The sequence below is a fragment of the Ambystoma mexicanum genome, chromosome 1q, assembly GCF_040938575.1.
Source record: "Ambystoma mexicanum isolate Mex_15411 chromosome 1q, UKY_AmexF1_1, whole genome shotgun sequence".
Lineage (NCBI taxonomy): Eukaryota > Metazoa > Chordata > Amphibia > Caudata > Ambystomatidae > Ambystoma > Ambystoma mexicanum.
The window spans coordinates 917,093,261-917,237,439 of record NC_090922.1 but is presented as its reverse complement, the minus strand read 5'-3'; positions in this window follow the sequence as shown (position 1 = coordinate 917,237,439).

Genomic DNA, 144,179 nt, shown 5'->3' with positions numbered 1-144,179 from the left:
GAGTCAATTGCAAAGTGCATAGAGAAAAGTGCAGCAGAATCAGAGTTGTAAAGACGGCCTGGGGAGTCCCTAAGATTACACAGATGATCTGGTTTTAGAACAAGCCAAACAAAATAACCGATGTAGATAAAGGGCAACCCAAAACCAAGCTTTATTGACAACAAAATAAAGCAGAGACAGCATACAAACATATAGGTCTTGAAGCTCTCAATGTGCCTTTCAAAAACAGCATCTGTTAAATTGATATTTTGTCATAATTAGCATCACACAATATCAAAACCAATGGGGTGAGGGGATTGGTTAAGACGATTGACTACATATACATTTGATAAGGGTTAATCCTCTGATTGGGTAACAACAATCTAATGGCTCCTCCTGAGTCCACCTCTACATTGATAACAGCAAAACAGTAAAAAGACATAATCTCAACAATACTCTATTTGTTGGCCTAATAGCGACTGGGTGACCTAGCATTGGGGGTTTTGATTGGTTGGCTTTGTAGCAACCACCCTTGGGCAATTGACAGGTTGTCAATAAATGAGCCAGACAGGAGTAGGGGGGAGAGGCCCATGGACTGCTTTCCTTTCAATTAAAGAAGATACCACCCCTTATTCCCATGAGCCAGAGTAATATCTTTGTTGTTAGCTTTCTGTGGCATCTCATGTCTTGGAATATGTGTGAGGAGTGAAGCAAGTGTCCTATCTGTTTCGTTACTAATAAATAGACATTGTTCTTCAATTATGGATCACGTGTTTAGACCATGTTTTGAATTATTGTACCCAGCATTTATTCAGATTTTAGCTAATATTTGTGAAAGTGTTATAGTTCTTTTTACCACTAGAGACACTCTTGAGTTATTCATTATGAGGTCTTCTTGGGTGTATGATTCGCTCACACCTGGCTCACAATGGTAGGTTGTGCTCTTCCAAAATTTTAATTAGACAAGGAGTATTCTTATGTCCTGGGAACTGTTGTCTCATGCTTCTTCTGCAGTGTTCAAATCCTCCCTAATTTCTCAGTATCCTTGGCTTGGGTTGCTAGCTACCATCTGAGCTCTGCACAGATGTGTATTTCTGTGGTTTAACCATCTTAAATTCTCGTGAAGTCTTGACCTCTTTTTATTAACTTGAAAGCGTGCTTTGGTTTCATTTAGGAAATTATGTGTACCCATTACTATTGCATTTCTATGGTACTGAGGTGTATTTGTGTGTTGTTCATGTTGCATTCAGTTTATATATTGCTTATACATTGCTTATGTTAATATTCTTCATGTCTTTCTGGGTGCCATGTTAATATTTTTCAAGTATAAACGCATATTTGGGGTTTCTTCATGGTGTCATCCAGGCCTGAATGATAACATCTGCCTGAATGATGCCATGACTGAGCTCCTTATCACAGGATCCCTGTACCGACTCAAACACTTGGACGGGGTCTTCGCTTCTTCATCTATCGATGGAAACATCACTTCTGTATGCAGCCATGTGAAAACCCTGGTAGAGTAACTAGACTCTCCATGCAAAAAAGTGCTGTCCCTTGCCTTTTAAGCAGCCCACTCCACCAAACTCATTAACCCCAGTAGAAAATGTCTCTTCAGACAACTGCCTTATGCTTACTGAAGGTGAGAGGCCCCCCAAAAATACAGTTAATTCTTCAAAATGAAGTCAATCAAGACACATCCCAGGAGGGAATGCGACCAGGGCCCTCATTACAACCCTGGCGTTGGACCATGTTGCTAATAGAACCATGGTCCATGCCGGTAACTTACCGACTCCGCCATGGCGGAATGGGGAATTACCGCCCCATTCCGAGGCTGGCGGGCGGTAATTCCCCATGCCGCCATGGCCCTTCCCCATTCCCATTTTTCCATAGGGCTCAATGGGAATGGGGAAGGCGCTAAGTACGGTGCAGCAAATTGCGGCACCGTACTTAGCACCAAGGTCCCTTTGCGGGTTGGTTTTTAACACCTGCAAAAAGCAGGCGTTAAAATCGCCAACCCGCAAAGGGACCTCATAATCAGGCGTTAAGGGGTTAACAGTGCTGCCACCTTGTACGGCGCCGTTAACCCCTTAACGCCAGGGTTGTAATGAGGGCCCAAGACCAAGTGCTGGGTGTAAGAAAAGGCTTTATCTAAAATAGGGCGAGCAGAATCTACTCTGATCGAGCCGAGAGCGCTCTGCAGAAAACATGTTACATATTATTTTTATACAGCTTTATCATCATTAAACAGGGGGAAGGCCTAAGGGGCACATGAACAATTTGGATTGGTCACTAGGGACAAACGCCTATACGTGCCATAGGGTTGAAGGGTTGTGGTTGGCTCAGGAGCATGTGGTGTAGCAATGATGCTTCTTGGGTCAATCGGTCATCTGGGCTTATCGAACTGGTAGGCGGGATCGGCTCCTGTGGTTCTGTTTCTTTGTTAAATAACCATTTCACATTTACCCTTGTGGCCACACATTCCCATTCATTCACTACCATAATCTGCTTGTCCAGCGAGCTCAAAGACCTGTAAGCTTAGACACTTAGGAAGAACATTTTTCAAGTGCAGGTTAATTTATCTTTGGGCATAGGTCAAAGTACAACCATTAAATGCAGCGCTTGATCTATTAAGACAATTCAAAATATACTGGCTAAAGAGGTGAGGCTTTTGAGGTCACTGTGTGATCTGGGATGTCAATCTGATAAACAAAAGAGGGCTCTAAATCTAAGGTTGGGATTACACTTTAAAAATAGGTCACAAAAAGGCACATACCATCATGGGCATACATCACATTGTGGGGGTTAATGGTCAGTTGTTTAAACATCATTAAATATTTGCTGATCCACTTTGACACCATGAAGGGTGGAGGAGACTCGAAACACCTTTGCGGTATAGTTCTGCATTGCACGAAGAGACAGGGCCTCGGGAAATAGGTTTTACATAAGAGATTTTACACATGGCCTATTTCATTTCATTCTGGTTACATTTGTTTAAAGTGTGCTATACTTTCTATCTAGTTAAATATTCTCGTGGTTACATGACACATTATGAAAGAAGTAGGTGTATGATGAGTTTATTGTCCATACTATTTTAAGCAGGTCATGGTTCAAGTTCTGCGCATGCGGCCTTAACGCATATTGTTGTAGTACAACCATTCGGGTCAGAGCGATTGGTTGCGGTATTCATTTTACACAATATCATTCATATTGTTACATTTGAACTAAAAAACTAGGTAGCTTTATGCTGGCGTGTACAGTGTTATGTTGGTTATGCATTTCGTTATGGCAGTCCATTTCTATTAGCACTATCATATCGTACGTTAATATACATCACACTTTTATAATTGAATTCTAACAGTAGGACTTTTAGTTACATGCACATTCTATGGTATGTTGACATGCGTATTGCTGTACTGCAATCCTTGCATTGTTTCACATAAGATAAAAACTGCCCATGAGCAGCCTTTGCTGATTGCATGTAGAAAGACACTTTGGCCCTCCTTTCCTTGAGGCGCGAACAATCAAACATACTATAAACATAGCCGCTTCTAGCTGGTTGACCCTGTCTTAGGGAATATGGGGATGGATTCTTTATGGCCAGGGTGTGTTGGGTGTGGGGCAGGTCTATAGAGATGAATGACTTCTGTGCTGGCCCCTGTGCTGGTGTTGGGCCGTGTCAGGGTCGATGAAGTAAGATGGAAGACAGAAGATACCGTGTAAAGTTAGTTGCATTCTCGCAGCTAGTCTCTCATGAGAACCAGACAACTGCGAAGATGACAGAGGGGAGGAAGTGGGTGGAGTAGCTTACTCGCTGTTCACGCCTGGCTGGGAGAGCTGCAGGCCTGCGATTTGATTTCAAAATGGTCCTGCCATTACAAAAGGGAGTCTGTCACTCACAAAATGGAGGCTCGTCCAGTTCTGGTATTATGTTGTCATAAGGGGGGTCACAATTCGGGGGTATTCCCGCATGGGTGCTACTGGGCCGGGGCCCTGGACCCACAGCAGCCACCACTGGGCCTACCCAGGAAGTGTGAAGAATGGAGGGGGGGCTTCCAAGACCCTCTCCTCCCGCACATTCCCCCCTTTCCTTACTTAAGTAACGAATATTGTAACTGCCCCAACCTCTTACGCTCTTCTTCCTCAGCTACTGCTTCATCTCATGCTGGTTTTCCCTTCATTGGCATCCATCCTCTGCCTGCTGCTCTAAGGCTTCCCCCCTCATAGCATACTTGTCCACGGTGCAAGTCATAAAAATACACCCTCCATTGCCCTCCAGATCCACCCATACTTCCTTGTACCATTGTAACTCTCTGGTCTCCTTAAAGGTTGTGTGATATAGATTATCCACTCTATGCCCCATATTGTATATAGCAGTCATCCGGTATTTGGGCTCCAAACTATCTCCTGTTTGCACTTCTGCCTCCTGTTTAATCTGCACCACTCCATTTGCACGGCCCATTGTTACCATCATCATCACAAGCAAAAAGACGATGAGTGGTATGAGGAGCTTCACTGTTATCCCAAGCCATGATGGTACCCAAGAAAAAAGATTGTCGAACCAGGTGCTAGACTGGGCTCCTCTTTCGTCCTTTATATATTCCCCGAGGTCATGTACCGCTGCTATCACGTGTGAGAGTGAACCGTTCTCTGCATCTGCAGAAGGTGTGAAAGTGCAACATGTGCTCCCGATTGTTTGGCAAACACCTCCATCCATTGCTGTTAACAGGTCTAGCACATACCTGTTCTGCATGGTCATGAGTCGCAATGCTCTTAGTTCCACTTTGATGACATTGAACCCTTCTTCAGTGTCGATGGCCAGCTGGAGGAGTTCCCACCTCGTTATTTGGAGACATTTTGCATTAGCTCTCGTCTGGATACTGGGAACGAGGGACGCGAAAAATGTCTCAACAGAGCTGAACAACCGGAATCGATCTGGGATCTGTGCCAGGAGCTCTGATGATTTGGCTGAGATATAGTTTGATGATCGTTTTTTCCTCCTTATTGTGCTCTGGGAGGCTTCATCATCCATTGTGTACACGGGAACCTCTTTAGGCGGCGTTGGGGAAAGTTTGTTTGGCACCGCCACTTGTGTGCTCCCACCTTGGATGTGGCTTTCTGGAATCACCATCAGCATGGAATGCAGCATTGCCAGAGAGCGTGTGCCCCTCCATGATTGCGGGAGGTGCAGGTATGCCATGTTGCCGCAAACCCAGTATGTGTCCATCATTGCTGCCGTACCTTTCTTCATGTCAGGTATTATGAGAGTTTTGCTGCAGTTTTTGTTTTCTCCCATGTTCTTTTTACCCTCCCCATGGAAGCAGAGTTCATAAGAAATATTCTTTTGTAGGGTGAAGGGTTTTTCGATGGCAGTAACCCAAGTGAGCTTCATTATATGTTCAGTCCATATGGGAGCGCATGTTCTCTGTACCCATGAGAGTTTTTCTTCAGACAACCCTCGCAGCGCTTCTGCTTTGCACAATATTTCTTCATTCTGCCACTTTTTGTCTGAGTGCAACGTCCCTTTTATCACCAAAAAAGGCTCCATTACACAGAAGTAACAAGTTTGCTCATTCTGCAATGGTTCAAATGAAACCATGTGTGCTTGAAAAGTATTTTTGATTCGACACAGCGCGAGATGTAGGAGACATTGAGCCTCTGCAAATCGGATTTCTTGTGGCAGCAATACCTTGAGGGTACCTGAGGCATGAGGTATAAGTGAGCAAACATAACAACTCTCATTTGTTGTCTGTTTTGCTGTGCTGCTCATGTCAGCATACCATTTGTTTGTCTGGTGTGGGTGCTGAGGATCATCAACTTTATCTAAGCTGAATTTATAATGCTCTTCCCAATTTTCCTGTTGTGTTCCCCCTTTTTCCTCCTAGGTCCATCTCCTCTATTCTCTGGGGCCTGTCTGCCAATCTCTTTTCCCTCCCACTCTGTATTCAGGTTATAGTAGCTAATAGCCATGTGTTTATTATCACTGTTCCCTTTGCTGATGGTTATTTTGTCTGATGACCTAGTTTCTGAGACTGGCATTGTGGTTGGGTATGGGTGATTTTGTACCCACATGATTTCTGAAGGTGTTCTGTCATTCATTGTGTACACACTAAAGTCAGATTCATTCTCATATGGGGGCTTTTGTGTGGCCTGTCTCATGGTAACATTTGTAATATTGTATTCATTCCCATTGCTCCCATGGGCCCATATTAGCTTAACACCATCCCAAATTAAATGCGCTCCTTTCTTTATTGTTTTTATGCCCACACCCCCCTGGCTCACATTGATTGAAATATATGTAATTGTCCAATACAAGAACAGGACAAATAATGTTGAAAAGAATACTACTGCACCCATAAACAGCACACACTCATATGAACTAGGATACACATGTCTTCTTTGTCTATCCGTATCTACACTATTATTTGTTGCTGCTCGGGCTTTTTCCATGCACATTGTAGCTCCTAATAAACGAAATACAAGCATTTGTTAATCATGCATATTAATCTTTCATTATTTACACTGTTTACTCGTATGTCATTTCAGTTTTTTACTTGCTGTTTGTTTCTCGGTATGAGTAAATATTTTTCCATCTCTTCCTTCCCCCCCTACACCTTGAGTCTGGGGGAGAGGAACCAAAGGAGGCAATTTCACTGTCAGTTCAAAATCAGCAACGAAAAAACATGAGTCATACATATATATATATGTTATATATATAATAATAATAAATAATAATTAGGCTTTTAGATTGTGCCATTTGTTTTCATGTTATCCTGTCGCACTTGTTACAATTATTCATAAATATCATTCATCCTTTTAGATACTCTTGTTTAACTGTTTGTTTTACCCCTGTTCTGTGCCTGCAATTCATCCCTATATTCCTGCTCTTTCACTTTCTATGTTTGTGCACTTTGCTAATTTCAGTTGTCTTCATAATCTGCGCAATCTGTACTCCCATGAGCCTTGCGAACATCTGTCAAGTGCACCCAATACCTTAGGCCCTGCACCTTTACTGTTTTCGGCGTGCAGTATATTACCTTGTATGGACCATAGAACCTTGGTCCGTTCCACCTTCGCACAAAACTCCACACATATACCATGTCATCTGTCACCAACTGGCAGTCTGGGCTATCTGTGGCCGGGGTGGTTGTATCAGTGGCATACTCCTGTGTAAATTGTGGCGCTATTTGTTTAGCTATGGCTCGTGCTGCTCTTGTCAGGTTTCTAAGATACTCATGGAATTCTTCTCCTAGGACTGTGGCACTCTCATGGGGTGACAGGTGGTGGTCCTTGCTGGGCTGATTCCTCATCTCAAAAAGTGCCTTGGGTAAACAATATACCCAGTTCTTCTTGAGTGTATGGCACAATTTTGACAATCTACTCTTGAGCAATCCATTCATTTTTTCAACAACTCTGTTCGATAGCAGATGATAAATCGTACAGAGCTTATGAGTTATACCTAGCATTGCATTAATGTTCGTGAACATGTCATTTACAAAGTGTGTCCCGTTGTCGGAATGTATGACATCACAAATGCCCCAGCGGGGAAACACTTCCCTGACCAGGAACTTGGAGGCACACAATGCATCTGGATGAGCGCAGGGGCCTGTCTCCACCCACCAGGAAAATAATACATACTACAACAATCAGGTATCTGGCCCCATTACACCGCTCTCCCATGTCTGCATAATCTATATGCAGTTCTCTGAATGGGCCTTCAGGCTTTGGCAATGTTCCTCTAAGTGTTTGCAATGTCATCTCAGAGTTGTATGCTTGGCATGTAATACATTCTATTATTAGCTTTGTCACATGCTCTTGTAGTGCTGGGGTGAACCAATCTTCCTGTATGTCTGCGATAATATGCTGCTTTGCATTGTGGGCTGGGAAATGCAGTTGCTGGAATGCTACCTCTAGTAATTTTGCAGGCATCACTACCTTACCAGTGTTATTTTGTCTCCATAATAGATCAGTGGATGACTGGCTACACCCTTTTTTCACCCATCTCTCCTTCTCCTCACTGGGTGCATCTTGCTGAAGTTCAATATTTTGAGAGATTGGCAAAGAGTTGAACCCTTCAGGCTGTTCGTCCTCCACTATTTTCTGTAGTATGTACTCACCTGTCCTGTTTTTTGGTAAATAGGAGGCTTTCTTGGTGTCAGCATCCGCTGCCGCATTCCCCAATGAGATGACATCATCACCTCATGTGTGGGCCTGACATTTCACAACTGCTACAAGTGTAGACTCTTTTAGTGTGTCAGTTAATTCCCCTAATAGTGTCGCAAGCTGGACTGGGGACCCGTCTGCCCTTCGAAATAATCTCCTACCCCATCTTGCTAATTTTCCATGTACTGTTTTTGCCATATAGGCAGAGTCGGTGTAGATAGTGACTGCGCACCCTTTTGCTGTGTGCAATGATTCTATGAGCGCCACTAGTTCTGCTGCTTGGGCTGAAAAGTGCAGTGGCAGTCTTTTCTGTACAATCACTTCAAATTCTCCATCCTCTACCTGAACTACTGCTGCCCCCATGTCTTTCTTTCCTGTGTCACAATCTATGGAGGCTGGCCCATCAATGAAATACATTTCTATATCTGGCAGTGCATTTTCATGTGCCGTGGGTGTGTCACTATCATCACCTGTGTATGTGGCACAGTCATGTTTCTGCATGTCTTCTATTGTGCATGCTTCTGTGATGAATGTGGCAGGGTTTACACTTTTGCACCGAACGATATGAATGTTTGCGCGAGATATGATCAACTCATATGCTGTAGCCCTTTGGGTAGTTAGTGTGCTCTTCGATCTTTCCAGGATAGCAAAAAGAGAGTGTCCCACATATAACGTGACAGAACATCCGATCACGATTGTGGAACTATGTTTGATTGCAAACGTGGCGGCTGCAAGAGCCTGTTCGCAAGCAAAATGTCCTTGCATTACTGCATATAGTGTTCCATTGTAAAATGACAGAGGCTTGTGACCCAGGGAGGTTTTTTGTGTAAGCACAGCTGTCACGAGTGAGCCATTGTAATGTGAGAACAAATACAACTTGTGCTCATAATTGGGGGTTGCTAAAAATGGAGCAGTGGATATCAGTTCTTTGAGTGTGCCAAATGTTGTGTGCATTTCTTGTGTCCACTGTAATTTGGTGTTTTCTCGCTGCGCTTCTTTGAGTGCTTGTAATAGAGGTTTTGTGTATGCTGCATGGTCTAGCATCCAGGCTCGGCAGTAATTACACATGCCAAGGAATTTCTGCTTCTCTTTCACTGTGTTAGGTTCTTTTACTGCTCTTATGGCTGCTGCTCTATCTCGTATTATTCTATTGCCATCTTTGGATATCAACTGACCTAAATATAACACCTCTGTCAAACAGTATTGCAGCTTCTATCCATCTACCTTGTACCTCTTCTGTGCTAGGTGTGTTAGCAGGGTTATGGAATCCTCTCTGCACTCCGTTTCATCTTTACCGCAAACCAACAAATCATCCACGTACTGAATTATTGGACTCGTGTGTATGTTTCCAAGATCTTTGTGCAATATTCTGTTAAAAATACTGGGACTCTTGCAGTACCCCTGGGGCAATCTACAGTGCTCATATATTTTTCCCCCTAGCGTGAATGCTGTTAGGTACCAAGAACCTGGGTCGAGTGGAATTGAAAAGAAGGCATTTTTCAGATCCACTACTGTGAAATGGGCGGCTTCTGTTGGGATGCTGCATAATACTGAGGCAGGATTTGGAACATGAGGGAGCTTCTTCTGTACTACGTCATTGAGGGGGCGTAGGTCCTGGATCATTCTCCACACCCCTCCCTTTGCTTTCTTGATTGGGTACATGCACGTGTTGCAGGGCGAGTTGGATGGCACTATTATTACCTGTATCATCAATGCACATATTGTGTCTTTTATGCCCTCTTCAGCTTCCCTAGAAATGGGGTATTGTTTTACCGGGGGTAGAATAGCTCCGGGCTTGAGCTTTATCTTTACAGGTGTCACTTCATGCAGCAACCCTACATCATGTGGACCCGTGGTCCACAACTGCTGCGGTACTCGGGACAGATCTTCCTCAAAATATGCTGGTGGTGCTTTAACGACTGCAACGAGAGGCAGTGGCACCTCTCTCCTTTGAATCATTACATCACAGGGGATTGCAATCTCCATCACTATTTCCCCATCATCTTCTGTGTCACTAAAAAGTTCCTCATCTCTTAAATCCCGCAGGGCCATATTGGCATCAATGCACAGCACTGTTCTCCACTGGCATCCCTGCATGTCCATTGCATTAATGCTATCCTTTGTGACGACACCTGTACAGCATGTATATCTAAGGATACTATTGAGCCTGGCACTAATTCTGGGTCTGCGATGGGGGGGAGAAATGAATTCTGAAGGCACCCTTCATATTTTATTTTTCAGTTCTGGCACCACTCTCGCTGTTATTCTCAACCCTTGTATGAACATATCTGGATTTACAGGTATGCCACATGTTTGCGGGAAGTTGCTTGAGTGTGTATGGCTTACATGATGCCTGGTGTGGAGCACACTATTTCCCTGTCTGTGAAGGATATAGTCATTTTAAGCTTGCTGAGAAGGTCCCTTCCCAGGAAATTAATGGGCGATTCTTTGTAACACAGCAGGGGTGCCAATACAGTTTTTCCCCCCACTGTTATGTCTAGCTCTTCAGTGTATGGAACCTCGTCGACCGCTCCAGAGAATCCTTGCATTTCCAAAGTCCGATTAGAGAGCGAGAACCTGCCCTCCTTGAGGCATGATTTTTCTGCTCCCGAATCCACCATAAAAATGAATGGTTTTATTTCCTATTGCCGCCCCTACCAGTGGTTCCTTTGCTGCGTCAAGGGTCGTCGACAGAACGGGACACGCAAGCGTTCTCTGTGGGCTGACTTTTCTGAATGCCATGGGAGTTCAGTATCAAAAATATTTCCTGTTACCATTGCTGTCCCTCTACATGGTGTAGGTGCTCCATTTGCAGTGGTGGTGTAGGGGTTACTGTGAGCGGGGCATTACGTTCATGAAACTGGGGGTGCTGAGATGTGTTTTGTGGGGGCATCTGGTGCTCATTCATGTACCTACCGTTGGGCTCACTCTCTCTCCTATTACCGTCCATTGGTAACCCATAAGGGATCCCGGGATGGGGGCGTCCATTCTGTTGTTCGATTGGGTACAAATTTGTGGGCCTGCTCCAACATTCTCTCATGAAATGTCCCCACCTTCCGCAATTCCAACACTGTCCTTACACTCCTCCTTGTGGCTCTCCATACCCGGCACCCCCTTCTCTTGGCCCCCTGAATCCTCCTCTGTTGCCCGCCCGCCTCTCAATGGCCATTGCGGTCCCTCATATTGATTTTCCCCTGGCCATGAGTCCTGGCTATTACCTGTCCAGTTCGCTGCCATTTGCACTGGTATTCCTATTTGCCTGTCGTCCTCCTCCCTCTCCCTTCCTGCCGTGCTGGTTGCTGCTGCTGCACTAACCTTCAATAGTTTGCTTTGTACTAATTTAGCCTCGTCTGCCAACCGCCTCTGAGCTATCTCCTTTTCTTGATCCTTTTGCAGTGGTGCACTATTATGCTTTGAATTTCAGGCCATCCCTTGGCTTCTATCCCAGCAATTTTATCAAGGGCCTTCTGTACTTCTTTTAGGAGTCCTCCCTTTATAATAAAATAAAACAGGGAAATTGATTGGTCCCAGGCCGTACGCGTTTCCACTCTCCACATGTTGTGCACCCAGAGAATGAAGGACATCGTATCTTCCTCATCTCCCATTGTGCACTACATAACTGACTGTAAATCTGGAGTGTCTGGAAAAGTTTCTCTCAGGGCATCCCACACTCGTGCTCGTACTGTGTTGAAGGAGGCCCCATCGTGGCGGTCACAATCTAGTGTTATTCTGGGGAACCCCGCCTTCACCCAAACCCTATTTGCCTTGTCTCCCACTGCAGATACCAGCAGACTTTTGACATCCCCCACTGCCAAGGGCACTCCTGCTGTATGTTTCTCAAATGCGTATATCCACTTACTGGTACCTCCGGATAGTGGGGGTAACTGTTTAAGCAAGTTGGCATTGTCCATTTGTGCCCAAGGGATATAGTTGGCCCTTCCCACCCACCTGTGTATCAATGGTAGCTGCAGAGTCTTTCCCCCCTTGTTAGTACTTACCTTCTTCCCTTTCTTTCCTATTACCGCCATGTGTCCTGTTCTGTTCTTCACCCTCCCTCTCCATTCTCCCATGGGGGACAATCCCTCCCCTAGCAAAGCCCCTCCTGTGGCAACTCCTAATCTCCTTTCTTCTTCTTCCTGTTTGTCTATGTCACACCAATATTCTTCCTCCATATCTGATGCTACCCTTCCCTCTTCCAATTCATGTTCGCTGTCAACCGTGTTTATTTCTATGATTCGCATGGGGGTAACATTTATTTGAAATAGTAGCTCTCCCTTTTTCCATCCATTTTCCACCGCCACTTTACTCGGACGAGACGTTGCGTCTTGTTCTAGTCGGGGGGTGAGTGATCCTACCTGCTCCCCCATTGCCCTAAGGTGGGACAGCTCATTTCGAGACATTGTTAATCGTGAGTCCAAATCCTGTGTGAGTTTTTCAATATCAATCGTAGGGGTACTCACCTGTCCTGCTATTGCTTGACTCTCATACGGGGGTAGTTCTGTGGCAGAAGGCTTAAGTATGGGTGGCGCTGTGGGTTGTGATACATATACAGGGTCACTATATCCCTCTGCGGGCACTGGTTTTGTCAATAAAGGGTATACGCATGTAACCTCTACCTTATTCTCATTCTGTGTACTTGGCCCTTCACTGCCAGTTGTTATCAGGGGAGATGTATTACACTCGCCACTTTTCTCTAAGGGCACTTCCTCGAACAGACGCCAAAGGTCCAATATTTACCTTCTGTTTTGCAGCTGTTTCCCTTTATATTTAATAAATTGGCAGGTAGCAACCATATCTAGCACTGCTTTATCGAAAGACCCCCCTGTGGCCAAACTTGGGGCAGTCCTTCTTTCAACTCTGTGACCCACTGGTCATGGTACTTGTTGATTTTCTCTGCATATCCTGGCAGATTCTTACAAATATGGGCTAGGGACGTCTCCGCGCCCATTGTACCTGACTGCAAGCGTCACTAGATTAACAATCCTTGTGTACACTCTTACACGTCTTGTATGATAAACTCAATATATTATGCAGTCTTCGTCAGTGAAACAAACTCTCTATGCACTTTTCATTAATTCTAACCATCATCCATTTTAACACACCTTTCATTAACACAATGTCAAACCAATTTCATTACTGTTCATCAACAAAGAACAATGCTTACACAAAAGACCAACATTTAACGAATTTCACATACAACGAAAAACATAAACATAAATTCTACCTCACTTTCCCTAGTACCCCTTCTACCCCTGCTTGTTCTTTTTCTCTTATTATACACACCCTCTGAATAATTCTCTCCTCTTCCTCCACCTAAATTCACCTGAGAGAGAGAGATAGGTAAGACAAAGTTGGAAAAAAATGTCTCTAAATACTACTCCAAGTCTTCCTTCGATACCCCTACGTTATTTTCTTTTACCTCAGTTTTCCCATATCCATATATCCTGTACTAGTCGAGATAGCACTATGCGGTGCCACCTTCCACCCCCCAACGGAGATAGGATCCCTTTAGCCTCTTTTCACCTTATTCTCTGTTACCATCCTAATGGCCAAATGCGACAGATGAGAGTAGAATGGAATAGAGAAAAGACCCAGACCCCCTATACTCCCCCATGCTACAAGTATCTATACCTGTTCAACCTAAATTATGCCATTTGTCCCAAAACCTCCTAATCTGACTCCCACCCTCCTTTTAGTATCACCCGCACTTGGTACTCACGTGTCCGTCTTGATCCGAGACCCTCTGGACCCAACCGGCCAATGCGCTGCTCCTCGCTCAAAGACCACGCCCGGTTCCGTCGAGTCGTATGGTGGGTTTTCTAAAGGGGGATCCTGTATCCTTTCGCCCTATTACGTGCGCACATCTAGGTATACCAGTTGCCATTGGTGGGTAGCTCTTGAGGGAGCGCACTCCAGGACATAAACAGGGGGACGTCTCATGCCAGAAGGACGGAAAAGAACGCTATCGCGTCGGAGTCACCAATGAGGGTGAGAGGCCCCCCCAAAAATACAGTTAATTCTTCGAAATGAAGTCAATCAAGACACATCCCAGGAGGGAATGAGACCAAGACCAAGTGCTGGGTGTAAGAAAAGGCTTTATCTAAAATAGGGCAAGCAGAATCTACTCTTCTCACGCTGAGAGCGCTCTGCAGAAAACATGTTACATATTTTTATACAGCTTTCTCATCATCAAACAGGGGGAAGGCCTAAGGGGCTCATGAACAATTGGAATTGGTCACTAAGTGCGAACGCCTATAGGTGCCATAGGGTTGAAGGGTTGTGGTTGGCTCAGGAGCACATGGTGTAGTGATGATGCTTCTTGGGTCAATCGGTCAGCTGGGCTCATCGAACTGGTATGAGGGATCGGCAACTGTGGTTCTGTTTCTTTTTAAATAACCATTTGACATTTGCCCTTGTGGCCACACATTCCCATTCATTCACTACCATAATCGCTTGTCCAGCGTGCTCAAAGACCTGTAAGCTTAGACACTTAGGAAGAACGTTTTTCAAGTGCAGGTTAATTTATCTTTGGGCATAGGTCAAAGTACAACCATTAAATGCAGCGCTTGATCTATTAAGACAATTCAAAATATGATGGATAAAGAGGTGAGGCTTTTGAGGTCACTGTGTGATCTGGGATGTCAATCTGATAAACAACAAAAGAGGGCTTCAGATCTAAGGTTGGCATTACACTTTAAAAATAGGTCACAAAAAGACCATACCATCATGGGCATAAATCTCATTGTGGGGGGTCAATGGTCGGTTGTTTAAATATCATTACATTTTTGCTGATCCACTTTGACACCATGAAGGGTGGAGGAGACTCGAAACACCTTTGAGGTATAGTTTCGCATTGCACGAAGAGACAGGGCCTTCAGAAATAGATTTTACATACAGGCTTTTACACATGGCCTATTGCATTACATTCTGGTTGCATTTGTTTAAAGTGTGCTATACTTTCTATCCAGTTAAATATTCTCGTGGTTACATGACACATTATGAAAAAGTAGGTGTATGCTGAGGTTATTGTCCATACTATGTTAAGCAGGTCGTGGTTCAAGTTCTGAGCATGCAGCCTTAACACATATTGTTGTAGTACGACCATTCTGGTCAGAGTGATTGGCTGTGGTATTAATTTTACACAACATCATTCATATATTTACATTTAAACTAAAAAATGAGGTTGCTTTATGCTGGCATGTACAGTGTTATGTTGGTTATGCATTTCGTTATGGCAATCCATTTATATTAGCACTATCATATCGTACGTTAATGTACATCACACTTTTATAATTGAATTCTAATGTTAGGACCTTTAGTTACACGCACATTCCACGGTATGTTGACATGCGTATTGCTGCACTGCAATCCTTGCATTGTTTCACATGAGATAAAAACTGCCCATGAGCAGCATTTTCTGATTTCACGTAGAAAGACACTTTGGCCCTCCTTTCCTTGAGGCGCGAACAATCAAACATACTTGGGGGCCGCTTCTAGCTGGTTGACCCTGTCTTAAGGAATATGGGGATGGTATTCTTTATGGCCAGGGTCTGTTGGGTGTGGGCCAGGTTTATAGAGATGAATGACTTCTGTGATTGCCCCTGTGCTGGTGCTGAGCCGTGTCAGGGTCGATGAAGTAAGAAGGAAGACAGAAGATACAGAGTAAAGTTTGTTACATTCTCGCAGCTAGTCTCTCATGAGAACCGGACAACTGCGAAGAGGACAGAGGGGAGGAGGTGGGGGGAGTAGCTTACTCGCTGTTCATGCCTGGCTGGGAGAGCTGCAGGCCTGCGATTTGATTTCCAACTATCCTGCCATTACAAAATGGAGTCTGTCACTCACAAAATGGAGTCTTGTCCAGTTCTGGTATTATGTTGTCATAAGGGGGGGTCACAATTCCGGGGGCATTCCCGCTTGGATGCTCCGTGGCCGGGGCCCTGGACCCACAGCAGCCGCCGCTGGGCCTACCCAGGAAATGTGAAGAATAGAGGGGGGGTTCCAAGACCCTCTTCTCCCACACATTACCAAGGCTATCATGGGCAGCAAACTAGATTACTGCAACGTCATCCTCTCCAGAACCTCGACAAAAAAACCTGACCAAAATGCAACTGATCCAAAACAATGCCCTTCAGGCAGTCTGGGGGATGGAACAAACAGATCACATATCCCTTACTAGGCGTGAGCTCACTGGCTGTCCGTACTGAGTTTAACATCCTATCTATCTCACCCTGATGCATTCACAACAATGCACCTACCTACAACAGGGCACCAGTAAAAGCGTCAAACTGCACTTTCTACTCTCCTCCACCACACTAACAATTGAAACACTAAGATTCACCAGGAAAAGAGCAGATGGATCAAGCTTCACTGTCATAGCACCTACGCTTTGTAACGCCCTACCACCGGCTATTGAAGATGAGCCTTTATATGTAATCTTCAGAAAGAAAATTAAAACCGTACTGTTCAACAAATATGTATAAGGCTTGACCAACCAGATCATGACTGTTTTTTCTCATTGTAACAGGTACTAGCGCTGTGATACTTAGGGTCTGGGCACTATCAACCAAATAAATAAATAAATAAATGAATAAATAAATAAATAAAATTAGTCTGGTTTTGCTTTTTCCATCTTCAGCTTAAAATATATCCATCTCCCACTGTACCTGCCTTGAATATGGGTGGTACAGTTGTCTTAGTGAGTAACGCTTATCACCTGTGCGATATTGGGCTGAGGGAGGGGCATTAGCTATGGATGACATTCATCTAAAACAAAGAGGTGATGGCTGGAAGGTTTAGACTGAATCTTAACCACTAGCATTGCTCTGGGTAACCCTCCAGACCATCGTTCTTTGCCTGCCAAGACATTACAGAAGGGGAAAGACCATATGCAAATCAGGCTTGGTCCCACCCTAAAAGGGGCAGTCCAGCCCAAACTGCTAGGTCAAATCCCTTCTGCACGAGACCACAAACAAGCATCCCCAAACATGTTTCGGCCTTGTTTGGCCTCATCAGTGAGGAGTAGCTTGGGTCTCTAGGCCCAGCAGGCACGGGACCCACGTCTGGGCATACACGTCCCACTCGTGGTGACAAAGCAAAAACAAAGAGGTGATGGCTGGAAGGTTTAGACTGAATCTTAACCACCGGCATTGCTCTGGGCAACCCTCCAGACCATCGTTCTTCACATTCCAAGCCATTACAGAAGGGGAAAGACCATATGCACATCAGGCTTGGTCCCACCCTAAAAGGGGCAGTCCAGCCCGAACTGCTAGATCACATCCCTTCTGCACGAGACCACAAGCGTCCCCAAACATGTTTCTGCCTTGTTGGGCCTCATCAGTGAGGAGTAGCTTGGGACATATGCATCTGCCTCTCAACAGAATCTGTTTGAGATTTGCACCAACGTCATTGGGCCCGGCGTAAAGAAGAGGGAGGATTAGAAAAGGTAAATTCCTCTTTTTATCCCTTTTTAGAGAGGCAGTACTTCACTGATCCACTATGGTGCTATGCAGAGTCGTGTTATCATACAGGCAGAGCATAATCCTTCCTTATGGACGGATACGACTCCAGTTATAAGTTGACAATCATTGTAGATCCATCCAAACCTAAACCATGCATCTGCACACATTTCAATAACAAAGTATTGTTATTTTGTAGTTCTGCAATTAAATGGTGCAACCGTTTGCAGAGAGGGAACAAGCAATAAGTCAACAGTCTTGTAACAATTTTCTTTTATTGTTTGTGGTCTCTACCAGTATCAGATATATAACCTTCAGCAGAATTGCAGCTTTCGTTACTCCTTTAAAACCAGTCTCTTTCAGGGTAAGAGATAGAGTCCTCAGAGGGCAGACAACGTCGCCTCCTTCTCTGCGTCTGCTCCCTTCTTGTGGCTACCTCTGACCGAACTGCTCCTTCGGGTCAGTAATATGGTCTGCTGCACTGCCTGTCACTAGATGCTGGGTTTCCTAGGTCTCTTGATTTCATAGGTTATCTGAAAAAGTTCCCAATTGGTGTTTCTGCTTTGCATTCTTCGTCCAAGCTTACAATTGGCTTAGCTTCAACATTCTATTGTGTTTCTCTGTACTTTTAGCTTTCCAACTTTGCTTCCCCCTTTTGATTATACTGATATTCCCTCCTTATATGACATAACTTAAGGGTTAAAATGGCTTTCTGACATTTTCAGATCAGACAGAAGAGTGGTCATCGACCTCTCAGCAATGAGTGGTGTTACTGGTGCATCGCCTTTGTGCCTGCATGCCTGTCTGAGCACCTAAAGGGGTGCTATGCACAAGCGCAAGCACTGCCTCACTGGATCTGGAATTAAAGACTTAGTATTCCCTAATATGAGCAAAGCTGTTTTTCTCCTCTGCCGTGCTCAGTACGCTACTGTTAGATCTGATACAAATGAATGATACTGCAAATTTGTTTGCCTGCGAGCAGTGTTGTTTTTTAATGATAACAAATAATCAGTACAACACGTCTCTCTTAATCCAGAGTAGGCACTTGTATTAACAAAATGGTGGTCAAGCAATGGTAAATCAATTAGGGGATTGTTTGACAATGTTTAACATCAACACATTTAACCATGTCGAAAGCACTCAAATTTCAAGCAGTTACAAAGATTAGCATCAATCACTAATGCCTAAATGCTTCAGTTGCAAGTAAATATAATATATTGCACCAAACACTTATGCCAAAATAATGTTTTACATCAAACACTTATGCCAAAACGTGTTTCGACCCTTTGGGTCATCATCAGGGCTGGCTTGAATTTATACTTTTACTACATGCAACGTTGTTTGAGCCCACATATCTCTGAAAACATTTCATGTGGGTTAAGATGTCCCTGTGAGGAGAGAGGACAGGCAAACAAAACAGCTACTTAGAATCTTGTATCATCTCCAATGCCATTCGTTTTTTAAACATATCTATTTGACACTATGTCCCCTGACTCAGTTACTTGAAAGTGCATTTAACATCAGCAACATTGTGCATCTCTCCCTGTATATAACAGCCCTCGGTACAGTAATTATCCAGGGGACCCTCCCCTTAAATTTAGCCACCCAAAGAAGGTATAATTTGGTTATTATGGGTGAAACATATAGTACTGAATACTGCTTAGTCCACTAGACAGGTTGTAGTGTAAGTGCGTTGGAATTTACCTATACCATCTATTTGCTTGGACGTAGTCTCATTCAGTTTGCTCATGTGTATTTATCTATTGGCGTTACCGGAAAGATACTGTTGATTTTGGTTACTAAGTTGCAGAAAAGGTTCTTCACTCGTTGTTAAAAAAAATTTAAAAAAAAAGGGTCATTTGGAATGTTTATAAGATTGAGTCTACTAAATTGGTTCACACGCTGTCTTTTGAATTTATATTCCTAAATTGTTATTGTCTACATCTGTATGGTTTAACAATTTGATTTGAAATCGTGTATTGAGAAGTGGCCTGTTTAGAGGAATAGTGCTTGTGACAACCAATTTGAGAAAATTCTGGGACTGGTTCCTTACGCGGCTTTTTCTTGCACCACTGAAATAAGCATAACGATTGGAGAGCCAATAACAATCTGCCGTCAGCCATATTACGGATTGTGTTCTAATGACTGGCCTATTCGTAAGGTTCTGTGAGTTGCACTTAGTTACCAGATTCTTGAGCTAATGCTTTTAAAAATTGGCCTAGAGCAGCTTAAGAAAGCTCCGGTACTATGGTCGCTTAGCTATACTTGAAAATACTTTAAAGATTTGAACTGAACATTGTTAAAAAAAAAACGATGGCTGGGTTCTGCTTACCTGAGCTGCAGCAGGTGATAGATGAGATCGTATGTATGCGGATGTGTTAATCTCATTGGTATTGAGAAAAGCTGAAAGCAAATACACGCCTTATTAATTCCTATTTATGATACTATTTATGGCATGACTAAAGGGCCATTGAATTGCAAGTCTGTCAGACCGTGCAGGCTTGGACAGTAACATTAAGCTTTCCTTATAATCGAACGTGGTTAGGTGAAGACGAATACGTGCATTAATGCAGAGAGCCACTGGTACCTCACTTGCAAAGAGCCAGTCTATACTGATGTTCCTGCTTGTCTACATTCTGAGTGTGGTCATGTGAGCTGTCACATGACCGCTCTTTGCCATTGTTATGACAATCTACAAACAGCGTTGTTTTAACGGTTTTGTAATTTGCTTTCGCACATCATGTGCCAATATTTCATACGTGCTTTAATACTGGGCACTGATTATACAATAAGTATTTCCGCACGCACATTTCACTTCTCCTAAATACTCGTTGGACGGTTTTGGTGAAAGTCATGTGATTTGTCCCATCAGCGCACGCTAACATGATTATGACAACCGATGGTCATTGAGAAATGAATTACAACATTCTCTACTCGTGACAAAGCAATGGCAAGTAATTTATGCATGGCAGGAACCTAACAAAAAACGCAGGCACTTGCTCCTTTTGTGATAATAATTTAATTTGATACTGAAACTGGTTGGTTGGCAATTATGTATATTAAATTGACTTAAAATAGTACTATGACAATTTGTTGCATATATATTACATTGTTTTAAATAAATGTTGCTAGAGGCTCTAACCTGGAAATGGCCGAATAGCGTTTTATTTGCTAGTCTGAATACTAAATTGGTCTCCTATGTAATGTTTGGGATTAAGTGATAAATGGGCATGCAAAGTACACGAATTAAAATCAAAGTTCGGATTGGTCACTTGCCACTCTTCCTATGTCACATTATACTCTCTTAGGAAAAGAGATGTTACACAAAACATTTTTGAGGATATGTTATATACATGTTGCCATATTGTAAACCGGATAAGCGTACCCACTGTACATTTTAATCACCCAGAGATGGGCCTGTGTGGTCCAGAAACACATTTAACTCATGTTTGAAATTTAAACCATATTTCAAACATTGGAGGTGACAAATGGTTCGGGCTTCTAATTGTCGAAGATGTAGTTGTTGGTCTCCACCTCTGGCATGTGGCTTCTCCAGCTGGAGTCCGACAAAACAAATGTCTTTGCTATGATCCTGTTGGTGTTTAGTTTGCCAATGGAGTTTGGGATCTTGATTGTTGAGATTCGCCAGGTGTTCACAAATTCGTACTCACAGCTCCCTGATTGTGCTCTCTATGTATACTTTTTTACATACACATATGATTCCATACACAACATATTCCGTTTTGCAATTAATAAAATCCAGAATTTCAACTTGTAGTCCACCATGACACGTAAAAGTCTTGGTCGGAGATAGAGCGAACTTGCAGAAATTTGCTGGTGTCATGATTTAGGACAGAGGGACTTAGTTTATTGTGCGGCAGAAGAGAAAAACAACTTTGTTAAGGAAGTGGGTAGGGGTAAACCACTTTTCTACCCCCACCACAGCCGAACAGACACAGTTCATTTCCCAGCAATATTTACCAAAAAAAACAGTTTGTACCAGCGCTCCCCGTACTAGGTACCCCACCGACCCTGTAATAGTATTCCCTAATGTCTTCCCTAAATCAGGCTAACTAGTGCTACTGGAAGTTAACGTGAGCAGGGGGAAAGGCAGATGATGCCTTTGAAGGCATCCTAGTTCTAACCTACCCACATAGCCTCTCATAGCTGTATGAAATCACAGAGATGGCATTGATATACCACAAGTCAGAAGAGGCATTTATAGGTATTTGAACACTGTTCCACTATAGCAAATAGGTTTTCAGTTTACCCTGCCAACAGGTGGGAAGTTTTGTCATAGTTATATTGAATGTGCATCAGAGGTGTAGACTTAAATGCAAATTCTCCACTGTAGTGGCTTGTCTGTAACAACAGCTGTCAAAAAAGGCCCCTGTGACCTCTGATTATCCACTGCACCATCACAGAGAAGGGGCTTGCACGTAGTCTACTGAGGCAGCAGGGCACAGGTACTGTGCTTTTGGCATAGCATTTAATGAAAGGGTGGTCTGGTTAGCAGACCATACTTTCTGTGATGGATTACCCACAGTATTTTATAATTAATACAAAAAAAAAGATAGGTCTCCGACACCCTTGCCAGATGGCACTCCTTAATAAATGGCAATTATGGCAATGTCACACCCACGCCGCACAATATATTAAGAAATGCTGGTTGACCTAAAGAGATGGACAAGAACCCTGATTTCAGACCAAAGGAGGTAGATGGTGGTCATGGAAAGGTGGTATTGTGCAACATTAGCTTCCAAACATTTTGAGAGGAGGTGCTGCCTCTGTGTTGCCTCAGTGAAATGATGTTGTCTATTCACCCATGGGTTCATCTAAAGCATGCAACAACAGTCCTCTTGTCCACCTGTCAGGATCCTGTCAGATGGGTTGGGTTGAGGTCCTGGAGGTGGATAACTATTCAGATAGAGAGCAGTTGCACTGACTGCATCAGCTACCACAGCCATAGCTGCCACTGTTACCAACATTAGGAATGCCTACTTGTGCCATTGAATGTCCTGAGGGTGGTGGCACAGCCCAGACCATTTGAGAACTCCAGCTCCCACAGGATCTGTGCCAAAGATAGCATCCTCAGTGATGGTCAGTAAACAAAGAAACCACTAAGACCCACAACAGGAGGGGATAAGTGGAGCCATTGACAATTATGTTGCGTACATGCCTACCTAGCTACAAACCAGTGCAGAGATGTATGGTGTTATGTGAGGATTTTCCTCAACTATTAATAGTTAAAAAGATTAAAAAGATCAAGAACATGAGGAGATTAAACAGGATCAGGCCTGTACCATGGGTTCGGTGGCAGTGACCAGTGACATTGTCACCATAAACAAGACTACACAAAGACCTTGATTAGGGTCATGAAAAAGTTGCATCAAAAATAATGCTCAGCCACAAACTGTGTGAACCCACTCTTGACACTATCAGGAATCACCAAGTTGCTTTGATGGCGTTTAACATGAAATTGTAGACATTGTAATGTACACCTCCCGATGCTGCACTATAACATACAATCTAATATCCTTCGGAAGATCCAAAGGTAATTGGCAAAGGGTAGAGGAGGGTAGTATGTGGAGGCAGACACTGGGAAAGGAATAGTTAAAACATTGGAGACTGATCAAGGTGTAAACATTCTCGAGTAACTTAATGTTTGAGTCTTTGAAGCACTTTAGAGACTTAACAGGGCATCATCTGATTATACATATGTTGGGTAGAATATTTACCTGAGTAATCACCTAAATGTTGCTGGGTCTGTCAGCTCCTTCGTGTCTCTTGCTATGAACTAATGGGGGTACAGATGGGTATGCTAAGTCATAGGAGAATTGATGGGCATATACATATATCTTTTGCCAAAGTACACTTTTTGCTTCATTAAAAATATGACTTGCACATTTGCCCTGGTGAGCCTTTGTTCAGCGGCATCAAGAGAGGCAGATGGGCATTGCCCTGTGCCATCCATATCTTAATTCCTGTACTCGCCCATTTTCTCCACTGTTGACATAGGCAAAACGATGATGATCATTATTTCATGCAGTATACATCAAAATAGATAGCTAAAGGGCAACTCTGACAGGGGAGCAAAGTGTGTATGGCATTGCACTGTGATTTGGGCTTGTGTGCTATGCTGCACCTTCTGCTCTGTTGATGGTTACACCAGCCAAGGAATCAGGAGACATACTGACACACCAGGAACATTTGAGAAGGAAATTTATGATAGACACACATATTCTGTTTTTTACCTGAACATACTTGTTATCAAACCACAACTCTGGTGCCCCTTCTATGTGAAAGCATACCACTATTGGCAAATAACTTTATATGTAAGAGAGTGTTTGTGCATTTGTGAAAAGGAAGTTGAAAATGTATCATTACAATCTGTGGGGTGGGAACCAGTCCATTCGTGGTAATTGTTAAATACGGTTCCCTACCAGCGCCCAGCTACAAATCTGTGACTTGATGAAATGGGGTAAACTGCTGTTGTACAGAGGCATCAAACATAAGGAAGGGCACTGCAATGTGCTTGCAGTTGTGAAAATCATATTGCTTGCCCAAGGCGAGTTGACAAGTTGTTGGGGCAAGCCAGCACCCTTGTAGCAGTAGAGGTGTTTATTTATTTATTTTTGACATTTGTTCAGCGCACCAAACCCGGGGGCATCTGGGCGCTGGTTACATAGAGAGCTTAGTTACAGCAGGTTGTAGGCAAGGAGGAGCAATAGGTGCTTTGATTACACTGAGTGCATTAGTTAATTACATTTACATTGACAGCGTTAGTTACAGGAAATGGTAAAGTAATTGGTGCATACATTTTGTCTATAGCAACATATCTCGCTTAAATTAAGTTAAATTTGGATGTCTTATGAGAACAGCCAAGTTTTAAGGCCTTCGCAGAAAGACCAGGATGAATTGTCAGATCGTAAGGCGAGGGGCATACCATTCCATAGTTTGCGAGCAATCACCGGGAAGCTGCTTCCTCCTACTTTCTGATGCTTGTATCTGGGGATGACAAGTGAATGGGAATAGGCATCTCGGTAGGTCTGGTTGACTGGGTCTTAGTGATTTTCCTGGACAAGTAGGTAGGTGCAGTGTAAGAGATACATTTGTAGGTCAGTGCTAGTGTTTTGAACGTGATGCATTCTCAGCCCGGGAGCCAGTGTAAATTACATCTGGCTGTGTAGATGCGGTCTTTTTTGGAGATGTTTATAGCTGCTCTTATGGTGTTATTTTGAATAATCTGCAGTTTTTTATATTTCAGGTATTGGTGCCTTCAAAGATGGAGTTGCAGTAGTCGATCTTGGATAGAAAGAGGGCTCTAACGATGATAATGCAACAGTCGGTCGACAGGTAGGGTCTGCAGGCATTGATTAGTTTAGCAGTGTATGCTGCTGATGACGCAATAGAGCCGACCTGTCTGGTTAAAGAAAGAGTGGTGTCAAGCTATACTCCCAGTATCTGTGCCTCTTTTGCGACACTAATGGTGTCAATGTCGATGTTGAAGGTTTTTTAGGAGTAGATGAGTGTCTTTAGCCATGATTGCGTGCCAATGAGGAGTAACTCTGTTTTTTCATCGTTGAGGCATATGCCATGTTGTGCCATCCAGGCCTGGATGCTATGGTAAAGTTTGCTGAGTGTGATGGAGTTGGTGTTCTAGTTTCCCGAGATGGGTAGGAAGATTTGGGTGTCATCAGTGTAGGTTGTGTATGTGATGGTCAGGGCATCAAGGTGGTTGAAGAGGGGTTTGGTGAAAATGTTATACAATGTCGGTGAGAAACATGTGACTGGTGAGTGTGGGGCTGCTGCTGAGGCAGAGAACTCTCTCATAGTGTGGTTGGAAAGGAAGGACTCGATCTAGGCGATGGCTTCGTATGAGAAGTGGAGAAGTGGGCATCTGAGGAAAGGTGTTGGCTGAGAATCTTGTGATCGACCAGATCAAAGGCTGCTAAGATGTCAAGGCGGAGGAGGAGAATGGCCAAGTTGCCATTGTCTTTTATATCGTGCGTTTGGGTTTTTCAATCCAGGAGGGCAGAGATTGTTCCATGGCTGAGGAGGAAGCCTGAGTGCAAAGGAGTTTGTGGGTTTCGAGGTGTTTTGGATTTGCAGGTAAGCTGCTCTGTCAAGTAATTTGAGGAGGAAGTGTACGGTCATGATGGGACGAAAGTTGGTGGGTATGTTGGCATTGAGTGTGGGCTTCTTAAGGAGGGGGAGTAACCAGGCTTCTTTTGGATTCTTTCGGACTTTGCCAGTGGGGAAGGAGTTGCTAATTAGTGTCATAATGTAGGGTAGTAAGCTCTTTAATGCAGTCCTTTATGAGGGTGGCCGGGCAGATGTCGTCTTTGCATTTTGAAGTTTTCAATCCTTTGATGATCTTGGTGGTTTTGGTAGTTGTGATCGGGTTGAATTTGAGCCAAGGGGTGGAGGGAGGGGTGGGGGATCTTGGTCAGGGGATTGGATAGGTGTTGGGAGTTTGTTTTATTTGGTGGTGATTTGAGTTTGGAGAAGGGCGATTTTGTCTAGGAGTGAATTTTGGATGTTTGTGCAGCAGCTGAAATTTTTGGTGGCCTTGTCCAAAAGGGGCACTGGTGTTTCTAGCTTGCGTAGGATGGTGAAGAGCTCACTTGTGCCAAATGGAGCTTTTGCTTTGCAAATTGGATCTTTTAATGTACAGTTTGCTCTCGACAGAGGGTGTTTTTGTCCATATATCCTCTGTTGCTCTTTTAGAGGAGTGTAGGGTTTTGAGGTTGGGGGTATACCAGGAGTTGAGGTGGGCTCTTGGTTTGGGCTTGCATGCGAACCGAGGTGCAGATTGTTGATGTCTTTGAGGAGGGTTTGTTTATGAAGGTCATCCATGGAGGTTCGGTATGTGCTTGTGTGTGTATGCGCTGTTAGTGGTGCAAAGGATTTTAAAGAGGTGTCACACTCCAGACCAGGACTCCTTTCACTGGTAAGGGATGTGGTGCACAATAAAACGCTTTTAAATTTATGAATTTGGATTCAACTTTGAGAAGGCAGCCAACCCGTCTCACACCCCCTTCGCAATGGACCATAAACCAAGCCGGTGTGTAATAATGAAATATTTATTTATTTTAATTTTGAATAAAAATCAAACACATTCAATATAGGCCAGCGATCACCAGTGTTGTGATAAGGACACAATAAAATGATAGGATACACTTAGTTTAACCTTCTAACATAAGATATACAATGCACAATTGAAAGAAAGCAAGATTACTTTTGAGTAGTGCTTTTAAATGGCACCACAGTTAAGCATTCCCCCTGCAACACCCCCTCAAACCCTTGGTAACTACATTTTGTGGGGGTGGAGTGGAGTAACAAGGAGTCAGGTATACTATGCAAAAATCGGCTTGAAAATCCGGCCTACCATCCCTGAATAGCAAAATCAGATTGAGCTCCCTTGAAAAATGATCAAAATGGCACTCAGAAATACTGAATTGGTTATTGCACATGTGCAATTGAATGAATAAGGCAAGAATGTGTATGGCAGCTACAAGGCAATGTACTAAAAAAACAGGCATACAGTGTATACAATCGACTATGGAAGGAAACACAGTCCTGCAAGAAACAAACGTGGCAAAATTGCAATTGCTACGTTTCACAGGTTTAAAAATAGCAACACGGCTTGAAAAATGAGCTAAACAGACAAAATCGGAATGCGGTTTTAATGCTAAGGTACAAAGGCACATAGCAGGTATGATATGAAAGTGAAAGGGTGATTCTGGATGGACGACAGTATGGGATTCTTAAAGGGAAAGGAAAAATCAGCTTTTTAAAATGAAAGCAGTTGCACAGGGAAAATCGGTTTTAAAAGGAAAATGACAAGCTTCACTGAAACTATATTGTCGTGGCTAGAAAAGAGGAACACAACCTGCAACAAAGGTTAATTTGCAATTTTAACCCCTTCACATCGTGTGTCTCTTTATATTGGAATTAATTAATTTATTCCAAATAGTATTGAGGACTTATATAGCAGACTGAATTGATTTGTATAGAATGGTGCTAACACATGGAAATTAATACCAATTTTCCTAAGGACAGGATACACAGAGGATTCTGACAATTTTAAGGATTTTGCTCTGGTATTTGTAGGATTTCTATGGGACTGGACATAATACCTGGTAATACTTACAACGAGCACTTGAATGGAATAGTTTGGACAGCCAGCCGGGCCTCGGGACACGGGACAAGGATCTGGTCACTTGGCAAAAAGCTTGGCTCTCCTCTAAGGACACATCGGGGTTACCAGGTCTGATCACTGGATAATCTCAAAAGATTTCAGCCTTTCCCCCTTTTCCCTGAATTATTGGGATTTTGTAGGGTTTATTTCTGGATAGTAGGTTAGGCCTGGGTAAGAGGTTCTGCCTGGATCTTCTATCAGCTACCGATGGCCTGGCACTGGTACTGGTATCTGAAATCTTGCAGGGTGAATGTGGAATGTCTCGATCTCTGGATGTTGATTATTGAATGCTGGATTTTCTTGAATCCTGTCTGTATGTCTCCACCTTATATAGACCGGATGACATCAGAGGAGTTTTACTATTTGGGCAGCACTAAGCTAGACATGCCTCCAAATCGTCAGCCTGTAAATGTTGCCGCCTCCTTGTAAGCAGATTGGACTGATGGACTGATGGAAGTGACTGAGTTTTAGTGTGTGTGATTTTTATGAGCTGCATTGTTATGCCAGAGTTACTTTTACCAAAATCAGTTTTGACACAAAACCCCTATATTTACAATTGTTATCCTCCTGAAAATTGCATCGGCATACTTCATATTTTACAAGGAATATGCTGTTCCAAATCCCAAGTCTGTGTGATGTTGTTTAGTCATCCTGGAAATCTTTCACCATTTAGATGGAAAACATTTCACCTAACATTCTACAATTATCTACATATATAAACCTTAGCACTGGGCATATTTTCAAAAAATGTCAAAACTGTACCATGTACGCTTTCCTCAGAAATGACATTTCACTGGTGTTTGCATTCACCACATGTCAGAAACATGTACAATGTCTTATTTTAATGGTGCAAAACTGACATGTACTGTTTCTTTACATTAAATGTCATGATATGAGCAGTCTTTGAAATCAAATGGGCTGGCTTTGTTTCCAAATATGGAAGGTCTTTCCAACCCCCAGCCACATGACATACTCTGGTCAGCTTTGCCCAGGATTCATATGGATTTGCCTTTGATACTAGGCAGCTGAAGCTGAGGAGAGGTGTCAGAAGAATTCACACTTCAGTGGCAGGGTTGTCCATTGTCCCATGCTAGGGGGTATGCCTGTAACGCTCACCTGATTCCCACAGAGGCGCTGGTCTTGGCAGGGTGGTAACTGTATCTTGAAAAGTGAAGTGCTGGACTTGATTGGCTTCCGGGGCTGGGCCTCTTCGCACTGTGTGTCTAACTCGAAGAGTAAGATGTTTGCAGGTGAAAGAATATGGGGTTAATGACCTGGGATTGTCGGGTGTCTCTCTCTCTCCCCCTCTCGCCCAGTCTTTAGGTGCATGGGCACGTTAGTATGGAATAGGGCTCTGTATAATGTTCTTTTGAAATGGTGCCTTTTGTCTTGAAGGGCTCTTGAGGCGGAAGATGGTGGTTTGAAGAGAGCCGGAGTTCGAGCCAGCGCATAGGAATGAAGCGCTTGGGAGAGCGTAAGTAAGTGCCTGTTGCCTGCTTTCGAAATGCACTCCGACTGTCTCTTTTCTTTTGCAGGTATGAGTTCGGATGCTGAAGAGACTCTGGAAAATGCCGGGGTATTTGCAGGCGCCTAATTGTGGAGGGCGCAATGGCGCGTGAGTAAATAGCCTGCCTAATGTCTCTCCTTTTCTCTTTCAGGTGCAGGAATGCAGCGTTGATGAAAACCGGAATTCGAGGGGTGCCGGTAAGTAAATTCCCCACAGGAATAATTAGCTTTTGTCTTCACAGGCTTTTATAATGGCGGAGGAGCAGCGCAAAGAGTTGGTAACTGCCGATGGATCAGGTGAGGAAAGCGCTGCGAGTGAAGGTTGCTGTGCTAACCTGTTGTTTCTTTGTCTTTGCAGGTGCTTCTGAAGGCTGGATACAAGAAAGGTAAGCTTGTGTTCTCACAGGTTCAGGATTGGAAGAATGAAGACTGGAACCGACACGGTGAGCGTTCTGCTGCAGATGCAGAATAACGCCAAGCACGTTGCATCAATCGGTTGTGGTTTAAATAGCCTTGGAGTGATGAGGCGTCTTCCTCCACTGCCTCGCCCAGGAAAGAAAAGAGTTCCTGTTCTAGAAGAGTTCTAGTGTTGTATCCAGGGAGTGGAGCCTGCCCCACCCAGGTAAGAAACTAGTCCCGGCTCGTAGAGGATTCCCATACGGCTGGTAAGTAAGCAGCATGGTCTGCTGCAGGTAAGTCCACCCAAGCATCTTTATACATGTTATGAGCCCGGCGCTTCCAGTGCCGGGACCAGTGATTTTGATGAGCCTGGTGCCACCGGCGCCAGGACAAGGTCCAAAAGGTCCCAATGGGGACCAGCTGGTGCCTAGGATGAAGGTTAGAGGCCTGCTTCCAAGGACGTTGGGCTGGTCCTAGCCCCTTGGAAGCAGTGATCATGACAGCACCTCCCCTCAAGGCCCCTCCCAAGCGCGTCTTCTCCGGGGGTTTTGGCTTGTCGGGGTGATTTAGATGGAATTTCTTGACCAGACGAGGTGCATAGACATGTTCTGAGGGTTCCCAAGACCTTTCCTGGGGGCCGTATCCTTTCCAATCAACCAGGTAGTATAACTTAGATTTGGAGATTTTGGAGTCTAGGATGTTCTTTACTTCGAACTCAAGTTCTCCATCCACTAGAACAGGTTCTGGGAGTTTGGTCAATCGGGTTTCTGGTTGCACTGGTTTTAGTAGGGAGACATGGAATACTGGATGTATTTTCATATGAGAAGGCAATTCCAATTTGACAGCCACGGGATTAATTATGGCAGAGATGAGATAGGGTCCTAGGTATCTCGGGATGAAAGTGCGGGGTCCTTTTAGAGGCAGGTGCTTAGTGGATAACCAGACCTGATCTCCCACAGAGTAGTGAGGGGCCTATTTACGGTGTAGATCCGCTCCTTTTTTGTATAGTGCTTTAGCTCTTTGCAGATGGGCAGTGGCTTCTTTAAAAGCATGAGTGATCACCGAGTGCAAGTGATCCACAGCAGGTGTTTCGAGTTTTTGGGGAGGATCCAGGTTAGAGGTCCTAGGATGGGTTCCGTATAACAGGAAGAAGGGAGTCTTCCCGGTTCCAGAATGGATCAAATTGTTATAAGCATATTCAGCGATCCAAAGGATGTCCTTCCAAGGGTTTTCAGTTTGTTGGAGCATGCAACGTAAATATTGCTCCAGAGTTTGATTTGTCCTCTCGGTTTGTCCGTCAGTTTGGGGATGGTGACTAGTTGAAAGTCTCACATCAATCTGGGCTAAGCGACAGCAACTTCACCAAAAGTGGGAGATGAATTGACTTCCTCTATCGGAGACCAAAACCGAGGGAAAACCGTGTAACCGAACAATGTTTTCTAGGAATTCTCGGGCTAACACTGAAGCTGAAGGTAGGCCCTTTAGGGGAATGAAGTGAGCCATCTTGGAGAATAGATCCACGACTACTAAAATGGTATTATACCCTGAGCACGGAGGTAAGTCAGTGATGAAATCCATGGACAGGGTATGCCATGGACAGGGAGGGATGTCAAGCGGGTGTAAGAGGCCGGCTGGTTTCTCCTTCTGGCTTTTATTCTGAGCACACACCGCAGGAGATTACAAAGTCTCTAATGTCCTTCTTCCATGATGGCCACCAGAAATGTCTTTTGACCTTTTCCATGGTTTTGGTAATGCCAGTGTGGCCCTCCATTAATGAGTCATGATAACAGAAGATTACCTGTTTTTGTATTTTCTCACAGGGCAAGTACAATCGTCCTCGGAAATATGGTAGGTCTTGATCCACTGAGAAGTCCTTCCCCTTGAGTTGCCAGTCCTGTAATTCTGCCGGAGTTAGGAGTGATTTGACCGTTGTCTCGATGTCTTCAAGGGATTGAGCGCTGACCAAACCCAAAACTCTTTGTTCAGGGATTATGGGTATTGGTCCAGGATTGGTCAAGTGTTCATCTATTCCCATCCGGGAGAGGGCATCTGCTTTTCCATTTTTACTGCCTGGTCGATAAGTAATTATAAAGTCAAACTCAGCCAAAAACAGAGCCCAGCGGAGCTGCCTGGAAGACTGAGCTATGGCCGTCTTCAGATATTGTAAGTTGCGGTGATCTGTCATTACTGTGACTGTGTGTCTGGCTCCCAAAAGGTAATGCAGCCAGGCCTTAAAGGCCGATCTGATAGCTAGAAGTTCCTTGTCTGTAATAGTATAGTTGATCTCGGGAGCCGAGAATTTGCGGGACCAAAAGGCTACAGGATGTAATTGGTGTGTAACTGGATCCCTTTGTGATAAAACTGCCCCCATAGCAAGACTAGAAGCATCTGTTTCAACGATGTAGGGGAGTTCTGGGCGGGGATGTTTCAGAACAGGTGCAGAGATGAATTTAGCTTTTAAGTCTTGGAAAGCTTGTTCCGCCTCTGTAGACCACTCAAAATGTTTGTTTTTCTTTAACAGAGCGGTGATGGGCTGGACTATTCGAGAGAATTTGGGAATGAACCTGCGGTAAAAGTTAGCGAAGCCTACCATGCTTTGAACTCCTTTTACAGAGGTTGGTGAAGGCCACTTGATGATTGCATCAACCTTTTTTGAATCCATATGGACTCCGTTAGGCGACAGTATGAATCCCAGGAATTCAACTTCAGTTACGTTGAAAACGCATTTTTCAAGCTTAGCAAAAAGGTTATGTTGACGCAATCTCTCGAGGACCTCTTTAACATGTTTCCGATGTTCCTCTTCAGATGGTGAATAGACGAGGATGTCGTCAATATAGACAACTACACACACATCTATGAGTTCTCTGAGGACGTCGTTCATAAAATACTGGAAGGCGGCCGGAGCGTTGCATAGTCCAAAGGGTATAACTTGATATTCAAATAGCCCATTCTTGGTGCGGAAGGCCATCTTCCATTCATCGCCCTCTTTTACTCGTATCAAATGGTAGGCTCCTCTGAGATCCAACTTTGTATATATACATGCGTTTTTGACTTGGTCCAGGAGTTCAGGGATCAAAGGCAACGGTTATCTGTTTTTAACGTTGATTTGGTTCAGGGCGCAGTAATCTATACAAGTTCTAAGGTCTCCTTCCTTTTTCGGAACGAAGAACAAAGCCGAAGAAGCTGGGGATCTTGAAGGATGGATAAACCCGTTAGCTAGGTATTGGTCCAGATATTGTCTGAGGTGAAGATTCTCTGGCTCGGTGAGAGCATAAATCCTACTGCAAGGAGGAGTAGATCCGGGTATCAGGTCTATTTGACAGTCGTAAGACCTATGAGGAGGCAGGGTATTAGCTTGGTCCTTCTGAAAGACGTCTTGGAATTCCTGGTATTCAGGAGGTAGTTGGGGAACCTCAGAAGAGATTGCTGCCAGTGAAACGTCGGGCCGAGGATAACAAGTGGGGATACATTCAGGAAACTGAACCGTCTTTTCTCACCAATCGATCTGAGGATTGTGCTTCTCTAACCAAGGAATTCCTAGAATGATCTGGAACTGAGGGGCCTTGATCACATCGAACACGATTTTCTCCCGGTGTCCATCTTGGCTCACTAACGTCACTTCCTGGGTGGTGTGAGTTACTGGTCCGGAGGCTATCTCCGTGCCATCCACTGTAGTAATGACGTCTTTTACTGCCTTAGGACAAAGAAGTAGATTCATCCTTGATACCATTTCACGGTCCACATAATTGCTGATTGCTCCGCTGTCGATGTAAGCTTCAATTGCATGCAAACGATCCGGACGTTCAGGGCTAATGAGGACCATAGGCACCACGAAATGCGAGGTCACAGAACAGATTTTAACGCTCGGCAAGAGGACCTCTACACTTGTCGGGCTAGGTCGTTTCCCTGCTCAGAATTTGTGGTACAGGTAACTGCAGCTCCTACAGCCTTCTTAGCTGGTTTCACTGGACAGTCTCGAAGAAAGTGCCCCGAGTTTCTGCAATAGAGGCATAATTGCAGCTGTCTTCTCCTTTCTCGCTCTTTTTGGGTTAATGGTCCTTTCATGCCCCCTATTTGCATGGGTTCCACGGTGTCAACTCCCCTAGCTAAGGTCTGCGGTTTGGAAAACACTTGGGTATCAAATTTGGAACGATCAGCCTTCCTGTTCTGTAATCTGTGGTCCAATTGAACAACTAGGTCAATATAGTCTGAGCAGTCTTGTGGAGGATTCACAACTTGAACTAACACATCCTTGAGCTCTCCACGCAGGCCTCTGTAGAAAAGCGTAATTCTCTTATCCTCAGGCCATTGAGTTTCCACTATAAGTCTGTTGAATGATGCGATGTAATTCAAAAGGTCTTGATTACCCTGTCGTAACGAAAGGAGTTCATTGTCCAATGCCTGCCCTTGTGAATGTCTTGCGAACAGTTTCTCCATGCTGGACTGGAAAGCCTGGAAATTATGAAGAACCGGATCATCCTGAGTGACTAAAGGGATCGACCAATCTGCGGCACTGCCACTGAGATAAGAAAGCACGAAGGCCACCTTGGCCTGATCTGTTGGGAAGGCTGCTGGCCTACATAAGAAGTGTAAGCGGCACTGGTTAATGAACACTGCAAATCTCTTTGGGTCACCAGAAAAGCGTTCGGGCGGAGCCAAGGGCACATTACCGGGTAGATTGATTTCCACTGGGTTTGTGGAGGATGCTGAAGCATAGTTTCCTCCTGAAGCGGGCAGAGGTGTTTGTCCTGCCTGCGTTTGTAGCAATTGCCTAGCGAGGTCATCTGTTCGCTCCTTGGATATAATCAGCTCTCTTCTTAGAGCGTTTGTTTCCTGACGAGCTGCATGTACCTCCGCTTTTAGTTCCCCAAGTAACTGGGCCAATTGATCGGTATCTGAGGTTTCCATTGCGCCTGGGTAGGAGTTTTGCGGTGGGCTTTGTGTTCTGTAACGCTCACCTGATTCCCACGGAGGCGCTGGTCTTGGCAGGGTGGTAACTGTTTCTTGAAAAGTGAAGTGCTGGACTCGATTGGCTTCCGGGGCTGGGCCTCTTCACACTGTGTGTCTAACTCGAAGAGTAAGATGTCTGCAGGTGAAAGAATATGGGGTTAATGACCTGGGATTGTCGGGTGTCTCTCTCTCTCCCCCTCTCACTTTTCCGTGGAGCCCCAAGGTCAACGTGCTCACCTTAGATAGGTGAATGCTGGACTCTCCATCTGCGTCTGGTGCAGGGTGCCGTTACCAGTTCCTTCACTGGGTTGAAACGTAGGCCTCTTGACTTCAGAGGACTGCTAACCGTCGTTAACTGCACGAACGGTGAGTTTCCGGGCACCTTTAATGTCCTTACAGTCTTTAGGTGCGTGGGCACGTTAGTATGGAATAGGGCTCTGTATAATGTTCTTTTCAAATGGTGCCTTTTGTCTTGCAGGGCTCTTGAGGCGGAAGATGGTGGTTTGAAGAGAGCCGGAGTTCGAGCCAGCGCATTGGAATGAAGCGCTTGGGAGTGCGTAAGTAAGTGCCTGTTGCCTGCTTTCGAAATGCACTCCAACTGACTCTTTTCTTTTGCAGGTATGAGTTCGTATGCCGAAGAGACTCTGGAAAACGCCGGGGTATTTGCAGGCGCCTAATTGTGGAGGGCGCGATGGCGCGTGAGTATATAGCCTGCCTAATGTCTCTCCTTTTCTCCTTCAGGTGCAGGAATGCAGCGTTGATGAAAACCGGAATTCGAGGGGTGCCGGTAAGTAAATTCCCCACAGGAATAATTATGCTTTTGTCTTCACAGGCTTTTATAATGGCGGAGGAGCAGCGCGAAGAGTTGGTAACTGCCGATGGATCAGGTGAGGAAAGCGCTGCGAGTGAAGGTTGCTGTGCTTACCTGTTGTTTCTTTGTCTTTGCAGGTGCTTCTGAAGGCTGGATTCAAGAAAGGTAAGCTTTTGTTCTCACAGGTTCAGGATCGGAAGAATGAAGACTGGAACCGACACGGTGAGCGTTCTGCTGCAGATGCAGAATAACGCGAAGCACGTTGCATCAATCGGGTGTGGTTTAAATAGCCTTGGAGTGATGAGGCGTCTTACTCCACTGCCTCGCCCAGGAAAGAAAAGAGTTCCTGTTCTAGAAGAGTTCCAGTGTTGTATCCAGGGAGTGGAGCCTGCCCCACCCAGGTAAGAAACTAGTCCCGGCTCGTAGAGGATTCCCATATGGCTGGTAAGTAAGCAGCATGGTCTGCTGTAGGTAAGTCCACCCAAGCATCTTTATACATGTTATGAGCCCGGCGCTTCCAGTGCCGGGACCAGTGATTTTGATGAGCCTGGTGCCACCGGCGCCGGGACAAGGTCCAAAAGGTCCCAATGGGGACCGGCTGGTGCCTAGGATGAAGGTTAGAGGCCTGCTTCCAAGGACGTTGGGCTGGTCCTAGCCCCTTGGAAGCAGTGATCATGACAGCGCCTTTCTGACTGACGAGATCTCAAATTCTCAGTCCTTGGTCCTTTCATTGGGAAAGGGGCTTCCTTTGAAGTGTTCTCCTTTTCCAAACTGGTTCTGCTGGTCTCAAACAGCTTACAAACTTTTTTTCTCTCTTTCTTTCACAAAAGCCAGTCTTTTTGTAAATAAATATATTATACATTTAAACCAAACCCCATCCCCACCTAAAATACTACTTTTGTGCAAGTATTTAGGATGATTTCAGATTTTAACTTTAAAAGTGTTATTTAAGTCCTCTGCATGGGTTAATTTGCCGCAAAAGTAAATGCAGGTCATACGGCCCGAAACAAATTTTATTTATACGCCCAAACCCTAGGGTATCATGGCGTAGTTACAGAAATCTTTGTTATAATTCAAACAGTTTAAGGTACATATATAGGAACATTTTCATAAACAAGTTACACAGTGTGCATATTTTCCAAACAACGATAAACATGTACATCATACGGTATTCATAATATTATTAACTTCTTGAAGGGAGTTCCTTGCCTAAAATCGGTTAAACAACCTTTTTAGGAGTGTTTTCATTGTTTATGCATACAGGAAAGGTATTCCAGTGTATAGGGGCCATGACTTGGAACCTGCTGCCTCCAGCTCTGGAGCTTTTGAAGCGCGGGTCGCTAGGAGAGCGTTATTATTCGTTCTGAGTGTTCTAATTGTTTCTTTTTTCCTTATTGAATTGTTGATGTAGATGAGTGCTTTCTTAGCAAGACATGTGTGGGTGACACACAGCGATTTGAATATGATTCTAGCTTTAATGGGTAACCAGTGATTCTCCCTCCTAATGAAAGAAATATGATCTGATTTTTTTAGTCCTTGGGCCGCTCGTATTGCTATATTTAGCATGAGTTGTAGTTTGCTAATGTTAGTATTGAATGTTCCTAAGAAGAGTACGTTACAATAGTCCAGTTTGGATAATATTAATGCCATAGCAAGAGTGATGCAGCATGTCGGAGAGAGGAATTGGTGACTTAGAGCGATTAACTTTGAATTATAGAATGTGGATGATGATAGCGCCTTCACATGTTTTGTCATAGTTAAGTTTGTGTCTATATAGACTCCTAAAGTTTTTACTTGTTTTGAGACTGGAATCAAGGTACCGTCTATGTTGATAGAGGTATAGTCTGAGTGGAGGGCGTTGATTTTGAATTGGGAGTTCTAATCGTTGAGGCACAGGCTGTTCAGGGCCATCTAATTTTGAATTATTGCGTATATTTTGTTAATGGTCATAGTGTCATGGTCATAGTTTCCTGTGATTGGAATGAGAATCTGGGTGCCATCTGCAAAGTTAGTGTAGATGACACCCATAGCATCTAATGCAGAAAACAGAAGCTTAGTATACGCATTGTATAAGATGAGTGAGAGACATGATCCTTGGGGGACACCGATGGGGACTGGTATACGATCTGCAGCCTCTTTACCAATGGAAACTCTGGTTGTTCGTTCGGCTAGAAATGATTTCACCCAAAGAGTGGCATCATTAGAGAAGCTAAAGTCGTTTGCGAGTGTTGCACAAAGTTTATCGTTATCCCCAAGATTGAATGCCGCTGATAGGTCTAGCAGCAGCAGAATGCAAATTTTACCGGAGTACCTGATGGTGTCCATTTGAATTTTCTGTTTGCTGTTTTGATGTTGTGGTTAGGCCTAAAGCCTGATTGTCTAGCTCCCAGTAGCTGGTTCTGTTGTAGATGGGCTTGAATTTGGGTATACGTTATTTTATCAATGATCTTGAGAAGGAAAGGGACCGTGGTTATTGGCCGGTCATTAGTTGGCATTGAGGTGTCTAGTGAGGGTTTTTTCAGAAGAGGGGTTACCCATCTTCTTTTATACTTGCTGGCAAAATATTCATATTGAAAGAAGCATTTACGAAGTTAGTAATAATGGGAGTGAGAGTAGAGTGCATATAATTTAACTAGGTGTGCAGGGAAGTTATCCCCTTTACAATTTGAAGCTTTCAGTTTGGAAATGGTGTCTGATACTGTGTCTTGTGTAAATGGAGAGAAGTGGAATAGTGTATTCATTTTCTTGTCCGTTGAGTTAGGCATGGGTTTGGGCGTGCTTTTGTCAGCTAATATTTTCCTTTTGGTGATGATTTTCTTTTGTAGCAGTTCAATTTTTGAGGTAAGTGCATTTTGGATTGTGGCACACCATTCTTTGCTGGAATTGATTGGCGTGGTGTCTGGAGTTGGGGTTTCCAGTTCTCTGAGGATGCAAAAGAGCTACTTAGAGTTGGAGGTGGCATTATTAATACGAATGTTATATGCGTTTGCTTTATGGGCTATGATAGCTGCTTTTTAGATTTTACTGGCAACTGTTAAAGCATTGGCTGACTCAGTTGTAGGAGATTTTTTGTGGATGTGTTCAAGGGATCTTTTGGTCCTCCTGAGTGCTACTAGTCCATCATTAAACCAAAAACTGGTGCGTTTGTTGGCACGTCGAGTTTTGGTTTTAATGGGTGCCACTGAATCAATGGTAGTTGAGAGACAATTGTGGTACAGGTCTGCAATATAACAAGGATTGTCATCTGTGGCAGGATAAGTGGAGAGGGCATTGCTGAGTATAGGGGAGAGGTTTTCGGATGTTAATTTGAGGATGTTTCTTGATTCAAACATGTCTATTATTATGGCCTTAGGGGTGCAAGGCTCATTTTTAGTGATGGTTAAATTGATACAATGGTGATTGGCCCAATCAAGGGGTAGTATTGACTCAGTTGTAATCTGAGAATTAAGAGTGAGTACCCAGTCGAGTATCCTTCCCTTGTTGTGGGTGGGTGCCTTCACTAGTTGTTTGAAGTTCATGTCTTGGAGAGCAGCATGGAATTCTTCTGCTTTATGGTCCTGCTTATCATTAAAACCTAGGTTGAGATCTCCTAATATGATACATTTGGTGTTGGGTTTGATGAGGGGAGCTAATAGGAGTGGGATATCTAGGTCCAGGTGGGAGGTGGTGTTTGGTGATCTGCAAATGACCAGAATGCTTGTTGTGGTTTTTGGGTGGGGGAGTATTTGGCTAGGAGAAGTTTGTAACCTGGTATCTCATCCAGGGGGAAAGATCTGATTTGTACATTCATTTTTGCTATCACGGCTACTCCACCTCCTTGTGCATTGGCTCTGTCTGTCCTGATGATTTTGTAGTCTGGCGGAATGGTAAGGGCTAGTAGAGGGCCAGATGCTTGGTGTAGCCAAGCTTCAGTAACTACAAGTAGGTCTAATTGTTGTTCGATGATGAGGTCATGGATTTCGATGGTGTGTAGTAGGTGATAGCTCTGTTATGTTACTGTGATGTTGTTTGGTAACATCTGTGACTGGAGCTTTCAGGTATTTACATTTGGAGGAGGGGGTTATATTTATGCTATTTCGGCTCGATAGGCAATCCATTATGAATGTGATGGTTCTGCTTGGTACAGGATCTTAGGCACAGTAGTCTGGTGTTACCCAGTATAGGGTAATGGGCATTAGTGTCTGTGTTGGCGATAGTGATTTTTGTTGCAATCCTTAGTGGGCTAGTCATGTACTGAGATGATCGGGAGGTTTATGTTATTTGGTTGCAATTGAACTCCTGGGTGGGTGGAAAGGATAGTGTGGTGGGGAGGAACGGAGTTGGGCAGGGGATAGGATGGTGCCTAATGCCGCCCATTCTGGCTATGCCATTGCCCTGTGGGAGGAAGTAACTGCCTGTGCATGGTATACTGTCTTCTATAATGCAGAAAGTGAACAATGATAGCAAGTAGGAAGCATAGCATGGTCATATACTCAGTAATAGCCGCAGTATAGGGCCCCAATGGATGCCCCAACGGCGGTGCCAACAGTATGCCAGTCAATGATATGGGATGATATCTTGATCTCAATATTAGCGGGCTTCAATTTTATTTAGTTAGTGGCGGGTAAAGATACAAGATTTTGCTTCACACACAATGCTTTTCAGGGAGGAATGGCCCTCATTAGATACAATTCATTTCTGAAGATAGATAGCCATGGCTGTGCTGTACTGGAACAAAACTGTGTAATGTTGAAGGATGAAAAATGGCACCAGTGCAAAGCCATTTTAAACACAGAACATTTCCTTTTTCAGTTGGAAGTTTTAAGCTGGCAGCATAGCAGCGCTGTACCAGGCTGCTTTTGAATTCTTCTTTTTGGTGCACATGAAGAAAATAACTGCAGCAGTTTTTGCAGTGTTCTATGTTTCATCTCGCCCCATATAAGCTCAACAGAGCCAGCGCAGCCATTATTTTTAGTAACTGCTAAAAACACAGTTTTAATGCAAGGGAATAAGTGCTTAGCAAAGCCAGCGCAGCCATTCTTCTTGTGACTGGTGAAAATGCAGTTTGCTGATATAGGGGAAGTTCTGCTGGGCTGGTAAATGTACCCCACAGATCCACCCCCTGCTTTCCCGAGACCTCTTGTTGAGGGAGATTAGGGAAAAGTGGGGTTCATCCAGTGAAGTACTTCTTTCAACTGGGAGCGGCACGCCAAGATCTTCCTTCGGTCTTTCGTTGGAGAGTGTGGAGCGACATGCCCAGATCTTCCTTCGATCTTTCGTTGGAGAGTGTAGAGTGACACCCCCTTTCCTTCCTTCCCTTTCCAGGTCCCGGGGAGGTCCTTATCAGTCTAAGAGGGAATGGGATTAGTACTCTAATATGAGACAGATAAAGACAGGTTTTGGAATCTTTCACTGACTGTCTTCCCGGAAGGTTGACATAAGTGGCACAAAACATATAGTTACATTTCTTAAAGTACTTGAACAATATCAGAAAACAATTAACTAACAAGGCAAAGACATGATTGAACTTTTACACCACAGTTTCATTACATATTTTTGCAATAACACTGAAGAAAATTACTCCCTGTAAGATAGATGTACCTTCTGCCTTTTCTTTTTCTAGCTTCTTATTCTCTAGGTGTCTCCTCTGTTTGATTCTCCTTTGGCTCCTCAATTAGCTGCAATGTGTGTCTGGGGCGACAACTCTTTAGCTGGTTAATGTGGACCCATTTCTCTTCTGACAGCTCTACTTTGGGGATGCGGATTCTGTTGGCGACAGGTGAAGTTCTGTGTCATGATGCCTACCTTCAAGGAGCCAGGTCCGACCCAGCAACCCCAGAGGCAGGCATCATTCCCCCCAGGGAAGTGCCAGCGGGCCCAAGCTGGGGCCCTTTGGACACAGTCCTGGCTCCTTAGGCGCCAGGCTCATGTTGGACCCCTGTCCTGGCGCCTTGGGCGCCAGGCTCATAAAGCTAGACATGTGTTCAAGTGTTTTAATGTGCACTTACCTGATGCAGACCATGCTGCTACGTCCAGGCCCTCTTGAGGCCTGAATGGAACTACTTTACCTGTGGGACTACTTTGCACCTGGGTGTGGTCGGGGAAGGATACATACCTGATCGGTGGAAGGATACATACCTGGAACTTCTTCCAAAGCTATTTAAACCACGCCCGATCAGCAACTCACGCTTCGCGTTGTTCTGCTCCTCGCAGCTGGACGCTCACTGTGTCAGCTCCTGCATCTGGACTTCAGCCACGCCTGTCAGCATCCTGGGTCACCTGCTAAGAGAGAATTGGAGAGAAAGAAGACCTTACCTGCTAAAGCTGCATCACGGAGACATCACGCCGACGATCCTGAAAGGGAAGACATCATTTTTAAAAGCATTTCGCTTCGATCGCTGCAGCGCTGCATTTCACTCACCTTTCCTGGGCACCTCCATCTTCAGCAGCGATCATCCGGATCCGCAGCCACTTCCCAGAGCCTAGAGAGAAAAAGACAAGAACACAAGGTGAGAGAAGGAAGGGAATAGGAAAAGCTCAGTTTCCTTCTAAAACTTACCTGTTGGGTCATTCCCATTTCATTTCGGGTCCTGCCGCTTCCTGGCATTCCGGACCCCGGCCCCTATGGGGAAAAAAGACAAAGACATTGAATGAGCGAATGTAAAGACATTACCCGAACGCTCATCCAGAACTTACCTGTCATTTACTGGAACTGCACGTTTCACTTCGGGTCGACGCCATATCTCCGGCATTCCGAACCCCGGACCCTAAGGGGAAAAAGACATAAGCCTTAGCGCTTGCTGCAATAAGACAATGAACATTATTATTAAGCTTGAACTTTTGAACTTGCTACAGAACTCTTACAGCGCCTTACCTGAATAGTCAAGCTTATTTGAACTCCCATCAAACCTCAATCCAGTGAAGTAACTGGGTTTAAACGCGCCCCTGCATCCGAAGCAGGATGGAGAACTCATCCTTCCAGACCCTAAGGTGAGACTTCACGGGGAATCGTGGAAGGGTATCATGGAGGGTTGGAAGGGAGTGGGAGGCTTGAGCATTATTCCGTCAGTAGGTAATACTCCCTTTTCACGCACAGGGGAATATTCCTGCGAGCCAGAGAATCCAGAGTAGAGGGGTCCTACCTGTCCATCTTCCGAGTCCTGCGCTTCACCATTGAAGAAGCATCAGCACTCGAAGCCAGACCTGCGCCTCCGTGGGAATCAGGTGAGCGTGACATTCTGTCTACAATTTCAAAAGGACTGTGCCAGGAAGGGAGAACTTTCTGCTTCTTAGTCTGGTTCCTCTGAAAATTGTACAAGTAGACAATGTCTCCTACTTGGTATTCCTTTTTAGTTGTTTTTAAATCATATTGAGTTTTCATCCCCTCTGCCGATTTCTACAGATTCCCCTGAGTGTATGCAAAAGCATGCTGAAGGTGTTTTCTTAGAGTCTCAATATATTCATGTGTTGTGGAGGCATTTATCAGTGTCTGCTCTTGTGTTCTATAGAGCAGATGCTGAGGTAGCACCATTTCTCACACAGTGATTAGCTCAAATGGAAGAAATTTTGGTCACAGAAGATGGTGTATATCTGATGGCGATCAGGACGAGCAGTAATCAGATGTCCCAAAATGGCTGAGAATCTGCCACAAACTTTTTTAGAATGCTCACAATGGTTTTATTGTACCTCTCAACTCCCTCACTAGAGGATGAAGGTGTGCAATATGAAGTTTTCTTTTTACCCCAAGTATCTCCCACATCTTTGTCATTACTTTACTGGTGAAGTGACTTCCTCGGTCTGAAACAATCCTTTGGGGTAGGCCACTTTGCGAGAAGATGTGGTTGATTATCAGGGTAGCTGCTGTTTCTGCCTTGCAAATTGGGGCGGGGAGACATTCCATCCATTTGGTGAACAAGCATGTTACTGTTAACATGAGGAGCGAATCACAGGCCCGATGAAATCTACTTGTAAATCTGACCAAGGCTGAGTCATCCACCTCTTCTGGAGGGGAGCTTGGTGTGTGAGTGAACCTGGCTGAAATTGTGCACACAGAAGACACCCCTTCAAATATTGGTCGAGGTCCTGCCCCATGTGTGGCCAGTATGCAACCACCCGCAAGATTTTTAGAGTAGTATGAAACCCCTGATGCCCAGCTGTGGCTGTGTCATGGGCGTGACTTAGCATCAGGCTTCAGAATGAGGTAGGTACCACCCACTGGTCACATCCAGATATGAATCTCCTTACCAACAAACTGTCTTGGATTCGGAATATTTTGGGACACCTCATCAACACCCTGAGGTCCTCTTTCCCAATGAAATCAGTTTCTGTCAGAGGAAAGTTCTCAGGGTCCTTAATGTGTTGGTAACATTTCCCAATAATCAGATCCCCTTTTTGTGCCATGATTAAATCAGAATCTGGGATCTTCTTTCTCCACCAGGCAGATGAGAGTTCATTGTGAGCATTTGTCTGGGACCTGGTGACAGCATTGACCTGAAATTCTCTCAACAGGGACTTGATCTCAAGGAGATTCCCCTGCATGGCTTCAGTTTTGGCCAACCGATCAGTCAGGTTGTTTCCAGTTTTGTCTGGCCCCTCTATTATGGAATGACTTTTAATCTTTTTCCAATAGATGGTCATCCCATTAGAGGTGACCAGATCATAAATACTTTGTATGAGATTGCCATGGTTAAGTGGTTTGTTATTTGCACACAGCATGCCTCTGATTCTCTAATTGATCAGGTGCTCCACAAATCCGTTCTGGACATAATCTTAATCTGTGATCATGACCAGTGTGTTGTGTCGGTGTTGCACGATGGCCTGGTGAACTACCATCAACTCCGCAACCTGACTACTGCGGGGACTGATTTTGTACCCAGCGGAGGGCTCCGGGACATCATTCACCCAGTTATTCCCAATGCCAGCCACCAGTTCTTATTCCCTGTTGTTGTCAACATGGTAGGAGCACCCGTCCACATAAACTGTGGGCATTCCCTTGCACTTGTCTTCTTCATAGACTTTGTGCGGGGAATTCAGGTACATCTCCATGTTGTCCTGAGTTTTGAGACTTTCGTCCTCGAGACAGTTTTCTCTGGCACAATCATGCAAGTCAGACAGAACTTGCGCGAGGGGACTTTTCTTGTTTTGGCCATATCTGACCTCCACAGGAAAGCCTTGCATGGACAGAATCCAGGAGGTAATTCTGGAATTACTTACATTTCCTGCCCGGATTCTGTCACATTGGAGGTATTGCAAAGGCTGGTGTGACGTCTCCACTATGATGTGCTACCCCTGGATGAACGGGTGGTAATTTTTCAATGCCCACACCATTGCCAGGAGTGCCTTCTCACAATCATTGAATTTTTCCTCCACATAGGATAAAGTCTTGCTTGCATTGGAGATGACTTTATTGACCTTGTCATGCTTTTGGTATAATACTGCTGTCAAGCATGTATTTGAGAACCCTGTCTCCAAGAAGAACTCCTTGTTTTTGACCGGATAAGCTAGACAAGGCGCATGTGAGAGACTTCTTTTGAGTTGTTTTACTGCCTTGGCTTTTTCTGGACCCCACGCCCACTTGACACCCCTTCAACAGATGGACCAGGGGTCTTGTGACCTCTGCGTAATCCTCAATGAACTTCCTACTGCAATTAGTTAGTCCAAGGAGGCTTCTTAGCTCACGTAGAGTTGTGGAGTCTTTCAGTTTTAGTAGTGCTTCCACTTTCTTCGCCTGGTCACAGGGACCCTCAGGGGTTATTTCATGTCCCAAGAAGTTGACATGGATCCTGCACCACTGTGTCTTCTGAAAGGACAGTTTTGCTCTGGCAACCCTCAACTGGGTCAGAACATAGAGGATTTCCGCTATGTGTTCCTCCACAGTTGATCATTTAATCAGGACATCATCCACATAGGCCAGGTTACCCCTTTCACCCAAGTCGGACATGGCCGTGTGTAGGAAGATGTTGAATTAGTTGCCAGAGTTTATGTGTCCAAACGGATTCTGGGTCCATGTGTGAAAACATAAAAATAATATGAGGCCGGGAAGCACAAAAGAAACACACCAACACAGGTTACAAAGAACATACAAGTGCTTTATTTAAAAGCTACAACAGTTACCAGAGTCAATTGACAAACGGATAGCTATTCGGCTCTCATCGTAACGTAACGAACTTCAACGAAGGTTCGATGCATTAATAAGAGAGACCATACATTGGAATACTTGGGTCTTTTATATGATTTGTCCAGCCCTTGGCCAACCCTCTCGCGGGTTAACCATTCCTGGGATCGGGCCTAAGGGTTTCTAGCCAGGTCAATCCTATAATTTTATGCGTTTTGATCAGTTTCGCTGATATAGTTGTACATTTACACATAGGTCAGCAATAGGACAAGGTCTCAGTTCGCGACCCCAACAAGTGGCCTGCAGGCATATTAATTATTCGTGTGTACGGAGGTCACAACGGCCAGAATCTTACTCAGAATGTCATTCGGCCTCCATTTTGATGTTCAGGGTGACTTCCACAGTACAAGAGAACCTAAAATGGCGGCTTAATCCAAGATGGCGATTTACATTACTTTCTCTAAGGTCAAGACCTTGCCGCAGAGTTTATTCGCATCATGTTTTAGACAACTTGCCGTAGGCCAATACACATACAATTGCTGCGATAGGAGGCTTAATATTATTTCAATTCCGACAGACCCTCCTTTTGGCCTATGCCAAGTGCTAATATCATTCCTAATACTTTTGCAAATAACTCCATGCATTGTCGTCCATACATCCTGAATCATTATCTGTAATGTCTAGAGCCATTAGGTCGTTCATCAGAACCTCTTGTAACACAAACTCTTCAGATGCTGTATCTGGGGCATACATTCTGTGCCCTACTGTGCTCACTGCTTGAGCACAACATCCCCCTAGCATTACACATATACTAGGTAAACATTGAAAACAGCAACAAAGAAATAGCAGGATCCCTAAAATAACCAGAATGACAGAAAGCACCTTCCAACCCCAAGATCGTAGAGAATCCCAAAACCAGGCGCTAATATTCCAATCTCCTACATGGACATGCACTTCAGAACTAAGGATGTGCAAGTTCTGTATTGCTTTGAAAATTGTCGGTGAGGAAGCTGGTACGAAAACACAAGCGGACCCCACTAATTTGCATACTCCACCACGTTCTGCCAGAATGACATCTAATGCCATCCGATTTTGGAGTGCTACCAATCTTATTGCCTTTTGTTCTAGTGTCATATTGTAGAGTATGTCTGTGGTCCGGTTGATGGTTCTCTCCAGTACTCTTGCTAGTCCCCTAATATTTTCAGAGTTCGCTATCTGTCCCCAAAAGGGCACAACTGATTTTGCTATATCTCCCAATACTTGCCCAGGGGTATCTCCGTTCTCGTCCCGCCGTGGGCGAGCCTTAGAAACCTCCGATGTACTAGCTACAAATACCCCAGGTAGCAGGATTCCTAAATAACAGGTTCCCTGCCAATCCTTGGCCAACCAGGGAAATGCTGAACTACCACAAACAAAATAAACAGGCCCTCCTACATACAGAGGCCTGTTCTCTCCAGTCAAATTTACAATGTTCATACAACCTCAAAATCTCCCATTGGTCGAGTGCCATTTCTTTGTACACAAAAGGGGACTGAATCAGGGCTATGATTTATAGAGTAGGAAGGAGGCACAGCGTCCTTATTGCCTATCGGAGCCATTTTAAAGGAAATTAGAGTTTGAAAGGGAAGAGATAGTTTATCAGACGGCCTAATAGAAGCAACATTAGGTTTGCTTCTATTTGCAAAAAGCGAGCATCCCAGGGGAGTCAATTCTCGTTTCTCAAAATCATTTAAATTAGTTCCATCAAAGTTCCCTGAGATGCTATCATTCCAACGGCCAAAGAATAGTGCTCTAAGAGAGGCATAGCAAACAGTCGTTAAAGGTAAAGGGTGAATATACCATTCTAGCCCCTTGTTCCCATGTTGCGGTAAATGGGTACAAATCCAACAATTACTCTTATTAAAAATGGCATGCGTTGCATTCATTACTATCATTAAAGTGTTATTATGATACTTTGTCTATGCTGGGAGTCTCTAGGTGACAGAGTGTGAAGGTGTACAGAGGGAGTCAAAGCATTAGGTACAATCTCAATTGGCAGTAGAGGTTTTAGAGGGTAAATTTCTTCGAAGTACCAAAGTCCCACAGCAGTAATCACACAAATACCAATTATTATTAACACAACACAGCAATATGTTTTTTCGGGGCCCAGGCACATTGTTCGTTGTCCGAGTTGGTCGCCCCCCTATTTATAAGTCCAGTGTGGGGAGCAGCGGTGGAGGTGGCAGGCCTTGCAGTATCTCAATCGACGACCCCAATGTTCGTTGCAGGCGACACTACGGTCGCGCGACTTCTTAGTCCTTCCCAACCCTAGCCAGCAGAATCCCTTTTTACTCCTTTTGTTCGAAAGGAACTTTCTTATACAAGAGAAAACTTTCAATCACTTCTCCTTTGCACGGAAAGACATGTGCCGTAGTTCTATTTTCTTCATCGAAGGTCGTACCTGGTGGTACCCAAAACTGTTTGATCCGAAAATAAGGCGTCATCACTTTCTGAGGGAAGCGACGTATCGGAGGCGACGGAAGTCGCAGAACTTGAAACAGTGTTTTCCGGAAGTGACTTTTCAAAAGAGTGCAGAGATGAAATGGACTGTTCCCCAAGCTCCACGGGCTCAGAGAAATACTCTGACGCACTCACAGCGCTGTTTGCTACTCCAAGATCAGAGATTGTAGCATCAGCGAGGGGTTCTGCTTTTTCTGTAACGTGTGACGTCGGGTGAGGAAGTTTCTTGACATGCGTCAGGTGGATCCAGTGTTTTTTCCCAGCCACCCGCACTGCTGTCGGGTGACCAACAGCACCTGGTAGGGTCCCCTCCAGCGAGGAGCGAGACAGGAAGACCTTTCGTAGGCCTTCACTAGGACCCAACTTCCAGGCTGAATATCGAGTCCTGGGCCCGTGAACCGTACAGGTAAAGCTGAGTGAACCTGGTGATAAATAAAATACAGGAGTTTAGTCAACTGGTTGCAGTAGTCTACAAGCAATACATTTTCCACCTCCCTCAGGGCTTTAGGCTTCGGAAGACCCCAAATGTTAGCAGGTCTCCCCATCACTACCTCGAATGGAGAAAGCCCAGTCTTGGTTTGAGGTGTAGTACGCATGGCTAATAATACAATAGGTAAGGCATCTGGCCATTTCAATTTGGTGTCGGCACATGTTTTTGCAAGCTTTTTCTTTAAGATACCATTATGTCTCTCTACCAACCCAGCACTTTGAGGATGTCTAGCTGAGTGAAATCGCTTTTCAATCTGTAACGCTGTGCATATCTGCAAAATTACTGCTGCAACAAAATGGGGACCATTGTCCGACCAAATTACCCTTGGGAGCCCAAATCGTGGAAAGAATTCTTTTACCTTAGTCTTTGCAGTGGTCATGGCAGTAGCATCTTTAACGGGGAAAGCCTCGACCCATTTACCGAAGGCACAAAAAATCACAAGAACATATTTTAGAATGTTACACCGTTCCATCTCAATAAAATCAAAGTGGATGACCTCGAAGGGAACAGAAGGGGGCCCAAAGCTTCCCCTTGGAGTTACTGTCCCCTTCCCCACATTGTGCTGTAAGCAAATCATACAATTCTGAACATATCGTTGTGCAGTCTTCAGAATTTTGTCATTCACCCAAACTTGTTCTAACATTTTCGTGATCTGTTGGGCACACACATGCGTAGGACCATATGCCATCGTAACCATTGCCAGCACATATGAATCAGGGAGCAACCATTTTCCTTCAGATGCATCCACCCAACACCCATCATCATCCAGTTTCCCCATTCCTTCGCCCACCTTTTAGACTCTTCTGTTGTGGCATCAGTTTGAATATCTCGCACAGACCCAATACCCTCATCCATTACATAGGCATCTTTTGTTTCCCTTAGAGCATACATGTCTGCGCTAAGGTCTGTGGCCGTTTGCCTGGCTATTTGGTCAGAAAAAGCGTTCCCTTTTCCCACATCATCTATGACCTTACGATGTGCTGCACATTTCATGATCGCTAACTGCCTAGGGAGTGAGAGTGCCGAGAGCAATTGCTGGATCTTGGTCCCATGTGAGGTTAGGAACCCTCTTTCCGACCAGAGCCTCCAAAGTTGTGAGCCACCCCAAAGGCGTACTGGCTATCAGTATATATGTTTACTATACGCCCTTCGGAGAGTTCACAAGCTCGGGTTAATGCTAAAATCTTGGCCTGCCTGCGCAGAGTTATACAAAATTCTCTTAGTTTCAACAACCATACTCAACGTAGTAACTGCGTAAGCAGCTGTAGATGTACCATCTGAAAGTTTGAAGCAGGAGCCATCACAAAACAGCTTCCCTTCTGCATTGTCCAAAGGAGTATCTATAAGACCTACCCTGCCCTTCGTTTCCTGCTCAGTGGTATACAGGCAGTCATGTAATTCTTCATCACCGCAAACAGTTTTTTGCGGGAAAGGTAGGAGTTCAGCCAGATTAAGAACACAACACCTCTTAATTTGAATGTGAGGGGCAAACAGAATTCATTCATACCTTGTTAGCCGTGCAGAGGTGAGGTGTTGCGTTTGGGTTTTGTTCAATAGGATATCTACAGAGTGAGGTACCATCAAAATCAAATCATGGCCAAGGACCATTCCCTCACTCTGTTTTACAGACGCGGCAGCGACAGCTCGAAAACATCTTGGCAAAGCGCATGCGACAGGATCAAGGGCGGAGGAGTAGTAGCCGCACGGCCTATTCTTCCCTCCGTGTTCCTGTGTTAACACAGCCAAAGCACATCCATCACATTCATGCACAAACAACACAAAGGCCTTGTCATAATTTGGAGTACCCAGAACCGGTGCAGAGCATAACGCGGTTTTGAGAAGCTCAAATGATCGTTGATGTTCCGATTTCCATGACAGTGGCAGAGAAATGCCCTTCTTCGTCAAAGCCAACATCGGTTTTATCACTAGTGAAAAGTTCGGGATCCACAACCTATAGTAAGAAGCCATACCTATTAAGGCTCTGACTTCCTTCTGTGTATTTGGAACAGACATGCCAGAAATGTGTTTTATTCTTTCAGGTGTCAATCTTCTCCCCTCCTTTGACAGGAGGTAGCCTAAATAGGCGACCTCCTGACAACAATATTGACATTTTTTGAGCGAAGCTTTATGACCATTTTTAGCTAGATGAACAAGCAACAGTATAGTGCCTTCTTTACAAGCACTTTCAGAATCTGCAGCCAAAAGCAAATCATCGACATACTGAAGCAGTGTACAAGTAGGTGGCAATTCAAGGGTGTCGAGCTGCTCTTTCAAAGCTATACTATAAAAGCTTGGGATTTCAGTATACCCTTGAGATGCACGGATAAATGTAAATGAACGTCCCCCCAAGGTGAACGCAAACAAATATCTACTCTCTTTGTGTATAGGAATGCTAATGAAAGCATTTTTTAAATCCACAACGCTGAAATGCGTAGCCGTAGCAGGGATCATTGTCAGTATCGTTGTTACATCAGGCACAATTGGAAATTGTGGGGCGGCAACTCTGTTAATAGCACGAAGATCAGTTATGAACCGGTATGGGATTGCATTGTCGCCTTTCTTATATACAGGCAAAATCGGGCTGTTACATAAACTACCTGCAATCTCCTCGTTCACCCCACAATGCACAAAATCGGAGACAATGCACTTCAAAGCACGCTCGCCCTCAACTGATATTTTATACTGCGGAATGCGTGGTAATTTAACTCCATGTTTCAAAACTATTTTAACAGGCTCAATCTGTAGTACCCCGACATCATTGTCGTCAACCGCCCATAAACATTCCGGAACAACGCTAAACTCAGGAGGCAATGGTCGAGTCAAAAACTGAGAATTGGGAAGTTGCTGTGGTGAAACCGTCAATCGTACTCCATCAGAGGAACAATGAATTACTGCATTCAGTTTCTTTAACAAATTAAACCCCAGCAAATTCTCTCCACATTTCGAAGTCAGAAGGAAAGGGCAATGGTCCATAAAGGGACCCAAAGAAACACTACCGGCGAAGAAACCGGACAGACAATTGATATACCAGAAAACCCTACAGAAACATTTGTTTGCCCTGACAGTGGAATGTTTGGAACCCGGGAATGATCACTGGAGCACTTCTGTGCTCCAGTGTCTATCAAAAACTGGTGTTTCCTATTCCCCACTAACAATTCAACGTAGGGGCCTTTCTGATTAACGGGAATAGGTGAAGGTTCCAAACCCTGCTTTGGGCAGTCCTAACGAAATAAAATGTCGTCGGAAGGAAGCTCTTCAGAAAGGTAGGCAGCAGAAGGGTGATCAAATATGTTTCTCGAGTCCACACTCGAAGTCTGATTTTCCCGTGAAAAAGGTTGCTGAGGATCTTGTAAAAACTGACCTCTATCAGGGCCCCCTGCTCCAGGGCGACTTCTAGGTCATCTACCCATACTCCCAAACGCATTGTTTGACCTTTGTCGAAGGACGGGGAATTGTGCTCGCCAATGACCTTCCTGGCGGCAATAGGCACATTGATTAATATTTACAGAACCCAAAGGAGCGTTTCCTTTTGGGACATACTGACCTCTGGTCTGTGTTGTACCTCCTCTGGGGTTTCTAACAATTTGTTGTAATAATACTTTAGTCTTCAGATCTCCTTTCCTCTTCTCTATTGTCTCCTTTTCATTATTAACACGGTTCTCATAGTACAAAGCCATGTGCAAAACTTCAGATTGAGATTTCGCCTGCCAAGCGCTCTCAGAGGACATAATCTGTGACTGAATGTCGGGTAACAATCCACGTACAAATTTGTCCACGAACAACCTTTTCCCAGACTCTGTACCCAAGTCCTGTCCACTGAAGTCAGAAAATACTTGTTCGAATCCATTAAAGAATTCAGTGGCGCCTTCCGTTTTTCCTTGAACACAGGCCGTAAGCTTGTCCCAAATAATTATTTTCTCTGGAATTATCGTTTTTAATTTTGCGATAATTCTATCAGGCAAAGTAAGTATTACCGAGGTGGTTTCTCACCAGCTGGTCTTTCCCCATCAAACCTGGTCATGTTAGCCCACGTATCTCCCAACCCTGGCACATCTTCTAATGTCTGAACCTGCTTCCATACATCTACGGGTAGGAGTACAGGGAGCAAGTCAATATCACTTAAGGTGAACACAGAGGACTGCAAGAAGGACTCTATCTCTTTGTAAAACCCTGTCGGGTTTTTCCTGATATCGGGAACTGATTGTTTAATAGTGTTCACTTCCTGTCGTGAAAACGGGACGTGAACAAATTGCGATACATAATGCGCAGGGATATCCACAGCGGGTGCACCAGTCCCAGCGTTAGCAGGGATCTCAACCTTTGTGACAAATGTTAGAGGAACCTCTCTCATAGGCAACTGAGATATAGGTAATTCCGACCGCTTACTAAGCAACAGAGCCAGGTCGAGCGCTAAGGCAGTCGAAGAAGTGTCGGGCGAAAAAGCCCTTTTACAAATTCCCAACAACTCTATAGGACAACTAACCTTCTTCCTTACACATTCTTCCTGCAGGTACTGTACCATTACCTGAATCACCTTCCTTTGCATTTCTACTGTATACTGACTATACGTGTCATATACTTCATCTGGCGGAATCGATGAATCCGAGATCCATCGAATCGCATCTTTGGTACAAATTCGTACTTCCTCAGGTTCCGATCTACGACACGGAAGGAATCGTTTCTGCACATGCATACTGTCGTCTTCATCATCCTCATCTCGTGACTTTTCAAAGTCCCTTCTATACTCAAACAATCTTTCAACATGACCATGTACTTTCTTCTCTGTGTCCCTCGAAAGTGCTAAAGCATTTAGATCCCTCACCCCTTGTGGGAGATAGAATTTTGTAATCTACCGCACATCACACATAAATGAGTCCCCAAACCTTCGATAAAAACATTTTTTCTCTGGAAAACTATTCAAATTTGATGATGTGGAAAAAAACATTAACTTGATCACCTTTCTCCATACAGTGCTTAGCCCATGCAAACAATTCCCATTTCTTATCTGCAGAAACAGTATTACGAGTGACAATCTTTGACCCCGCACCTTGATCAACTTCAGTCAATACGGGATCACTCGGGAGCGGAGGTGCGGGTAAATTTAATAAGGATGCAACTATCGGCGCAGGAGGAAGGGGTGGTGCGATAGGTGGAGGAACAACAGCTAGAGGAATAGGAACACTAGGTTGTACAGGGGGAACAGGAATAACAGCATGGACAACAGCAGGAATGGGCAGAGCAACCGGGAGAGGATTATACAGAGGTGGCGCAGAGGCACCAGGCCTGCGTTCGTTTAACAATTTTTCAATAAATTCTTCAGAAACATGGAAATCTCTAGAGGGATAAATTTTCTGGATTCCGAGTGAAAAAGCCCTATCCATATTTTTAACTGACTCTGAATGTTTTTCCTTATCATATAACAATGCCTTTTCGGCATTTGTTTTATGACGGCGTGCATGTTTATCCCTACTTTTAAGCTGCTGTAATGCTTCTTTTTTCCAATTCTGTAAAACATCAAAGGCTGCAGGTCTGGCCTTCTTTTTTAGCAAAATCGATTCTAGGTATTCAATACGGGGGATCTCAAAACTACCATTGATTGGCCACTGAAATTCGGAGGCATGTCTGGTCTGTCTGTGCCAAATATCATTAAATACTATACGTAACGTAACCAACTTCAACATAAGAGAGACCGTACATTGGAATACTTGGGTTTTTTATATGATTTGTCCAGCCCTTGGCCAACCCTCTCGCGGGTTAACCATTCCTGGGATCGGGCCTAAGGGTTTCTAGCCAGGTCAATCCTATAAATTTATGCGTTTTGATCAGTTTCGCTGATATAGTTGTACATTTACACATAGGTCAGCAATAGGACAAGGGGCCTCATTAGGACCCAGGCGGTAAGGGGTTTACGGCGGCGTAAACAGCGCCGACCCTTACCGCCTGATTCCGAGGTCCCTTAGCGCCATGGCGGATTTAACACCTGCTTTTAGCAGGTGTTAAAATCCATGGCGCTAAGGGACCATGTTGTTAATTACGCCACCGTAATTTACGGTGGCGTAAGTAACGCCTTCCCCACTCCCATTATGGCCTATGGGGCAAAAATGGGAATGGGGAAGGGTAAATGGGGATTGGGGACTTACCGCCCCGCCAACCTCGGAATGGGGCGGTAAGTCCGCCAACCACCATGGCGTAAACATAGTTTACGCCATGGTGGTAAAGGTACGACCCAGGCGGTAATTTACCGCCTGGGTCGTAATGAGGCCCAAGGTCTCAGTTCGCGACCCCAACAAGTGGCCTGCAGGCATATTAATTATTCGTGTGTGCGGAGGTCATAACGGCCAGAATCTTACTCAGAATGTCATTCGGCCTCCATTTTGATGTTCAGGCTGACTTCCACAGTACAAGAGAACCTAAAATGGCGGCTTAATCCAAGATGGCGATTTACATTACTTTCTCTGAGGTCAAGACCTTGCCGCAGAGTTTATTCGCATCATGTTTTAGACAACTTGGCGTAGGCCAATACACATACAATTGCTGCGATAGGAGGCATAATATTATTTCAATTCCGACACATGTGTACTGCTTCCCCCCAAAGGTAAAGTCCAGCTTGTACTGGTCCTCCCTACTGACGGGCATGGTCCAGTATCCATTGGTCAAGTTAATGGCGGTGTACACCTTTGACCCCCGGATCTGGGCCAGACCTGGTCAATGTAGGGAAGGGGCCATCGGGACATGTGGAACCGTTTGTTCGGCTCCCTAAGGTCTGTGCAAGGTCTCCATTGGCCATTTGGTTTTAAAATCCCCAGCACCGGATTATTAAAGGTGTTGTCGACTGGACAAATTATCCCACTGGTTTTTGATTCTTTCCGTCAGGGACTCCATAGATGAGAGAGGCAAACGATATTGCTTCACAAACACAGGAGTCATTCAAGGGTCTGTGGGAATTGAGGTAGTATGTATCTCAGTGCGACCACAGACATACACGTCCACTGCAAAGATATCTTGGAAATCTAAGAACACCTGTTTCAACTTATGCTTTTGTTCCTCAGTCTCACAGGCATCAGCGAGGTTGACCCACTCTTCAACCATTTGCCTGAAGCCTGCAAAGACTTTGGGTTTCGCGATCTCAGCGGCCTCCTCCAGCTGTGTGGAGAGATCTCTGGTGAGAGTGTTGACCTGGACAGAGGGTTGCAGGTAGGAGCGGCTGTCATTGTGGACCTGGAAGATCAACTCATCCTTCCTGATGTCACAGGTCACCTCTTCCTCCCCGTAAGGGCAGGAAGAGTACACCAGGAAATTCCCCCTTGCCTGGTGAAGATCCTGTCTGGTGGTATGTTATTGTCATTGTCATTGTCATAGCAGTCACAGGGGATTGGTCCTATCACTTCATTTCCTAGATCCACGTAAAAATGTTGGTCATCAACCGCCATTTCAATAATGGTGCCTGCGCCCAGAGTGATCCTCCTAAGGTCGCTGTTATCCACCACTATTGGAATGGTGTTGTGTTCTCATTGACTATTGGTGTTGAGTTTAACCCCAACCCCTGCTGTTGAAGATGGGCATTGAGGTGTACATAGGCATCTGTATTTTATAGTTTCTTTCCTCTTAATTTAAAAGTCAAGTGGGAATTGTCGGATCCATCCTGGGATAGTGACCTCCTCTCCAATTTGAACTTGAACCGCTATCGGTAGCAATTGAGCTGACGGAAATGCTTTTTCAGAATCATCAAAGCCATGGGATTGCCCTCCAGTCGGGACCAGGCCTTGTAATTTATCAGATCCAAATTAATTGCAAACCGATTGAGAATGTCACTGCCTAAATAGAATGCAGCAGCAACATCTCGCACTACCCTACAATTATGCTCTATGCTTTTGTCACCTATGGAACATTTGAGCATACACCTGCTAGGCAGGAGATATTTGGAATTGGGAGTTTCCAGGCCCATTTCCCACTTGTCAATCAATTTAAATGTGGGAATGGTTGGATCTTTTTGGCGTTTCCTGAACATGGCTTCACTGATGAAGCTCTTTCCGTTGTTCAAGCACACTCCGGGGAGGAACAACTTTTCTCTTATAGTCTGAATGTCAGCTAAGCTTTGAGCTGGTTTATCATCACTTTTGACTATAGGATTTGGATTTCCAGATTCAGAATTGGTATAACATTTCAAAGAACTTTCTTCCAGTAGGAATACCACTAGAATCTGGAAGGAAGGTTGATTTTCAGGAATGGAGAGGAGTTCCCATCACCAGTTTCTTGTCCTAAAGAAATTACTGTAATGTCACATATTTGATTATTTTGGAAATGAAACTCAATTTGATCAGATTTGTGTTCAACCATGTGGCATGTTCCATTTAAACTAACATGGTTGACACTATGTTTTCTTTTTATTGGTCGGTTAGTCTGAGTCCAGAGGACCTTTTTTACACAGTCTATCAGGGGTAACAACCTCTGGAGGAGGTAATTTCCTAATAGACATGGGGTCCCCTCTGGAGTCACGACTATGACCGGGTGCTTCACCTTATGTTGCCCAATTTTTATTTCCAGATCTGCGGTCCCCTCGACTGGAATTTCATTCCGATCGAAGTTCTGGAGTTGTCCAGGAAGAGGGATAAGAGGGATCTGGTATCTCTACCCCATTCCTGAAAATAGCTGATCAAAGGACCTTTTTGACAGAAGAGTGGCTTGGGATCCAGTGTCCACCAGTGCTGAAAATGCACATTGTCCTTGCACTGGGTTGGGGGCACAGAATCTACATTTTTTCTCCTCCAAGGGTCTAAGGTAATGGGCATTTTGGCCAAGCTGGGCGGTCAATTTCTTTATTTTGGACTCCGACACGGTGGGGTTTTCTGTGCCGGAGTCTGGGAATCTTTAACAGACATCTTTAACAAAAATGTGGCATCCTGAAATAGGTGGTATTTCAAAATCCCCTTTTTCCCTTAGCTCTGTGCTGCCCCCACTTTACGTGGTGGAAGACAGTAGAACCAGTTTGTGGGGAGGATCCCTCCATCAATATTTCGTTCTCTGGATGACAATTCTGGGGTTCAGGGATGGGCTATTCTGCATCAGTCCCCACACCTACCCAGTCTAAATTCTGCTCTCTGGGACCCATTTTTCTTTGGGAGGAATTCCACCGTCCCTAAAGGAGAGGATTTTCTGCCCAGAATCCTCCAAGGATTCTTCCCCTTCAAACTGGAGGACACTGACTTCCTCCACAAAATGGGTCTTTATGATTTCTTGGTTTCTCTTGCCCACCCTCTGTTCCCTGGGTTCCAGATTTTTGGGGGTAAGAGATTTTAGTTCCGATTCCGGGGTGTCCAGGTGCTTTTCATGGGTAAGCAAGGAAGCTTCCTCTAGGGCTTTGCACAACCCTTTTTCCCGTGCCTTTTCCTCTGGAACTGGTGGGTTGTCGGGGTTCTCTCCCCATCATTGTTTCGGGGTGCCAGACCCTTGGTTTGAGGGGTCTGAGCCGCCATGTTCATCTGAGGGTTCTGCTGAGCCCTCAACATGCAACTCAGATCCTGAGTGAGGTTCTGGACCTGGCGCTCCAGTTGGGACACCGCCTCTGTCTGGCACAGGGGTCTTTGCTCAAACCTAGGTTGTTCTTGGGAAGGGTAACTATCCCTTCTCCCGGAGTACCCTGGGTACTGGGGCTTCCTTTGGTAACCCTCCACCCTTGGTCTCCCCTCTCCCAGACGGGTGGTCTGGACTCCTGAAAGCCGGGAGAGAAAGGAAGGTTATCTGGCAGGTTAGGGTTTAGAAGGGACAGTGGGAAGAAACTTAACCCAGGATTTGGAGGATTACTGCCCTACTGAGGGAAGTTGGGAGGGAAGTTTCCTCGGGCAGTACTCACCTGGTTGGATCCCCCTCTTGGGCTAGGGGAGTCCATACGTACCCCAAGATAGGTCTATTTCTCTTGTACCTGGGGCTGATATAATCAGCAGAATTAGAGGTCTGTTGCGCTCACCTGGCTCCCACAGAGGCGTCGATCTGAACTGGACAGCTGCGGTCTCCACCAATGTGATGCATAGGGCCGAGATGGCAGACTGGACTGGCCCACCTAGCTTCGTTTGCTTGGCCCGTAGGAATATTCTTCTGTAAATGGAGAAAGGGAATTAACCACCCGTGGGGTTGAGCGTAAATCCCCCCACCCCCGCTGTTCTCCCCACAGATCACCTTTGATGTCCCCTCTAATAGTCTCACCTGATGGTTTGAAAAGATGAGCTCTCCATCCTGCATTGAGCGCAGGGGCGCATTGATAACCAGTTGCTTCACTGGCTCAAAGGAATTGGTGAGTTCCAGAACAATATTGACTCTGAAAAGTATGTAGTTCGTAAGAGTTCACATGTCTGACTTTCACTCTTGTCCGATTCCTTGCAGTTTGCAGTTTGACCCCAGCAAAGAGTTCTTCGTGGTAGCTGACTAAGTTAAGGTAAGGATTTGGCTTATCCTACACAGTTCAATAAAATAAGGCCAGAATGTAACCTGTTGCTTGCTCCCTTATTCAGGTGTGGAGAGAAAATATGAAGTTCGGGGAATAATGCCTCCGCCGGTAAAATTAGGTAAGTCTATTGTGGTGAGAAGAGTTCCCCTTGTTTGTCCCTTCGTCTCACCTTGTTGTCCTTTTGTTCCCCTTAGGGGCCGGGGTACGGCGAGGATGCAATGGAGACTGCGCCGACCAGTGAAGAGGAATAGTACCCCCGGCGGTAATCAGGTAAGTCTATGGGGGTAGTTACTATTGCCTCTGTTTATTCTCTTGGCTCACCTTTGCTGTTCTTGTGTTCCCCTTAGGTGCCAGAGTGCGGCAAGAACGTGCAGAAGGATGCAGTGGATCGTGAGGATGCTGCGAAGGCCGGTGAGTTCAGCGCGGCGCTGCAGCAGGCGAGGAGGCGCACGTAAAATGCTTCTTTCTTCCAGCTCGAAGGCGCGGTGGATCCAGAATTCAGGTAAGGATCGAAGGTTTTGCTCTTATTCTAACCTCTTCTCCTTCTGTTCCTCCCTTTTTCTAGGAGCTGCAGATTCGAGGCGGGCGTGGCAGAAGAATGGATGCAGGCTTGCAGACACGGTGAGCGTTACGCTGCTGGATGCAGAATAACGCGAAGCGTGTGCTGCTCTTCGTGCGTGGTTTAAATAGCCTCATTTGGCTTAGAGCTCTGCAGCATGGTCTGCATCAGGTAAGTTCTACTCTATGAGCCTGGTGCCTATGGCGCCAGGACTGACTCTCCATATGAGCCTGGCGCCATAGGCGCCAGGACCGTACCCAAACAGCCCCTAGCAGGGGTTTTTGGGCTCGCTCAAAACAACTTGATGCCTGCTTTCGGGGTTGCTGGACCTGGTCTGGTTCCCCGGGGGTAGGTATCATGACAGCACTCCCCCCCAAGGCCCCTCCTAAAGTCATTCTTTCCCGTGGTTTTGGTTTGTCTGGGAAATTTCAGTGGAATCTTTTCACCAATCAAGGTCCTTTCCTGTGGTCCGTAACCCTCGCAGTAGATTGAATAAAAAAGTTTTGACTTCACCATCTTGGAGTCCAGGATGTTCTTAACTTCAAATTTGGGTTCCCCGTCTATAAGGATGGGGTCTGGTGGCTTGGTTAGTCTTGTCCCTGGTTGCACTGGCTTCAAAAGTGACACATGAAAGACAGGGTGAATTCGCATATTAGCAGGTAAGTCCAACTTGACGGCCACCGGGTTGATAATGGCCTTAATAGAGTAAGGTCCCAAATATCTAGGGTTAAAGGTCCGCGTTCCCTTGAGAGGTATGTGTTTTGTGGCCAACCATACTTGGTCCCCTATCTGGTACTGTGGAGTATCACTTCTATGCCGATCAGCATCTTTCATATATTTCTCCTTCGCCTGTTTTAAATGTGCAGTTGCCTCCTTAAAGGCTTGTGTAATCATAGCGTGTAGATGGTCCACTGTGGGCATTTCTAAGTGTTGGGGTGAGTCAAGGTCTGAGGTTCGAGGGTTGTGCCTATATAGGGTATAAAAGGGGCTTTGTCCAGTTCCAGAATGTATTGAATTATTGTATGCATATTCGGCGAGCCAAAGAATGTCCTTACAATTACTTTCAGTCTGATGTAACATACAACGCAGGTATTGTTCAAGAGTCTGGTTGGTCCTCTCCGTTTGAGCATCGGTCTGGGGGTGGTGACTGGTCGATAATCTCATGTCGATTTGCACCAATTGACAACATTTCTTCCAAAAATGTGAAATGAATTGACTGCCCCGGTCAGAGACCAACACAGACGGAAATCCATGTATGCGAACAATGTTTTTGAGGAATTCTTTGGCCAGGATTGAGGCTTAAGGTAGTCCTTTTAAAGGAATAAAATGGGCCATCTTGGAAAAAAGATCCACAATAACTAGAATGGTGTTAAACCCATTACAAGAAAGTAGATCGGTAATAAAGTCTAACGATAAGGTGTGCCATTGATGTAGGCGGAATGTCTAAAGGTTGTTAAGAGGCCAGCTGGTTTTTTCTTTTGACTTTTGTTTTGGGCGCAAATGCCACGAGACATCACAAATGATTTAATATCCATTCGCCAGGTGGGCCACCAGAATCGTCTTTTCATTTTAGCTTCAGTTTTTGCAATACCTGGGTGCCCCTCCATTAGGGTATCATGATAACGGGAAATGACTATCTCTTGTAGTTCCTTGTATGGCAGAAATAGCCGCCCTTGGTAATAAGGCAGATCATTGGTGACAGAGTAGTCCGTGCCTTTCTTTACCCAGTCCTGCAGGGCTGTTGGATCAAAGAGTTGCTGGATCTTTACCTGAATGTCCTCTAGTGTCTGTAGAGTAGTCATGCCAAGAATTCTTTGTTCGGAAATTATAGGTACTGGTTCTGGGTTCACTTCTGCCTCTCCCATCCCTGTTCGGGATAAGGCGTCTGCTTTACCATTCTTACAACCTGGTCGAAACGAACTCGGCAAAGAACAATGTCCATCGGAGGTGACGTGACGATTGGGCCTTGGCTGTTTTTAAATACTGTATGTTCCGGTGATCGGTGATCACAGTAATGGTATGCCTGGCACCGAGAAGATAGTGCTACCAAGCCTTGAAGGCGGATTTGATGGCTAATAACTCCTTGTCGGTAACCGCATAGTTTAACTCGGGTGCGAGAACTTTCTGGACCAAAATGCTACTGGGTGAAGCTGGCCAGTTTCAGGGTCCTTTTGAGACAGGACAGCTCCCATGGCTAGACTGGATGCATCAGTTTCCACTATGTATGGAAGTTCAGGACGCGGGTGCTTTAACACAGGTGCAGACGTGAATTTCACTTTCAGCTCTTGGAAGGCATTTTCAGCTTCTTCAGTCCACATAAAATGTTTATTTTTTCGCAAGAGTGCTGTGATGGGATGTACGACATGTGAAAAATCTGGGATGAATCTGTCGTAGAAATTGGCAAAGCCGAGCATGCTTTGTACTCCTTTAACTGAACTTGGTGATGGCCACTTAAGAATTGCGTCCACCTTTCGTGAGTCCATTCGGACTCCCTTTGGGGTCAGGATAACCCCAAGGAATTCTACTTCTGTGGCATGAAAAACGCATTTTTCTAGTTTTGCATATAGTTTGTGCTGGCGCAATTTCTCAAGGACTGCTCGGACGTGCTTCACATGGTCAGATTCTGAAGAGGAGTATACTAGAATATCATCGATATACACGACAACACAAACATCAATGAGTTCACGAAGGACATCGTTCATGAAGTATTGGAAGGCTGCTGGTGCATTGCACAAACAGAAAGGCATCACCTGGTATTCGAATAACCCATACCTAGTGCGGAAAGCACTCTTCCATTCGTCACCCTCTTTTACATGTACCAGATGGTGTGCCCCCCGGAGATCTAATTTAGTGTATATACAAGCGTCCTTCACTTGGTCCGGTAGTTCAGGGATCAGAGGCAATGGGTATCGGTTCTTAACAGTTATCTGGTTCAATGCGCAGTAGTCTATGCATGTTCTGAGGTCACCTTCCTTTTTGGGCATGAAGAACAAAGCTGAAGATGCAGTGGACTTGGATGGGTGAATAAAGCCAATGGCAAGGTGCTGGTCTAAGTATTGTCATAGGTGAAGGTTCTCAGGTTCCGTCAGGGAATAGATCCTGCTACAAGGGGGTTGTGCACCGGGTATGAGATCGATTTGACAATCGTATGATCTGTGAGGAGGTAAGGTGTTTGCATGTTCCTTTTGGAAGACATCCTGGAATTCTTGCTATTCTGGAGGTAGTTGCATGACTGCTGTGGTTACTGTGGGCAGGCCTGCGTTCTGATTTTTCTTTGGGTAGCAGGTTTGTGAACAATCCGGGAAGGTTATTCTCTTCTCTCGCCAATCAATACAATGATTATGTGTTTCCAACCAAGGTATCCCTAGTATTATTTGGAACTGTGGGGCTTTGATTAGATCAAACACAATAGTCTCTCGATGCCCTTCCTGACCCAATAGTGTCATCTCTGCGGTGGAATGAGTTACAGGCCCAGAGGCAATTTCAGTTCCATCGACTGTGGTGATGACATCTGAGGTGGTTTTTCGGCAGAGAGGTAGATTCATCCTGGAAGCCAATTCATAGTCCACATAGTTTCCTATGGCCCCGCTATCAATGTATGCCCTTACTGCGTGCATACGCGATGGCTGCCCTGGATCTACGAGGACCATTGGTATGATGAAATGCGAGGTCTGAGTATCCTTCTTCAAGCTCAGCAAGCGGACCTCTACACTTGTCGGGCGTGGTCGTTTCCCGAGTCTGACTCCATATGGCTTTTCGCAGCAGCTCCTACCACCTTCTTGGGTGGTTTTACAGGGCAATGCCGTAGAAAATGTCCAGAAGTTCCACAATATAGACACAATTGCATTTGCTGTCTCCTTTCTCTTTCCTTCTGGGTTAAGGGTCCTTTAACCCCTCCGATTTGCATGGGTTCTGAAGCATCTGCTCCTTTGGGGTTAGCGTGGGATTTGACCAACACCCGATTCTCAAACTTGGCTTGATCAGCCTTTCTGTTCTGAAGTCTGTGATCTAACTGGACCACTAAGTCTATATATTCAGCGCAGTCTTGAGGTGGGTTCACGACTTGAGCCAAGACATCCTTGAGTTCTCCTCGAAGCCCTCGATGAAATAACGTGATTCATTTTACCTCAGGCCATCCAGTTTCCACTATTAACCTATTAAAGGTCGCGATGTAGGATAGAAGGTCCTGGTTACCCTGTCGTAGGGACAAAAGTTCGTTATCCAGGGCCTGTCCTTGGGACTGCCAGGCAAATAATCTTTCCATGCTAGTTTGAAAGCCCTGAAAATCCCGAAGAATTGGGTCATTCTGAGTAACTAGTAGAATTGACCAATCAGCTGCACTGCCGCTGAGATATGACAATACAAAGGCTACTTTGGCTTGATCGTTTGGGAAGGCTCCAGGTCTGCATAAAAAGTGCAAGCGGCATTGGTTCATAAACACGGCAAACCTTTTGGGATCTCCGGCAAAGTGTTCGGGTGGGGCTAATGGAATATTTCCTGGTAGGTTTATTTGCACAGGGTTACTCGATAACACAGGAGCTGGATTTCCCCCGGAACCAGGTAGGGGTGCTTGTCCAGCCTGGCTTTGCAATAGTGCCTAGCAAGGTCATCAGTTCGCTCCATTGACAAAATCAGTTCTCTCCTAAGAGCATTGGTTTCTTGACGGGCGGAATGCACTTCAGTCCTCAGTTCCCCTAGTAATTGGGGCAATTGGTCAGTCTCTGAGGTATCTATAACACCTGGGTGGGAATTTGTGGGTAGGCTTCGCATTCTGTTACGCTCACCTGGCTCCCACAGAGGCGTCGATCTGAACTGGACAGCTGCGGTCTCCACCAATGTGACGCGTAGGGTCGAGATGACGGACTGGACTGGCCCACCTAGCTTCATTTGCTTGGCCCGTAGGAATATTCTTCTGTAAATGGAGAAAGGGAAATAACCACCCGTGGGGTTGAGCGTAAACCCCCCATCCCCGCTATTCTCCCCACAGATCACCTTTGATGTCCCCTCTAATAGTCTCACCTGATGGTTTGAAAAGATGAGCTCTCCATCCTGCATTGAGCGCAGGGGCGTGTTGATAACCAGTTGCTTCACTGGCTCGAAGGAATTGGTGAGTTCCAAAACAATATTGACTCCGAAAAGTATGTAGTTCGTAAGAGTTCACATGTCTGACTTTCACTCTTCTTCGATTCCTTGCAGTTTGCAGCTTAACCCCAGGGAAGAGTTCCTTGTGGTAGCTGACTAAGTTCAGGTAAGGATTTGGTTTATCCTACACAGTTCAATAAAATAAGGCCAGAATGTAACCTGTGGCTTGCTCCCTTATTCAGGTGTGGAGAGAAAATATGAAGTTCGGGGAATAATGCCTCCGGGGGTAAAATTAGGTAAGTCTATTGTGGTGAGAAGAATTCCCCTTGTTTGTCCCTTCATCTCACCTTGTTGTCCTTTTGTTCCCCTTAGGAGCCGGGGTACGGCGAGGATGCAATGGAGACTGCACCGACCCGTGAAGAGGAATATTACCCCCGGCGGTTATCAGGTAAGTCTATTGGGGTAGTTACTATTGCCTCTGTTTATTCCCTTGGCTCACCTTTGCTGTTCTTGTGTTCCCCTCAGGTGCCAGAGTGCGGCGGGAACGTGCAGAAGTATGTGGTGGATCGTGAGGATGCTGCGAAGGCCGGTGAGTTCAGCGCAGTGCTGCAGCAGGCGAGGAGGCGCACGTAAAATGCTTCTTTCTTCCAGCTCGAAGGCGCGGTGGATCCGGAATTCAGGTAAGGATCGAAGGTTTTGCTCTTATTCTAACCTCTTCTCCTTCGGGTCCACCCTTTTTCTAGGAGCTGCAGACTCGAGGCGGGTGTGGCAGAAGACTGGCTACAGGTTTGCAGACACGATGAGCGTTACGCTGCTGGATGCAGAATAACGCAAAGCGTGTGCTGCTCTTCAGGTGTGGTTTAAATAGCCTCCAAAGTAGTCCCAGGTAAGTATTCCTCCCCAGCCCCACCCAAGTAAAAAATAGTCCCTAGGTGAAATAGTCCCTTCCAAGCCTCATTTGGCTTGGAGCTCTGCAGCATGGTCTGCATCAGGGAAGTTCCACTCTATGAGCCTGGCGCATATGGCGCCAGGACTGACTCTCCATATGAGCCTGGCACCATATGCGCCAGGTCCGCACCCAAACAGCCCCTAGCAGGGGTTTGTGGGTTTGCTCAAAATAACTTGATGCCTTCTTCCGGGGTTGCTGGACCTGGTCTCGTTCCCCGGGGGTAGGCATCATGACAGTGTCACATTGGTAGGATTACCTACCTGACTGTCACCTTCTGCTGATTGATCAGATGGCCTTCTTTGCCTCTGATTTGGCTGGTTTTGATAAGGCATATTTTTAGGACCCCCATTTCTAGGTCCAAAATGGGGGCAACCTTCAACTCTGCCACCTTAGCAGCAGCTGGAGTGTTGGTTGGTTTGGGTTTTTTCATTTGATTTTTGCTTTCTGCAGGTTTTTGGACTTCATAGATCCTGATAGCCTGCTCTATTATCTAGTCCACGGTCCTGTTGTCATGAAAATCCCTTGCCAGCTAGGTTATTATATATGTTGGGAGCGCATGAAAATATGTGGTTATAAATTCTCTGCAATTCGTGTGCACCCACCTCGTAGTTTGTGCAAAGGCGCGTTTTAGCTCCTGCACAAATTCTCTTGGGGCCTCATCCTCTCCACACTGCAGATTGTAGGCTGCTTTGTGAGCCTCCTGGGGGTTTCTGCGGGCGAAAATGTGCTTGAAGATGGCCACCTTATAGGTGGACCACCTTGAATGGTTTTTGTCTTCTAATCCAGCGAAGAAGCTGGAGTACTCCGGAGAGAACATGTATTTGGCACAGTCTATGCAATTATGGCTATTTTTCACGTGAAAAGATTCCATCATTTGTTCATATAGGTCCAGATGCTCCCAAAAAGAATATTATGCATTTTTGTGATATAGAGTTATGACATTCCTAATAGCCTTTTTCTGCCTAAATGGGTCTTTCACCAGAGATCTCTTTTGTTTATTGGCCGTTTATTGCCACTTCACCTGAGTCCATTCACCCTCAGAATCAGAGCTGCTACTGTTTGAGGTCCCCTTATCATCCTCTTGGCGCTCCCTGATTCTTTGAGCTTGTGAGTGGCTCGCAGAATGGTGGGGCCTAATTTCTTCTCCCCTGTTGTACCTTGGGCTCTCTGGGTCACTCCCCTTGGACTCCTTCTTTCGCACAGGAGAGTGGTCTTCTGACTCCGCCCTGCTTCCAGGGTTGGTGGAGGATCCCCCCCACTGCCCTGATTGGGTGGAGGTTATTAGAATGCTCTTCGGGGGCCTCAATTCATGCTCTTTTTGTTCTGCAAAGCTGACCTAATGGTCCCTTTGTAGATGATGCTTCTACAGGTCTAGCTCCCTGAATTTCTCATCATAGGAGTCTTCCTGGTAAGATATTTCAGCTATAACATTTTGGAATCTATACAGGGATGCCTGTCCATCAATCTCTGATGGGTGTCAGCCTGTCTGTTCACTCTTGCTGGACATACGAGAGTCTGGCTGCCTCATGATTCCCAGTTCTTGTGAACCAGCGGACTTGAAGTCAGCAGTGCCTGGTGAATACAACACAGTAAATGGCTTGGAGGCCCCTAGTACAGAGGGGATCACACTGTGATCAGGGGTTGCCCTGTCCCTCCCTACTTGTTCGGGGCCCCTCAAGTTTGGATTCAGCCGGGCATACTCTTTTTCTAACTGCTCCAGTTTCTCTCTCTCAGACACTATTTCATGGTGGTAGGCTAAGGCCTGAGCCTTTTGCTCTGCTATCAGGGCTTGACTTACCTCTATTACCTTTATTTGAGCCTCTACCTGGCTCTTCTCACCACACAGGGCCTCATTATCTTTTTTTGCTGCCTGTATGGCCTGGGAACATTGAGACATTTTTGTTGCAGGAGATTCATCTCCTTATTTTGCAAACTTTTAGTTTGGGTGTTCTCTTCCAGAGACCCTCCTACTCTTCTGGTGTGCCCCAATACATTTTCTTGAGGTCTAACTCTCTTTCCTGTAGGTCTGTTTTCAGGTTACTCACTTCCTGACAGAGGGCATCTTTTTCTTGATACAGGTCACCCCTTTGTTCAGATCGGTCATCTCGCTGTTGTTTGATTATAATTAATGTCTAGCATTCTTGGTTAAATTCTGTCTGGAGGTGGAGTTTTTTACTAATTAATTTACTATTCTCCCCTTCCAATTTGTCAACCTGTTTTAGTAAAGTGGTTATCTGCTCTGAACAGGCTCTGTTATATTTTATTTGTTGATTCAACTTCTGTTGACTCTCTTGCAGATAGTCAACCTTTTCCTGACACTCCACTTTTAATGAATATAATTGGGCCCCTTTCTCTGAATTATTTTGTTGTTGTAGAGCTCAGTCTTCTTTTAGCCGTTTGATGTAGTTTTCCAAATTTACCTCGGTATCTTGGCTCTTTTTCAATTTTTCTTCCACTAATTTTAATTCAGACTGGTTTTGCGCTAAGAGCTCAGATTGGTTTTGCACACGGGTTCTATTTTCTTCATATTTTTCCTCCATAACTCCCATGTTGAGATATATGTAGGCTGTGATTCTGACCATTTTAATCTGCTCCTCTTTAATTTCCGGAGTCATATACAAATCGCTCAAGGCTTGATGTAATAGGCTACCAGCTTGCCACACATCTATGTTGCATAATTTCTCCTAGCCAGACCTCCTCATCTTGCTGTGCCCATTCCCCTCTGACAAATAATGTGTGCAGGAGTTGCTGCCTAGCCATGTTTATTTCCACTGTAGTCATTATGAAGAATGTTCTTCCTCTATTACTTTATTTGTGTAAGGGTAACTAACCTGTATTCTCTTGCTTTTTGTCTAGTTCAGGATAGATTTTACTTGATTTTAGCACACAGGCCTGATAATTAGGGTCTAAGTTTTGGGAATCCACTTTTACAGTGTAACACAGCTTTCTAACCACATAAAGTATCACTACCTTCCCTGGGTTTGCCTGCTGTGTGAAGCTGTTATGGGTGGAAACACTATCCCAATCCCGGGCAAGCCTCCACTGTGTAAAGGATTTTAAAAAGTTGTCACACTCCAGACCAGCACTCCTTTCATTGATGTGGATTCAACTTTGAGAAGGCAGCCAACCCATCTCACGCCCCGTTAACATACACCCCATGTCACAATGGACCATGAACCAGGCCGGAGTGTAATAATGAATTACTTATTTTAATTTTGAGTAAAAATCAAACACATTCAATATAGGGCACCAATCACCAGTGTGGTGATAAGGACACAATAAATGATAGGATACACTTAGTTTAACCTTCTAACTTAAGATATACAATGCACTATTGAAAGAAAGAAAGATTACTTTTGGGTAGTGCTTTTAAATGGCAGCACATTTAAGCATTCCCCCTGCAACACCCCCTCGAACCCCTGTTAACCAAATTGTGTGTGTTTGGGTGGAGTGGAGTAGCAAGGAGCTATGCAAAAATCAGATTGAAAATTCACCTACCATCCATGAATAGGAGGCAAAATCGGATTGAGCTCCCTTGAAAAATGAGCAAAATGGCACTCAGAATTACTGAATGGTTATTTTACATGTGCGGTTGAATGAATAAGGCAAGAATATATATTCCTGTATCAAAGAAGCAAGAAAATTCACAAGCTACAAGGCAATGTACTAAACAACGGAAATACAGTGTATAAAATCAACTATGGAAGGAAACACAGTGCAGCAAGAATCACACGTGGCAAAATTGCAATTCCTACATTTCACGGATTTAAAATAGCAAAACAGCTTGGAAAATGAGCTAAACTGACAAAATCGGAATGCGGTTTTAATGCTAAGGTACAAAGGCACATAGCAGGTATGATATGAGAGTGAAAGGGTGTTTCTGGATGGATGACTGTATGGGATTCTTGAAGGGAAAGGAAAAATCGAATTTTTAAAATGAAAGCAGTTGCACAGGGAAAATCGGTTTAAAAGGAAAATGACAAGTTTTACTGAGACTGAGAGATATTTTAGTGGCTAGAAAAGAGGAACGCTGCCCGCGACAAATGTTAATTTGCAATTTTAAACCCTGCACGCCGTGTCTCTTTATATGGGAATTAATTAATGTATTCCAAATAGTACTAAGGATTTATATAGCAGACTGAAATGATTTGCAAAGAATGGCGATAACACATGGAAATTAACACCGATTTTCCTAAGGACAGGATACCTAGAGGATTCGGACAATTTTAAGGATTTTGCTACGGTATTTGTGGGATTTTTTTGGGATTGGACATAATACCAGGTAACAAAGCAAAGGATGCAATTTTTGGTTGATGGGGGAAGGTAAATACTTACAACGAGCACTTGAATGGAATAGTATGGACAGCCAGCCAGGCCTCAGGACATGGGACACAGAACTGGTCACTTGGGCAACAGCTGGGCTCTCCTCTAAGGACACATCGGGGTAACCAGGGTCTGGCCACAGTAGACAGCGGGGTGCATCAGCTGGGCAAAGCAGGTCTGGTCACTGGATAATCCGAAAAGGGTTCAGCCTTACCCCCTTTTTCCCTGAATTATTGGGATTTGTGTAGGGTTTAATTCTGGATAATAGGTTCAGCCGCGGTAAGAGGTTCTGCCTGGATCTGCTATCAGCTACCCCTGGCCTGGCACTGGAATCTGGAATCTTGCATTGTGAATATGGAATGTCTGGATCTCTGGATGTTGATTCATGAATGCTGGATTTTCTTGAATCCTGTCTGTCTGTATGTCTCCACCTTATATAGACTGGATGACATTAGAGGATTTTTACTATGTGGGCAGAACTAAATTAGACATACCTCTAAATCAGATAGGTCAGACTGTAAATGTCGCTGCCTCCCTGTAAGCAGATTGTACTGAAGAAAGTGAGTCAGTTTTAGTGTGTGTGTTTTTATGAGGTGCATTGTTATGCCATAGTTACTTTTACCAAAATCAGTTATTACACAAAACCCACATATTTACAAGTTTTATCCTCCTGAAAATTAGATAGGAAGACTTCATATTTTACAAGGAATATGCTGTTCCAAATCCCAAGTCAGTGCAATGCTGTTTAGTCATTCTGGCAATCTTTCGCCATTTCCATGAAAAACATTTCAGCTAAAATTCTACAATTTTCTACATGCATACATATTATCACTGGGCATATTTTCATAAAATTTCAAAACTGTACCATGTATGCTTTCCCCAGAAATTACATTTTACTGGCGTTTGCATCCACCACATGTCAGAATAATCTAGAATGTCTTATTTTAAAGGCTAAAAAATGACATTTAAAATGGTCATAATTTCACATTACTGTTTCTTTAGATTACTGAAAAGAATGTCATGATATGAGCAGTCTTTATGGGCTGGCTTTGTTTCCAAATACGGGCTCTCTTTGCAATCCCTAGCCACATGTCATGCAGTTTGCTCTGGTTTGCATTTGAACCTAGGCAGTTGAAACTGAGGAGAGGTGTCAGAGGAATTCGCACTTCAGTGGCAGGGCTGTTCATTGTCCCATGCTAGGGGAAATGCTATTCCGTCTGATGAGGTCGCAAATTCTCACACCATGGTCCTTTCATTGGGAAAGGGGCTTCCTTTCAAGTATTCTCCTTTTGCTAAACTGGGACTGCTGGTCTCAAACAGCTTTCAAACATTTATTTGTTCTCTCTTTCTTTCACAAAACCCAGTCTTTTTTGTAAATAAATATATTATACACTTAAACCAAACCCCATCCCCACCTAAAATACTATTTCTGTGTGAGTATTTGGGATGATTTCCCATTTTAACTTTCAAAGTGTTATTTCACTGCTGTTGCAAAAACAGATTTACACAAGTTTATTTTACATGGGGATTTAACCAGATGTAGTTTCTTTAACACACATTTTCAGAACAGCCTGGACCGATCAGATCGGTTTAATGGCAGGGAAAGTTTCTGGGAAAGGTGCTAGAGATAGTTTTCTTTTGTAATTGACGCATAGCCAGGGAGAAAAGTTTTATTTTTGAAGTCCTCTGCATGGGTTAATTTGTTGCAAACGTAAATGCGTGTCATACGCCTGAAACAAATTTCTCTGTTGTTTATGGATTTTGCTTGGCACACAATGCCTTTCAGGGAGGAATGACCTCATTAGTAGGGTTTCATTTCTGAAGATAGATGGGCATGGCTGTGCTTTACTGGAACCAAACTGTGTAATGTTGAAGGATGAAAAATGGCACCAGTGCAAAGCCATTTTAAACATCAGAACTTTTCCTTTTTCAGTTGGAAGTTTTAAGCTGGAAGCATAGCAGCACTGCACCAGGTTGCTTTTGAATTCTTCTTTTTGGTGCACATGAAGAAAATAACTGCAGCAATTCTCGGAGTGTTCTATTTTTTATCTCGCCCAATTTGTGCTCAACAGAGCCAGCGCAGACATTATTTTTGCTAACTGCTAAAAACATAGTTTTGATGCAAGGGAATAAGTGCTCTAAGTGCTCAGCAGAGCCAGCACAGCCATTCTTCTTGTAACTGCTGAAAATGCAGTTTGATGATATAGAGGCAGTTCTGCTGGGCTGGTAAATGTACCCCACAGTGGGAGAAGTAAGGGCAGTATGTTGGCTGGTGATATATTCCATGGGTTTCTTGAGAGGAACGATGGAGCTGGTTGGGTTGGGATCTCCGAGCAGGCTATCTCGATGATGTTGAAGCTAATGACATTGTGTTCTGACCAGGGACAAGGAACGTTGTTTAGAATGGTGATGTTGCAGTTGAGAATTGCTATCCAATCTTAAGTGCAGCCTTCATCATGGGTGGGGCTTGAAATTAGATGTTTGAAGCCTAGTAATTTAATGGTGTTCGCTAATGCGAGAGCATGGGCATCCGATGGATCATTGAAACCTAAGTTTATATCTCCTAAGAAGATGATTTTGGAGGTGGGCTTAGTGTTGGTGGAGAAGAGATGAGCACTGTCTTCCTCGAAGGAAAGCATGGGAGTATGGGGTATGTAAATTAAGTTAATTGTGAGGGTGTCTGTGGGAGATTTTAATTGAGAGTAGCTTGCCTGAGCTTATGGATTGGTTTTGGATTTCTCTAAAAAAGAAAAAGAAAAAAGAAAAAAAACATTTTTTGCAATGACGGCTACTCCTTCTTGTTTAGAAATCAGTCTGTCTTTCCTGAGGATAGTATAATCATCTGGTATGGCTAGGTAGAGGTAGGGGTCAGCAGCAGGGTGTAACCCTGTTTCTCTGATTGCAAAGAAGTCTGCTTTGTTACTAATGATGAGGTCTGAAATGTCAAGAGCATGGGCAAGGCGGTATATAGCATTGATGCACGCTCCTGTGAGTGGTGCTGTGGTGTTCACTTTCAAGTCAGGAGTCAAGGCAGTTTTACTTGGTGTGTGCTTTATGCTTGTGTGTGAGAGGGATTTGGGAGTGGTGGTGGCAGAAGGTCTAGATATGGTGGCCGTGTTTGGGATGAGTTCAGCAGGGATGTTGTTGGCTAGGGGAGGTGTCATGGGAGCTACAGATGGAGGTCTGAGGGAGCGTCCTGCATGAGGCTGCTCAGTTCAGGGGCCAGTATTATCTTGGTGTTTTTCATTCAGTGCATGGTGGGGGGGATGATTAGGGGGTCTAGTGAAGGTAAATTGGTAGCTCTAGAGTTGAGGCGGGTATTCCTCCAAGTGAGCGGCGGGGTAGTGGTAAGTAAGAGTTGTCTGCTTGTGAATAGGTGAGTTGCTAGTCTTCTATTACGGTGGTTGAGGGTACAAGGTTGACTGTGGCATAGGGCCTGTATGTGTTTCGTGTCTTGTGGGCTGGAGGTGAAGTGGAGTGCCTTGGGTAAGAAGGGAGATGGTGGGATATTGAGTGAATTAGTGAGGTTATTTGTCATTTGTAAGGTAAGTGTGTGTTTGATGATATTGGAGGTGGCATGCCATGAGTGGTTGGAGAGGCAGATGGATTGCTTCAGTGTGCACAAGGTTTGGAGTGGGCGAGCTGGGGTAATGTGGGGCCTGGTGAATGGGCCAGACCCACAGTTGGAGGACATCATGGCGAGGTGGGTTATAGGTGAGGAATCTTAAGAGGTAGTATTAGTTTGCCTGGGTCTGGTAGTCGTGTGCCTAGAGTTGTGTGTGACTGTAATTAATGGGGAGAGTTGGGTCAATGGAGTTGAGCACAGCTAGGAACTCAATAATGGGGTGCACGTGAAATTGAATGGTGACAGGTGAAAGATAGTTAGTTAGCTGAGCATCTCTAAAATCAATTTAAGAGCACATCCAATGTCATTTTTTAGGGCAAGGCATTCTAGATGCAGAACACAAGTAAATCAATTAAAAAGCACATCTGTTGTCGCTTTGTAGTGCAGGCTAGATGCAAAACACATACATCAATTAAAAAGCACATCTGATGTCGCTTTGTAGGGCAGGCTAGATGCAAAACACATATAAATCAATTAGAAAATGCACATCTGAAGTCACTTTGTAGGGCAGGCTAGATGCAAAACACATATACATCAATTAAAAAAGCACATCTGAAGTCGCTCGGTAGGGCAAGCTAGATGACTAACACATAAAAATCAATTAAAAAAGCACATCAGATGTCACTTTGTAGGGCAGGCTAGATGAAAAACACATATACATCAATTAAAAAAGTACATCTGAAGTCGCTTTAGGACAGCCTAGATGAAAAACACATATAAATCAATTAGAACAGCACATCTGACATTACTTTGTGGGGCAGGCTAGATACAAAACACATATAAATCAATTAAAAAAGCACATCTGATGTCACTTTGTGGGGCCTGGCAGGCTCAGTGCAAAGCATATTTAATGGCAAGGTGAACAGCACATTTGTAATCGGTTTTGCATTGTATGGCGCGATAGGTTCAGTTTATAAATATGCGTCCTGGTGCTTTGTAGTGGTGCATCAGGAATGGGAATGCATGAGGTTCAAATTTGTATGTGTTTCAGGCAGCATAAGTGGGCAGGAGTTTTAGTCAGTCAGTGGATGTGGGTCAAGATCGACAAGTGTTGGACGACCGGCAAGACTTACCAGCATACGAGGGATCAACCTACATGAGCGTTGAAGTTTAGAGGTAGATTGGTAGCACTTTCTCGCAGAGCTCGTCCACACTTGGACATGCTCAGACAGGAGCCTTTAGTGCGGGCCTTGTGTAGTGGGCCAGCAACCTGTCGATTGGATAAAGAACAAACAAAGCCCAAACAGTGTTCTCGAGGCATGGGAGGCAGTGTGGCAGGCATTCCAGTGCCTGTTGGTGAGGTCTAAGCGGTGGCCATGTTGAAGGGATGGCTGATGCAGGGCAAGCACAAGCAATATGCAGAAGTCTTTGAAATTGTCGGGTGCCAATAGATGTTTTCTCTATTTACAATGGTATGGTAGTTAAGAAGTAGAGTAAATGTATGTGCATGCTTCTTCATGGCATCTATTTCTTCATAGGTTAAAGCATTTAATGGAGCACTTTGTGCCAGACGGATCCAGGCAGTACAGATATCCACCACTGACACCACCTCCAAGAGGAGGGGCATGGGCCTTCTGATTCTGAGGATCCTTTAAACATCCTCCTGTGAGAGATCACGTATCTAGGTGTTGCTGAGTCAGGTGATAAGAGTGATGATCTGTTCATCACAAAGTACCTATTATAAGAGTCTGTGACTCTAGACTGGTGTCCAATTTCTCGGATGTGTTTTTCTTCATCATAGCACCCCAGATTTTGTGCCTTATGGTTATTCATGAATTGCAGACAATTGGCAATTATTGCATTGTTTATATTTATTAATATCTGTTATTAGAAGATGTATTACTGAGACAGAGACATCAAAAAGAGGGAAAATGCCATACCACACTTTCAACTTAACTAGTGATCTTAACAATAGTAATACAGCAAATGGAGGACATTTGTGGCCTGTAATACAACTTATAAATTAAACTATTCTCATCAGACAGTAGATACAACAGAAAAGAAAATGACATGGATTAAGGTTGCTTAGTTGGTTGTTGTTAGAATTTAGATATCATGTTTAATTATCAGACCCATAGAGGTTGGTGTTAAAATGCTAGCGGGTCACCATGGACAAGGTAGATTAACTGGGACACTTTGCAGTTATATTCACTACACTCAAGTAACAAACTCCAGAATAGTAACTCCCATATCGTTTCCATACATACCAAGATGAAAAGTCATCAACAATATCTTGACGTATAAATGTGCAGGGTGAAGGCAAGCTACAAAGAGTACAAGTAAAAGTACACATACTTACATTTTTCTCTATCTTATTTTTTACGGGTATTCACCAAAGGTGTTGTGAGCTTATCATGGATAAAAGTTAAAAGTTATTGTGCCAAATACTTAATATTAATTGAAAAATATCAACCATATAAAGTGTTGCAATAAATGTTATCCACTGAAGTGCAAAACAAGTGTTAGACACTTGACACATTGTATAAGTCACTGATTACTCAGTAAATTCGAAAAATATTTTTGATAGCAGTGTTTATGGCATATCAATGTATTTGTACTTAAACGCTATCATTTGTTTTTGTCAATAAAATTATTACAGTGTCAACACATTATACTCAAGCTCTCTTGGCTTTGAGTTGCTTAATATTAATTGGTTTTCATGCCACATATGAATCAGTAAAATTACCTGTGCACCACCTGTTAAGCAGTGTATCACCTGTTTTAACAACATTAAGTTTGTAAGCAGAGATAAACTTAAAACCTCTATAAATCGAAGAAGTCGTTATTTAGGATTAGTTAATTTAGCATTATGTCATCCACATAAAGAAACTCTTTGACCTTGCACTTACTCAATGTAACAGCATCAAACAAAACATAGAACTGATGGTAGCAGATATTCTAGCCACAAAACAGAGTACCTCTCTTGTACCATCCCATGGCTTAAAAAGGAGAGGAAACACCATTCACAAGCACATAAACCATGGTATAAATGTATAGCAACTAACATGGAGATTAGGCACACACCAATTCTATACCACTCCATCACCCACATTATGCAGCCCCATCTGACAATTAAAGGATGTTTTGGTTCCCAAAATATATTTGATTGTATGTCTTTAAAAGAAGCATGCATTGAAGGCAGGTAGCTTGGAAAGACAGACGCCATTTAACAAAGATTGTTTGATTGATCAAAACTAGGCCAGGTAGAACCCTCTTTTGTGTAGTCACGCACAAAACTCAGTACAAATCAAAAATGTACTAGTTTTAAAGGATATTCAATGATAACATTTCTGGAGCACCACATCCCTCCTGATATTAGGAAGAAATGTGATCATGGACTCCAAAAAGGTTTCCTCTGGTAGATGCATACTCCAAAAAGCTTGTGTATAGCTTGCAGAGAATGTGATGCAACCAAGACTCCAACAAAAGCCATGAAGTCTATTATTTTCCAGCAGGATCAGGAGCTTTGCCCTTACGTGGGTGGCCCATCACTGACATTCGTGTACAGAAAACCTGGGTACTAAACATTGTCTCCTGGGTAGGAATGAATGTCGAACCATTCTTCCAACAGATACAAGTTATATAATTGGTTGCTTTGTTTGAAACCTTAAGGGAGGATGCCCAAAGAAATGCTTTTGTTTGACCCACAATAATATTTAGGATCATTTTATGATGGTCTAGTAACAGTATCATATAATCATTTGTATTACAATCAAGGTGTCATACCGTATTCAAGTTTGCTCTTGCAGGAAAGGCATCCTATTTTCGAGACTGATAATTGACAATAAATGGTAAGTGTTCTTTCAGAAGACTTTTATGGTAATTAACTGTTAACTGACATACAATGAAAGAAGACATTTCTCAGGAAGTGCATGTATGCAGCACATGTTTTTTGGATCGAGGAGGAACAGTGCGAATAAGGGATTTAGAGAGGGTCCTAAAAACAATATCAGCCAAAAGATGATTAGTAAACCACCCTTTACTAGACGGTCTATCCTGTCCACTCATATCTAGAAGGGTGATCAGTGTGGAATTATCAGAGATCACAATATGTCATCTCCAGTAACCTTAAGATTAATTAGACTGTATCAGGTAAACCGAAATACTCCAAACAAGAAGAACATTTTGTGAGTTTTTTTCTGGAAAGACTCATTTTGGATTTTCTATGAATGAATAGATCTCCAATTCTTGGCCACAATTAGTGAATGATGATTGCATAATTGCATTGTTCACCTCTTACCTATTAAGAGGTTACCTTGTGTTGGACGTCAAATGTTCATGCTGGCAATCAGACATCCTAATAAGTGAGGGCCATAACCTGCCTTTCCTATTAGAGTCCTCCTACCTGTTGAGTCTGGGTGAGCCTTTATTTTTTCTGTAAAAATCGCTAGAAAAGTTTGAAAAGATTGTGAAACCTCAAAAAACTCGCAATTTAAATGGTTTAGGTTATCCCTACATTACTTTACACACAGGCCGAGTGGCTAATCTTCATTTGATGTGTAGGCAATAGCTGCGCAATTGGCTCCCAGCAGGGCAGATGTCTCCAATGACTGCATTGTCCCTAAAAAGCAACTTAATTCTGGGTTGTGTGCATCCTGTCTGGCCTGGAGAATACCTACTCATTATTAGGTATTTTATGTAACTTTTTACAAGCATTTGCACAGTAACACCCATGTTCTACTGCATTACAGCTGTCGCCACATTGCTTGATTTGCCCTGTCTAATTCGGTTGTGTGGTAACATTTACAATAATATAATCAGCTTTTTTTACGGCTCACCATAAGACCAGAATAGGGGAAACGTGTTCAGTGGTTGGAAAGCTGGTAATTGTCCGCCGCCTGATAATAGTTGTAAAACGGTCTGGGGAAACAGGGAGGGTCATGGATCACTGTGACAAAATAAGCTGTACTCAAAGCAGAGACACAGTTGCGACCCTTGGGGACACAGTAGAAACAAGTCTCACATAAGTCGCATACACTGGCTACTTTAAGGGTGTGACCTGTTAAACGGTCCAACACGATATGAATGAATACATCTAAAAATGTGTTCCTATTGCACATGTCTGCAAGAAAAAGCACAGCCAAGTAGATCTTTTCCTGAATTTACAGTATTCAAGTTTACAATATCTTCGTGAAGTCTAAAGGGAATTAAACTTTCCATGAAGATTAATGCCGTATTCACTTCACTGCACATTAATGTATCAGATATTATTACTTTGAGCTCACGAAAATCCCAGTAGCAAAGTGTATTAAATCATAATATCCAGACGGTGCTTTTTCAGTGGTCCTGAATGGTTAGCCTCAGAATGTCTGTAAATTCTGAAGTGACATTACCCTGTGACTTTGAAAAGGCATTTCAATTAGAAATCACAGTAGATTTATGTTTTCATTTTTTCAAAAGATGCAAAGTGTGCAGTTGCATCGAATCATCTGTTCCCAATTAGCTATAATATTTTCTCATGAACACAACCATTTGGCACGTGTGATTTTATAATAAAATGCGCAAAGCAATTGTTCCAGATTATTTTGGCTGGCACTCCTGATGGAGTAAAAATATTGTTAGCATTTAAAATAGTCATAGAAATATCACAACGACATTGCGTCCTTAGAGATTATAAAAGTGTACTCATTTTGGACAGTCTATTTTCTAAATACAAACACCAATAATTAATCTAACTGACACACTTAATTTATGTCATAAATAGTAAAACCACATTTGGGTGGAAATAGTAAAACAAGCAGTAATTTAAAGCACTGTCTGTTTTACTATCCACCCATATTTGAGTAGGCACCATGTGTGAACTAGACCACATGCAGTATTTCCAAAATATTTCCTGCAAATTAAATGTAAGTTAGTTAATAAATACTGCATGAGATGAATACTTCATTGTGCAGCATGTTAAACCAACACCATGATGATGAGACCATGACTACGAGCCCTCACGAATGAGCAACTCATTATCCCCAATTGCCTGGACAGAGTGACCCTCTGCTCCACTGTTTATTATAGAGGGAAATACAAAGCAGTAGCAATATCAGGCCTGCCATATAATTTGTGATGTCATCTTTGATGTCCTGGGTGTTAGTGTTAGCAGTGCACAGTGGCGGCGCAAGTTATGGTTGCTTATCTTACCATAACGGCCGAATTTCAGGGGTTTTTCAGTTTTACTTTGAACCATAACGTCCCTTTAAAAAGTTTTTTTACTGAATTTGATAGGTTTTTAGTAGCACAACTTAACCATAACGTCCCTTTAACAACGTTTTTTTACTGAATTTGATAGGTTTTTAGTAGCGCAACTTAACCATAACATCCCTTTAACAAAGTTTTTTTACTGAATTTCATAGTTTTTTAGTAGCACAACTTAACAATAATAACGTTGACTTTATGTGCATATAATATGGAACATACTGAACCATTTCTACTGAATTTGACGGTCCGCAGACATGTTTGGACAACAGTACCACCACCTAAAAACTCTGGTGGGGTATGTGTAATAGTTATATCATGACATAGGAACATTTAACAAATTCACAAAGCAGTACACATACAAAGTATATGTAGTAATACTTAAAAAATGTTACCCATATATGTAACACACTAACCATTCATGTAAATACAATATGTTTTAAATGGAATATACCAAAAGAAGATAAAGTGGCTTCCACCATAATTACCTCACAGACGCTCCACAACCAACAGCCAGACCAGACGTATACACTACTGATTACATATCTCACCAGACATAGTAAGTGCACTTCTTTTTACTCATATATTTATAAACTTTTTATATTAGAAAAAAAAAACATATTACTTTTTTGTTTTCTCACAGAAATGCGTACTACTCTCGACTGGCTACAGGAGCATTTCCCACGAGAGGAAATGTTAAAAAATAGTCCACCTAATGGTAAACACTTTACTATATAAACCAATTAATAAATATTATTCTGTATACATTTAACATATACATTTTTTTTATTACAGACCATACAAAAATTCCAAGCATCTCACAACAACAATCAGAGGATATCACTCTACAGCAGATTAATCAAAAAATGGACAACCTTATGCAACATTTTATGGATTTGAAAAACTTTGTGGAAAATTATGTGAAACCCCCAACAGCACACCATTGTCCAACCTGCACTTGTCCCCCCTCACCCTATCCCACGCAGTTAACCCCAAACCCTGTCTATGGACCAAAGCGTTTCGATGAGCTTTCCTTCCCTTCTTCACCTGATCCCAGTTATGTAGAAATCCCTAATTCTCCTGTGTTTGTTTCCATTTCTGCCCCACCTTCCCAGTCATAATTGTATATATATATGAAATAAAGTTACTTTTCTTATATTGTGTTGTAATTACTTTCAGTTCCTTGTGATAAAACCAATTTAGGTGTCCACGTACACCGCGGTTGTTCGGAAATGTTCGTAAAGAAACGAAAATGTGACTGTCCTGAGGACACTACATCTCTCCGTAATGTTCTCATGCAAGTTGAAAATGTTCTAAGAACACTCGTAGTGTCCTGAAATGTTCGTAAATAAACGAAAATGGAGGTGTCCTTAAGAACACTAAGCCTATTCGTAGTGTTCAATAGCAAACAGAAACTGTTCTAAGAACACTCGTGGTGTCCTGAATTGTTCGTAAATAAATGAAAATGGAGGTGTGCTTGAAACGCTATGTTTGTCCGTATTGTTAGCAAACAAATTAAACTGTGCTAAGAACAAACGGCTGTCCGTAACTGTTCGTTTTACATGTGACACACTTTTAATTAGTTCAGGACCCGAACACTGTCCGCAGAACATCAACACGCATGCGCAAAACAATGTCCGTACATTGGGTGTCCTGCAGACGACCGCTATCTTAGCGAACATGCTCACAAAACAATCATGTGACCGCACCCACGCTCATCTCGTGCTCTAAATGCGGACACTGTTCGTGTCCCCGACCAGTTTAAAAGCACATTTCCAAGTAATCCACAATATGTCTCATTAAAAAATCACCATACCACAAATCCCACATACTAATCCTAACTTTCCACATAGTTGTTGTGATTTTTTGAAACTTTTTTGATATTCAATCTGTCTTGCGGACGGCGCGCATGTCCGCAACCCGCGCACAAGCACCCCGATATAAGACCACGCCTTAGAGCGCATTCTCATTGTGTTTCTGACTATTCCACAGAGCACACTGCATTTTGCTGCATACTTTGCAGATTTTGAGATTTCCATCTCAAAGCCTATGACATCCATGGCTCGACTATTACCACATGGTGCTACATCTGCCTCAGCACCACCCCCACCCCCTCCACCACCACCATTTCCCCAAGGGCCTAAAGAGGGGAACATGAGTGAGAATACAGAACAGGGAGAAGAGGATGACGAGAATGAGGTAGAGGAAATCCCTACTACCCGCCCTTGGCGTGAATCTTGGGTGTGGCGATTGTTTACCGTTCATGGAAACGGTCCTAAGTCTCATGCGAACCGTGTCACCTGTAATGAGTGCAAAATGGTACTCAGTCGCGGGAAGCATGGTTCGTATAGCTTTGGGACCACTACCATGAAGCGACACCTGCGCTCATTCCACACTGGGGCCATTCGCAAGGTTGTACCTTGCGAGAAGCGTAGTAGGTTGATTGCCTCTACTTCATCCTCCGTTCCTGATCCTGTCACCACAAGGAACACCTCTGTGGGACAGCTTCTTCCTCAAGCTGCCTCACATGCCATACAGAATTCTGATGAACCTTACCTTTCGAGGGTCACAGTTGTATGTGTGTACTGTGACACAGTACTCTGCAGGGGGGAACGACTTCGTAGTGCTTTTGAGACAATCGTCTCAGAGCACCAGAAGACCTGCTCACTACCCAAATAAAACCCACTCTACATCTTCCTCTCTCAGCTCGCCCTTTCTTATCCCTGTGGTTAGTGTTCCCTTCCCTTTACCCTCCTTTCCCTCCTCTCCTAGTGTGTTGTGTATAAAAAAGAACAAAAAAAATACAAAATAACAAAAATCCCCCCAAAAAATAAGGCTCTTTTCAGAGCCGCCTTTCACAGTTAAAAAATAGAAGTGAAGATATATAAAGTATAGCCATTTCCATTTCGTGAAAGTCCACGGACGGTCCGCGAACAGAAAAACAATTGCATTGCTACCCTATTGAAACCAATGCATTTTACTCTGACAGGAAGTGGTGGCTCTGAAAAGAGCCTTTGGGAGGTGTTTGAATGTAAAACATTTTAACTACGTAAAACGTACTTCAAAACAAATGCTGTATTTCTAAAAAAGGTCGCAATGCATTTTGTACATTTCTCAGAAAAATCTGATTGCCAGCATAAGTAAGATGGACTCCATCTTTGCGAAAAATGTATGTACTACGAAACAAAATATTTTCATTGTTAAAAAAGGACATGCCAACATCTCTTAGGAAGGCACAAACAGCCTTATTAACATTACGCCTTGCTTTCTCCATTTGTGGACCACATTAGAAAGAACAAAGCCACACTTGTCTCTGCGCAATCCGTGAAAAAATTATTTTAGAGTTTGGAAACATGTCCATTATCTTCTGATGTCATTCTTTCATTGCAAATTGTAAAGAAATTCCAGACACATGTCCTAAACTGTTCCCTCCACAATGAATTACAATTATGTCTGGATGTTCCTCTATCTTCAAAGTTGCACAAAGAGGTAGCAAGTCCAACCACTTCATTCCACGCACTGCATGCCAGTGCACTTCCACATGTGGGAATCCAAGATCTATAGATACTCCACAGCTTTCTGCATGCACCTTCAACCAATGAATCCACGAGTCTCCCAAAATCCATACAATCTGTGTTTGGAAACACTTAGCCATAGCTATCTGTTCTTCTCTCTGCAAAAACAATATCTGAGAAAACCTCTCCTAGCACAACACACTCACTAAACTTTACTGACCAATCCCTTGCTTCATACAATCTCATTTCCATACCTCCCCTCCCCAAATTCCCCAGATGTAATACGCGGTGTCCTAGAACTACCACCATGTCCGCGAACGTATCGTAACATGTACAGCCCTTTTACCATTTCAATTTCACACTCTGTGCCATTCCCTCATTGGATGTAGCTAAGCAATCACATGACCATCCACCAATCAAATCCAATAATTCTACAAGTAACTGCATCATCATAGAGCAGCACTACAAATGTATGGTGTATCTCTCGGAGTACAAGTCTCATACCATTGACAACCACGATCTACGAGAAATACTATACAAATCTCCAATATTTCTACTTGTAGCTTGGTCCATATCCATATACATGAACAGAAAGTACAGGTATGCATATTTTCTACACAGTACATGAACACATTTTCTAACCGACTTTTACCTTCTATAATCTGAAAAATGAATGGACGATCATTGTTTCATTGTCCTAAAATGACCTGTCACTTACAAACCTTTATATCGTTTAATTTCTTCATACACACACACACACATGCAAATACTATTAATTTAACATTTTCGAAATAAAATATATACACGACATATAATCACACAAAATAACATACACACTCTATGATCAAATCTCAAACAATAATATTTGTACAAACACATAATTGGTTTTAATTTTTTTGTTTATATAAGTACTTACATACATTTATATAGGACAAGCAGACTATGACATTCACTCACTGTTACGTGCAAAAGCAGGCTATGACAATGACTCACTATTTCGTGGAAAAGCTTAGTTACAAGAATAGTGGTATACGTTGGTAGATTATGAATTCCACAAACCATAGTAAAGATATTTTCTTTCCTACTCTTAGTCATAATATAGTTTTAATGGTTTTCAGGAAGGCGCTCAGCATTTCAATTTAAGAAAATCTATGTCTAAAATGAAAACAGTGGTATATAGCAACCAAATTACTAATTTCTTTCTTTTACAATTGCAGTGAAGCCCATTCTCCTGAATAGAAGCAGCCGATTTTGATTTACAAAGAACAACTAAGAAGCAAACTACTCATTTTTGAAAAAAAAAAGTAAGTAGATTGTTACCATAATATTTGATTTATAACTCACACGCACTGTACGGTGCATTCATGGTATTTCTGTGCCTAAAAATAGAGATTCTGACCAAAAATCCCCCCGTCTTAAACAGTGATCTCCTGTCAGAATGGCCCTCAAATTCCTATTTTTCGGCACACAAATTACCCAACTCAGCCGCTAGAATGTAGATGTTGTAGAACAAACAACTGTTTTAATTGTATAGCTTTACCTATATTATTTATTCTTCTCCACACCACCGGCTTACTTTTTTCGTCATCTGAACCACAGTTTAGTAACACATTAATTGAAGAATACCCATCCCTGGTAGTTCAACTTCCCAATTCACAATCACACACCATTACATACATCTTTATCATCTTACTCAAACCATCATGCACACAACACACATGCATTGCAGAAAACCCCAACCCATACCTTCTGTATTTTTTTCAACAGACGCTACAAAATGCCCACCAAAAAGCAACTCCGTAGAAAGGGACGCAGAAGTAGAGCAAATGAAAAGAAAAGTCTCCAACATAAACACCCATCTATAGCAGAATTTGTAAAAAACGTTGAAACACAACAGCTAAAACAGTTAGGTTGTGAAACAGAAGAAGTTTCTAGTGCAAAAACTTTGCCTCCTCTATCACAAAGTAAAACGACCCAAAAAACTATTAACAGAAAATCAACTATCACTACAAATTAAAAGTCTTCTATAAATCTTCATATAGTACAAAGTAAGCATACCAAGAAAAGTATATTAGCCAAAATGTTCCGTCACAAAGTCCTTCAAAATCTGATAAAAACAGGAGAGAAACCAGGTTCAACACTTCAAACCTATCGTAGGAAAGTAATCTTAGAAGCGTTGATAGACAGTGCAATTCTTCTCAAAAGAAACTTATTTATTGTTGTGTTAAACAGAATTAAACCACTAACAAAACTAATAACTAAACTTCAAAAAAGACTTCTCAATAAACAAAATGTGAACAGAAATAACTTCTTAAATATCTGTGGAGATGAATGGAGTCACACTACAAGCACAGAACCATACTTTAATGAAGAAGCATACAAACAAAAGCAAACAAATACAATTGCCATACATAGCAGTGGTCGAGGTTATGAAAAAGTTAATAATACCATAATGGAACAAGAAGTACTCCTTACAAAAATATGCCCTGAAAACTTAGATTTACCCCTCCATTCGACTGAATCAGAACATCTAATTTACACATGGCCATGCACGTCAATGTGTAACATTCCCAAAAAAATGTTCCAATCTTTACACCTATTCCTCAGTCAATATGTGAAAAGCAAAGACAAAATCAAAATTAAAATACTGCAAAGTATGGATTCTTGTCCAGTACGCAAGCACACAGGACTGCAAGGACATTCGTTGGCCTGCATATCAGGAGCTACTTGCAAAACAACCTTCCATGATATCAAAAGGATGTCAACACATCATTTTACAGACAAATCTTTTACAAATCTATTAGCAAATATGCGAGGTAGTAAAGAGTACTGGTTTCGACGCCATGGAGATGTACGTTGTATGATCAGAAACCTTGGCCCACCCACTTGGTTTGTTACATTAAGTTGCGCAGAATATGCATGGGAAGATTTACATGCTTTCCTACGCATATCAAATAAAAACAAAACAAACATGGATATACTAACACCTGGAGAACTTTGTTCTCAGGCTCCTGTTAATGTTTCTAGATATTTTCACCATCGCTTCATTGCTATGCTACATTTTATTTGTAATAAAACTGTTCCTCCGCTTGGAGAAGTGCAACACTTCTTTTGGAGAAAAGAATACCAAGCCAGAGGAGTGCCACATGTCCACATGCTTTTATGGATTAAAGATGCTCCTAAATTTGGTCAAGACAGTGATGCTACTGTTTTACAGTTTATTGAAAAATATGTCACTTGTGAAATTCCATCAGAATCCACAAATAGTTATCTTCATGCAAAAATCTTACAATTCCAAAGACACAAATGTGGCAAATATTGTTGTCGCAAATACAAAAACAAAGGGACATAATACACCAAATGCCGATTTGGTTTCCCTAGACCAGTTACAAATACAGGTCAAGTGAACAACCTCATGTCTTCAGTTAGACATAGTGTTAAAGGTAAGTCACCTAAAAATACATATTGCATAAAAAGAAAAGAAGAAGAAAAATATATCAATGATTACAATGCAATCATTGCCCACTTGTGGAATGCAAACATAGATGTGCAGTACATTGCAGACAATTCTACTGCAGTTGCACGATATGTCACAGCATACTTAACGAAATCAGAAAAGACAGAGCTCCAAGACCTCTGGAATGACCTCTCATCAGATAAAACAGTGTCTCAGAAATTATACAGCTTGGGCATAAAAATGCTGTCCCATAGAGAATGTGGATCCTATGAAGCAGCTGATCGATTAATTTGTACTGCATTGTATGGTAAATCTGCAAATATAGTATGGCTAAGTCTTGGTCCAACTAATTCTAGAAAAAGAGTTCTAAAATCATACGAAGATATAGAAACAATAGCCAAACATGATCCCACAGCCAAGACATTTTAAAAACAATTTATTGGACACATACTACCCAAACAGGAGTACCACTTTGAAAACCATGTGTCTATACCACATAGCCCAAAACTACGCATACAAAAATAATATAAAACCTGATGAGCAAAACCGTAAATACAAAGTGACAAACTGTTATGGCAGCTTAGTAAAACTCACCAAACCAAATTTAATTAATCATATCAACTTGTCATTAAAGACTCCTCAACATAAAGAAATATATTACATGTCCCTGCTACAACTCTTCAAACCATGGATAAAGAAGACTTAACTACACTATAATCAAAACTAAACAAAGAACAACGTAGCATTTTTCCAGAAATAACAAAAGAAATTGCACATGGTGTGCAACATGAAAACAAAGAATGCACCTGCCAAAAGTACAAACCTATACTATTGTATGTCAGTGGTGAAGCTGGTTCTGGCAAAACATTCCTAATCAAAATCATCAGTAAGTTCCTTCAACAATTGACAAACAACAAACTGTTAGCTGTTGTCACTGCCCCCACAGGTTCAGCTGCCTACAACATAGATTACTACTCCTGCCAGTAGAACGCCAAAACAAGTTAGATTATTACAAACTTTCTGCAGAAGCTGCAATGGAAGTACGCAGAGAATTGAACCAAATGAAAATGCTACTAATAGATGAAGAGAGCATGGTGTCCAACCTAATGTTGGCTTTGATTCACCTCAGATTACAAGAAGTACTCAAAACAAACTATGAAGAGCTATTTGCAAGAAAACACATCATTGTTTTCGGAGATCTTCTTCAATTGACACCTGTAAAAGGTGAGCCTATTTTTAAAGCATTAGGATACAAACTCTGCCGTAAAACTGTTGGCAGCATTGGAAATGTCAACCTTTGGCAACATTTCCAATACAGAGAATTAACAGAAAACATGCGCCAATCTGCAGATCTCACTTATGCCAACATCTTAAAAAGTATCAGAGTTGGTATACTTTCTAGAGAAGCAGAAGCAATATTGAAAATCCGGCACATTTGTGCACTTCATGGTGATAATGCATGTGCTACAGATGTTATGGAACAATTAGCCCACAAAAATGTCAATTGTATGGCCTTAATGCCAACTCTTGCAAGCTGTTTCAAATTCAATGAAATAATGTTAAGCAAAGAAATGCAACCAATTATTGAAATTAGCGCCACAGACAAACTAGATGTACATGGAATGACACTACCCATGTGTGACCAAGCCACAGCAAGACTAAATAGTTTAGAAAAATCAATCTCAAACACAGCAGGCTTGGAAAAGATATTAAAATTATCCTTAAATTGCAGAGTAATGCTTAAACGTAACCTTGACGTAGACCAAGGACTAGTTAATGGAGCACTGGGTACAGTTGTTAGCTTTCAAACATACCCAAGTGACAACAAAATTCAGTTTGTCAATATTCTCTTTGACAAACTTTCAGAAGTAAAAAGAATAGGACGCTCAACAGCTCGATTCCTTCTCTTCAAAGACATGTATGTACGCAGAGAACAATTTTCTCTAACTCTTGCATACGCAGTCACCATTCATAAATCACAAGGTCTTACTCTAGACAAAGCAATGATAGACATTGGTAACACAGTCTTTAAAGAAGGCATGAGCTACGTAGCACTGTCACGCCTACATACAATTGACGGTCTATTTCTAATAAACTTTGATGCAAGTAAAGTAAACGCTGATATTCCTTGCATTTTAGAATACAATAGTCTTCGTTGACTATACACCCCCCATCTACAAACATATCCTGTTCCACAAAAAATCAAACAGAAATCCAACAGGATGTCACTGTAAATCCTCCAAAGAGACTAAAAGAAACTAAAACTTCATCAAGTACCACAAGTAAAAAAGAATCAATTAGGGAAAGTAAACCAGGTACTTCTTTAAAGAAGGAAGACAAACTCCAAAAAAAGCAGTTAGATACAGAACTACCTGGATCATTTAAATTCTCAAATATAATTGGTGTAAGTTGCTACGCAAATGTAGCAATGAATATTCTATTTCAATTACCACCAATTGTTGACAAAATTTACTTACACAGTACAGACCCATTGTGTTTGCAAATGTTAGTACTTCACAGAAATGCAGCAAACAATCCTGACAACACGTATAGTGTTTTTGGAATAAGACGACAATTGGACTACTGGTGAAATTCACTATAAACTCAGAGGAAGATCCACAAGAATTTCTAATGTACTTACTATTAGTACTGGAAAACAAAAACATACCTATAAATGAAATCTTCCAGATTTCATACATGTGGAAACATACATGCACTCTCTGCAACAATGTGACACAAGAACAACTCCCCAATGAGCGCTTTGTCTATATATCAATACCTAATTGTGAATCTGTTCCATTTCAGCAACTTGTACAAAGTGCAAACCACGGTAGATTATGTTCTACCTGCAATTCGGATAATCGCTCCACGTTACTAATACAAACACATAGTAAATACGTAATACTAATGCTTCTACGTTACAATGCAGATGGTACGAAAAACAACTGCAAGCTGACTGGATTCACACATGGTCAAATTTCACTTGGTAGGAAAACCTTCACAACAATAGGTATAATCTACCACGCAGGAGCCACAACCAACTCAGGGCACTACACTGCATGTATTAAAAAAAAATGTGGATGGTTTGAATGTAATGTAATGAAAGTACCGTTACTCTAAAGCAGAGATTACCAGCTAATCTTACAAACGCATATTTAATGTTCTTAAAACCAAAATTTGATAACTGAACTGTATTTAAACCTTAAGTACACTTGTAGTAAAAAAATATAAACTGTCACAATATTTCAAAACCTATCTAACTGCCCAAAGATTCTACAACAACTAATCAGATAAATTAATACCACTCAAATAGAGCAAAAAATAGACAGTTAGAATACGCCAATTGGTATCTAACTGTCCCAAAATTTACAAATATGCAAACAGATAAATCAATACCACGAAATTATATCAAAACATAAACAGTTAGAATACGCCTACTGGTATCTAACTGGGCCAAAATTTTACAATATCCAAACAAATACCTAATATCTTACTGCTCACAAAAACTGGAACAATCCAATGCATAAAGCATTAGGCAGAAAGAACAAGTAAATGCGGAAAACAAACAAATAAATAAACTGTAGCATAACAGAAAAAGGTTTTTTTTTAATCCAACATGGATTTTTTTCTCCCACAGACCCAATGATTTTAGCAACAAACACAGAAACTTTGCACATTGCACAGTACTCTGGTTTGTAATCTACTAAATATGAGGGTCAATAAAAAGAAGAAAATGTTGATTGTACAATGTAATAAGTCATTATAAAATACTAATACTAACATGCTATTTTCTTTTATTACAGACATGAACAAGAAAAACATGGACTCCCGTTACTAAACCAAATAGTACGTATAACAAGATAAATACAACCATCGCAGCATATCACACCCATACAAGCTTATAACATTGTTCCTTATAAATTAGTTTTTGACCCAAAGTTGAAAGCCACTATGGGTATGATATGCTGCGGTGTTTGTGGCCAGGGCATACACTCTTGGGTGCATGGCCAAATGGCCATGCACCCAACATTCTATACCCTGGCCACAACCACCCCAGCATATCGCACCCATAGATGCAAACATTGCAACCATTGTTATGTCCGCGGACAGGGGGAAGGTCCTAGGACACATTCAACTTGCCAGAGGACAATACAAACAGCGTCCTCAGGACACCCCCATTTTCTTTATGTACGAACATTTGTGGACACCGCGATTGTTCTTAAAACATTTTCACCTTTCCAACGAACAATACAGACAACGTCTCCAGGACACCCCCTGCAAACATTCCAAGACCCCACGAGTGTTCTTAGAACACTTTCAAGTTGACACCGAATCCATTCTGTTTATTTACGAACATTCCAGAATAGCCGTGTTGTCCGCAGACAAATCGAACACAACAAAAGCGTCTAGCACATAAATAAAATACAACTTTGAACCTATCTCATACTCCCCCATCCTCCCCAAAGACTTCTACACACCAACACACTCTACTAAAAACACATTTTGAACAAACTTTCACTGCGCTGTCCGCGGACGTCCGCAAATGCAAGATGGCAGGCGCGACAGAAAATCTGATGCGCATCTCACACCGCGCCACCCAATCAGCGAACACGTTCCATGTCCGCGGACATGATGCAAGCCTCTGGGCCAATCGGGGTGCTGTCCGTGGAGCGAACAGGGAAGTCCGTCCGCGAAGCGAACACAGATATCACTAATTTTTTTGCCTTACATTTTGGTCATTTTTAAAAAAACTACTGGACGGATTTACACCAAATTTGCAAAAGTACGCTTTCGGGACCAAGCCGCCGCTCCTGCCGCAAATTTGGTGTAAATCCGTCCAGCGGTTCGGGCTGTAGCCGTGCGCAAAGTTTTTTCCCATTCAGTCTATGGAAAAAAAAAAGTTTTGGGACCCCCCCTATAACTTTTCCCCCCCTGGACGAATCCACACCAAACTTTGCAAAAGAATTCACAGTGGGTCATATACTTTTTTTGCAAAGGTTGGTGAGGATTTGTCCAGGGGGAGCGAAGTTATAAGCCGCCCAAAAAGTGCTCTTCCTATGGAAACACCAACTTAGCCATAACTACATGGCCGCTACTGCGCCCATGTAATATATATATATATATATATATATATATATATATATATATAGTCAATGAAAACACTTTATTAAAGGGATGTTATGGTTAAGTTGCACTACTAAAAACCTAGAAAATTCAGTGAAAAAACTTTGTTAAAGGGATGTTATGGCTCCAAGTAAAACCGAAAAATCCCTGAAATTCGCCAGTTATGGTAAGCTAAGGAACCATAACTCGTGCCATCACCGTGCACTGCTAAGACTAGCACCCAGGACATCAAAAAAGACATCACAAATGTCATTGAAGACATCACTGATGCCGTCACAAGTGCATTTAGTTTTCATGAAAAGTCTGTACAAGGGAGTCTTCTAGTAATGTTAATAAAAAAGTATCAAGGATCATTGGAATAAATATCATGAGGTACTTAGTGCATTAAGCAATGCACTCATCCAAATAGAATTGTATTATGAAGTTTTTTCCAATATACTAAGGTACACATGTAGTAACATAGGCATAGTGTGCAGCAGACATGATGGAGATGCAATATTAATAATCTTGCCATGTTAAATAGTAAAATTATAAATGCTTTCTTATTAGAGTTTTGCATACTGGAAAACATTTAATAAGTACCCAATAAAACCCACTTCCTACATTATTGCATTATTGCACACAAAACACAAACAGATAACAACACATACAAATATGAGCATATACAGGGAAAGTGAAGTAAACAAAAAAAACAGCAGTATTACCCAAAAATCTTCATAAGCTAACTGATTATCTTCAGACACAGAAATGATTGCTCTGCTTCAAAGCTACTACTTCCCTATGTATAACTATCACATATTGTGACTAGCCCCTAAGGAAAGTAGTGTAAGTGCAATGTGCTCAAATATGAGCATTTCCAGGGAAAACACAGTAATAAAAAAACATCAGACCTATAAAAAAGTTTTGATAACCTTACTAATCATCTTCATACATAGAAAGCATCGCTGTCTTCCAAGTCTGTGTTTTCCCCTATTTATATGTTTCATATGCTGTGAGTGGACCCTACGTGAATTACTGTAAGAATATATTTGAAATATAAGTCTACAAATATAGTACTTTTTTAAATGTTTACTTCCTGACTGTTACTGGCCTAGCTATATCAGTAAAGCAAACAAGAGTGAGCCAGACATGTGATATCATCAATGATGTCATCAATGACATTTGTGATGTCATCTTTGATGTCCTGGGTGTTAGTCTTAGCAGTGCACGGTGGTGGCATGAGTTATGGTTGCTTAGCTAACCAGGGATGGAACGGTGGATACCGGCCTGGCAGCCCAAGTTATCAGCCCAAGCGAAGCGAGGGTGTATAACGAGGTCTCCGGACCATTATCCCCTCATTCCAGCCCCTGTAATGGGGGATGAAAGCCATTAGCAACCTAGGTTCGCAAAGTGGGAACCCGGGGTGCTAATAAAAAGTATTTTTCTTCCTACACTAGGAAGCTAAATATTTTCCAAGATGGCCACCACGGGAAGGGAAGGCGGGTTTCCGTACAGGGGCCCTCTTTGCTTTCCATGGCAGCCTGCAGAAGGCGAAAAGAGAACCCTATCACCATATTACCACAAGCACATTTTTCTTACCTTTCAAACCTGTCCCAATTTCAAATAACTTTACCACAAAGCCAGTCCCAGGTGGACAAGGCCACTTTAATCCCATGTGTTGTCCCTCAAAGTCATGGCCTGTAGCCTGATTGTCTGGATCATGACCTTATTCCATGACCCAGACAATCTAGCCACTGCCCATGGCCACAGGCTACACCTCAGTCACCAAAGGTAAATCACTATTTTTTGTACCTACATTATGACACTTGTCAAAAACCAAAATCATTCAGACTTTACGAAAACATTTATATCTAGATCTATACTCTTTTTGAAAACCTTTGTGTATATTTGTCAAATGGCACCACATTTATAAGCCTTTACAATATTTTGGGACCCCCCCTCTAATTTTTCCCCTCTTGACAAAATCCCACCAAACTTCGCAAAAACATTTATATCTAGATCTATTATTAGTTTGCCAAAATAAGTGTAGATTTGACAAATTGCACCTCATTTATAAACCTTTACATTATATTGGAACCCCACCTCTAATTTTGCCCCCCTTGACAAAATCCCACCAAACTTTTTAAAAACATGAATATCTAGTTCTATTATCAGTTTGCCAAATTAAGTGTACATTCGTTAAATGGCACTTAATTTATAAGCCTTTACATTATTTTGAGACACCCCTCTAATTTTGCCCCCTCTTGACAGAATCCCACCAAACTTTGCAAACACAGTCGGAATCAGGGTGGGAATATAATTGCAAATTTTCATGTGGTTTCATTGAGTGTTCGCGGACCTTTGCGGCAACAACATTTGTTTTTTGCTTCTTTCAGCCATATCCCATTCCATCCTCATCACCCCTCACCTCCCCAGAGATTATTTGATAAATTTGACAAGTGCAATGTTGTGTTTTTTAATATGTTTTACTGTGATGTCCGCGGACACTGCTCGCTGTCCACGAATCCAAGATGGTGGGCGTTTCCAAAAATCTGACACACTTCACACTTTTCACCATCCAATCAGCGGGTGCGTCCGATGTCTGCGGACACCGCGTTGCCCTCTAAGCCCATCAGTGCCATGTCCGCTGAGCGAACAGGGAAGTGTGTCCACCGAGCGGACACAGATATCACTAATTTTCTGAGACCTACTTTTTGGTAGTTTTAAAAAGAACTACTGGACAGATTTCCAACAAAAGCACGCTTCGGGACCAAGCTGCCGCTCCTGCCGCAAATTTGGTGGAAATCCATCCAGCACTTTGAGCTGAAGGCGTGAGCAAAGTTTTTTCTCCATTCCGTCTATGGGAAAAACAATCATTTTGGGACCCCCCCATAACTTTGTCCCCCCTTGACCAAACCTCACCAAATTAAGTACAAAATTCCGAGTGGGCCATATACATTTTTTGCAAAGTTTGGCGAGGATTCGTCCACGGGGAGCAAAGTTATAAACCGCCCAAAAAGTGCTCTTCCTATGGGTTTAGCAACTTAACCATAACTACATGGCTGCTACCGCAGGCCATGTAATGTGTGGGGGTAAAGTTAACAAAAATGTAAGGTGGGAGGGTCTGAGGGGGGTCTCCCCCCACATATATATGCGAACAAATGGGAAATTAAAAAAATTACAAAACAGACTTTTGGGACTTAGACTTTTGGATTCGGTTTTCATGTAGATCCTTCTATAGATATCAAGTGATGATGATGATGATGATTATTATTCGGATTATTATTATTATTATTATTATTATTACTATTATCATTATAATGCTGGTTTGATTGTTCACACCAACCCAACCTAACATCTTCTAAGGAATGGAGCAAGTATTTAGAAGGTGTAAGCAGTAGGGAAGAACAAATCTATCAATGATATTTGATTGAAACACCTGCATTACCTGCTTCTGTACTCAGGCGTAACAATAGTGCCGCAGAAAGGCAAGCATCACAGGAGCAGATTAATATGACTTCTAGGGATTGTGGAAACACTTTACCTCACTCTTTGACCTTGGTCCACTCCTGCGACCCTAGAACAGCACCCATAGTCTCCACATGTGGCAGAAGTGGAAAAGATTCAGGCATGGATTGAACTGACTGCCATTGGCAATACAATCCAACACATGTCCAATGTACCTTCCAATCATGTCTCTATGTTCTAATTGCATCTATCCTCATCTTGCAGGTTACTCACATTATCCCCTGCTTCCATGGTTCTTTTGGACAAACTTGTCGAATGAAGCTGCCAGCTCAATAATGTGGTCAGCTGACCCTGAATGCACATGCTAACTCTGAAAATGATGATGTTGAGGAAGACCACACACCAGCAGAGTGTGAACCTCGGATGACAGCTGCCTGACAGAAAAATGTGAATATTTATTTTGAGAACATGGGCCTGGACTGCCCAGAGAGAATGTAATAATAGGAGTTCAATATTGTTTTCCATTTACAACCCCCCATTTTTTATTTAAAGATAATATCCTCAGTAAATACAAGTACTCTCCACCCCTACACTTCACAAATATCCCTAACAAATCCCACTTGCCCATCACCCTGCCCTCTCGCTGGTACACTACAAGGTAATCTTCTCTGTGGTTTTTCCCGACCTCCTATGGAAGTCATAGGGTGAGTTTGACTTCCTTAGCACAGCAACTCCATACATTGCAAATACAGAAGAATCCATAGAGGTGGGGAGGATCTCCTGGTAGTGAGTTGTGTGCTGGGATTGCTAGCCTAACCCAGAGTCACCTCAGTGTTCGAGGATCATCAATATGTGCACATTATCGAAATGCATACCCTGATTCTCATCTAAATAGGCAAGGCCATGCACACGCTCCGAAGAGCAGTACACTCAGGCTGCCTGTTGCTGCCCTGCAGATTGCCTAATTCCATTGCCAACCTTTCTTCTCCAGATAGAAAATAGTAGTCGACATATTGCCCTTGGCCTTGGCTACATGCTCCATTTCTGCTGCCTTCTGCCTGATTAGGTCGTTCTAGTCAGCCTTGCAGAACATTATTAGATCCGCCACCTCTGGTTGAGCCCTTGGTGTCATAGGATGGCACACTAAGCACTAAATAAGTAATGGAGTAGTCATTTTCTCTATAACACTGGCTGGTGAAGCAGATATTGCAGAAAAATGTGTGGAGTTGGTTGTGGTGGTTCCACGTGTGCAATTTATGAAGGGTACAGATGTACCAGTGGTGCCATCATCACTCAGTGGGTATTCCTTTTCACTATCCTCACCATACTACTCATCACCCACTGCATATGTCCTAGCTAAGCCCGGGTGTACATATGTATCTGAAGCCTGAATGATCCTAATTGTTACTGTTTTGGGGTGATTCAGGTTTGGTTGAACTTTGAAGAGATTTGGGTGACTGAAATGGGTTAAGATTATAAAGATTCATGCTGATGAAATGTTGCTGTAAACATTGGGTTGTAGAGGTGTAGCGGTCAGACATTGTTATGGCAGCAAATGTTCAAAGCAAACAGTTTATAGTCATTGCATCGAATTAAAGAGCATTTTTTCATTTTTGTTAATGGGGGTGTTCCACCTCAGCCCCCCTTTTTTAACCTTTAAAACCCGTTACAATAAAAATAAACACTTTACCTTAAAATAAATGCATTCTATGTTTTTTTTTCAATGCATTTATTCTATGGTAAGGCATTCAATGCTATTTAATTCGATGCAATGACTAGATACCAAGCAAACACATGATAAAGTTGATGGAACTGGTCAGAAGTTCAGAACCTTTCCTGCCAGATGCGGCTGAAGAAAGCACAGTGCCTAAATCGCAAGTGGCTTGGATATTTTGAGAATAGGGTAGGTGCAAATCACATAATATTGCAATCCTACCTGACCAAATGGAAATTCCAAATCCACATCATGAATGCTTGCAAAAAAAACAAAAATCAACAGCGGGTTGTGGGTCTTTCAGCAATTATACCTTTATGTGTCTAACATATTGGTTTCTTCCTCGGGCAGGCAGGGAAAAAAGCAAAGAAAAAAGCAGATTGAATACCATTCTTTTATTATACTTCCATGTATTTGTCTAATAGCTTTCAAAACCACCGGGTTCTCTTGCTTTGGCCATCCCGAGGAAGAGACCCGTGTGGCTTTGAAAACTAGAAGAAAAAGATATCAACTTAAATAAATGTATCATTGGTACAAGACTAGCACAGTGTGTCTTATTACAAGTACAGCGTTATGGGTAAAAATGGTGGTAATGCAGTGGTAACTCCTTTACTGTTGCATTAACCCTGCATTACCACATTACTGTACTACAAGTTTGATAGTAATGTGGAGTAAACCCTACACCTTACCATCAACAATCTGCCAAATCAGTGGAATTACACGCAGTGGAATAGGAGCTCTGTTATTTTTTGCATATACAAAAACCTGCACTGATTGGTTGGCCAGCGCTGTTTCCAACCCGTTCTTTGTCAAATATAACAAAGGAAGAGGGTTGGATTGTCCTGCTCCTATGAAAATTAAACACAGCTGTGATTTGTGATTTGTGAAACCTCCTTTGCCTAGAAGAAACATGAACTGTATAGGAGAAACCCATATCCTATGCTATATTTTAGGTCTGTTTATTGTGACCAGACCCAGTGGTATCCACCTACATAACTAACATGCCTGCCAAATGCTCTCTCTCATCTCTCCTCTGCCGATCAAGTTACCAGTGGACACTCTCCCCCTACTTCTTTAGCTAGAAACCTCAGCATCATCTATGACCCTTCTCACACCTTCTCTACTTTCATCTCCAAAACTGGAACAGCAGCTTGCCTCTACCTCTTAAATATTGGAAAAATCAGGCACCTCTTTCATTTCAATACCACAAAGCACCTCTTAACCACACTTGTCTTCTCTAAACTGGACAACTGTGCCAGCATCCTCCATGGCTTTCCGTCCTCCCGACACAATCATTACATTTGCTACCAGGACTTTCTTTGAACTCCCTCACTTCACACCTTTTTCCTTTTACCATAGCAAGTCTGGATGGCACACGTTGCAAAACAGGGCCAGATTAAAATGCTGTCTCCTGGTTCCCAAATCTATCCACGGTATGGCACCACTGTATCTATCCTCCTCTATCCAACTGTACAAGTCTTCCCGTAATCTCCGCTCTGCCACCTCAACAAACATTGACGCTCTTCTCCTTCCATGTGCTTCCTCTTGATTCCACCCTTTCTCTCTTGCTTCTCTTCCGGGTAACAGTGCACATGGATTTGTTCAAAACCAAACCAAAACCCTATCTTCTAGCTTCTGAGTTATCCTCTTAACCTACCCCTCATCAGATTGTAACCTATCATTCTTCCCCCACCTATACCCTGTCTCTGTGCCTCACATGCTCTGCCTCCACTCTAGCACTTCACCCATCATGGTCACATCCCAAGCACAACTGGCCTTATCGCCTATGTGCACTTAAAATGTCCAATGTTGGTTGTCCTTAACCTAGGAATGTCCACTTAAATATTGCCTTGGTGACTGTTCCATTTACTACCCTCCACAACCAGGTCCACAACCTGGTCAGAATGTCCATCAAACTCACCCAATTGTAAGAAGCTCACTGTTTCCCACAAAATCTGATTTCTTATCTATTGTACACTCTTTTTTGATCAAAAGAGCATTGCTCGTGCTCTATACAAATACATAAATAAAACATAAAACAAATAATATCAAGTTCATTGTTGTGAAATATTGTATGCAGGGCAAGAAAATGATTTGAGATATCCTCTAAAGAAACACTACGATTGAGTTAAAATTCCAAATACTTCCTGCATACCATTTTATATATATATGAAAGTTAATGTATGAACGAGGGAAAAGAAATCCCATTTAACTATAACATGCAAACTAGCTTAATCCACACATGGATTTTTGGCCGGAGGCATTGTGAATGCTTAGGGTGCTCCGATATATCTTTTAAAATACAAAATGAAATCACATCCTTTACAGTTAAAATAATAAAAAAAGAGAAATGGGTCTACCTCTCAACAAGTCGCCTGTGTGTGGCAAACACAGCTCTCAATGTATAGCGAAGTTTGGCACCAAGGAGGGAAGACCCAAATGTTCTTTCAAACATTTACTTTCTCTGATATACAGAGGCTTGGTATTACAATAACTGAATACATTAGAGAGGACTTCGTTTTAGCGCCACACACCTTTAAAACCATATCCACAGGCTGAGCTTTTAAAAGGGTAAAAACATGAGAAATACCTAACAGCACTTGGTATATTTTTACAGCAGCCTTTTCGATATGCTTCTTCGCATTAATGAGTGTAACTGTAATTCCTAAATACATAAATGCAATCGGGATTGGTTCAAAACCTTACTTAAAAACAGTCAATCAATATCAGGTGGGTCCAAGGCCAAATAATGTGATGGCCGATTTTGTTGCTTTTACCTTTTGGTCAAGCATTGACATCTATACCATAAAATCAATTAATTTATGTAAAGCCAATGAGGTCCGGGCAAATAAGCAGACCCTCCAGCTTTTCCGATTTCGTGATTTGCAATAAAAACACAAAATTAGCTGTTTACTGCAATTGCCACGTAATACACATTAAACTTCATTGAAAATTACGTTTCCTGCTCGCTCCTGTGTTTGTTTTTAGTTTTGGCTATTAGGTGATGCTGAATGCACTACCTTTACGTAAAACCATTGTCATTATAATAAAAGCTTTCACATAAGAGCTTCAAATAGGGGCTTTGAATGAGTGTCTCTAATGCTTTTCAATGCAGATAACATATGATGCTGGATTTGTGTTGTTTGGCTCTGTGTCCACACATTTAACTCCCATCTTTATGTCAAATATGTATGATTTTCCACCCACTCCCACCAATCTCCACCCAAAACAACACCCTGTCTGCATTCTTTTGCACTCTTTCCCTACATTTGTATTGCGTTCTCAAATTGCCAGCCATGTTTACTTCCAAAATGATGGCCGCCATATGTTAATGTTAATAAAAAGTAATTTGACTTGTTTGATGCTTTGAAAAAAAATGTACTACAGGTTTTAAATTATGTCATATATTTGAATGTATTTTGTATTAAAATTAAACAACTTACTATTATAGATAAGTTTTATTGTCAAATGTCTCTGAAACTCTCCATGCACTTACCTCTGGGTGTTTGGTCCACTGATTACTAATGGAAGCAGTACCTGATTGGATAAACGTAAAGTTTGTGAATTCAGTATGATGTGATGCGTCCAGAGTATGTGCTTTTTTCCACAATGCCACCATTTTCTTTTACCCAATGCTGGTTTGCAGCAGAGCAGGGCTCTATGGGCTGTAATGATTGAATCCGATATTTGAAATGAGAGGCTACTTTTAATCTGTCTAGGCACAGCAATGGTAAATTCCAGGGATTTATACTGCATCCCTTTGATTTTACTGGTGACAGAAATGTCTCCACAGAGTTCCGAGCTAAATACTTGGCAACACACACGAGGATCATGGGCCCGTGGCTTTAAAACATGAACGTTTCAAATGTCCCCGGCTTTAAGACTCTGGAGACTCAAGAGCTCTGCAAACTAAAAGATACTATGGGAATGGGGGTTCCCGGACATGTTTTATTTTAGGAGGGTCAGGGAATACAAAGTTTGGTATGAAAGGCCACTAAAAAAGCTGTGCTTTCCAGTCTGTTCTTACGTTCTCGTGCACATGCGTTATAGTTTTCTATCTGTTTCCATGTCCTGGGTGGTCTAGTCTTTTTTCTCTTTCTGTCCTCTTTTTTCAGCCCCAGTCCTTCCTCTGTAAGTCTGTCTGGGGGCTCTAGTATCCTGAGCAATTCTCCTGCTGTCAGTGCTGCAATAACATGGGGGAGCCCGAGAACTCTCAGATCCCAGAGCTGGAGTTCAGCGACTTTGTGGTTCTGCATGGACCAGTGCAGGTGCCCTGCGATCCTTCTCTCCATGTTTTGAGAGAGCCTGCACCATGAGCTTGCCAATGAGGTGAGCCTGAGCATACTTTATATTGGTGGAAAGACAAGAGTGCCCTGTGACTGGCGGCTCCGATGTGCTAAGCTGACAGTTCTGGGAAAAGGCACATGTTTACAATGTGTTTCCTTCTAGTATTTACTGTATGGCACACGCTGCTTCTTTCTGTAGAATATCGCATGCCTCTCGTGAGTTTGCCAACATACTCGAAAGCCTGTTCCCTTCCCAAACCTGCCAAATGCCAAACAGGAAGCTATGCAATCTGCTTTTAAATTAAGGCATATGAAAAGGGGGACAGACATGTAATTGTAGATAATTTACATAGTTATGAAATATTCTTTATATTGTGTCATATTGAGCTCATCTTTGGGGTTGCAACCTTTGCTTGAAGAAACAAACGTATTTGAAGCCCTGACCCTTATCACACCCCTTTGCATAGATTTAAATAAATGTAGTAGATTAGCAAGGGGAGTGGAAAAACATGCCTGCAGTTTTTCAATCAACAATAACTTTATTGGGCCAGGAGGCCCTCAATGTACTACATAACACATAACATATAAACAATTACAATAGCTCAAGTTGCCACCAACTTTCTTAGATATATGGAAGCAGTTTCTTTCACCCCGGGGCCTTTACTAATGACCATTACCCCAGGCTCAGTTAGTTCTAATCAATTGGCCCAGTATGCAGGCTTTCCTCATCATTTTGTGATAACCCAGACTCTTTTCCCCAATGGAATTGTATTAGATCCAGAGAGCAATGGATACAGTGTCCTAGATCCCGTGGGGGTATGCACTGTTATAATTGGCAGAGGCACTAATTACATTCATGCTGCCAGGTTGTGTGCAGCATCTCATTCCGATACCCAGAATTCTACTTGCCACTATTTTTTCCTTTCGCTTAATGCATATGGCATTGAATTTATGATATTGTCTCGAATTATGGATGAGCAGCCATAAACCACTCTAAACCAATGGGTGCACCAATTTATTAACAATTCCTGGGTATCCTGGTGTGCAGTGCTGACTTTTGGTGCTCCTTGCACAAATAAGAACCCCTCTTAATATATCCCTCTCATATTTACAGGTTCCATCCCTTGTCCATACTGCAATCCGGGATCCAAGGGGGACTGGTTTGGGTTCATCCAAGACTGCCCCTCCACTTTGCTTGAAGCCTGTATGTATATTTCTGTGCGCCCGGTCTACCTGCCTGCATATAACCTGCTGTGATGGTTGAATAATTTTATTCTTATAATTTAATGTTTGTGTGTTGTAGGTCCTCAGATTGTCTGGTGTGAGTATCTCCTCTTCAAGAAGGGCTTTATTGTGGCCTGTAGTTACACCCATGATATTTAGTCAATTTTGGGTGCAGTGCCAAGACACTGCTAGCTTTCTCCACTGTTGCTGACAGACCCATGAGCAGACCCCCATACTAGGTTGGCTCTCCATCACACATTCTTAACTTCTTCTCTCTTCTAAAAATAAGCAGAAGCAGCTTCTTTAGGACTTCCAATTCTCATAGGACAAGGTCACATTTGTATCTCACTAGAGGTCCCTTGTCAATTCCGTCAATAGTGGTGATAGTGGCTGGAGTTCCAAGAGGGGTAAAAGCGCAGGGGGAGTTGTTGTTGATGATGATGAGGTGCTAGGCCTGGGGGACAGTGGTCTCCGCCCGTGATCCCCTGTTGATGGGGGGCAAGTCATTGCATTCTGGGCTACAGTTTCTTCTAACACATCACGGCTAGTGTGACAGAATATGCAACTTTGGCAATATCAAGATCCTCAGAGCATTTTGCCACAATAGCATTTTCCATGGGAACTGTACGATCAATACTACACGTCTCCCTCTCTACAAACTTAACACACAAACAAGATACCACACATCTCCCACTCTTCCAAATGAACAGACAAACAAGATACACAACCAGGCATTCAGAGACCACCAAAACCACCACACTCCTGCACATCTGTAAACACCAATACAACAATCACGTCCACAAAAGCGTATCCACATTCACGTAACTAACATTCAACACAATCAAGCACACAAATCACCAACTGCCCGGGACTGCCACTCCCGGACCTCACAGCTGCCACCTGCGAGCACATACGTTTCTTGCCACACTCTCAACTATCAGAGCATATCTCATCCTGCTCCATCTGCCACATGGAGACAAGGGTCTGCCACACCCAGCACAACCGCGTACTCACAGAACCATCAGGCACTAGCTAACATTCAATAAACCATTTCATTTACATCCTTTCTCACTACATCACACCCAACTACATCACACCACCATTCATCTCAGAAAAACCTGTCATTTGTGCCATCCAATTATTAATTCACATACACAACCCGCCATAGAAAACACTGAAAAGAAGGAAAGGACAGAAAAGAAATCTCACAAAACAAAGATCACATTTAAACAACGGAGCTGGGAAAGAACAGCGCGAGAAGAAAAAACACAGCAGCAGAGACTGATCAGATCTGAGTCTAAGTGCAAAAAGATCTTTAAAAAAAAAACTGGAATGCAGCCAAAACATGAAAGCATTCAAAGTTTAAAACATGTATGGCCAAGGAAAATAAACCGGGAATATATTATAATATGCATGCCATTTATAATATGCCCAAATAGTTGCATGCTTATCACGCAACATTCATGTCACATTTAAACATCAGGCTCACTCTCATTCAATATAGAGATCATTCGACATATTCACTAATCTGTCACACCTCATTTGGAACATGTAGTACCAACATCCAAAGCAGCATCCGAATCCCAACATGACATACATCATGTATTCCATGGCATCAGAACGATGCTGTGCCACTGTGCCATTAAAATTATACATGTGACAGTTCTCATCATGAATTAAATAATATTATATATTAACATCATTGCCCTTTGGATTTCATAACACAAAATATCAACATGTCATATAACAATAAATAAAATCTAGAATTTCAAGAACCTGAAAATCCTGTAAATTGTTAAACACTACACGTAAAAAAAAAAACACATAACATATTTTTTTTCTTGTGTTGTTTGTTGGTAATTGTAAAGAAAAGAGAGTGTATTATTATTATGTATACACCCACACTTCCTCATATAGCAAATGCAATTATCCACAACATCATTCACTACACCCAGTCACCATTTCAACCAATACGCTACATCATGCAAACATAAATTGCACAGTGTGCCTTCCCAGCCAGGCGCACGAACATTAACAACACCAAGTGCTCACTCCGAAATAACCATAACATGCTTACCAGGGCTAGCACCATTCAACTATATGATTGCAGTATCTGCATTAATCATATATATCTGAAAGTATTAACTAGCTAGAACATAACATTTTAAAATCATTGCATCCAAAACATCATAAAATATTAACTGCATTCATAATGAATAGCAAAAAAAATTGGATCACTATACAAAATTAATTGTAGTCCATAAATTGCACGATGACTGTGACTGCAATTGAAGTACATGAGGGAAACAAAAACAGTACCTGTGCCTCATGTTTACACAGCATGGAAATCAGAAACGTGGTCAGTGCCCCCATGCTGCCTCACATTATTTCTTTCCGCAGTCAGAGAATGCATTTTCTTTTTTAGAAGGTGCAAACTCATTTTCATACAGTTAATCCTCAGCACCAGAAGCATCTCAATGAAAGCAGTTTGCATGGCAGCATCGCGGCCGCACTTCGGAAGAAATGGTACCTAATAATATTTTGGCCGTAAATTATGGCAGTAAGTGATGACGTTTCCTTGAAGGACTTCACAATTGAATTAAACACAGCCTTTCTGTGTACGTCACGCATACAGGACGTAGCGAGGTCCTTTTATTTTTTAACATATTCTGCTCAGTTCCATGCACACAGATCAATACACGTACAGTGATCAGAAACGAAACAAAAGTTCTGCACGCAAGCATTCTATTGCTTCACCGAGTCCTTGGAACACTTTCACTGTAACGTTCAGTGCTCCGCCAACACTCGCTCCGAATTCGACCACGTCATCATTTTAAAACGAGTGGCAAACTGAGCGGATCTCTGGGTCCGTTCAATTAGTTAACGACGGGCCGTTGTTGCATGCCTACAATGGGCCTCATTACGACCCAGGCGGTAAGTTACCGCCTGGGTCGTACCTTTACCACCATGGCGTAAACTACCTTTACGCCATGGTGGTTGGCGGACTTACCGCCCCATTCCGAGGTTGGCGGGGCGGTAAGTCCCCAATCCCCATTTACCCTTCCCCATTCCCATTTTTGCCCCATAGGGCATAATGGGAGTGGGGAAGGCGTTAATTACGCCACGGTAAATTACGGTGGCGTAATTAACATCAAGGTCCCTTAGTGCCATGGATTTTAACACCTGCTAAAAGCAGGTGTTAAAACCTCCATGGCGCTAAGGGACCTCGGAATCAGGCGGTAAGGGTCGGCGCTGTTTACGCTGCCGTAAACCCCTTACTGCATGAGTCGTAATGAGGCCCAATGTCATTCTAAGGCAACTGCTGAATTTATATGGAACAGAAACAGCCCTCATTATTGGGCAACCAGTGGATCCTGGAGTATACGGCTGCGGTTTGGTTGCTTGCCAGACAGTAGCAGGGCTCATCCCTTGGGCAGATGGAGAATGATTATACTCCTTGATGGGCATCTGGCTGGCGCTGAGTGCAGGGCTCACTATCTGCTGGGCTCATCATGGTAGCAGGACTTCTACCTTGCGCAGGTTACAATGAAAACTTCTCATAGGAAACTGGCTCTGGCCTTCATCACTGCTGGGTCATCATGGACCGCTGCCATCAGTCACTTCATTACATGAGGGATCAGCAGTACTTCTCATGTGGATCCTTAACATCTTTGGGACCAGCAGGCTCTCCCCATCTCATCTCTCTCATGTTGGGGATCAGAAACACCTCCTGATCCCATCCTCGTCACCATGTGTAGTGTTGGAGGATGGTGAGAAGTCATTAGTGATCAGGTAAGGCACAGGAGAACTTGAGTACATAAAAAGGAGTAAGCTTATTTGTACTTACAGGGCTAGTTGGTTAGAAAGGCAGGGAGCTAAATAGATGACATCCTTTCAGTGAGGTTCTCCCATCCTGTGTTCTCAACTGTAGCTCTTGGAACCCTCAGGTCCCATCACATTCTAGATGACATCACTGTATTCTACTACCAGCACTGTGTGCACCCAGTCCAGGTAGATACAATCAATACTACAGGTCTCTTCTACCAGTACATGTGACACAGATCTGCGAGTCATGACAAGCAGTCCCCTTCACCCTGCGGGCACCAAACAACCCACAGGAGCACACCACCCGAGTCACCCGGCAGGTGAATTAGAGTCCATTTGAGCTGGGGGGGGCGTGGCCAATGGTGAGGCACAGCAAAGCAGCAGCAAAGAGCCCCCTTGGGAGCTCGGAGGCACAACACCTGCACCCTCGTTCCACAGAATTCGCCCTGTCGGTGAGTCAGAGTCCATTTGAGCTGTGTGGGGCATGGCCAATGGTGAGGAACAGGAAACCAGCAGCAAAGAGCCCCTGTGTAAGCTCAGAAGCACAACACCGTGTCCTTGTCCCGCTGGCTTGCAGATTTGTTAATGTACCTATAGTTGTTTGGAGAAAAAAAGCAAAGGAAGAAAAGCTATCTGCATTATTGAAATAAAAAATAATTATGTACGGTTGAAAATGGCATTTCAAAAAATGATATATCATTGAAACTTTCTGTACTGTACTTATACCCTCAAGTCCAATTCTATCCTTGCTTCCGTGTGTCTCTCCCATTACAGTCTAACTAAATAACGCCACTCCTGATCTTGAGCACGCTCTGTCTATCCCAGTGTGCTTCATTCTGTCGCAGCAGTTTCCCTTTTGCATTTGTGCCCATTTCTTTCTCCTTGCTTCTGTCACGTGCTGCTTTTCTCATGTCTTGTTGTCTGTGATCGATAGCTCCATTTCCAGGAGGCAATTGTTTGAAGGATTCCACCCTGATAGTACTCAATGCCATGCGTGTCTCTGTCAGGGACGTCATTTCACCAAAATGCCAGGGGTAGCGTAAGTGATGTCACATGACCCTTGACCTCTGATGACATCACAGGAAGTGATGCCATTTGACCCCACCCCACAATGACATCATGGAAAGCGATAGAACATGACCTTTCACCACTTTAAAGAGTCTAGCAATTATTGTACATAATTCCAGAAAGACACATTATTTGTTATTCATATTCTTTCTTATTTTCAGTCTTTGCTTAAAGTGTTATACTTGTGGAACTCCCTGTTTTTTTTTAAGAGGCCTCAAAATAAATTCCAACAAAGAGCCCCATCGCACTGGTCACAGCCCAGGAGTTCAATCTAAAAAAAAAAAGTACATTTTTTATTTTTTAGTGCTAGCAAGGGAAACCTTAGTGGTCGCATTTGCGACCCCTGGCAACCCCCAGATGACGTCCCTGGTCTCTGTATATACATAATCCACACTTTTATACAGCACATAACACACACGTTTTCTATTCAATAATTAAACTGTGCACTGCTGTCCTCGCCACACCTCTCTCCACAAATACTTGCTGTGCACATAGGGTGCCCACTATGGTCAGGATAGATTATCTCCAGGAAGCACTATTCCCCGCTGCCTCAGGGGGTTTGTAACTTCTCACAACTAGGCTTGTCATAGGTTCAACCACAGCTGAAAGCATCAAAATAAGAGCAGCTACCCATTTGACATGATGTCAGCATGCCCCCTAAAAATTAAATGATTCTTGTTTACCTTACAATGTTTCAATGTTAAGAGCAGGGCACATGACCAAGTTAAAACAAGCATTGCCAATGCAACAGTTTTGACTTTTGCCTAAGCAGTATTAAATGGCCATAATTGGTAAAAAAGTTCTTAATATATTTACACAAGCCAAAACTGTGGAGGCAGCATGAAGGCGTGATATATGTCATAAGTTTGTCTGGTCACTCCAATGGGTCTTGGCTTGCTGGCGAGGCTCCAATCATCATACACAAAGCTGCCATTGGCTGCATATGTAAAATCAGTTGCTGATTGGCTCAGTTCACGGAAGAGCATGTCTGCTTGCGATAGGCAGAAACCAAATATAATGAAGACCCTGCCACCTGTTTGGGTCTCTGTTTTCCACCTGGGACTGTTCGGAAACTGCCCTGCCCACTCAAACGACGTGACCACTGCTGACCTGCTGCCTCTGATCTTCAAATCGCAGGACAAGGACCCCAGGCCTCCACACATGGGTAGGAAAACTTTTTAAGGTGCTTTCACTACCCTGAAACTTGTGGGATTTACCGACTGACAGTGTGCCCATCTGCTCTTTTTAAAATCCCATTCCTTCATTTGACAACCACACATACCTCTCTTCTCACTCCCATCCGTGCAGTGCTGGAAATGGACAACATTTTTGGGGGACTCTCTCCCCTAACCCCTTTTAGGGAAGGGGTGTGGTCAGAGTGATGGGGACGTGCCCCAAGGGGCGGAGCTAGGACAAGCTTCATGGCAAGCGTGCAATGTTCTCAGAAAAAAAGATTTGCTATTTATTTTCTTAAGCAAAACTAAACAAAAAGGAAATGCTACTATAGATGGCGTGATATCATTTATTTTCACCGGAATGCAGGTTATAGTAACACAAAATGCAGAAGAAAGGGTAAATCAAGTTCTTTGTGCAGTGTATTTAGGGCCTGAATATTCATTTTACAAAATGGCCCAGATGCTTTTTTTAACATCCACGTCATTCTTCTTATGTTCCCTTGCAAGGAATGCAATTTGCACCCCACTACCCCTGGAGTAGCCAAGCTCTTACATATTTGGCAGGCTCAAAGTCTGTAAGGGGTGGGCCACTGTGGTGCAAAAACAACAGATGACTGACTGTCTATGTGAAGGCTGTTCCGCAGTTGTGTGATTTTGTTGTTCATATGGCTGAACACACGCTCACACTCTGCAGTGGAGATGGCTATGCTATTCAGTGTTGTGAAGAGCAGAAGCATATCCAGTGGCACATGCTTCCCTCCATTGTCCTTCCCTAAAGCCTTACACAATAACCATTATTGCCAATTTAAATCTTTTGCAGAGTGTGGCACTTCATGTTCCCCATAAAGAATGTCGTAGTCTTCCGGCCAGTACTTGGCATACACATCCTTGCACACTGATATGAGGTCATGACATTCTGAGAGGAATGGGTCTATCAATGCGCTTGGTACATGTGAAGAGGCTGCAGTGAAGAGTCTACACTACTTCTGAAAAATTGTCTTCTATTGATTTCTACATCAACTTTCCGGCCTGAGTGTAACACAACTCCATGAAATTCCATTTTCTGGGCAGAAGCTACAGCCAGCTTTGTGTATTGGGCTTCCCAGTCCCCTGCCAAGACCTCAACAACCTTAATTTAACAGCAAATTAAACAATGGGCCTCTGGAAGAGTAATTGAGTTTGCCTGTAATTTCAAGGACAATATGGCCAGTTTACCTAATGCATGGCTCATCAAACTCAAGTTCTTGACAAACTCAATACTTGTCAACCTTTCGAGAAGGCCTCTATATTTTGCATGTTCAAAGCCTCCCCTTTTTGGGTCTGCGACTGCAGACCGAAATGTGATGCCAGGGCTGGGTCGATGTCCCAAACAACTGTCACAGTGCAACAAATAGATTCAACCCATCGGGTGTCAAGAACCCAGCCTATCATTCAGAACATGGCTGACAATTGAGCCGCACCTTCTTGTAGTTCTCTTTTAATTTTGGAGAGCTGTGGTATAGGGAATACAGGGCATGCATAAAGGCCTTGAAGTTGTTTGTCCCGGAGACCTCCTTCAAAGCATCGCCCACAGTCAACTCCACTCGATGATTGCAATTTAGTATATCTGGATAGTACTCTTTTTTTTTAGTTGTGTTGCGAACTCTGCCACCTGCCCCATCATTGCAGATGTTCTATCCGTAGTGAAGGCGATCAGATTCCGCTCTATATAATTGTGTGGAAGATATTTCTGGCGGCACGTTTGCAGTTCTCTCGTTGTCGATTCTGCTGTGGTTTGTTGTAACTCCACCAACTCAAGAAAAAATGTTTTAACATCAAACAGATGGAGTCTTCTGTAGAGAGATGCCAACTCCTGCCAGTTTCATGACTGCACATTTCAAACCCTTCGCTACCTGTCTCGCCTCTCTCTGTAATTCATGCTTCCACTCTGGCTTAATGTCCCTCCCTCCCACTGAAGCAAGTCATAGTTAAACCCATCTTTAAAAGATTAGTGCCGGCCCCTCTATGCTCGCCAGTAATGGCCCGATAGCCAACCTTCATTGCAAACTAAAGTCCTAGAGCGAGCTGTGCTCCTCTTAGTCAGGAAATCCATTGACAATAAGACCCTCCTACATGACTGCCAATTAGTGTTCAACCCAAATCCTCACCTGCTCACCAGGAGGACCTCTTGAAAACATATGCCTGTTTTGTGGAGAAAGGTGTGTCCCAAACGTTCTCACGGAATGCTCACAGTGCTGGCATCATGAGGAAAGGGTGAACGTGATTCCATATCAAGGCTTGGGTGCAATTGGTGGATCACCTGATATTAAATGAAGGGGGGGGGGTGTTGCAGGTGTTCCATCCTGGTCCATGTGATTAACAGCACCTGCCTTTCCTGGTGCAAGATCTGATGATGGCAAATTGCCATTATTGTTCTTGTGCTTCTAATGGCACCATCGGTTAAATTAATTTACAAAATGTTTGTAGATCCATTATGGGTTCACCATAAAATGGCAGGTAGGTAAGGATGAAGGCTGCCAGGTGGTTATCCTCCAAGGAGCATAGGAGATTTACAAAACGAAACGTGTCCGTTAAATCAATGAAAAAAAGAAACGTTCAAATTGCAAAGTTTGTAATGTTGCTATTGGATTTTAGAGTGAATGCAGGCAGGGGTACTGTACAGCAACACGTCTAGGCAATTTCACTGCAGAATTGATGCCATTAAACTAAGGAGACATATCACAGCTTGCACAAGGAATGGTGAGCCTTCCAACTGCACCAAACCGGCGTTAGCATCCATGAGACTGAGTTATACAGCATCATACATTCTGCTGCCCTGGATTGCAAAAGTGAACATTCTAAAATTCACACATGTATGAGTTATCAATATCATAGAAGTGTACTGGATTTACAAAGTGTTTGCAAATCCATTTTACAGACGGTGCTTGCAAGGAATATTTTCCTTTACTCCTTGGGAGCACCGTCCGTTAAATAGACTAACACATGTTTTGTAAATCCATTTAACGGACGTCGCTTGCAAGGATTATTTTCCTTAGAGGAAAATACTCCTTACAAGCAATGTCGGTTAAATTAATTTACAAAAACTTTGCATACCCGTTATGGATTCAGCATAAAATGCCAGGATGCAGACTGACAGGTGGTTACTTTTCCTCCAGGGAGCACAGGAGATTTACAAAACGAAACGTGTCCATTAAATGGATTTACACAACTTTTGTAAATAATCCATTTAACGGACGGTGTTCGCAAGGAGTGTTTTCCTTTAAAAATGGAAAATACTCCTTGCGAGCACCGTCTATTAAAACAAAAGTATTCATAAAGCATATACTTACCGGAATCAACACGCCCGGCCACAGCACTCCAACATGGCGTGGTTACTTTGAGGCTGAAGAGGAAGTGGATGAGGCTCCTTGTACTATCAAGTCAGGAAACTGGTAAGGTGATGCTCACTGTACTTCCTGAAAGCACACAATGATAGGCTGCTTATGTTAATCCTTATGATTGGAAGTCAAAGCTGCTATTCAGCTTCTGGCCAATCATAAGGATGAGAAGCCAATCATTGCAGTCAGGCGAAGCTTTGTCGAAGAACAGTGATCGTTATCGAGTACTGATATTTTAACCTGTGCCCTCGATCTCAGTTTTGGGGGCAACTTAAAGCAGGAAAACAAGACATTCTTTGACGGAACGGAGCTCCGCCTTGTTCCGGGTCAAATCCTCCCCTGCATCCATGCAATGCAGTCCAGCCCCCATTTCACACACTCACATCCACACAAACTCACTCCCCCGTGCACTCAAGGTCAGGGTCGGACTGGGACAAGAAATAGGCCCGGTCACCCAAAAAAAAGTGTGCCACCCCTCGCCTCAAAAAAGTGTCCCACCCCTCGCCGCACGACCCTTGACCTCTGATGACATCACCGGAAGTGATGTCATTTGACCCCACCCCAAAGTAACATCCCAGGAAGTGAAGAAACATGACCTTTCACCCCTTGACAAAAAAGGAAGTGGCATCAAATAGCATTGTACTTAAGTACACTAAATGACTGTGAATGCAAGCAGACGTCCAAGGCTAAATGATAATGTTATTGTATAGCACTTAGTTTAAGCTCTTTTTTTATAGAACAAATATACATACAATATCACCCAACCTGTGTTGATACTCATGCATCGACCTAAGGAGGATGAAAGGCTTTTTGAAAAAAAGAAAAAATAAATTGAAAAAAATATATATATTATTTTCAATTTTGTTTTCTTCCAAACTGGCCCAGGCATGGCCAGAAACCGGCCCCCATTCCCCAGGGACGATTTTGTCCCAGCCACGAGCCGAAAGGCCGAGGGGCCAATCCAACCCTGCCCACGGTCACAGGCAACCTCAATTACATGCACTCTCTCTCACCTTTTCAGGCATTCCCATCACTCTCACCCTCATTCTCGCACACACGCTCTCACAAACACTGTCTCACTCTAACAGACATCCATCACGTCGATGCTCCATTGCAGACTACCTCAGTCCTTACAGTGCACACCAACCCCCATTTCACACACTCAGCTCCCCACAAACTCACTCTCTCATGCACCCGCAGTCACAGGCAACCTCAGTCTCATGCACCTTCTCACGCCAGCAGGCATCTTGTCTCTCTCATCCTCATTCTCACACACATGCTCTCACAAAGACCCTCTCATCACTCTCAAATACACCCATCACGCTGATTGTCCCATGGTCACAGGAAAACTCAATTACATGCACCTTCCCCCTCCTTGCAGGCATCCTGTCAATCTCACCTTCAATCTTGCACACATGCACACACAAATACCCTCTCACTCTCCCAGACACCCACCTCGATATCCCTCCATTCCATAATACATCCGTCCTTACAGGCACTGGTGTAACAGGGGCCCCCGCAGCCCCTGCGGTGCGGGGGCCCCGCCAGAACATGTCCTGGGAAAGGCCCCCACTTGTAGAAAAAAAATGATTTTTTTTTTAATTCACTCTGCATTTATAAAGAAATAATTTCTGTAACAGAAATAATTTCTTTATGAAGTCAGAGTGACTTCAAAAAGAAATGATGGGCCTCCTTACGGGGAGGGTGGAAACCGTGCCATTGCTACCAGCAGATTGCTGCCGGACCCGTAATGATTTACCGGTGCCTGACTTCCCGGTAACACCGAGGGATTACAACCGAAGCGGTCTGGGAAGTCAGGTGCTGGTAAATGGTAAGTCCCCATTTCCATAAAGTCCTATCGGACTCTATGGGAATGGGGACCACAGAAGCACCGACACAGTTAATGGTGCCGGTGCTTCTGTGAAAACTATGTGGGTGGGTGCCGTTCTGCCGGGCAGGTCTGACCTGCCGGGCAGGACGGCAACCGCCCTTAGAGCTGTAATATGCCGGCCCAGAAACAACAGTGCCGGTGAGTTTACCAGCACTGTTGTTTACAGTCCAGCATAGTTGTAATGAGGCCCAATTTCTTTTTTAAGTGTTAGGGCTCCCCTCAACCCCATGATGTGTGCGTGTGTGAGTGTATGTTGAAAGGGTGCACACTTAAATGTATCGGTGGCTGCCTGTGCGAGTGTATGGTGAAAGGGTGCACACTTTAATATATGGGTGGCTACCTGGGTGGGCCTGTATGGTGAAAGGGTGCACACTTAAATGTATAAGTGGCTGCCTGTGTGAGTGTATGGTGAAAGGGTGCACACTTAAATGTATGGGTGGGTGCCTGGGTGTGTATGCCTGTATGGTGAAAGGGTGCACACGTAAATGCATGGGTGGCTGCCTGGATGTGCCTGTATGTTGAAAGGGTGCACACTTAAATGTATGGATGGCTGCCTTGGTGTGCCAGTATGGTGAAAGAATGCACTCTTAAATGAATGGATGGCTGGGGGTGCATGTGTGTATATGGTGAATGGTGTGTGTGCTTGTGTTCAGGGGTGCAACAAAACCTACATTTCGGGGGTTAACCCTTCAAATGTTGGGAGGGATGCCAACTTCATGGGCGGTGGGGGAGGGGCAAACTTATTTGTTTGGGTCATCTAATTTCTTTATGCATTTTTATGAGACTATTCTAGTGCAGCTTCAATGTTACAAGCAGTTCACTCTCTCCTTTAAGGTTTAAATCACCCACTTATGGACTGCTGTGAGAATGAGTGGTCTCCTGTTCCCTCTCTACCCTTCCAATCACTCCCCTGGCATGCAAGTATTAAACCCACATCACGATTTCAATTGCCTAAAAAATTTGGCATTTGAATGCAGGTACTAACATTGAATTCCTTTATGTTAGTAATTGGTGGGTTCTTGTTAACAGAGAAACCCAGGTGCTGTTTAACATATGTGTCCTTTTCTGTATGGCAACTGCTCTGAAGGTCAGCCAGGTCTAGTCAACATAGCCCAAAATTTCAGGGGGGAGTGCTGAATCCCAGTCAACTCAATGGTGTTGCACCAATACTTGTGTTTAATGCCTGGATTACTTCTTGGTAATCTTCATTACTCCTAGCCCTATTCTTCCTCGTCCCAGTGTGTATGAGACAGTACTTGTGTATAAGGCACTCTGCCTCATACACAAGTACTGGGATACGGTAGAGGTACATAGAGGTAATGCTTGATTTAGCTACATGTAATCTTCATTACTCCTAGTCCCACTCTTCCTCATCCCAGTACTTACCTATGATGCAAGGAGCCTCAACCGTAAGATCTGGGTCAAGGAAGAGGGACGTGGAGGTAATCCTGGGCCAAGGAGCTAATTTTGGAGGTTGGGGTGGTAGGGGGAGGGGATGTGTGGGGGGGGCAGGATTGTATGACAAATTATAATGGCTGTCCATGTCCAGGCTAAGCAGGCATGTTATGTGGTATTAGTGGCTAGAGACACATTTTGGTGCAGCCAGTCTAGTCATTCCTCAGTTCGGTATGACTTTTTTTTTAACGGGGCATTTATGATAAAGCAGTCCTGCTGAGTGAATTACAGGGCTAGACTGCCATTTGGGTGCTGCCAGTCTAGCCGTTTCTTACTAATGCATTGTATATTTTTCTGGGCATCTGTGATTAAATGATATGATATAAGTCATTTATAACGCACCTGCACACAAGTGTTTCTAGGCGCGACAAGACAAGGGATGGAAGATAGAGGGAGGACAAGACAAACGATCTTACTAGGCCTTGTGTCATTCAGATCGTGCAAGTGCGAGAACGAGAAGCGCAAGGGGAAAGGGAGGGGGGAAGTGCAAGGGAGAGGGGAGGGGAAAAACAGGGCAGCAATGCTCTGAGTAAGTGCTGTCAGGGCAGCACAGCTCTGTGTAGTTCAAGGAGAACAAGGGACTGTAGGGTTACAGTTACAGCCCCTAAGTGCATGGTAGGACCAGAGGCAGTGCAAGGGTGACTGATCAAGAAAGAGTCTCGACTCAGTTAGACTCTGAGGGTAGCCAAGCAACGAGTCGGTACAGCAGACAGGTAGGTCAGGTAGGCCAGCAGGGGAGGGAGAGAGAGAAAGCAGAGGGGAAGAGGAAAGTTTTGAGCTGCTTCCAGAACTTTAGGTGGTCCGCTAAAGCTTGAGAGGGGCAGGGAGGCTATTACAGAGGGAGGCACCTGCAGAGGAGAGAGATCTACCCCCCACTCTTTTCCTGGAGAAGCGTCGAACCCTTAGAGAGTTGTAGGTAGCTGAGCGAAGGGCTCAAGAAGGAAGATATTTTGGAAGAGAGCGTTGGATGTAGTGGGGGCCCCAGGCCCAGAAAGCCTTGTGGACAATGCAAAGGGTCTTGAACTTGATACTTGCAGCAACTGGGAGCCAGTGGAGAGATTTCAGGGCTGTAGAGATACGATCCCTGTGCTTGAGACCAAGGATACGTCTCGCAGTCCTGTTCTGGATTAGATGCAGGGACTGGATAGTAGAGGAAGGCAGACTGAGAAAGAGGCTGTTGCGGTAGTCCAGCCTAGCGAGAACCAGGGCTCGGTAGACAGTGAGCTTCTGGGGGAAAGTCAGAAAGGGAAGATTTCCTTTGAGGAGGAGCAGCTGGTAGTGGGACTTCTTGGCGACGTCCGAGATGTGAGGAAAGAAAGAGAGAGTGGAGTCAAAGATGACACCAGTGTTGTTTGCCTCACAGGAAGGCGGCCAGAGTGAGAGAGGGAATGCAGGAGTAGGAGCCCAAATGGGAAGGATCTCCATCTTACTGACATTAAGGCAGAGATCGTTGGAGGCACACCAATCCAGAATTGCGGATGGACAGTCAGGAATGAGCGAGAGATGAGAGGAGTGTGAGGGGAGCCTGAAGGAAAGTGGAGTGTCATCCGCATTACACTGAAAGTTAGAGGAGAATGTAGAGATCAGGTGGGTCAAAGGGGCCACATAGAGGTTGAAAAACCAGAGTGAGAGGATGGAGCGGGGAGAAAGGGACCAAGTTGGACCTGGGAGGGGCAGTCCAAGGAGGAGGTCAGCCACTCAAGGGCCTGATCCGTGATGCCCAGGTTCTCATGGAGTCAATTGATCAGGATTGAACAGGATGGCATAGTTGACCGTGTCAAAAGCACAGGAAAGATCAAGGAGGATGAGGACAGAAGGAATGCTGGAATCAAGGTTAGAGAGCAGAATTTCACAGGTGTTCAGGACAGCAGTGTCCGTGTCTCTGGCAGCTCTGAAGCCAGAATGATGGGCATGGAGACAACCAACAGATTCCATGTGGAGAGGAAGCTGGGAGATGGCCAGCTTTTCCAAAAGTTTTCCCAGGAAAGGGGTGATGGAGATTGGGTGATAGTTTGCCGGGCAGGCAGGATCGGCAGAAAGCTTCTTGAGGAGTGGGTGCATAAGGGAGTGCTTAACAGGAGAGGGGAAAGAGTGATTACAGAAATCGGTCAAGGCTGGAGCGAGGGTGTCAATATGGTTCTTGATGGTTCTGGTGGAGCAGGAGAGCATCTGTTTGGATGACACTTTCATAGATCGGACTTGTCTAGAAACCTTGTTAGGTGTTGTCAGAGAGAAAGGAGGAAGAGAGGTAGAGCTGGCCAAATGGGGGCTGAGAGAGGAAGAGGGAGAGGAAGAGGAGATGGAGGATAGGATGTCCTGAGTTTTAGCATCGAAGTGAGATGACAGATCCATACAGAGGGCCTAGGAAGGAACAGGAGAGGTAAAGACCGCAACAGGATTGACCAGTTCTTTTCAGATTTTAAAGAGTGTGGCTGTGTTGTTAGAGGCCACAGAGACACAGGCTTGAATGTGTGTTCTATACTTGATGAGTGTTATTGCTTCGACTGCCATTTTGGTGCAACCAGTCTAGATATGTCTAAATGTGGCCTGGCAAGCTTTATTATATTGTTATTACATGTCTACACTGGTCTACATTGTGCAGCCAGTTGGACATGTTTTCATTGAGGCATGGCATTTTTAATAGCAGAGCATTAATGTTCCTGTGCACTGTTGGTGACTTGCATCTATTGGATTGGTGTTACCCTACAAAACAATTGCAAACACTCTAGCTTTTTAGCCAATTTTTCTCAGACAGTGTGCTGTATGTTATATTAAAACACATATTTATATCTTTCTCCTAGTGCAGTGTGTGGCATATCCGTTCAGCAGCACGTTTGTGCGTATTGCGCAAGTGTAATAATCTAGGCCGGCCCAGAGTGTGGCTCGACCCTTGATTTGTTGCTGAGTTGGGGGGCCCCCTCAGCATGGCTCGCAGGGGGGCCCCCACATCTTGTGTTATGCTACTGCTTACAGGGCAGCCCAGCCCCCATTTCAGACACTCATCCTCACACAAACGGACTCCCCCCCCATGCACCCACAGACACAGGCAAGCTCAGTCACATGCACTCTTTGACTCTTGCAGGCATCCTTAATCACCATCAGTCTCGCACACATGCACTTAAAATTCCCTATCACTCCCTCAGACACCCATCATGCTGACCCTCCAGTCCACACTACATCCATCTTTAAAGTGCAGTCCAGCCCCCATTTCCATACATGCCAACATTCTGAAGTACCTGGGAGATTTCGTCAGAGAAATAGTGAGATATTAATTTTCCTAAAGGAATGCATTAGGACTAGAATTATTTTAGGCGGAGAATGTGAAAAAAAACAATATTTTCAATTGAAAAATCAGGAGTCTTCCTGCTAAACCGGAGGTTTGGCATTTATGCAATTCACGCAATCAGCCTCACACAAATGTGCATCCTCAATCAAACACATATTGTTTTAGGTTCCCACTCACCAATCAGACACACCCTCAATCTAATGTGATCTCTGACCCCGACTATAGTTTTTCACATCCTCCCACCACTCGGCTCAGCCTATACCATGTGCCCCATGCCCTTTCTTAAATCACTCCCACCACCTTCTCGCCCTGAATTTTGTGCCATCCCCACAGCACTGAATTGCAGACCCCACTAACCACCAACCCAACTTCCCCAGGACCTGCATTGTTAGCCTAATTCCAGGCCATGTTTCACATGTTGGTCCCCATTGTGCAACCCCACACTCACCAAGGTCCCTCACTCTGCAATCTCCCACCCAGTCTTATAAGCGCTGTAAACTAGTGTCTTCTGATATGATTTTTATAGAAGTTCATGCAGCAGTTCTCAGCTTCTAATCACTGCACATTAGTGTTATCGTTTAGTTTATGTAGTGCTTTATGATGAATTCTTCAACTTCTAAGTGTTGTACATTGTTGCCAGAATCAGCTGTATATAGCGCCTCATGCTGGAGTCCTCATCGTCTAGGCACTTTAAATTGTTGTCACCATCTGCGTTATGTAGTGCTTCATGTTGTGGTACTCAGCTTGTAAGCACTGTAAATTGGTGTCAGGATCTGCTTCATATTTTTTTTTTTTCTATTTTTTTTTTTTTTTTATGGTTTACAAGAAACCTTTACAAAAAAAATAAATAATGTATCTTTAAAAGGTAGAAAAACATTCATTACATTTAAATTTCAGATTATACAAACAAGCGTTAAAACATAGATCCAATTTCCAGTTAAAATTTCCAAAGAATGAGGGACAAATTTAAATTTAAATTTTAAAAGGTACAGTGCAGAGTATCCTGCAGCAATAAAAGATATACCAACAATAAAATTTAAAATTTACAAAATTCTAAAAATGAAAAAACCTACAGAGAATAAGAGAAATTTCATAGAGTCAAGCATAGTCATAACAGGTATAATCATTATCATAATCATAACAGCGGGGCGAATAAATCTAAAGCTTTGATAAATCCAGCCACAGCAAGTCCATCCTTAATGTTTGTAATAGTGAGACACTGAGACCAGATCAAATCTGCCACCCCCATTTGCCCCATTGCATTAAAACGACCTAGATATTTGTCCCTTAGAGCTGTCAGAGCAGTGCAGTCTAAAAAGAGATGCCGAGCAGTTTCAATCACCCCCAAAGTTTTGCAGAAGCGGCAGCTAGGATCTAAATCAGAGAACTCCTTCCTTTTGTGTAAGACTTCCCGAGTGGGGAGGAGATTCCATCTGAGTTTAATGAGAAGGGAACGATAATATCTGTTGGGGAATTGGTTCAAAATAAAAGACAACAGGCCTCTTTTCTTATGATCAAATTGTAAATCTCTCAAAGAGGGGTACGAATGTAATTTTTCAATAGTATTACTCCAGTCGTGACAAAAGAGACACTCCTTGACCATATTCGGATTCTTTAGTAGGGTGTCCCTATCGGAGGAAATATCCAACAGGGTCTTGTCACAGAGATCACTAAAAGCATTGAGATATAAATTCTTGACTAAATGTCCCTGAGAAGAAATCATGTGGCCCACATCAGCATAGAGAGTGTCAGGTTTTGGAGAAAGCAAGGCTGAGAAAAGTGATAGAATCCTCCAGAGAATCCTGGCTCGAAATGAGACTAACCCTAATTCATACCTGATAGCTGCTATTGGAATGGAATTTGGCAGTTTTAAAATTTTCCTCCAATAGATACCCTCGAGAGAATCCCAGAAAGTCAAAAGTGCCGTGAAGTGGAATTCCATTCCATACAAAAGTTTTGGAGTAACCTTACCCTTAAAAAAGTCTACTACAGGCTTAAGGGAGAACATACCATATTTATTGTCTAGTTTGAGGGATTGGGAGATGAGAGGGAGCAGTTTGTTTCTGAGGAATCGTCTAAGTTCGATCGCCGAGGGTCTAGCCAAAATCAAATAACCAAGATAGATGATTTTATTTGCTCTAATTATATTTTCGCCACCTATTTTCCATACTTTGTTATTCCCCATTTTCCCCTTTGAAAAGACCATAGTACGGGTTTTGCTCGGGTTAATCTTAAGGCCATTAAGACTACCATATTCTTCAAATTTGCATATGAGCCTCTGCAGGCCCACTTTAGTTTTATCAAAAAGAAGAAAGTCGTCGGCATAAGCCAACCATGAGAGCCTCAGATCCCCTAGTTTAGCACTCACCATGCCTGCATTTCTCAGGAAGTCGTCAACATCAGCCATATAAAGGATAAAGAGACAGGGAGCTAACAAGCAACCTTGTCTCACCCCAATACGTGTCCTAATCCTTCTAGAGAGGGTTCCTGCCAAGTCGAGCCTGATGTGAACCCCTGAATTTTCATACATGGCCATGATAAGAGATAGAAGCCCTGCCGGAATGCCCCATTTGGTTAGTTTTTCCCATAGTCTTGACCTGATAACCAGGTCAAAAGCGTTTGACAGGTCAATAGATGCAACATAGAGAGGACCATCAAATTTACCCCAGGAAGAGGTCTGTAGGGCACTGAGAATAAGACCATTGAGATTAGTTGAGTGGCCTGCCCTAAAGCCTGTTTGTTGTTTGGGGAGAATATTATTTTCCCTGATCCAAACATTAAGGTGAGAGAGCAACAGAGAGGCAAAAAGCTTACAATCCGCATCAATAAGCGAGATAGGTCTATAATTTTTGACCTCGTTACGCAGGCCTCTTTTGAAAATTGGAACAATGTGAGCTGTTTGCCAACTAGTGGGTACCTTCCTGGAATTGACAACATCTTCAATGAGCAGAGAGAGGAGGTTAGCCCAGAGAGCTGGCTCAGCTTTGAATGTGTTGTTAGTAAGGCCGTTAGGCCCAGGAGCCCTAGATTTCTTGGCTTTGGAGATGAGTCCTAGTATTGTCTCGGAGTCAGTCGGAGGCTTCCATAAGTCCTTAGAGTGGTCGTTCCCCAGTAGACAGGAAACTGATCTCTCATCCCCAATGTCAAAGAGTTTAGTGTAGTGCTCAACCCATTGAACCTCAGGGATGGGATTTAGCTGGTCGGTGACCGCCGCATTATCTAAGCTAGATACTGTAACCCAAAATGTCCTCAGGTCTCATTTTATAAGCACTGCAAGCATATGATCTGCATCATTTTGTAGCATAGAAGCTTTTCTGGACTTACAATAGTTTTTATATTTTTGGCGGATGGTTTTAATTTTTATGATTTTATCGGCCCATTCCATATCTAGGGATTGTACATCTCTAATGAGTTTCTTAGTGAGGCTCTTTACATTAGCCAATTCTTGGTCAAATCTATGAAGGTGAGATATTTTAGAAACACCTTTCCTAAGCTGACCGTGAATACTGTGCTGTAGAGCCATGAGAAAGCTATCGAAATGGACTGTATTGAAAACTGCCAATTTCCAATAGAAAGAGGTATGGTTAAAAGAAGAGATCAGTTTACGATTCAATAAGCTGATATTAAGAGGAGACCAACGAACCCCTGTCCCTTGTCCCACAGTTTGGAGATGGGTAGGTCCCCCCGCGGACAGAGACTTAGTTGGAAGGAAACAGAGAAATGAGACCCGGAGAATACCATGGTCACTCCATGAGTTGAAAGAGACCTCGACATTAGACGAGAAAGGAATGAGAGAGTGATCTACAAACACGTAGTCTAAGGTAGATATTGATGAGGATCTATGCCATGTGGGTCGAGATAAATTGGTAGCGTCGTAATAACCATTAAGACAAATAAGACCCACTGAATCCATGGCGAAGTTCCAACAACGACCACGTGCGAATTTCATACCTAGGCGGGAGTCGTCCTCCAACGCTAGTCTCAAGTCATCATATTTGGATTCGGAAGAAATAGAACAATCCGAATTAAGATCACCTGCCAGGATCAGTTTACCCCTGGGATGCACAGATCTCCAGGAAAGAAGCATGTCCGTTAGCTTTTGCAAAAACGGCTCGAGAGGAGAAATTCCCTTGTGCCAATATACATTTACCAAAAGTAGAATAACCGTATGATCAAGGGAGAACACCTCCAGGGCCTGGATACCAAAAGGCGTATCCAAAAGCATCTTAGTCCTATAACCCAAAGAAGTTTTTAATCCAATGAGAAGACCTCCCGATGGCCTCCCTCCCCGGCTGGGTCTAGCATTTTGAGAAAAAATATTAAACCCGTCTAAAATGTGAGTTGAGAGCATCCAGGTTTCTTGAAGAAAGAAACAGTGTGAAGCCCTGATCAGAGTAACAGTGTCTAAGTTAGTAAAGAGGTGAGAGTTACCTCTAGAATTCCAGGAGAGAAACCCAAAGCTATTCACAGAAAGAGCATCTGGAGGTAGTTCTGGATTGGTCAGGAGGTACTCATTTCCACAGACCTGCAGTGACCTGTGTCCAATTGCGAAAGCGTCCATTTGATTTGGGCATAAGTTGCCTCCCGTGGGGTTGTGGGGCTCTATCCGGATAATATACCATAGTAAGATTATCCCTATATTTTGCATCCCCTCCATTTGTACTGGAGAGCTGAGTGGATTTCAGTAAATTTGCTTCAAAGCCAAGTTGCTTTAGCCCTTCCTTATGTCCCATGATTAAATCCAAACCCACTCTTGATTTAAGAATGATATTACTTACATCTACCCGGTCATGAATGGGGAAGATAATGCTATCCAAGTCATAGCTAGAGATAAGTGAGAGCGAGGGAAGTTGATGGAAGATCTTTAAGATATTACCACGGTTTAAGCAGATTGGCATATCTTGGCCCCAGAGGCTGGTAAGTTGTATAATATCCCGAGGAGCTTTTAGTTCTGACATATTAGGAAGGGAGTCAGAGATCTTTTTAGTAAACTGAGCTAAAGAATCAACCGCTAAGTCGGGACCCCTAGCCCCTCTTAGTATAGTCCTATTTTGAATAACATTTGGACCTACAGGAAATCTTTCACAGAAATTAAGAGAAGTATTGTAGCCAACAGAATCGAGCCCAAAGGGGGCACCTTCACGGTCCATAGTCGGGGCGGCAATAGGCAGACTAGGAAAAACTGAATTAGAAGGGAGAGGGGCAGAAAAACCCCTCTCTGCTAGGGCTCCCAAATCCTCTTCCCTTGTTATAAGCTCAGTACTCACTGGGCGACCCTCAGTGACAGCAGTGAGCGTTGGCTCTAGAGGTAGAGGCGAGGTAGAAGAAGCCCCATCTAGGGGCAGGCATAAGTTAGATTTAGGCACTGCCCCACATACACTTTTAGGAGCCAGTATCTCCCGGAAAAGGTGTTTGACCATATCAATGTTAACCAAATTTGCTGTAGGCATTGGCCGAGAAGTCTCTAAGTGACTCTGAACTGACCCTGTTATACAGTTAGATAAGACAGTCGGGGATACTGCATCAGAGGTGGAGTCCTTTGCTTTGACAATAGCATTAGTAGTAAACACAGTCGAGGCATTAGCGGAGGTAGGCTTTGGTAGATGTGAAGTAATTGTCGGGGTACCAGAAGCCACAGAGTCCACAACCCCATCAATATTGGGTCCCTTTACTAGTGAGGGAATGTTGTTAGTCGAGAGACCATCAACCACATCATCCGGTAAGGGAGATGGAACTGCTGTAGTGGGAAGTAGATCAGCGGTGGCTGCAGTAACTACCGTAATAGGGTTAGGGGTCCGAGAAGCCACTGGATCAGCATGATTCCCAGTCTCCTTCGGTACGGGAGTAGTAGATGAGGAAGCCACAGCATTCGCCAAGAAGAGATTTTTAAAAAATTTGTTCGTATAAGAGTTAAAATGTTTCACGTTTTTCTGATTTTTTGTTTTCTTCATTTGCTGAGTGATTTTCCTTTTCCTTCCTATACAGGGCGCAACTTTTTGATGTAGGATTTCTTTAATGGGTTCAATGGAGATTGATGAATTCTCTGAAGATGAAATAGAAATGTACTCCAGAGAAGAGGCGGTCTGGGGACCCTTGGCAAGATCTGCTAATTCTAAAGACCCTCCCATAGGGGGAAGGCCTTGTACAAAAGGGTTAGCAAGCGGACCAGCCGCTTCCTCTTGGACTTTCTCCTCCATTGATACCATCATGAGTTTAGTGTGAGGGGTAGTTAGTACTGGCTTCGATCCAGTGAGCTTTCGCAGACCCTCGGAGGTAGTTATTGGCATCTTAGCGGGTAGGCTACATGAATTCAAAGCTGGACCTTTAGGGACCGTAGGACTCTGGCCCTTAACTAAAACTACCTCTTGCATACTTGGCGTGATCATGGTAAATCCTTTATGTACGGTATGGGCTTCAGAGGGAAGTTGATTAAGGGGAGTAGGATCATGACCGTGTGTAGGCAGAAGTGGATGTTCTTCCTTTATAATTTTAACTAGCTCTTCAAATCTGTCAAGGCCCTCTAACCTAGAATAAATTTCAGATAAGAGGAGAGAGTGAGATCTGACCTCGGACCATATATTGTCATACAGACTCACAAAGGAACTCAGAACCATATTCAGAGCCGAAATAGTGGGTTGGGAAAGTTTAATTCTTTCATCTGCCTCCTTGAGAGTGTGGTGTAAAATCGATTCACTACCCTGATCCCTTTTTGAGTCTGGTAGTAGACCCCTTTCTTTCAGCCAATTATGTTTCTCTGTGTATTCATCAATAAAATTGATGAGATCAGAAGGGGAGCCTGCAAAGGAATCATCACAGATTTGCTGGGTGACATTATTTGTATTATTATAGTTGGGGCCCAGGTGGCTATCTGCAATTGCCTTGTCTGCACATTCTATAATGCTGATGTCGTCAATATCCTGAGCTGAAGGATATTCAATCTCCAATTTCTTAACTACATCAACTAGGTTAGTATGATCTGATGAACACACTGTAGGAAGTGAGTGTAAAGATTTAACAAGGGTGCTAGATGTGGACCTCTTTCCAAAAAAGTGTGAAATGTTTTTCCCTTGAATTGGTTTCCCTTGGGTACCCAGATTGGATTTTGTTTTGAGGGTGGGATTCTGGGATTTATTAAATGGAGTTTTAAACAAGGGAGGTATCGATTTCCCTTTAGGCGTGTGTGGAGTACCAGCCACATTAGTAGACAGATTAACATGGATAGTCGAAGTATGATTAATGGCCCTAGTTGCCGAATTAACCTCGAATGGAGGTTCAGTGGAAGGAAGAGCAGTGTTCCCATTAACCGTTGTTATTGGTAATGCAGAGGCATTAGCTACAGAGTCAGCTGCCCTAACAGATAAGATAGGCATCGTGGGGTGGGAGTTGGCAGATGTTGAGAGAGCAGAATTGACCCTATTGTTATTGGAGTAATCCAAATGGCCCCTATCCTTTTGAGGGGAAACCCCTTTTGCAAGATTAGAGGTTAAGGTAGCTGCTAGGCGTTCTTCCTGTGTGTCTATCGAAATATCATGAGTTCCATTAAAGATGCAGCTGTTGTAGACTGCATTGCGGGGTAGACTGCCCATAGCATTGAGTACCTCAGACCTATCGCTGACATGAATTTGAGCCTGGGCTAGGGTTTTTAATAGTAAAGGGTTATAAGGGGCAACTGCTGGAGCATGCTGCAAATTCCCCATTATAGTTGTGGAGGGAACTTCTAACAGAGTAGTAACTGATGAAACAGAGGGTAAATTACCAGTAACAGACGAAGTCGAGGCCAGAGAGGCCTCCATAGCTGTCTGACTTCGCAGTCCCTTACGTGTCATTCAGAGAGAACTAGAACCCAGTAATAAAAACAGAGGGCTTAAGAATCTAACAGAAGAGGATTAGGCTAAAAGTAGACTGAAGGTGCAACGATGCCTATTTTATACACCACAATCAATAAAATATGAACACAGCAATTTAATAATTGTTACAATAAAAACCAAAGCAACCTCAGCCCCCAAAAAATTATAGAAAGAAACCAGTTTTCCCCAAAAACACTTTTGGATAAAAATACAGAAAGAAATGGATCTATGCAACGTTAATGGACCATTGCTACTGTGTTGTGCCCTATGGTCGCTTACGGACTATGCATTCTTATGCCACATTGTGATTCTTAAATATCATGCTCTATTTTACTTGGTAAACCTGACTAACAACTAGCCACCTGCTATCTACACTGTCCTACTCTAGCTAGACATCCTAGCAAAGTAAGGGAAGTTATTAACGGTACCAGCTAACCATACTAACTACCATGCGTAGTAACCTGACCTCCCTGACCTTCATAACTATAACCATGGCCTTTGCTACCTACAGCACTAGCCCCCCCCCAGACAGAAACTTAAGACTTAGGGCAAGACTACCTTGCATATACGAACCTAAAAGAAACAGCACCAACTATACTGCCAGACCCTTAACCACACAGACGCACTTGGACAAGCAAACTCAAACTACAACACCTTTAGTTCCGACCCCAAACCCCACGCGGTATCACAAAAAAAAAAAACACTTGAGTCATAACAAGCTCACTGATAAACCGGTAAGCTATCCCACCACTAAGAACACCTTACCTCTTACAGGATCCTTGATTAATGCAAGATCCATGGTAGCCCATGCAACTGAGATCGCTGACATACTAAACACTAGTAGCATTGACCTCCTTGCCGTAACAGAAACATGGCTCCACGAGGCAGCAGGACCCTCCCTGATGCTAGCCATACCTGAGAATTACCAGATCCATAGAGTAGACAGACCTAACGCTAAAGGCGGTGGCTTAGCCATCATTACCAAAACTACTCTGCCCATCAGACTCACCACCTCTCCCCCATGTACTTCCTGTGAAGTACTATCAGCTAAAGTGCAACTTTCCAATAACCGTACGCTATCCATTCACCTGATCTATAGGCCCCCTGGCCCCATGGGAACCTTTGAAGACGATCTCACTACCCTCATAGCAAACAATAACCAAAATCATTCGCAAATGCTGATGCTGGGCGACTTCAACATCGGCTTTAATGAGCCAGACAACAAAAATGCCCTCGCCATAACAGCTATTCTAAATGACCACGGCCTTACACAAAAAGTCCTCTCCCCCACACATACTAAAGGACGGACCCTTGACTGGGTATCTGAACTTAACTGCAACATAGTCATTACTGACATCACCCCTCAACTATGGACCGACCACCACCTAATAAACTTCACTGCCACACTTGACCTGCTCAGCCCTAAAATTATCAAAATGATACCACCACTTCCCACTAGAAGTAAAAAAGACATTACCACAGAAAAACTTATCCCCCTTCTCCTCCCCACTATCAATGGCCTGAAAGACAACACTGACCCAGACACCTTAGTAGACACCTTTAATAAAGCCATGTCTCATGCTCTAGACACGATTGCACCCCCAAAACTACGTAAAGCTAAACAAGAAGCCCACCTTAATGCTTGGTTCACCCCCCAGCTTAAAGACCTGAGAAATCAGAAACGAAAACTCCAAACTATCTGGCGTAACTCGCCCACCGACGACAACAAGGCTAACTTAACCCAATTTACTAAACTTTACAAGTCTGAAATTATCAACACTAAAAAAAATGTATTCAATAACAGAATTACCAATGCCAAATCTAATACTAAGGAACTCTTTGCCATCCTCAGGGAAATGGAATCTCCCATCCAACCTACTGATACAATTCCCAAAGACAAGATATGGTGCACGAATATCCAGAATGCCCTATCAAATAAAATTGCCACCCTCCAACTTAAAATAACTAATAAAAAGGACACCCTCTCTCCCACTGTTCAACAAGTACCACTAGTGACTGAACCCAATACTATCCCCCCTTTTAGCTTTAAACCTATCTCTATCATCGACACTGAGAAGGTTATACTCTCACTGAAGCCTTCCAACTGCAAGGGTGACAGTTGCCCTGCCCAAATAATAAAGGACGCAGCTAGAGATTTAGCCCCATTTATCTCGAAGCTCATTAACTCCTCCTTCAAATCCAACACAGTGCCAGCCAACCTAAAAGAATCGTGGGTCCTCCCCCTTCTTAAAAAACAAACCCTTGACCCTTCCATCCCGACTAACTATAGGCCTATCACCACTGTACCCTTTCTACTAAAAATCATCGATAGAGTGGCCTATCTCCAAATTCAAGATTACTTAGAATTCAACCATCTACTTGGCTCACGCCAATCGGGCTTCCGCCCCCTCCATGGCACCGAAACAGCCTTAATAGATCTTAAAACTAAAATGGATGAATTTAAGGATAGTGGTAAAACAGCGCTGCTGCTCCTACTGGACCTGTCAGCAGCTTTTGATCTGGTGGATCATGCAGTCTTATGCAACCACCTCAAGCTCGCTGCCAACTTCACAGGAGAAGCTATAGCATGGGTACAATCCTTTCTAGCCAACCGCACCATGAGAGTGTTTTCCACATCCACCTGTGCCGACCCCATCCAAATTACATGTGGAGTCCCTCAGGGCTCTTGTGTCTCACCCACCATGTACAATATCTTCACCAAGCCACTGTTTGACAAGTTGGACAGACTGGGTGTCACCTATACAAATTACGCAGATGACACCCAGATCCTCATACCCCTTTCGGGCAACTATGGAGCGGACCTGGCTTTGGTGAATAAAATCTACATCCTCATTCAGGCATGGATGGCCACCCATGGCCTCTGCCTGAACGACGATAAAACTGAAATATTGCTCCTCGGCTCAGACCATAACCTTTCTAAACTCACCCCGGACTATGCCTCATTCAACATCGACAATAATACTATTAAGGTTATGCGCGAGGTTAAAACTCTAGGTTTTTACCTCGATTCAGCTCTCTCCCTCAAAAAGCAAGTGAACTCCCTAGCCTCCACAACCACTTACACGTGTAAACTTATCCGTGCTGCCAGACCCTTCCTGTCAAGTGCCAGCTGCCTCACCTTGGCCAATGCTCTTGTCATGTCCAGACTGGACTATTGCAACGCCCTATATTCAGGTGCAAACAAGGCGGTCACAGACAAAATACAAAGATTACAGAATAATGCTCTTAGAGCAGCCCTGAATATCCCACGTAGAGAGCACATTTCCAAACATCGGACCGAGGCACACTGGCTCAAGATCAAGGACAGAATCTTCCTCAAAACCATCTCTCTCACAGCCAAATGCCTTAACAACCAAGCACCCCCATACCTAGCTGAAAGAATCCTATGGAGGTCCTCTAACCGATCGACAAGATCTGCCAACACCTACTTACTTGAAGTCCCTAGATTTAAACTCACCACGGCGGGTGGATCTAGCTTCCCAGTCAGAGCTGCCCAAGCATGGAACACACTCCCACTTGACCTTAGACGCCCCCTACCTTACACTAGATTTAGATCTAATGCCATCAAATGGCTGCACAACAACGATTGCAACACCTGTTAAGACAACATTCCTCTGCGCTTCCTCCTGCTGATCCTACATGTACTGCCTCACCTGTATCACCTGCTGTAAAGTATCACTTGCTGTAAATTACCACTGTTTTTGTAATAGGCTGTGTTCAGGCCTCTGTAACTAAGTTTCGAATCTACTTGTTTTGCTGCGCCCGACTGCCCACGGGCTTGGAGCGCATTAATAAATAAATAAACAAAATAAACAAACAAAACCCCCCACCCCAAAGCAAATATTATGAACACAGCTGTATTGTGAGCTAGGGATGAGATGATCTTATTCCTTACGTAATTAAAAAAATAATAATTTTAGCAGAAAGCCACAATTATCAGAGGAGCCAAGAGGAGTGCTCAGTCTCAGGGTAGGGAACGCCCGACAGCTTGTGGAGCTGCCAGAGTCCGACTCTCCACCCCAGACCCTTAGAGCTGATAAAGTGTTATGTACTGTGCAGCGGGATCCAAGTTCAGGTTACTCACAGGTCACAGCCAAACAGCACAACAGCGGCTCCAGCCCTTACTGCCTCCAGGGCTTAACGCCACAAGGGTGGATATGCCGGCAGTAAATGCTGGGTTGAAGTCACGTGATCGCTCACGTGTGCGCGATAGGCCCCGCCTCCTCCAGGAAGCAGGGGAGCAGCAAGAGCTCGGCTCGCAGTGCTGCTCTGCTCAAAATAGGCTGCAGGCAATTCAAAAAGCTTCGTTCATGAAGCGCACCTCCAAGTAATGAGAACACACGCCACTCGGGCGGATATGCCGGCAGTAAATGCTGGGTTGAAGTCACGTGATCGCTCACGTGTGCGCGATAGGCCCCGCCTCCTCCAGGAAGCAGGGGAGCAGCAAGAGCTCGGCTCGCAGTGCTGCTGGGCTCAAAATAGGCTGCAGGCAATTCAAAAAGCTTCGTTCATGAAGCGCACCTCCAAGTAATGAGAACACACGCCACTCGGGCGGATATGCCGGCAGTAAATGCTGGGTTGAAGTCACGTGATCGCTCACGTGTGCGCGATAGGCCCCGCCTCCTCCAGGAAGCAGGGGAGCAGCAAGAGCTCGGCTCGCAGTGCTGCTGGGCTCAAAATAGGCTGCAGGCAATTCAAAAAGCTTCGTTCATGAAGCGCACCTCCAAGTAATGAGATCTGCTTCATATTGCATTCCTCAACTTCTAAGTGTTATACATTGTTTTCAGCATCTGTTGTAAGTAGAGCTTCATGCTGAAGTTCTCAGCTCTTAAGCAGCTCACATTTGCTGTCAACATCTGCTTTATGCTTCATGATGAATTTCTAGGCTCCTAGGTACTGCAAATTGGTGTCTTCTGACCTGATTTTTATAGAGCTTTAGGGTATCATGTATTTAACACTTGCTGTTAAACCTAAACTTTTATGCAACATGTTTGGATAATTGTGCTGTGAAGTGCACCAATCCTTTTCCTGATCTGTTTTGTTTTGTTCCAGCGAGGCAACGTATGCACGTTGCCGGACTGATCCAACAGCTTGAACAGTCTGTTAGAGCAGCCAAGGAATATCTCTATCATTGTTTTTCTTTTTGAAAAGTAACACATGGATTCAATTGTAATGTGTGTGGGGTTGCATGTCGTGCAAACCTAGCTAGGATGCAACAGAGTGTTGTGCATGTCCTTGAGGAAATGAACACGCCAATGAGGTGAAATGTAGCGCCAGGACAGAAGGAACATAAGTGGCACTGGGATATTGGTGGAACGGTAATGTTCTTTCTGAACAGCACGAGGGTTGTTGGCACTGTCTGGATTTCCACTTGCAAACATAGGTAGCAGGAGTGGACTGTGACCAAGTGCCCTATGTTGTGAAATGTATACAATTCTAGTCAGAAAAATACCTGTTTTAATGTATAGTCGAGTAAACTGTAATAGTTTTCTATTATTTGCCCTGACAATAGCGCAAAATGCACAACTATTGGTTGACTAATTGCTGCAGTAATGCCGGAAAGAAATGCAGTAGTGTGCCTCAAACGTTCCCTTTTTGTGCCGTAAACTGTTACATTTCATGATTCAATATCCTGGAGGTTCTGATTATTAGTGAGTCATCTGTTTAGATTAAAAACAGAAATGGGACTCAATATATCGCAGATTAAGATCACAAAACGTTTGGATAGACCGTTTGTATATAGATTAAATAAACGAAGAGCCAAAAGACAACACGTGTCTTACCCCATACGAAACAGGAACATTACTTCTCAGAGCGCCTGCTTTAGTATACCTCACTGATTCCCTGTTAGCATTCTGAAAAGCTGTTAAACTACACAGTAAATCCTTTAGAATGCACATCTGGTGTAATATTACCAAAGTTTGGATGTGCAGCATTCTGAAAAGCTGTTAAGGTACACAGTACATCCTTTAGAATGCCCATCTGGTGTAATATTAGCCAAAGTTTGGATGTGCTGCTTTCTGAAAAGCTGTTAAACTACACAGTAAATCCTGTAGAATGCCCATCTGGTGTAATATTACCAAAGTTTGGATGTGCTGCTTTCTGAAAAGCTGTTAAGGTACACAATACATCCTTTAGAATGCCCATCTGGTGTAATATTAGCCAAAGTTTGGATGTGCTGCATTCTGAAGAACTGTTAAACTACACAGTAAATCCTGTAGAATGCCCATCTGGTGTAATATTAGCCAAAGTTTGGATGTGCTGCTTTCGGAAAAGCTGTTAAGGTACACAGTACATCCTTTAGAATATCCATCTGGTTTGATATTAACCAAAGTGTGGATGTGTGGCATTCTGGAAAGCTGTTAAACTACACAGAAAATGCTTTAGAAGGCCCATCTGCTTTAATATTAACCAAAGTTTGGATTTGTCAAGCTCATCCATTCCCATGCTAAAATCAATAAGAGTTACATAGAGAGGAGAAACTGTCTTTTTTAAAACAGATTTAGATTACATTCAATACACATTGAGGCTTTGATGGTTTGAAATCAAACCAGCTCTAAAACCATCTTGGATGGCAGCTATCATGTCCGCATTTGTAAGCAAATAGTGAAATGTATTGAATACAATTTGACCAAACTACCTTTAAGACAAATCGGACAACAACATTAAGTGGTGATTTACTAGTGAGTTAATTTCCGCTTTTTTATATTTGGAAACATTGTTTCAGTGCCCGAAGGAAACTGTTTGGTTATATGTATGCTGTTTAAAACCTTTACAAATAATAGAGTCCCAATATCATAATTATGCTTAAACTTATCTATTGTGGCCCAATAAATACAAAACGTTTGTTATTGTCATAATATGTAAGGCATTTTGGACCTCATCTAAAGAAGAATATGGGTAAATAAAGTTTCTGTAAATGTCTAATATTCCACATTATGGGAAGAGTTCACAGTTACTAAATCATAATTAGTAAATAAAGAACTGTAAAGTTTAACCCAATCATCTCCTGTAACATTAGATTCAATTGTTAGCACGCGGATCTGTCTCACTTTTGGGTCCCCTAACTAGCCCCAAAATATGAATTGTGAGGTAAAAATCCTCTGACACAATAGAACACAATATAGTGCAATACAATGAAATACATATTAACTAAAACTGTTTTCACAGGGGCAAACATGAAGCAGACTGACGTATTCACTATGTTTGCTGTATAACTTGAAAATAAATGCAGTTTTTATATTATACGGATTGTGGCAAAAATAGTTTGCTCCATTCCGTATTATCTATGCGTGTGTTCAATGTATTTAACGTGGTGCAAATATTAGAGGTGGTAAAACCGCCTGGTTACCTCCAGACTTGTATTACCATTCTGCCTCCATGACTCCCGGAAATACCAGGGCATTACAGCCCTGGTGTCCCGGGAATTCCGGAGGTGGAATTCGGTAAATCCCCATTTCCATTGAGTCCCATTGAGTCCCATCGGACTCAATGGGAATGGGGACCATGGAAACACCGGCACCATCTCGTGATGGTGCTGGTGTTTCCACGTCCGCCTGCAGGTGGGCGGTGTTAAACCCGCCAGGTCAGACCTGGCGGTAAGATCACCTCCCGCCTGCAGGACTCGGGATCGGGCGGTCCCGAATTAACAGTGGGGGCGGGTTTACCACCACTGTTAATTCCGGACCGCCCGACCTGTAATGAGGTCCATTGTCCTTCTTTACCACGCTTGGCAACTCTCCAAAAAGCCACTGAAACTAATCTGTCATAATCTCTTCCTTGCAGCAACACATTATGGAATCAAAGGGCGTAAACTGATTGGAGCATGAAATTCAAAACAAAGTCTACTGGTTCATTTAGAGAATGCAAGACCCTTTAACTGGATTTGGAACCATGAGCAAGGATGCACACTACATGTTAACAATCCAGATATGTATAGCATGTAAAATAGAGTCGCAACAGGTTGAAAATATACATGCACGTTTGTCTGTAACTATAGATGTACACACATACTCCGTTACGAATACAAAATGAAATTCATCTGAATGCACATGTATGTAAAGATTTACAGTTATGTAGAGTTGGGAACAGGAATGGTTGCAGCACAGGTTGGTTGATGCCACTTGCTTCTCGGCAGCTCATTTAAGGTATCAGAGAGTTTCTTGGAGTAGAAATGATAGCCATGGATCGTGGTAAGGTTTTAATTTCAGGAAATATACATTTTCCAATTGTAGGCCGCTGGTTTATGAAAAACTGGTGGCAGCTGGCTAGTCTTTCAGTGTCATTCAGATCAACCGGTTGGTCAAATGCCCACCAGCAGAAGAAGCAGTGTTATGTCTACACGTCTGACGATGAGATCACCGTCTGCTGGAGCACCTGAGAATGGGAGTGCCTGTTCCTCACTGTGCTGATCCAGCTCTGTCGAGGAAGAGGGTGTAGCATGTCATACACTTTCATGTTACATCTACGCAAAACATGTGCAGGGCCATGTCAGTCAAAGATGCGAAGAGGAACATGTGCCTATGTTGAGTGGCTTGCTTTCCACAATGTCTGCATCTCTAACTGAAACGCTCCCTGGCACTTTAAGCACTCAAATGCACATGAGGCTGACAGTGAAAGGGGTACTCTCTCTCCCATGCTGACACCTCTGCAGACAGGTCTCTCATCTTCTCAAAGATAGTGATGCCTGCCTAATTATGAGAGGACTGCTCCTGCTTCTGGTCCACTTTCACAAACCCCTCTCCTCTTCGCTCCATGCCATCTCATGCACCATCATACCCACCACCACCTGCACCACAAACTAAACAGTACCTTAGTTTAGGCATACTTTCAAACACATTATTCAATTTCCTTTTCTTCATGAAATGTTAAAAATGAGAAGCATATCTTAAGCTCAGTGTCTTTCAACATTGATGTCTCTTGTGCCTGTGTTGCCAATTAGTGCCTGGACTGCTGCTATTTTCAAGTTAAATGCACAAATAAAGACGTCATATTATGGCTCTGACAGATTGCCTCTGTATGAATAGGGCCCTGTTTGACAGACCGGTGTATTTCTTCGCGTCGAATGTTTGTGCGTACTCTACCCCCAATCTTCCACCTGTTTCAGCTGCTCAGTGTGTATCTCTGAAAGTCGCAGGAACCCCCCCACTCTGGGCTAGGGTATTAGTATAACTAATTTGCTCAGAAAAAGGTGTCCAGAGGAGTTTGCTTTGTTATCAAAGTATCACAAATGTATTGTGCCTGATACAAGATTTTAATAAACTAATTAATCATGCTTTCATCTGCACTTAGCATATTGCTTACATAGCAGGAGAGTTAAGAACATAACAATTAATACAATTGACAATACATAATTCACTCATTCGTCCACATGCAACCTTCATACATACACATTCCATACAGTTCAATAACAATACATAAATGGTGAAGCCTGTTAAAAATCATAGCTAGCAGTGTTTACATTTTTTGATAAAGTGCAATTAATGTACATGACCACTATAGTTGTCGTGAAAAGTGGTCTACTCCAGGGGTGGGTCAATTAGATGTCAAACCATGACCACATCCCGAGTTTTCTTGACCGGTTTCGACGTTTTTTGAATCATTTATCAATGTCTTCATCAGAAAAAAACAAGTTCCACAATCTAAAAGAAAGGAAACCATACAAAATAGCTATGAAACCCTAACTCTTAGAAAACACAATACACACTCAGAGGGACTATTCGCAATGGAAATTCCCCTGCAATTTGAATTTACAAAAACGACAAGACACAATATTAAAATGGAATAGTCCAGGAACATAGACTCTGGAGTAAAGCATTTGTATCCCTTGGTGTCAGACAGGAAGTGCCACCATAGAGTAACCGGTGTCCTGAGGCGAGGTGGAGGAATAGGCCAAGGTATCTGTACTCATAGGCCCAAAACAAATAAATGAATACCACGTGGAGACATGCAATAGTCTGTGTATGGCTAGGTCAGATGGCCCACATAAGTCATGGAACGGTTACTGCAGTGAATAAAATTAATTCATATTAAGAAAATAAAAGAAAAGGACCCATGCAAGGAATTACAAGATAGTCTGCTATCACTGACCTTAGAGCCGCCCGAAGCAGCTTTCAAAATTGTCAACCACTTCTGCAGCCGTGGCTAGGTTAGCCTTAGGTCAGCAGAATCTGCAATGTAGTAGAGAGTATTGAGGCCCTGCATAGCCACAGTGAGTCCTACAGCTTCAATTTGTCAAATATAGCCAGGGAACTTACCGCGAAAGATTGATTCAGTTGCGGTTTCCCAACCAGACACGGTTTGGTTTCCCAACCAGACACAAGCCCCAAAAGCCCAAAGGAAGGGGAAAAAAGGACATTATCGTAGGTGAGTCTGTTATAAATGCATCTTGAGAGCATTTGTGTGGCAAAAGAAGATTGTGTTCCATCAGGCCGGATGAGCACAGCAGCATAAATCGAATGTATTGGTTATCTGCCTATGCAGTGACATTTACGTAAATCCTTGTAATGGCAGGACACATTCATTCCCAATGCTACTATATGTTAGTGCCTACTAGAATAACTAGCTACTCAGTTTGAAAAACAATGACATTAACCTATGTTTTACAACTAGAAAGCAGCTCTTCACATTGGCAGCGTTTAGAAAGTGGCATAGCCTCAAGTTCTGCATTTAAAAGACAACTGTTGACATTAGCAAGGTGCTTCTGCATGTTAGTGCCTTGATTTAAGTGGCAATTATTCGAAAATATGGTAGCGCCCGATATCAGGGGATCCCAACACCCGCTTTTTAAGTTAATGCAAACAAATCCAGATGGACATGCTGTGCGAGTGCTAACTCTAAATGGCTCACCGCTTTAAGTGTGCATCTAAAGCACAGGTGCCTCATCGGGCTCTCAGCCGTTGGAAGTCCAAATTCTCCGATTTTTACAGCGCAGGATAAAAAGTCGTAGTCCGGCGCGGATATATATGTGCGCATTGTCGGGTTTCGCCACTTGTAGTATAAGGGCCAATCCGATGGCACGTCTGCCCATCGACTAGGCTATAAGACACTTGAAGAGGGCGTATCCAATTGAGAGAAGTCGCCATCACGCTACATTCTAATGTGCGCTTCAATCACATGATTACATGCGGATTGGCTCATCGTGAGTGGTTCTTCTTCTTCTTAATTACTGAATGCGTGGGCGGACCCACGCAGGCGCTTCCACATCCAATAGGATGATGTGCACCAACCCACCAATCAACACATAGCCCACATAAACTCACAACTCCTCCCACCACCTGTCTGTCTCACAAAATCCAACAACACACTGCTCCTCCTCCTGCCTCACACCCCGTCACCTCCCAGCAAAGCCTTCCCACTCATCTCAGCCACACCCAGCGCAGAGAACTTAACCATCATCAATTCTCTCTCCACAACATGTCTCTCACACCTAAGCAAAAAATGTCACCCCACACACTGCACAGTCCCTTGACTCACGCTTCCCCACTCGATGCAGACAGTCATTCAGCCCCACATGCCCTATCCTAAACCGATTCAGCATCACCTCCTCCCCCCTTCTCCATTCCAGACTTCCCGCATCCACCTTCACCGACACTTTCCCACGGACACCAAACCTCCACCTGGCCTTCACCCGACTCACCCACCTCTCCTGCCACTCATCCATGACCCATCTTACCACCACAGCCTTCACCTCATCCACACTCAAAGGCAGCCTCACATCAACCATTCCCCTCCTCATACCTTCACCCGCCCCAAGATCCACCAACTCATTACCCAAAATGCCACTGTGACGGGGGACCCACGCCAACTCCAAATCCATTCCCCCACGCACACCGATCAATCTTCCTCCTGATGTCTAAAATCACATCCTTCCTATCACCATCCCCTGCCACAATCGCCTGCAACCCACTTAATGAATCCGAGAACACCACCACCTTCTCATACCTCAACTCGCACACCCTATCAATCGCCAATGCAATCACCACCAACTCAGCCGTACAAATAGAATAGCCCAGAGTAGTGACAGCTCAGCCCTGTGTTCACGTTCGGCCGTAGCCACGCCCACTTTGAGGCCAGAGTCGCCACGGTGCAAGAGATCCAAGGACTAATGGTTTATCAACAATTAAGAGAGTACAAATCTATAATTCCTCATGAGAATGCTAAACAGTATCTAGTTGGACCATGGAGCTCCACTTTATTAGGGTATTCAAATGTGGCTGCCTAAAACGATACAGTTAAAGAGTTGTTGTAGATATTAATAGATATTATACAAACTCCATGTTGACAGTGGAGGCCAAATAGTAAATCTATACGGTAGTGCCCATGTAGTTATGGTTAAGTTGGTGTTTCCATAGGAAGAGCACTTTTTGGGCGGCTTATAACTTCGCTCTCCCTGGACGAATCCTCACCAAACTTTGCAAAAAAAAGTATTTGGGTCACTCTGAATGCAAAGTTTGGTGAGGATTCGTCCAGGGGGGGCAAAGTTATAAGGGGGTCCAAAAACTTTTTTTTTCCCCATAGACTGAATGGGAAAAATGTTTTGCTCGCATCTACAGCCCAAACCGCTGGACGGATTTTCACCAAATTTGGACCAGGAGCAGCGGCTTGGTCCCAAAAGCGTGCTCTTGCAAATTTGGTGAAAATCCGTCCAGCAGTTTTGTTTAAAATGACCAAAAAGTAGGTAAAAAAAAAATTGTGGAATCTGTGTTCGGTTCGCGGACACACTTCCCTGTTCGCTCTGTGGACAGTGTCCTGATTGGCCAATTGGCTTGCGTGATGTCCCCGGACATGAGATGTGTTCACTGATTGGACGGCGTGGAGCGTGAAGTGCGTCAGATTTTCGGTTGCGCCCGCCATCTTGGATTCGCGGACGTCCGCGGACAGCGCAGTGAAACTTTGTTCAAAATTTGTATTTAGTAGAGTGTGTTGGTGTGTAGGAGTGTTTGGGGAAGGTGAGAGTGTATGAGATAGGATGAAAGTTGTGTTTTTTTATGTGTTAGACGTTCTTTTTGTGTTCGATTTGTCTGCGGACATCACAGGTGTTCTGAAATGTTCTAAATAAACTGAATGGGGGTGTTCTGAGGACTCAATATGTGTCCGTTTTGTTCGCAAGCAAGCTGAAACTGTACTAAGAACATTTGCGGTGTCCTGAAATGTTCGCAAATAAACGAAATGGTGGTGTCCTGAGGACGCTGTCCGTATTGTTCTCTGTCAAGTTGAATGTGTTCTAAGAACACTCACGGTGTCCTGAAATGTTCGCAAATATGAATGGGGGGTTGTGGGTGGCAAGTTGAATGTGTTCTAAGAACACTCGCGGTGTCCTGAAATGTTTGCAAATAAACAAAATGGGGGTGTCCTGAGGACGCTGTCCGTACTGTTCTCTGTCACGTTGAATGTGTTCTAAGAACACTCACGGTGTCCTGAAATGTTCGCAAATAAACAAGATGGTGGTGTTCTGAAGACGCTTCTAAGAACACTCGCAGTGTCCTGAAATGTTCGCAAATAAACAAAATGGGGGTGTCCTGAGGACGCTGTCCGTATTGTTCTCTGTCAAGTTAAATGTGTTCTTAGAACACTCGCGGTGTCCTGAAATGTTCGTAAATAAACAAGATGGTGGTGTTCTGAAGACGCTTCTAAGAACACTTGCGGTGTCCTGAAATGTTCGCAAATAAACAAAATGGGGGTGTTCTGAGGACACTGTCCGTATTGTTCTCTGTCACGTTGAATGTGTTCTAAGGACACTCGTGGTGTCCTGAAATGTCCACAAATAAAAAAAATGGGAGTGTTCTGAAGACGTTTCTAAGAAAACTCACGGTGTCCGGGGAATGTTCGTAGGGGGTGTCCTGAGGACACTGTCCGGTATTGTTCTCTATCAAGTTGAATGTGTTCTAAGAACACTTGCGGTGTCCTGAAATGTTTGCAAACACACAAAATGGGGGTGTTCTGAAGACGTTGTCGAACACTCGCTGTGTCCTGAAATGTTCGCAACTATGAATGGGGGGTTGTGGCTGGCAAGTTGAATGTGTTCTAAGAACACTCACAGTGTCCTGAAATGTTCGCAAATAAACAAAATGGGGGTGTTCTGAAGACGTTTCTAAGAACACTTGCGGTGTCCGGAGAATGTTTGTAGGGGGTGTCCTGAGGACGCTGTCCGTATTGTTCTCTGTCAAGTTGAATGTGTTCTAAGAACGCTCGCGGTGTCCTGAAATGTTTGCAAATAAACAAGATGGTGGTGTTTGAAGACGCTTCTAAGAACACTCACAGTGTCCTGAAATGTTCGCAAATAAACAAAATGGGGGTGTTCTGAAGACATTTCTAAGAACACTCGCGGTGTCCTGGGAATGTTTGTAGGGGGTGTCCTGAGGACACTGTCCGGTATTGTTCTCTGTCAAGTTGAATGTGTTCTAAGAACACTCGGGGTGTCCTGAAATGTTCGCAAATACACAAAATGGGGGTGTTCTGAAGATGTTGTCGAACACTCGCTGTGTCCTGAAATGTTCGCAAATATGAATGGGGGGTTGTGGCTGGCAAGTTGAATGTGTTCTAAGAACACTCGCGGTGTCCTGAAATGTTCGCAAATAAACAAAATGGGGGTGTTCTGAAGACGTTTCTAAGAACACTTGCGGTGTCCGGGGAATGTTTGTAGGGGGTGTCATGAGGACGCTGTCCGTATTGTTCTCTGTCAAGTTGAATGTGTTCTAAGAACACTCCCGGTGTCCTGAAATGTTCGCAAATACACAAAATGGGGGTGTTCTGAAGACGTTGTCGAAGACTTGCTGTTTCCTGAAATGTTCGCAAATATGAATGGGGAGTTGTGGCTGGCAAGTTGAATGTGTTCTAAGAACACTTGCGGTGTCCTGAAATGTTCGCAAATAAACAAAATGGGGGTGTCCTGAGGACGCTGTCCGTATTGTTCTCTGTCAAGTTGAATGTGTTCTAAGAACACTGGCGGTGTCCAGAAATGTTTGCAAATAAACAAGATGGTGGTGTTCTCAAGACGCTTCTAAGAACACTTGCGGTGTCCTGAAATGTTCGCAAATACACAAAATGGGGGTGTGTTCAGGACGCTGTCCGTTTTGTTCTCTGTCAAGTTGAATGTGTTCTAAGAACACTCACGGTGTCCTGAAATGTTCGCAAATAAACAAAATGGGGGTGTTCTGAAGACGTTTCTAAGAACACTCGCGGTGTCCTGGAATGTTCGTAGGGGGTGTTCTGAAGGCGTAGTCCGTATCTTTCGCTGGCAAGTTGAATGTGTTCTAAGAACACTCGCGGTGTCCTGAAATGTTCGCAAATAAACAAAATGGGGGTGTCCTGAGGGAGCTGTCCGTATTGTTCTCTGTCAAGTTGAATGTGTTCTAAGAACTCTCTCGTTGTTCTGAAATGTTCCTAGGGGGTGTCCTGAAGATGTTGTTCATATTGTTCGATGGCAAGTTGAATGTGTTCTTAGAACACTCGCGGTGTCCCGAAATGTTCGCAAATAAACAAAATGGGGGTGTTCTGAGGACACTGTCCGTATTGTTCGTTGTCAAGTTGAAAGTGTTCTAAGAACTATCGCGTTGTTCTGAAATGTTCGTAGGGGGTGTCCTGAAAACGCTGTCTGTATTGTTTGCTGGCAAGTTGAAAGTGTTCTAAGAACACTCATAATGTCAGCGGACATTAAAGGTTTCCATAGACCATAGTTGAAATGTTTGACTCTATGGATGTGATATGCTGCGGTGGTTGTGGCCAGGACATAGAGTCTTGGGTGCATGGCCATTTGGCCATGCACCCAAGACTCTATGCCCTGGCCACAACCACCGCAGCATATCACATTCATATTTGCTTATAACTTTGGGTGAAAAACAAATGTATAAGGAACAAAGGTATTAGATACTATGGATGTGATATGCTGCGATGGTTCTCCTTATTATTGTATACTTACTGTTTGGTCTAGTAACCGGAGTACATGTATTTCTTGTTAATTTCTGTGATAAAAGAAAATAGCATGTTAGTATTAGTATTTTGTAATGACTTATTACATTGTATAATCAACATACTTTTTTTTTTGGACCCCCATATTTAGTAGATTACAAATCAGAGTACTGTGCATTTTGCTCAGTTTCTGTATTTGTTGCTAAAATCATTGGGTCTGTGGGAGAAAAAAAAATCCATGTTGGATTAAAATAAAACCTTTTTCTGTTATGCTACAGTTTATTTGTTTGTTTGTTTTCAGTGTTCACTTGTTGTTTCTGGCTAATGCTTTATACTTTGACTTGTTGCATTTTTTGGAGCAGTAACATATTATTTATTTGTTTGGATATTATAACATTTTGGAGCAGTTAGATACCAATTGGCGTATTCTGACTGTCTATTTTTTTAATATATTTTAGTGGTATTGATTTATCTATTTGGATATTGTTACATTTTGGGACAGTTCGATACCAATTGGCGTATTCTAACTGTGTATTTTTTGGTCTAATTTAGTGGTATTCATTTATCTGATTAGTTGTTGTAGAATCTTTGAGCAGTTAGATTTTTTTAACACAAGTTTACTTAGGGTTTAAATACAGTTTAGTTATCAAATTTTAGTTTTAAGAACATCAAATAAGCATTTGTAAGATTTGCTGGTAATCTCTGCTTTAGAGTAATGGTACTATCATTACATTCAAACCATCCACATTTCTTTTTTATATATGCAGTGTAGTGCCCTGAATTGGTTGTGGCTCCTGTGTGGTATATTATACCTATTGTTGTGAAGGTTTTCTTAAAAAGTGATATTTGCCCATGTGTGAATCCAGTCAGCTTGCAGTTGTTTTTGGTACCATCTGCATTGTAACGTAGAAGCATTAGTATTATGTATTTACTATGTGTTTGTATTACTAATGTGGAGCGATTATCTGAATTGCAGGTAGAGCATAATCTACCATGGTTTGCATTTTGTACAAGTCGCTGAAGTGGAATGGATTCACAATTTGGTATTGATATATATATGAAACGTTCATTGGGGATTTCTTCTTGTGTCACATTGTTGCAGAGAGTGCATGTATGTTTCCACATGTATGAAATCTGAAAGATTTCATTTATAGTTATGTTTTTGTTTTCCAGTACTTGTAGTAAGTACATTAGACATTCTTGTGGATCTTCCTGTGAGTTTATAGTGAATTTCACCATTCCAGCACAGTAGTCCAATTGTTGTCTTATTCCATAAACACTATACGTGTTGTCAGGATTGTTTGCTTCATTTCTGTGAAGTACTAACATTTGCAAACACAATGGGTCTGTACTGTGTAAGTAAATGTTGTCAACAATTGGTGGTAATTGAAATAGAATATTCATTACTACATTTGCGTAGCAACTTACACCAACTATATTTGAGAATTTATATGGTCCAGGTAGTTCTGTATCTAACTGCTTTTTTTGGAGTGTGTCTTCCTTCTTTAAAGAAGTACCTGATTTACTTTCCCTAATTGATTCTTTTTTGATTGTGGTACTTGATGAAGTATTAGTTTCTTTTACTCTGTTTGGAGGATTTGCAGTGACATCCTGTTGCATTTCTGTTTGATTTATTTTTCTTTTATAACGTTTTACTTTTTGTGGAACAGAATATGTGTTTAGGTGGGGGGTGTTTAGTGAGCGAAGTCTATTGTATTCTAAAATGCAAGGAATATCAGCGTTTATTTTACTTGCATCAAAGTTCATTAGAAATAGATCGTCAAGTGTACATAAGCATGATAGTGCTACGTAGCTCATGCCTTCTTTAAAGACTGTGTTACCAACAT